This window comes from Apiospora hydei, assembly GCF_038363865.1.
Source record: "Apiospora hydei strain CBS 114990 chromosome Unknown utg000004l_segment0_segment0, whole genome shotgun sequence".
NCBI classification, from domain to species: domain Eukaryota; kingdom Fungi; phylum Ascomycota; class Sordariomycetes; order Amphisphaeriales; family Apiosporaceae; genus Apiospora; species Apiospora hydei.
This window is the reverse complement of record NW_027117363.1, coordinates 1837338-1973200: the sequence shown is the minus strand read 5'-3', so window position 1 is coordinate 1973200 and position 135863 is coordinate 1837338. Positions and strand designations below refer to the sequence as shown.

The window sequence follows — 135863 nt, the reverse complement described above, 5'->3', positions numbered from 1 at the left end:
ATTACTCTGCCGGTAAGTTGCTTTGCGTGAAAAAAGGAGTAAGCGATGCCAAGTCCTCAGCAGGGGAAGAATGGTACACAGAGGCGGACTAAAAGGGAATAAATTTGTGCCTAGAGTTTTGAGGCCAGATATCGTAGCCTATCGTTCCTTGATCCGGGACCAAGTGAACTGCAGGCAAATCGAGGATGTAAACATCATGATGATACGGACCCCTTTTCTCGTAAGCGGCGTCGTCATCAGGATTTCCGGCTTTAGGTAAGCCAGCGTCGGCAGAACCAGCATCCTATCTGAATTGGCGAATAAGGGTTGGTTGGACATTCGATAAACCTAACGATCGAGGTGGACACACCACCGTTGTCTCGGTGGGGCTTTAAAGGCCTGCCATTAGTAACAGTCATGGGTAATTGGGATGTTTGAGGTGACATGGTCTGATATCCCAAGACTATCAGACCTTGACACGTATCACACAATGGTGTTTTTGAAGGTCTGAATACTCAAGTATATAACCATGATGGTGGGTGGAGCATGCATCTATCTATCTGACGAACTCGCATGCCTTCACCTGTTCCGGTGGATGCCTTCTAATTCACTGCTGGCACTAGCTCTATCTGAGTATCTATTAAATATAGTAAGAACGCTGGATGGGATTGTATCCCTGGCCAGTGACATCAGTAATCGAACGATCCTATACTGATGGACGGATGCCACCAAAGTCAGTCGAGGACAATGAGGTCACAGTCGAATGCTTCTTGATTCAAGGCAAGGGTTTGCAATCTGAATGTGCCTGATCTGAATACCTCCTCCCGAGTCATAGTCGAGGGGGCTGAATTTCATATGCTAAGCAGGTAGATAGTCCGGGCGCCTTTGATTGGCAGACCTATAAACAAAAGAGAAAGGGTGTCGAACTCCACAGGGAGGAGAGAACGATGACTTGAAACGGACATGAATAAGGAACCCGGGAGGAATCTTATGATCCTTCGCTAGGATCCTCCGGGAGGACTTGACTGGGGGTGGAAAGGGCAAGACCGCTTTCATTTTCCTCTCTGGGAATCTTACCGTGAGCGAGCAGCAAGTTTGTCCCAAACAAGCGTTGTACTCGGATTATGCCTGCGGGTGCTGAGCAAGAGCCGAGTAAGTATTGTTTCCTGTGTGAGCAATGATGGGCGTAAGCAGTTGAGGATTGAAAATTGAGGAATAGGAGAAGTTCGCATCATCTTCATCTTGTGCATTTGTTTGCGGGAGGTAATGTGTGGAAAAGGAGCTAGGCTACATGACGTTAGTCGTAAGTGGCTCTCTCTCTATTCTTAGAAGTGGAGGGTCCATCCATCACGGCGATCGTGGGATGGACGGGCCAATGACAGCATGTTCCACCAACCCCGAGTCTCTCCGAGTTCGAAGCAACATTGAACATTCACTGCCTCTCTCTCTACTTGGGACAAAGTCGTCCCAACTGCACTTCCTGCCAACCACGGATGATGACATGGCCAATCCTCTTCAACTGAATTTGGCGCTGTTGATTGATTATGATATGAGCACTGCGAAGTAAGAGGGCGACGCAGGTAAGACACAACTGCCGATCGGTTCTCCAAAAAAGTGCACATTCAATATTCAGCTCAGTAAGCTGAGGCAACGCGGCAAGTACGGTCGTCAGCTCTTACTCTGTACAGGTGCGCCTCATGGGGTCGCAATGTTTCAGCCAGATTGACAGCTCCTCGCACGGAAGGAGGCTCGCGAGGTGGCGCACCGAACTTTGTGTGGCCAGCTTGCCAGATAATGCCTTGGCTGCCCTGGATCTGTCTGCCCTACCCTGGCAAAAGGAACCACCCGGCCACCATCCCGGTACGCGGCCCAGCCTGCCAACGCCCAAGATCGCAACTCGATTGAGGCACAGTAATTGGTGCTGCGCACAATTATTACGCAAGAGGGCGATATGCCCAAGGATTGTATCCAAACTAGACACGATTTCGCGGAGGGTTTCTCCGTGGTTTGTTTCATGCAAACAACTCTTCTCCAGATTTTGTTTCTCTTTTGGCCCTTTTCGCTGCTATGGTCAGCTTATTCTTAGACCAATCCAGCCCAGCTACCCGTCTTCGGCCTTGGATTACCAGTTCCCGCCCGCATTAAGGAACCGTCCCCCACTCTGGCAACCACCCACTTCACCACCAACAGCGAGTTGGGGATTCGAACCCCTGGACGGAATATGCAGCATGTCGTTATCATGCCCAGGTTGAATCGCCATATACCACCAAGATTAGAAACAAAAACGGGTTCGATATAGAATCGCCCTGAGTCCCAACTGCACTTTGCTGACTAGCCTGGCCTGCAGTAGTGGAAACCGCCCCAGCCGAAAAAAAACAATTAATCGGAGAATGACCACCTATGATCAACGTGCAGGATTCTGAACTGGGGGCTTCTTTCGGGCAATGAACCTCAAACCGATGGCTTCTACTCAACTCACCTAGTAAGGCGTACGTTGGAATGTGACGTCCCCCCTGCCAAGCTAGTAGCCGCCTGTGATCTGCGATGCATTTCCTTACCGAATCTGCCGTGGTGGTAAGCCACCGAGGGGGAGGATGTGTACACCACCAACGCCCAAGACCGCGCGGCTGCTGAATGAGTTGCCATGAGTACATATATGACTGACCTCGAGCCCGAGTCCATTCTCTTCTTTCCAGCAGGTCGACAAGATCATAGAGCAAAAGAGAAAAAGCCCAAGGTTCCCATCTGTCTTCCAGCTTTTGTACATACTCTTCATTTCTTTACTTCCCCTGTATCAGAAATCTATTCTTCCAATTTTTTTTCCAAAATGAAGTTCACCGGACTCGTCGTTCCCTTCTTGGTAGCCTACGCCGAGGCTACCCTGCCATACAACCTCCGGGACACCTTTGGCTGTAAGTTCGAAGACTTGACCGGACCCTCTCCCCAAGGAACATGTGTTGATGGATGATTAGCCCACCCCCGAGGAGTAGCCGAGCCTCGCCACTTCCCCAAGACCTATGATGGACAACATCACGGGGCAACAGGCACGGGAGGATACCCTCATCACCACCCTACCGGTACAGGCTACCACGGCCCCCGCCCGACCAAGTACGAGGGCATGCTGTCCGGCCAGCGCAGCAGCAGCGTCACCGATCCCAACAACGGCGACGGTCAAGCCTGGGGCCCCTACCAGGGAGAATACCACCATGCCCCATGGCCGCCGGCTGGCAAAGGAAAGGGTCAAAACCACGGCACCGGCATCTTGTCCTTCCAGCCTTGGCCACGTCCCACCGGTGGTTACCACCACCACCCGCCCGGCACTGGCCAGCCGCCCAAGTGGCCCAAGACGACCTTGAGCACCCGCACCGTGTCTGCGACGCACTCATAGTACGGCGTAAGCCCTCCCCATTGTGGTATGTGCCCATCATCGCAGCAGCAGAGGTCCTCGCAAGAATGTTTCCAGCTAACTGTCTACTAGGCCCAGGCAACCGAGCCGGCCCAACCAGAGGGCCAAGATGACGAGTAGGATGCCGGCTGGCGGATGGCACTTATGAGCCATCTCCAGATAGACGCCATGAATGCTGCTAAAGCATCATGTTGTTTGTCTTCACTTTCTTCTTCTTTCAATTCCGGCTGTTCTCCGCAGCTGATTAGGGTCTCGAGTTTGGAAACACTGCATAGCGATCGTGATTTAGACGATATGTATGATACAGGGAGTTTAGATAAGGGGCGGACCGGTCCAGTCCTTGCGACTGTAAACCTCGTCTCATGAGTAGGAGCCGCGACTGAAGGATAGTCGTGGGCGCAAGGAGAAGGAAAACTAGATTGAACAACACCTTTCATTCCACCTTTGCTTGACTGATCGGATGTATTTGGTGAATTGCATGAAAACGGGGGTGGTTAACGTTGCTGCCCTTCATGACTTTTGGTGCATGCGAGCATCATACATAGCAAGCCATTCCTTACCTACCTAGGTACCAACTTGTTGACCATCTAAAAGCCATGTGTTCCTTTCATTAATCTCTCTCTGCCAATGCGAGTTTTGGATTGATGGATTCCAAGGAAAGCTTCAATTGCGCTGTTGAGACGCAGCCGGGTGGCGGGGCAATCGGATTGGGGTTGAAGAATTCCAGAAGACAATATGGAACTGAGGTAGCCAAGGGCCAGCCTGCAGGAATCAGCTCTCGGCCCGTTCTTGGAAGGTTGAAGATGGGACGAGGATGATCCCGACGATCAGGTTTGACTCTCCCGAAAGTGCGACCGTTAGAGGGCAATTGGCGGCAGACGGGTGCGTGTCGTTGCTGGTTCCTTATTAGTGCTTCAGCGGCAAGATGTAACTCGAAGCCTATGTACTGCAAGACCGGTCTCTGATTCGGACTTAAGGACACAGCCACCTAGCCACCTAACCAATATTTCATCAACTGAAGTATTAGAAGCTACTTCCTTGGTAGGTCAATCTTCGTCTGGTTTATTTCTATAAGATCATTTGCGATCATTGCATGCTTCTAATCCAATAATTCTACAGCCTAGAAACGGTGGTGAAGTGGGATGAAAGGGTTCGCTGGCCGGCCCATTCCCATTAAGCTTAAAGTGGCACAGATGCCGGTTGTTTTTTTCCTCTGCATCACATCACAGGCTGAAGGAAGGAAGTCGGGGGTTGGTGTGTGTCGTGCCCGTTTCAAATACGAGCTTCCCGCGCAACCGTCTAACGCAGGGACTGGCGCAGCAATACGTCAGATCTGCCAATGCTACACGCTCCCATCAACACGAGCGAGGAAAAAGCGGAACTGCACACATCATCACCCAATTCCTCCGGCCAGAGGCACATAGGCACTGCCTTCTTACGCGCGGCATCGAAGGGAAAGCCCGGGGAAACTTGGGCAAAGTCGCAGCTGGCAGGGCTGGGCGCGCTGGGCGTGCTGGGCGGCCAGATCGATCTACAATTCCATTTCCAACCATGTACGGCCCCAGGATCCGATCAGTGGATGGATGCGGCGGAGTTGCCAACGTTGGACATCAGGCACCATCCACATAAGTCTTCCGGGCTTGCCTCTTCTTCCTTCTTTATCATAACTACATTACCTACATATCTCCCACATTTGTAGTTGCTTTGTATTACCATAGACTTCACATCTTGCTTTATTCTAACTACTATTACAACAATCTACAATCACCAATTCCACCCAAGCGTCAAGTCGCTCGCTTTAGTCGTCAATCAATCCAGAAAGTCCAACAGTTGCCGCTACTTGCTTCTTTCGCTAAGACAATACAACAAAAAAGTAGCCGGCTCCTCCGTTTTCAATCCGAGACCTTTTCCAACCCGCCAAAAACCACCAACGACGTCATGCAATTTACATTTCGCCCTGTCGCTATTCGCCGCAGCTGCAGCTGCTCAGTCGTCAGCATCCAACTCGACCGATCTCGCTTCCACAGTAGCCCAGCTCCCGCAGTGCGCCCTAAAAATGCTACCGGGACCAAGCGACGGATGTTGGTTGCTCGCCGGGCGACTTTAGCTGCGTCTGTGGGCCCAAACGCCAGGACTTTCTCAAGGGGATCGGCTTCTGCATCGCCATCAGCAGCGGTTGCTCCAGCGAGGATGTGAACAGTACGTCGTCGTCACCTATTTGATCATTTACAACATGAACGTGCAATACTGACTTTTGATATCACTAGAACTCCAAGATCTGGCGCCGAAAATCTGCCAGAGCGTCTCCGATAACCCTTCGCCGTCCGAGGTTGCCAAGGCCTCAGCGGCTGTGACCTCGGCCGTTGGCGCCGCCCCAACTGAGTCGGACAAGAGCGCTGCCATGCGACCCGAAGTGGGCTTTGGCTTCATGGGCGCTGCTGCCCTGGCTGCTCTGGCTGCCTTGTAAAAGGCCCGTGACCAACTGCACATCATTTGTTTGGACATTGCATTCCGAAATTATTGGCGCATCACGGAAGGATAGGATATCGTTCCGCATTGGACTTCACACGATCGGCGCAAAGGCAAAGGGATACCATAGACTGGCGGGAGTCGTCGACGTTACCGCAGCTTACTGCCCACATAGATGGCAAAGGCACAGGAGGACATTTTGATTTGGGCCACCATTCGAGGTTTTATGATTTGGGAATCGGCATTATGAGAGGGGACCTAATATGGGCAATGGTCGAGATCGATACCCAGACTATCGGCGCGCCCGATGCATAAGTACTCATGAAATACATTTTGCTCTTGTAGCAGGAGATAAATACCGAAAGAATAACAATACTATGCAATGTTACTCTTCGCAGTCTACGGTGTATGTTGCAGTCTTCATGCCACATGACCATTCAATGACTGACAGATGAACGAGTTCGTCCTTCCTTTCTCATCTCTCATCGCTAGCTAAGATGAGGTTCTTAAGGCGCCCAACGGTGGCGGCAATGATAATTAACCACCTGATTGCAAACGTGACGTTGCCGGCGCCAAGTTGAACCGCAAACGCCAAGCCTCTCATTCGGGAAGCATCTACGTAGAGGCTCAACACAGATTGGAATTTGATATGCAGCCTCTTAACGGTACCTGCATAATCTCCAAGACGCCGTAAGACTTGGTGTTACTGCCGCCTCATCGAATATCGGGTTCCGCGTGTTCCTATTTGCCATGCAGTTGCCAATAGATGAAGTCTGACAACCTTGGGTCGCTTACGGATCGCTACTACCCTCATATTGTCCGGGATACGCAGATTGTGATACCGAGACCTATGTGATGCTTGGGACATAACTTGATGGGGGTACTGAATGAGAATGCTGCATTTGATGGTAGCCGATGGTGAGCGTAGTGGGAGTATAAGACAAAGGGCATCGTCAAACCTTGCCGTGATGATATAGCTGCAGCAGCTGGGCTTCTCACACTCTTCTATCGCTACGACGTTCACTGGTCAATGATATCCTTCACTCGAGGTCAGTTGTTAGCACCTGCCTATCTCCCTGCAGTGTATCAGGGTAGTGAAATAGGGGTAGCTTGCAACTTCTAACTTGGCTGTTTCTGTGGAACAGAATGGAACAGAGCCGAAACAAGCGGTCTGGACTCTGGGCCAACAAACCACAATCTCCCCGTCTGCTTTGGGATTACGGCCTTCTATTGTGTGTAGCCTAAGCAGCCCTAGGACCGACATCCATTCATCTATTCATCCCTGCCCGCCACGTGAATGTTACCTGAATCCAAGACGACCCCACAATGCCAGCGAAAGCCGGGAGGCACTCTACCACGTGGCCCTTTTCCCCGTGCCGCTGCTGTCAGGTCTAGTAGTAAGAGAAGATACAGGTGTTGTCTTGTTTATGGTGGTTCGTCTCGGACATGAACTCTTTTTGCAAATGGCCAAGTACCAATCACCCAGGGCCTCTATACACAAGCTAGGCTCGCATCCTTGCCCTCGCTCCGGAGGCACAAGCCGTCGTCCTCGACAGAGCGCAAACGCACAAGCTTCTTCTTGGCCTCGGAAGCCAGTTCATTTGCGTTCATCAGACCCTTGGTCCGGGACGCTCATTACGTTGAGCGAGATGAGCTGTTTCGTTAAGGGGTCGATGAGCAGGGAGAACCCCATGAGGAGAGATCCCACGGCAGCTACCTATTTATACGCAGGGCAACATCGTCAGCAGAGGGCATGCGTGGAACGTAATGGGTACCCGATTTGGCCCAATCCATGTTGATGTAATATCAACCACTGCGGCAAGTCCAAGCACACAAGAGAGCATGTGGGTTGATTGTCGCCATTACCCAAGCACCTACTTCGGTAATCCATGCCATTCTGGGGCTTATGCAATCGCCGTTTTTACTTATGTGGTCTGCCGTCTGTTCGGGTTACTCTCGATTTCCCGATGCCTTGGGAACGGCCACGAAGTAGCATTGTAATCCATATCCGCAGGCCACATCAGCCGCCGGACTGTTACAAGACCCCATCCGTGCTACTCTTCCCCGTCCGAAACCAGTCGAAAACCCCCTTCTCTTCATCTGTGTTCCTCCTACTTGGTATCCTCTGATTGATCCTCTCCCCCGTCACGTTTCTCCGACGAAGCTTCATCAGCAAAGTCGCCGACAACAGCGCCGACCACTGCCCCCGTGCCCGAAAAGACCGATGACACGGCCGCCATGCCGGCGCCGCCCATGGCCGCACTTTGGAGGGTACTGAAGACGGCGCCCGCGGCACCAGCTGACTGCGCGGTGGCGGCAATAGATCCTGCACAAACACAGCATCTAGGTCAGGCATCATGCCATGCTTGAAGAAGTAGACTGGAGGAGGAAGGGGAGGGTCTTACCAGCGACCGGCCCAAGAGCGCTAAACCCTACGGCTCCCAGTGCGGGGGCATCAACGCAGGAGTGAAGACAGCACCTAGAACGCAGCCAATAAGTACACCAGCCATCTTGATTGTTGAGTGAGTGTTGGAGGATGAAAGACTCGGAGTGTGGTTGTTTTGCGGCTGGAAGAGGAGTAATGAGCTGCTGGAATCGATCGAGAGAGGTTGGATGGTAAGAGGTAGAGAATATGGTAGATATTGAGGGTGGTGTGCTTGCCGATGGAAGGGCAGTGGTGAGCTTGTGAACTCGTCCAAGAGGAGTTGGGCCACTTGGAGGAGACAGTGGAGGGCGTTTGTTTCCTGAGGCTCAAGAGCTCTACATGGTAGCCTGCACATGTCACAGCGTTACTACATGCTGTGTGACCACATTTACTTGCGACTTGTGTAAACCGTGCTCCGTTTGCAAAGAACAAAAGAAATGACGCACAAACGGAACTGTTGCCCGAGGACTTCTACTCATGCAGCCACCCTCTGCGCCTAGGCAGAAACGATGACAAACCTGGTGATTGTTTCTGCGGCCTCGCATCTATCTGCTAGGTTTCCATGGAGGATACACGTCGGGTATAGTAACTAGGGGGCAAGGTCGAATGGAACAGCAGGTTTCAACATAGATCCCTTTCATATGTCGATTGTAATCAAGTACCTATGCTCCTTGCTGTCTAGTTCGGCCACCAGCCCGTCTTGAATCGTCGATCGCCAAGACGACGGATGTAAGAACATGCAAAACGAAATATAGCCCAACGGCGGCCATGAAGACAGAATGCCACATGAACACGTCCTTTTTGACTGGGTAACCGTCAGTGGTGGTCATAATGCGAATAAACACCAAGCCAGTCGTAGCCACCATCCCCGTTAAGAAGACGATCCAGGCAAGCCTGCGGTGTTCGTCTAAAAATATGTCAGTCCCACCCCATGTGTCCTTACTATGAAACACCTGGCCGCTTCTCGTATGCCCGATCTTTCCGATCCAGGTTCGCAAACGGTCCTTCCATGTTCTTTTAGTTCGAGTAGCAGATTGTTCTGGGCTATCCTGTCGATCCTTGTTTGGATCCTTATTTGGACCCTTATTTGGATCGGGGAATTGTTCCTGGCTGGTCTCTGCACGCAGGAAGAGCCTTCAAAGGACCTCACCGAGATCCGCGGTGTTGGTGCGATGGACACAAGCGAGCGGTGCAGTATCGGAAATGGCACTGTTCATATCTACTTTACTATCTCGCTATCATGCCATCATAAAATGGGATCCCACGATTACCAAATTTAGGTCCCAGAACATCGCTTTCTCTTTTTAACCTGTAACCATCGTCAGGGCTTATGGGATATCTCTACTGATGTTAGGTTCATCCGCGCGGAACCCTTGTCCAGCCCGTCCTCAAATTACCCCGTGGCGTGAATCGCGGGAACAGATGAGCCTCGGTGTTGAGGACCACTTCGGTAAGAGGCATATAATCCTCAGGGGAAAACAGAAGATACAGATACTTCAGTGTCTCGGCCTAATAGAACAATCATCGTCAGTCAGCAAATTTTCGAATCATCATGCTAATTCCCTAATAAGAATCGCTTTTTACTCACCAGCCAGAAACTCTCCATGTTATCCCTTGTCTTGGGAGGCACCGTGCGGACGTCGTCCAGGCTGGTGTAGCCGTCCCCGTCCGACGTCCGCGTGTGCTTCTGGAACGCCTGAAAGATTTTCCAGCCCCATTCGCGGTACATGTTGTCGCCCGTGATGCGGTACATCATGAACAAGCTCTCGACCGTCTCGGGCCGTTGGAGGTTGTGGGCGTCCAGGGGCTTGATGATGAAATCTCTCTTCCAGTTCCGCAATGCTAAATCCGTTTGTGTCAGTATGTGTGTCATGATATCGATACATACATTTTGAAAATGAAGAGGTAGGAACATCTCAGATATTAACTCACAGTTGCTTGACCTACGCGACTTCCTGGATCCCGGACCGGGCTGCAAGTCCTCGTTGGCTGCCTCGAACCAGGCGATTTCAGGGGCGAGTCCCGTCTCGGTCACTGCGTACATGCCCCAGCACGTCTTCATCAGCTCGGCCGCCAGCTTCATGTCTTCTTCGTGATGCTCGGTCCATTCGGGGCTCAGCCGGGCCTCGTGCAAGGTGCGTCCTTGAGTGGCGCCTAGGGCGATGGTCCCTGGGAGGAAACACACCAGGTGGTCCATCTTCGGAGAAAGGGGCCCGCCGACACCCGAAGGCAGCTCTGCGACAAACCTGAGTCTGGAATGTTTTGTCTCGGTAACCAGATGGGCCTTGATGCCTTCGAGAGCTTCGTCCCACATGTCGAGGTAGATATCTTCCCCGGTTTGGAGGTACTGTTTGGGCAGGTACTCTTTGTGTTTCCCATGTTGTCAGTATTTCTCAGATGACCCAAGGGGGAGAATATTACACAAGAACAAAAAGAAGAAAATGTTTGAAAAGTAACATGCTGGCCCCATATAATACAAAGAAGGAACATACCATAATACGAGTCCCCTCGACTACCAAGCCGTATCTCCCGTGTGGTGAAGACCCCATACTCGGCATGTACAAAGATGGGAAGCAAACCCCCATCCATCCTCTGGACGTCGAGTACCTGAAGGACCTTCTCCGCCCTCCGCCAATAAACATCGTTGCCCGTCAGGTGCGAGAGGTACTTCATCTCAAGCTGGACGGTGGCGGCTTCGGCGGTGGACGACGCGCCTCCGTCGGCATGAGACGGTATCCCTTCCTCTTACCGAGATTGACGCTGGCGTACGGGATGCCCGACCGCGATTCAAAGCCCGCGAGGAGGTGGTCGGCAAGGTCGACCGCCTTGGCAAGGTAGACGGAGTCCCGCTTAGAGGCGACGTCGGGTAGCTTTGTGGAGAGATAGTGCGCCGACAGGAGCCCGCCCATCATGCGGATGGTCGTCTCGAAGGTGTTGACGTCTTGGTCTTGGTCCCATGTCAGGTCGCATTGAAGCCACTTCCGCGCCGCGGCCAGGGGCTCCGTCAGGTTCATCAGCATCATGGTGTCGAGGCTGTCGATGATGACCCAGCCCAGCCCCTTGGGCGACATGTAGCCTCCGGTATGAGACCGTGGTCTGTATACATCTTTGCCTGATATGTGTGGAAGATTAGCATGGAATATCGGACTGAAGACAACAATTTGTCTTTAAGACGAGAGAGTGGTCTGGGTCTTACCCCAAGCATCTTTGACATATCCCTCCCAACTGGTGACAAATGCTTGTTTGACTGCTTCTCTCCGGTAGTCCCAATCGACAAGAGCAGAAGGCTTATAGTGTGAAAAGCCCAATGCGTTGTCCCTGGCCCACCGGGATATATAGAAAACCAAGGTAGCAATGAAGCCGAGAAGGCTAAGTGCTTTGCGGACCCGCCGCCAGCGAGACGCAGATGCAGCCGGCCGGATCCTGCCAATCTTGGATGCCGCTGCCGCCTCTTTGGCTCGACCACTGGTTTCCTTCCGGATTCCCGGTGAACGGGAGGGTTTCCGGAGACGGGCTTCCTTGGTTTGTGCCATCTCGAACTGCTTTTTACTCTGCCGTCAAAAAGCAGCTTTGAGATCCACGAACAAGTCTTGAGAAGTGTAAGGAAAGGGGGAAACGCGCAGGACTGTCATTCTATCACCGAGGTTTGCTTCCCGAGACAACCATGCAACGATTGGTGGCCTAGCCCCCACTGTGGTGACATGTAACGCCCGGGTGGTACATGTTTGTACGTTGGCGTACCGGGCAAACGGTATGTGTTATATTAGGAGTGGCGGCTATGCAACCCCTGATTGGCCCGCGGCAAGTGTGTTGGGTGAAAAGCCGACGGCCTTGCATGAGGAATACGACTTTCCCGGGTCGGCAACGTCGTTCATTGGCTGCGGCGTCTCAACGATCAAGAATCCGATATAAAGAATCCAACCAACACAACTTCAAGCTTTGAAACTCGCCAGCATGCAGGGACCCGAAACACGGAACGCCCAACTCCCTGATTAAGGCATGTAGTCCAGAACCTATCAACCAGCCTTATGAGGATGCTTTTTGAGGGACTACCAAATCAGTCTCAGTCTGGATACGTTGATACTGTTGATTCCATCGAACTGTATACAACACCATGTGTAATGATAAGGAGTACGGATATAAATTTGCAGATAACCGCACCATGCCACGAGACCAGAGAAAAGAGTCCAAAATTTGCTACTAACTAAGCGAGACCTCACAAGATCCGTCATTTACAGACAAAACGGGGTGACAGGACAAACTCTGATGTCAACCCTTGCCGAATCCCGGGGCAATGGGCAATCTAGTCGGTCTGGGCAGTTGCCCGGCCCGAGGACGGGTTACAGGCTCGGTCCATTTTATATGCCGGGGACTTAGATCTAGAGAAGGACCTTACACTGCGGTTGGCGCTTTTTTCTTTGCCTTTCTCGCTTGTATGGCTGATTGGAAGGTGGGAGCTCTAAGATATCGAGAATGATATGACAGTGTCAGCTCTCCGGGCGGCCCATCACCAGCAGGTTATGCTGTCCAATTAACCAATATCGCCACTCTGTATCTGATGATGATTTCATGTAAGGGATATCGATTTTCTGGCGCATGATATCCAATACCCATATTGAGTGCCCATGACACCCTTGTTGTGAGTGTATCCGGAAATCTGTGCCTTCCGCCGAAAGCATGAAGCTGGCTCCATGGCATCATTTGATAAAGGGGTCCCCCTGTTGGGAAAGGACAGCGGACCGGGTATGTGTAAGGATACGTGACCCCTCATAAAGTGGTTATATTGGCTTTGGAAACTGTATTTACTTCTCTTTAGTCTCCGTCGAGTGGTGTTGAGTGCTACCTTCGACTGCCCGCTTATCGAAAATCTTGCAGTACCGGTCCATATCACTGATATCTTAAGCTATCGTATCTGGCCATTTCCTACACAGACCGTAGGGCGTACACACTCTCCAGAGCCATGAACCTCTCCCACTGTTCCTCCCCAATCCCACCCTCACCATGACGACCCCCTACCCACCTGCCACCGACGCCGCCGGCACCGTAACCATCTTCGTGCCCCTAACGACCACCTTCACCGCCGCCTCGAGCTGCTCGACCCTCTTCCGCCAGAACGGGCCCAGCCTGGTAGCCTACGACCCCGGCTACGGCCTCGACATCCACACGCGCGCAGGCGGGGGCAAGTGCGCCCCCGGCGCCGTGACGACGTGGTGGGAGCAAGCCCGCCTCGGCTTCAACGACGACGACGGCCACCACACCGCCGCCAGCCTGGGACCCCTGACGTGTCCCGACGGCTGGTCGACGCTGGCCTCGTCTCGGAAGGACGCGCAGAGTACCGTGGCCATGTGCTGTCCATCGTAAGTCACATGCCTCGGACACACCACACGCACCGCGAGATCAGCTCACTGACACACGCTCCTTTCTCTCCCCTCCTCCGAACGCAGAGGCTACACCCTAGCCGACGGCCTCACGGGCTCCATCAAAGGCGACTGCCGCTCGACCGCGGCGCGCGGCGACGTGCTGACGTACGCCATGACGGCGTACAGCGGGCCCTCGTCCTGGCAGATGGCGACGACGACGCTGACGACGGGCTCCTTCGTCGGCACCATCGCGGTGGTCGGCTGGAACATTGACCGCCGCGAGGGCGAGACGACGACAGACGCCGCCCCAGCTGCTACTGGTACCGACTGGCGGCAGAGCCAAGGCCTGGCGGCGGCTCCGACGGCGACGGGGGTTCACCGGGAGCGACAATGCCGACACTGCCGCAGCTGCCTGGCAACTACGATCTGCCACTGCCATCGACTACTGGCAGCCAGGAGGGACAGAACCAAGGAAGCCAGCAACAGCAAGCCGGTGCGGGGAACTCATCGTCGTCATCATCATCGCAAGACAAGGACAGCGGCAACGCGACAACTATCGGCGTGAGCGTGGGTATAAGTCTGGGCGCCGTAGCTCTGTTACTGGGCGCAGCAGTACTGCTGGTGCGGCGACGGCGACGACGCAAGCTCTTCATCAGCCCAGACGAAAGAAGAGGGGCTTTGGAAGGCCCGGCGGCTCCTCCTCCGGCAGCAGAGCAACAGCAGCAGCAGTCGTCGTGGTGGGCGGGACTGCCGGCTCCCCTGGGACGGAGTCGGACGGACGCCGGGACGAAGAGGCGGCCCAGCGAGCTCCCGGATGCCCCTTATCAGCTGGCCGTGGCGGAGCTGGACGGGGGCTGGCAGCGATGACGGATGCCGGGATGTGGCTATCAGTAGTACCAAGCCGTCGGGCTCTTGTCCGAGGCCCAGCATGAGCGGACGCTTGGCTCGTGGTCTCGCCAGCGACACCATTGTCTGGCATTGATTCCAACTAAATGTAGTTATCCAAATATATTTGAAACCTGTAATTATAGCTTCTAGCATATATACTCTATGTGCCTGCCGTTCAGAAGACCAGATGTTTTTTGAAGGGTAGTAGCAGCCTTGACTACTCCAAGAGCGACTGGCAATGTCGCCATGGGTGCTTGTAGCAGCTCTTTGGGAGGAAGTGTCTTATTTTGTCTTCCGTCTTTGAATCTAGCTTCTATCCCATAATGGCGCGCTCCTACCTCGCGCTGCTGCCAAATCCCTTATTACCCACATGACAACATGTGCGAGGAATGGATTCCGCCCAGTAGTGTCTATCTTGATGCTATCGTCAAGTTGTGTTTTCTGTGCCTTCTTCTCTAAGTGCCCTACAAAACCAAGCGCCTCGCCAGTTAAAAACTACTTTCTGATTTCAACGAACCCAACCACGAATAACAGATACTGTCTGCAACATGGAAACCCCTTATTTCTCAGGGACTCTACCCTCTAAGCCCGCGACGGCGGCAAGGTTGACCGAGCTGAGAACCGTGCTGTCGTCGTTTCTGCCGCTACTGCCAGCGCCGGCCAAGAGACCCGTGGCCTCCACCACGTCCGCAGGTTCCAGTATGTGCCATCGCGCAAGCGTGACCTTGGTACTGGCTCCCACGGTAACCGTGAAGACGTTCTCAGGCTCGAGGGCGGTACCACTCAGGCCGCTCAAAGCTCGGAACATGTCTTCATCCGTGAAATCGTCGCCCATGCAGAGGACGAACTCAAGCTTCGACGGATCCGATGACGGACTGCCCTGGACGTGGGAGATGTCCTTGTTATAGTCGTTCACGAGTCGCTTGGCAATCTCGCCCTTGTTGATGAAGGTCGGTCGAACCTCGAGGTTGGCCTTGCCCTCCATGACGTCTACATCCCACTTCTTGGCGACGCTGGCCTCGAGCTCCTTCTGACATTCGCGAGCAGCGTGGACGCCTTGCTCGGGGTCTGCTTGCCTGTAGTGCCAAGTCAATGCGCACCGCTTTCGCTCAATAATAGAACCTAGCGCATTTTGTTAGTAGCCGAGTCAAACCACAAGTCTGGAAAGTGAAGAAAACGGGTAGAAGCAGAACTTACCATGCACGCGATCGGTATATTTCTGGAAGATTGCAACAACCTCCTCTTGCCAGCTCATGTCGAACTTCTCAGCCAGGTTCTCCCAGACAGTCTCGCCGGGATGTCTAATAAAGCTCCCGTGCTCGGCGCTGAAACCCAGCTCCGAAATGTGCCCAAGATGCTGTTGCAAGAACTCCTGGTCACGGCCAGATATGATCCATACATCGTTCCGGTGGTCAGCAGCCAGCGTTTGAAGGGTCTGAATCACACGCTCCGAAGGAATAGCCGCACTAGGTTCCCTAACGATTGGTGTGAGTGTCCCGTCGTAATCGAACATGAAAAGACGCTTGCTGGCGGCGCGGTACCGCGCCAACAACTCGGTGCGGTCCAGCAATGGCGTAGCGCTCGCGTTCCTGTTGTTTGCCAGGTTGCTAACCAGTTTCCGCAGGAACTTGGTGATCCAACTCTGAACATTCTGCTGAGCCACGTGGTTGTACAGGGGCTTCTGCATGGACTCGCGCTCCTTGCCGTCCATGGTAAGCGCGTTGTCGATCTGCTTTGCCACGCCACTGAGGTCCCAGGGGTTGATATGGATCGCATCCCGCAGGAAACCAGCGGTACCACTGAATTCGGACAGAATCAAAGGGCCATGGTTGTCGCGTTGGCAGACGACGTACTCCAGACTCGTTGTGTTCATGCCGTCCCGAACCGAGGTGATCAGGCCGATGTCAGCTGCCCTCAGAAGAGCAAAGTACTCGTCCTGGCTCAAGTACTGCGGGTAGTGTTGCACGGGGGAGAATGTGAGGCCTCCAAAAGCGCCATTGATCCTCATCACCAGTTCATTGACTCGACTGGCAATTTTGTTCTCGGAATCCTCCTCAATGTTGGTGGGTGAGGTGACCTGAATGAGGACCACCTTTTCCGCCCAGTCAGGGTACAGTTCAAGGAAGCGCTCGAATGCCATGAGCTTTTGAGCCACGCCGCGGACACTATCTAGGCGATCGCGGCCCACAATGATCTTCTTGCCTTGGTACATTGTCTTGAGGCTCTCGTACGCCTTTGTAACGGAGGGGCTCCAAGCAAGTTGCTCCACCTTGGCGAAGTCGATGCCGATAGGAAACACGCCCACTTCGACACGGGTCCCGTAGGCGTCCACGCCGATCGAGTCAGACGGGAAATCAAGCACGCGGGTACAGCAGCTCGAAAAGTGACGCGAGTAGCTGTATGACTGGAATCCGACCAGGTTGGCCCCGAGAACACCTTCGAGAACCTCCTTTCGCCGCGGCAGACAACGCAGAAACTCGCTACTGGGGAAGGGGCTGTGGAGATAGAAGGAGATGTACATGTTCGGAGCTCTCTGGCGCAACATGCTGGGGAGCAGCATGAGGTAGAAGTCGTGGATAACCACGACATCACCAGGCTTGTAAATTTCGATAATCTTATTGGCGAACTTGAGGTTCATTCTGTAGTAGTCGGCCCACTGAATGCGCTCGGATCTGCCATCTGTTGGTTCATGCTGCTTGTAGTGGAATAGGGTGTAGAGCTCGTGGTCTGCATATCGTCTCCATCGGTTCTGGTCTGTTAGGGTGATACCCTCATCGGACATTTCATCGTCGTCGGCGAGCCATACAGGCACGGTCTTGATCCGCTTGTCATGTGCGAGTTGCTGCTCGAGATCTAGTTGATGCTCCTTGGGTATGAAGGTGCCATCTTGCACAGCAGGCGTGGGGGGCGTTGAAGTATCAACAGGAATCGGCGCCGAGAGCACGTTCTTCCCGGGGATATTGGCGGTGACCTCCGGAGGGGTACCAGGGGGTGAATAGGGGTTATATGGCGTCTCAATCTCGCCGGTCCATGCCACAACGGTGTGGTTCCAAGGCGACTCGTCGGAGGAGAGGTACGAGAAGGCATCGTAGAGTGCGGACTGACCGCGCCTCGAGCCCAATTCCCAGTCGCCAGACTGACGGTATTTCAGCGCATAAGGAAGATTAAAGGCAGCTGAGATGATGTTTCCCGTAAGCGCCAGCTCGGGTACTGCGTCTTTGATCTGAGAAATGGATTGGCGACGTCCCTTCGACGCCAGGCTCATGCGACGCAGGACAGCTTGGTCGGACATTGTGCCCTCGGTAGCACCCTCTGTAAAGCCTGGCAAAACGTTGTCTCCTGGTGTTTGGGGGTTCGCCGGGTTGGTTGTGAAGTAGTTCGGACTGGTAGATCTGGCTTTCTTGTCTTCGTCGTCCTCGTGATAGGTCTCTAAGTGAATGCCAGGGGTGACGGGGACGTTTGTGTTGGAAGCTCGCTCGTGGGCAGGGAGTTCTGATTCGGCTCGATTGAGTAGCGCGGGGCGGGGAGAGTTTACTTCCTCCGTCTGAAGAATCTCGTCCAATCTGCCCTTCTTAAGGGGGGGTCGGGTTCTGTTCCGCCATGATGACCTGTTTAGTGATGCTGGTCTGACTGCTTCTAGTAGCGAATGGTGGGGGTGCGGCAGCGGCGTGAATTGCAGGTAAAGCCAAAAACCAAAATAGCAATCAACGCTGGTGTGAGGAGGGCAGGCTGGCAGAATGGCTCTCGGCCGGTCGCGACGTTCGAGACTACAGCGAGCGAGGTTCGGAAGGGAGAGGGAGTGGGAATATAAGTGCGATGGCAATGTTGCCCTCCTGATCTCAGGGCGGTAAAAGGAGCAATAATGAGCTGCCCTGGGCGTTGGCACCCTGGTCGCTTTAAGATAAACTGCGGTGGTGGTCCAACGAATGAAAGTTTCAATGGAACCAAGGAAGGTGGGAAGTGATAGGAGAGTCAAGCCGGAATCAAGGGGGACGGAAGGAAGAGTAGGCAGTCGTCGTAATAAAAATAACAATCGTAGGTAGGTCGTGCTACCTAGCCTCTTTTCACTGCTCGTCCAGATGCACAACAAACCCGGAGGGAAAGCATGAGGATTCGAAGTTGGTTCCAATCATTGCTGACCGGGTTTGTGGTGGGGCAGTCACTGGACGCGCTCTTCCAAGGCTTCTTCCCCTTCTGTACTGCCAGCTTCTGGCACTGGGACCTGGGACCGGGAGGTTTTGCTCCTAAACTAAGTAGGTGGGATAAAAGGGGATCGCAGAATCCGCCAGATCGGTAGATCTCCTCGTCTCGTCCCCTTCCGCGACTCTGTCTGGCTGGGCTTGCGGGCTTGCGGGCTTGCTGGCTGGGCTGGCTGGCGCAATGCGTCTCTGGTGTCTGGCTTTGCTGGCTCTACGACCGGCCTGGCCTGGGCTGGCTGAAGGATGGGATGGGGGGTAGACTGGGGCCGTCTGCGACGGATGCATGCGTGGCTACATGCATTTCCCAAAACCTATTATCCCGTGCTTCCTCTTTGTTTCTGGGCGACGCTCATACCGAAATGCGACAGCATCGTGGGCATGGCATTGATGCACTCAGTCCGTGGGTGCGACTTGCACTCGAGCGCTGATTGGGTTGCGCCGTGTTCCAGTTCTCTGTCCCACAGTCCTGTTCCACGCCTACGCAATTGTGTGTGTGCGTGCAGGTGTTGTGTGTGAAAATGAAGAGGACAGGCGATGACGAAACTTGGCGGGGCAGAATAGACTCGCTCGACGAGAGGGAAAGGAAAGACCGATCGCACGTACCTGCGTACCTCGAATAGACTGACGTAAAGTAAAGCCCGCTGTCAGAAAACAAGTGGGAAGCGACAAACAGCCACTAAGAACACGGCAAATAACTGGTCAGGATTCCGAAACGAATGATTTTGGGTCTAGTAGCAACGAGCTTCAAAGAATGAGAGTTGAGCGATGCGAGAGAGGAAGGGTGAGTGAGGGCAGGCAACACAGACTTCCGAGACAGCAACACCAAGGTAATAAAGCAACCGCCAGCTCGCAGTCAGTTGCTCGCTGTGCGTGGTCTTTAAGGTTCGGCCATTGTCGACCTGGCCCAAAGCATCCATGTGCCCGTCCGCCCGTCGCGAAAACCCATCGTTCGGTCGGTCGTCGTCCCTATTCTCTCTAGCAGCTACAGCCTACAGGCCAGACTCCAGTCGACATACCAACATGCCTACACCACCTGCAGCTGCATACCGCCTGCTGCTGCTACCACCTTACCCTCCGTTTTTTCCTGCTCATGCTCGTTCTCCGTCCAACTCGTTAATGTAAAGCTGCAGCAGTACCGAGAGTCAGGTTCCGTTGCCAAGCGCAGCGCACCGAAGCTATTGACGCAACGGGCCCAAATCCCAAGGGAAATATGGATACTCCCCATGAAATTTCTCCATGGGATGAACGATCTAGACTCTGCTAGAAAGTCGACAACTTTGGGCCAGCGAACCACGATACCTACTGGGTATTGGCCTGCTTACTCTCCTTGGTCTTGCGACTGGGAGAAGCCCGCTCTTCGTGGTCGGACTACACGGGAACGGCATCCTAGAAAGGTCCTGTGACGACATTGAAGCTGGGCTGCGATATCCTGTTTCCCCGCGGCACATACTTTCTGCGGTTCGACACCTATTGCCCCCAGTCGGCCCGAGCTCCGCCTGGCCAGTACACCCACTGTACGAAGTAGCAATATGTCCTCAACGCATTACCTACTGCACTGATGAGAGGTCATGAGGAGAGAGGGAGAGGGGCATTTTTGAGGCACTTGCTGCTAGCGACCGAATTTGCACTGCCTAGGCTAATCAACGAATGTACCCCGGGACAGGGCATTCTCGGGGGATGGGATTCTGGAAGAAGCCGACCTTCTCCGATCCTACATTTCAGCTTGCATCGCGAAATCAATCGCGTGCAGCAAGCGGCGTGTGTGTCGCAAAACGACATGGAGGGGCAGAAAGGCACATGAAGAGGGGCAGGAATTGGCTGGTACTTCGGCCTTCGAACCTGCGATCGACATGGGCCAATCCCAACCCCACGTCGTGCCACGCCGAATCGCTGTTGGCGATCTCCGACTAGCCCTGCACGCTGGCAATTGGCGAGGTTGCACTCGACATTCTGACATCCTGCTATTTCTCTTGATGTCGCATCTGGATCGTAAGTTATCTTTCGGGCTGAATAGCCCACCTGCTCACATACAGCCTTCGATTCAGGCTCGATGATTGACGCCCAACTAGAATGCGCGCCAACCTGCATAGATGTAGGCTACTTGCAGGCGTGCGTGCAGCAGGCCCTTTCGCAAACCCTAATCGCCCATTCGGTCGTATGAACGGCGCGGGCTACCCGTTCTGAAGCCAACCTGTTATCGGAGCTAGTTTTCCCTGTAGATATTTCTTATTTGAACGTTGTTTTTCGGAAATCGTATTGGCTTGGTAACGAATCAAATATTGTAGAGCGCAAAGCTGCTTTGGCGTTCAGATCGAGCATCCCCTTTCAGAATAGGGGCTGGTTGATAACTTGCCGGTGCTGAGTCTGGGGCTTACGAGTCTTCGACCACATCAGTCGGTCTCGCCCGTCAGTCCACCGATCCCTTCCGTCTCTGTGTCGGTGAGCCTCCTTCCCCTGAGGTTTCCCGGGCCAGACCGCCCCCCAATACGCCCAATCTCGACCTATTGTAATTTCCCAAAATCTCCACAAACCCCAACTGCTAACTCAAATCATTCCGGGGATGCGGAGTTCACATGGTAGCATGGGGAAAGTCGTACATAGGACAGGAGTGGAAAGGGGGTGTCGGTGCACGACATAACCATCCAAATTGAAGGTTTGGAAACTCGGAGCATGGGTATCTTCAATGCCCATCCAGCGATGAGTTATTCTCCCAATAACACAATCAATGCGACTTTGCCTTAGCCGTCGCAATAAGTGGTGCAATTGAATTATTGATGTTCCTCTTAATTCAACCCAGGACATCCCAATAGTAATGTCCATGATTCTTCCTCTGACATTGCCTGGCCCGTGATGCACGAGCGGCCCGAAGCAAACTCCTGTGTCCAACATAACTTGAGTTGACGGCCAACGCATCTTTGGCGCAGTTGCATATCCTCGACCACAGAGATTACTGGTGATGACTTGGCGTCCGTCCTTTGCCGGCACTTCCGTGTTTGCCAACATGGCGAAGCTTCGCGGCCGGTACCCCCGTCGTGCACCCACCTTGCACGCGGCGGGATCTTCGGGTAGATCCTCCTATCATCAAGCGGACTGTGTCGGGTCCCATCATCGTCACCTGCCATGTCCCAAATGTGGCAACCAAGGTAGAAATGAGTGCCTGGCCAGCATACTGGAGATTATGGTGGCTCAGGTTGAGCATGATGATGAGGGCATCGGAGCCGTCGGTGTCCGACAAGCTGGACGTACTACCCACGTACTACGAGGACGGTGCCTCCACGCAGGGAGACGCGCGGAGAGATCGGCTACAAGCTGTAAGTATAAACGTCGAGCAGCAAACGGACAACGGCAAGATTAGGAGTTGTTGCAGAACTCCACACATATTCGTCCGATGCAATGAATAGAGACGGGAGCGGCGGTATGATCTGTGCTACGTATCACCCGGTGTCCAGGCGCCAGGTTGAGGGAACAAATGGCGATGCGTGTATACTCGTACATAGAATATCGAGTCGATGGTTAGAGAAAGTCCACTGCCTATATGATGAGGTTAAGTTTCATGATGACCCGGGACTGGAATACAAAAGTGACTTGATAAGTGATGTTAAGAATGTCGAAGGAAATAAAGAAACGGTAGTGGTTTGGCTGCTGTTGGGTAAGTCATAGAGCTTGGGGGTATTAGGGTATAATACCTTTTTTTCGAGTCGATATGTGTTGAGTTTGCTCGGTTTTGAGCCACTTGTTTCTGCTCGTCTGCGCTGGTATGAGTCGAAAAGGAAAAGAACACAGAAGAGAAAAGTCTGGACCTGCGGCGGTTCTTATTGTGGGAGGGCCACAGCCACGGACGTCGTGATTTTGGCAGCCTTCAATTTCTGAAACTTTGAGAGACAGGGGAAGAGAGAGAAAGAAATACTCAGAGGCCAGTCCTTCACTATTAGGATAGACTGAATATTCTCCCCAGCTAAGGAGTGTTCAGGTAAATGGCGGAGACCGCAATTCTTCAGATCACTCGCGGTCGCGCCGGCAGTGGCGAGTACGGGTAGGGTCACTCAAAACCATCCTTCTCGCAACTTGAAAGTTCCAAGTTGAAACTGATCCGTAGGGAGAGTCTGCCAACAGCAACCGATGTTTTATCTGGATTTCGTTACTGTTGGTATGGGAATGCAAGTAGGTGCGATGTGCTTCAAGTCTTGTCTATCCTGATACGTTGTTACGTTGAGTTGCTAGGGGTACACCATCTTGAGCCACACTAGCAAGAAGAAGCCCATCAAGGATGAGTGTTTCTGTTTATTAGTGCAAACGGAACAAAAGAAGCCGCTGTAGGGGTCGATAAGGGGTCGATATGGGGGTCCATGTTTCAGTCTCGGAGGCTGTGCTATCTACCACGTGCGCTTCTCTGTGCCAAATGTGCTTATGAGTTTGCAATATAAGCCTTAATGGACCATCCGCCACAGCTAATTGGGCTGTCAAATCAGGCAGTGGACGTATGATGTAGATAATGTATCTAGATATACCACTTCGTGCTCGATGTTGGAGTATCGCTCAAAAGCCCCTAGAGGTGCCTTGGGGTCGGCAAACCCTCGAAGTTCGATGCTATTCTGTTTGTTAGAACCTGTCTTCATCTGTCTATAGTTAGAAGTCATAGGATTTGGCTCCATGTAAGTACTGTTTTACCAAAGGAGCCATCGATGTTGGGCCAGTAAAGCTGGAAGAAGGGCCAACGTCACGGGGCTTAGCACGCTGAAGCAATTATTAAGAGACTACACAAAGCTACACGTTGAAAAATATATACCCTGGTATTTTGATCAGACCTTGTATCGGAAATGGGCATATTTGTGTCTCGCACCACGAAATGAACTGTGATATAGGGTTTTCGGTTGTCATCCGGTAGTCTATAGCTCACAAAAACGTGACATTACGGGGAGGATCGGACGTGGAAGGAGTATACGGAAGGTGAAAAGAGTCCTATACAACACAACATCTGTCTTATATACCATAGTAAGGCCTCTTTTACATGGAGTCCTTGCTAAATACTATCCGGCAGGCAAGTAGCCGACGAAGCCACCAGGAAGCAGTACATGAGGAACAATTGTGTTTCAAGAGAATTGGCTTTACTCGTTTAATGAATGGCAATGCCTATCTAATGGGAGGGAGGTGATAATGTGGCACTTGAGTATTCTCTACCGGACATTCTCCGAAACAATATATTACTCGGCGTCTGCTTGTTCACGGGTGGAGCGTTTGGTGGTTTCCTTTTGTTTCCTTTCAGGTCAGTGGCACCTGCTAGTCACTTGTCGAAACGAAGGAAAGAGACGCCAAAAGAAAAGGTGTTACAGGTGACATCGCAGTCAATACACGCTTCATCCTTGAACGAAAACTCTAGCTCTGCCCTATATGGATGAGACGTCATTGACTCTAAAGATGTTTATGCCTCGAACGCATATGCGCCGAATGTCTCTGGCAGTGTTTGCGCCAGAGTGCAGCTATTCGGTCATCTCAGGTAGCCGCGAACAATGATTTCGAGCAATGGATGGCTAGACGGGCACTAGTTGCTGGCGCCAATCTGGAAGTAGTCAACGTAGGCGGCCTTGAAGACTACCTACTTTAGCATGGGGGGGCCACCGGTTTCGAAGTATGCACAGAGTTGCAAGCTTCTCGACTGATTCCAGATCGCCCAGATCAAGCCGGGGGCCGCGACAGGCCATCGGAGGATTGATTGGGTTACGGGTTCCTCCATTGCTGCCATGCTTCTCAAACTTGCTGGTGTCCGATCAGTTGATCATAATGGAAGCGTTAAGGCTGGTTGCCGACTCCACCAGGGTACTGACCAAAGGCAAACAGCAACGGGGACGAGTCCGCGTTTTCTGGACCTCGTTCTGTTGGCTTTCATTAAACACCGTCGCAATCATCTAGCCTTATCGGCTTTTGACTTCTGCAGAGTTGGTAGCATCTGGAAAAAGGAAGGCCCAAAAGGGAACCAAAAGCATCGGATCTACTCTCGTCCGGTCATGGGCTCGTTTGATCAGAAAATCTTAGATCAGCCGGCGATAAATCAGCAGTTGCTAGTGGGCAGGCACGCTGGACTAGCGACGAACTTGGCAATTCGTCCGTTCGGCGCAACGGTTTTCACCTCATCTTCTTCAATCGAAGAGGATCATTCGAGGAGTCGAGGCCGCCCGATGCGATGCGCGTCAACGTTGGCGCACAGAGAGCCAAAACCAAGTAAGGGCCGGCTCGGAGAATTAACAGAAAGCGGGGGATTAAGTGAGAGAAAAAAAAAAAAAAAGCCTCACAATAATACCGCCATAACGGTAACACCAGCCGGTAGTTGCCGCGTCCTTAGTGCAGCCTGGAAACGCCTCCTCTCCTTAGATGTAACAGAAACATCAGATGAAGTCCGAGGCGTGGATGAGAGTGTGTGATGAAGGTGGCGGTCGGTCGGTCGGTCGGCCATCGAGACGAAAAACCCGTCCGAGGGGGCGTCAGTCAGTCACGATACCATGATTGGGAACGCGACGGAACATCTTCAGCGCACACATGGCGCATTAGAAAACAAACAATGATTCCCGTTTGCGCAACCGCGACGAAACCAACTGTTAAATGGATGATCAGCCTGCTCAGACCCGAATGACGGTAGCCGGAAAAACAGAAACGCTTTATCCGTACGAGAATCAATCCCCTGACCGCCCCGCCGGGCCACACGTGCGCCTGGATAAACAGCATCGACCATCCATCCTGCTCCTCTCGAGACCCTGGTTCCCCTGGTTCCCTTCGGACTTCCATGACCTCCATTGCTCATGCTGTTATCCCAGCAGCTGCACAGCCTCGAATGACATCAATGCAGGGCACCGCCAACTTTCCTGGCTCTGAACGGCAAGACGGGCGGGTAAACGTTTGACAAGCCCGGAGTGCGTACCGCAATCAGGGCATATCTCCGGCCGGGTAGGATCTATCTAGCAGTCTAGTCGGGCCATGCCTGCAGAGCCGCACTAGCAGAGCACCAAGCACGATCCGCATTGCATCCTCTTGGCTGACAAGCTGGGTAGCACGTCTCAGGTTGTCGATGTTGGCTCTGTTTCCTCTTTTTCCTTCTAGTCCCTTCCCCGTCGACGAACCAGTTAGTACAGCTGTGAGGTTCGACGACGATGGAGGCAGCAAGCAGGGACAGAGCTGGGAGGGGCTTCTGGGAGGGGTGGTCAGCACAGCTTGGGATCCACCGAGGGAACGGTTTCACATCTGTCCTAGTATGATCGACGACAGGGGTCCATCTGCCGCATATGTAGCATGCAACACACATACAGACACAGACACAGACACACACAAACACGGCCAACCACCACCAAACTGTTAGTCCTTCCCCGCCGTGTAACCCGCTGGAACAGGTGCTTGGTGCCAGGGCTTACCGTCCTTGGGACATTGTGAAAAGAGGAGCCCGGAAGACAAGGAACGGAGGTGGGGAGGCAAAGAGGAAACTGGTCTCGATAAGAGGTTGCATTTGCATCGTCTTGCCAGCGCGCACCTGCAATGGTCCCTCTCCCCGGAATTCTGGCACCCGATCGGCAGCTTCCCGTGCGAGGATCTAAAACCATGTCCATCTCTCTCATAGGGAGAAGAAGCTTAAAATCCATTCGCTACCACCCTGCGCGATCCCCTTGAGAGAGAAATAGAAAGAGAGAGGCGTTCCACTCGCTCTCTCTTTACTTGTGAGGATCGCCAACTTCCCTTCCACCATCCCCTTCCCCCTCCCTGTCTCTTTGTACCGCCTGGTTAGGTGCAGTTTACCTGCCACCCAGCTCATCTTTACTGGGGTTGAGGAAGCAGCAAGAAAGGAAAAGAAGGGCAGCCGGTCTCCATGGATACTCACAACTACTACTACTCTTGCCTGTGCACATGGGAATCAGAATGTCTAAACCGCTGGCAACTCCACTCGCGGCTCTGACCACCGTATTCACTCACTCGTGCTCCGAATCTTGGCTGTTGACGACAACCCGGGCCCCGTCGCGATACCCGGCATTCCCGACTGGCGGGCCAGCGTCTTGCGAGCCTCCCTCGTGGAACGACAACATCGCGTTCCAGGGTATACGATTCTACTCGCCCGCGATATGTCCCAGTGGCTTCTCCGTCGGCCCAAACTGCGGGGTCACCAAGACCAGAACCCAAGAGGGCTTTCCTCCGGTGACCTCGGGCGAGACGGTGGCCTACTGCGTCCCCAGGTGAGGATGAGCCTTTCCCCCTTGGCATCGCATATGAACACTGTCTAACCATGCATCCACCTTTCAGCGACCACACATGCACCACCGACATCACAGACTTCATTGGCGGCGTCTGGGGCTTCGCTACCGCTACAGCACCCGGGGCCCAGGTGACCGTGGCGCCAGCCATCCAGATTCGCTGGCGAGACTCGGATCTGAGTATCTTACAAACGCATCCATTGACCCCGGGACTCTTGCTCGTCGGCGACCGTACCTTGCCAACGTCAACAAGCCCGCCACCGGCAGCTAGCCCCACTGAAGACACCTCCATGAGATTCTCGACAGTGGTCCCGGTACCTTCACAGACATCTACTTTGCCGGCAGTGTCGACGACGCCTTTGCAGTCCACCACCAGCCCTACACCCACCGGCGCACCACCACAAAGTACCCAGTCCACCGTCACGTTGGGCCAAGTCACGTCTACGACTTCGCCGGCGCTAGGCGCCAGCGGCGGTGGTGGCTCGCCCTTCAGTGATACGAGCAATAAACCCGCCACCCAACAAGGCAGCAAGGCTGCCGTGGTGCTGGGGGCCACATTTACCGCACTGGTGCTCGTCGTGATTGCCATTTTCGTCGTGAACCGCTGGTGGCGGAAACGCCAACGACGTCACCATCCCGAGAGCGGCAACGACCACCTGACTCCCATCGGCGTCGGCGTCTGGGCGCGCTGCGGACAAAAGGCCGGCTCGTGGGGCGTCATGCTGCGGCGCAAGTCCGAGAGGCGCGTCTACGAGAAGCAGCGTGAAGATACGGAGGCAGGATTGGGAGGAAGAGGAGGAGGAGGGCCCATCGTGGAGGTGATCGTGGAGGTCGATGCCGTGCCGCCCTTGGGGAGCCGAGCCAACCCGGCCGAGCTGGACGCAGTCGGTAAAAGAAGCACTCAGAGATGGAGCTGGATGTCGCGCATATCCGAAGCAGTGGGGGCAGGAGATCGACAAGGTCGCCATCCACTCCACGACCCGGCACTTCGAGCAGGCCCGAGTCGCGTTGGACCTCGTCGATCTTCGTCGGACGCACGTCGGCGGACTGGGAGGCCTTTGCCAAGGAGCGGTGGCCGAACGGACTCTCGGTGCCGCCGCAGGCGTACCGCGGGGAAAGGGACAACTACAGCAGCAGCAACAACAACTATAACAGATACACACGGTCATCTGGAATGACACGCAGCCTCAGCAGGAACAGTAGGAAGCTGCCATCGCCACCATCATCACGACTGCAACAACACATTGCCGTCCCGGAACCAAAGGGCCACACGAGGAACAAGTCGTCGCAGTTCCGCCTCAGCGAGCGGAGCGATGGGACGTTTGGGGAGATGCCGCACAGCCCCGGGTTCGGGTTCCTGCCGAGCCCCGCCAGCCCGCTCAGCCCGAGAGATCATCTCAGCAGTCGATCTTCGTGACGGAGCTGTATATTGCTATCTACCTATACATAGAAGCCTTTTATTAGCCTTAGTACTTTTTCAAATGATACCCAATACGATATGATATATGCCTATACATACCCTTCCAGAGCTCCATGTAGTGACGGATGACTCCCTAGTGATGCTCGAGGTGCGCTGCACCACGGCCATCTTGGTGGCAATGATGTCACCCTTTGTTACGATAGCTGACTTCAAGCCCCACCAGGACTCTCGCATGATCGTGACAAACAGATGTATCGCATCATAGCCTAGTGCCACGGAGGCGAAAGGTGTCTAATTCGGGATCCAGGTCTGTGGTGGATGTAAATGGAAGGGAAGATACCTCCGACTCGGTGGAGATGATGGGCTTGGACCAGTTTCACTGGCCAAAGTGGGACAGGCCTCGATCCCTATCATCATCATCTCTTCTCTTCCTGTCGCAAAGTTCGAGAACCCATCAACCTAGATGCCTGTGCCGGAAGCAGTTTCACTCTGTTTCTGTGACCAAGTAACCTACCTATCGTGCCCACGGACGACGCTTGAGCCACCGCTTGCGTTACTGTCCTTGCAAAAACCCTGTGGTAGGGCTGCCTGCTCGGACTGAGCAAAGTGTTTGACCTGACTCGCGAGAACATATTCCAAGATTGAAACTTGATTCGGTATGCGACCCTGCTGTACGACGCAAGATCCATCCTCCACCGTGCGCCAGTGGTCCCCCAGAGCCCTTTCCGGTTGGTAGGCCCGCTGGGAGGGGAAACATCAAACCCGATCTCAGGTGTCGCTGGCACTAGGTTGTCATCGGGCTTGCCTTGGACGACGACGAGGTCCCTCACGCCTGGTAATTTATCACTTGGCAGTTTCAAATGGTTGAGGTTGATGCTTGGGCCTCCCTTGTGAGGCCCAAGAATCTATCTTTGGCGATGCTGTCGACGGCCAGGAGCCGCTCAAAGAACGGTGTTATCTCAGTCGTCTTGGCTTTGCAGAACGGTATGCGAATATACAGCCACCGTGCTCATCAGGAAACCTGGCTCAATCAGCGGACTGGGTAGTCGCACGTAACCTGTGTCGAGTGACACGTTGCGTAGTACTCGCGACGCGATCGTGGCTAGCTGCACTGCATTCGACACAGCGATTTGGGGATACTGCTGGGAAGTAGTCCTTCTGAATCGAAACATCCGCCTCTGTACGGCTTCGTCATTGCTCAAGTCGGACGCGCCATGTCTGGAACGGAACAGCCGGTGTCAACCTGGTGGTCCAGCATGCCTGACGCAAAGCTGTGGGCTTCGCGAGCCTCTTCCCAGGCCCCTGACTGCAGGTCCAAGAGCGTCAGGTGGCAATCACCCTTCGTGGCCCTACGAGGAAGCCTCTTGCCTGTGGCGGCACCACTCGTCAAATACGATAATAAAACCCTGTCGCGATCATGAGAGCCGTTCGCCGACGGGATATTGACCGGTGGGAGGATGGGGTGCTTGCCGGTGGGATGGCCTGTCGGTCGATGTGGGATGGCTTACAGCATGTGGGCTTTTCGGGGGCGTTTTGGCGGGGGTAACAACCTGCTCTGGGCTGGCTCTCTCTCCCACATGCACATGACCGGCCACTATCTTTAACGGTAGATCTTCTGGCTTCACCCATGTCTGCCTTGCTCACGATCACAAACAGACAAAGGGATACGTACCTCCCCTTTACTAATGGCTGGCAATGGCACCATGGAGAACGACACATTCTCAACTCTTCAGGGAGCCATGCATTTCCTATTATTAATAGTGTCATCCTGATCCAGACCGTCCAGGCCTATATAAAGTACTTACTGATCCTATTAGAACCCCCTTTTCCAACGCATACATGCCTCCTCCTACAAGACAGTATTAGTATTTACTAATTTTACCTTACCCTCCAGTTGCTTATATCATCAACATGAGCAGCATTACCAAAGTCGCCTTGGCCGGTGTAAGTCGGGCTTCTTTCAATCGAGGATGGATGGCAATACCTACTAACACCATTCGTACAGGCCACCGGCAACCTGGGCCCTGCCATCCTGGAACAACTCCTGGCCGCCGGCTTCCAAGTCAAAGTCTTGATGCGCCAGAACAGCAGCCACAAGTTCCCCGACTCTGTCGAGGTAGCCCCTGTGGACTACGACTCCCTCGACTCCCTCACGGCCGCGCTCCAGGGCCAGGACGCGCTCGTCTCCACGCTGGCCGACCTGGCACTCGAGAAGCAGCTGCTCCTCATCGAGGCCGCGAGCAAGGCCGGCGTGCAGCGCTTCATCCCCTCCGAGTTCGGCTCCAACACGGCGAACGAGAAGACGTCGAAGCTGCCCAGCTACGGCACCAAGATCGCTGTGCTCGAGGCCCTGAAGCGCGAGGCGGACAAAAGCGGCGCCGCCAGTGGTATGACCTACACCGCCGTCATCAACGGGCCCTTCTTCGACTGGGGCGTCCGGGTCGGCTGGCTCGTCAACCTCCCGGGCCGCGAGATCAATCTCTGGGACGGCGGCGACCGCGTCTTCAGCACCACCACCCTCTCCAGCGTCGGCAAGGCCGTCGCGGGCGTGCTGAAGCGCCCGGCCGAGACGCGGAACCGCGCCGTCCACGTGCAGGACGCGGCGCTGTCGGGGCGCGACCTCGCGCGCTACGCGAAGAAGGCGGTAGGTGGTGGTGAGGGCGACGGCTCCGAGCAGGGCTGGAAGGAGAACCAACTTTCGGTCGACGAGGTGGTCAATGAAGGCTACGCAGAGCTCCAGAAGGAGCACCCGGATCCGGCTAACTTTGCCATGAAGTTCATCACGGCGGCCATTTTCGGTGAGGGCTACGGGGCGCACTTTGAGAAGAACGACAATGAATTATTCGGTCTGAAGGAGATGAGTGAGGATGAGATTGTCGCCATGTTGAAGAAGTTTACTTAGAAGTGACGTTCGACGATATATACCTCGAAGTAAGACAATACCAATGTTCATTCTAAACCACGTATATAACAAGATGCAATCGCTCTCGAGTATTGTACCTCAGTCGCGTTATAAGAAAAGGGGGCTCTGTAATCCAACCACTGGATAAAGCACAATCATTTGCAGATCAAGTCTATGTCACCAAGTAAGGCTCGCACATCTTGCCCAGGCTAACAGCACATTTGGCACAGCCTCAATCCATCGCTGAATGCCGCTACTTGGGCTATTTCCATTGGAAACGCCTGGCTTCATCATTGGTTCAAAATTGTCGCCGAAGGTAACACGGATTAAGACCGTCCAGACTGCAGACACGCCACACACCCTCCATGTATGATAAGGTAGCAATAATAGATATGTAATATAAAGAAACCCCGCGCAATGCTGTGTCATAATTCCCATGTCTTCCATCTCTTCCCTGTTTCTGGACACTCTCCAGCTTCAAAGAATTCACGTCTCTTTTGAGTGGTACTGGCCATGTCGTCAAGCAGCACTCCGTCGGAAAATGGCATAGAGCTGGTCGCAAGGTCTTTTGACTTGTTGAGCGCCATTGTGAATTCCAGCAAGCCCTCGAGTGCCATTGCTCGCTCTACCCAAGAAATCGTCAAATGGCTTGCTAGGGAATGTGTCCAAGAAAGCCTCTTCACGCAGTGCGCCGAACTGGCACGGTCGCTCGCTTACTCAAACGAAGATGCTTTGGCCATCCGGTCATCGATTGCCGAGGCAGACGAAAAGCTTCGTACACTAGAAGCTCCTCTGCATCTCATCAAGTCAGGCTCTCTAGGTCGACTGATCGCACAGGATCCAGAGTTCAGTTATATGGTCACGACAGTCACCTCGCTCTCGTACTTTTACAAGATTGACCGAATCACCGATACGGTCTGCTCCATGATGCTGGATCACAATGAGAACCCGGCAAGCGCCCAGTATTAGTACCAAGTTCAGCGTGCACCGATCCGCGCCGTTACTCTAAAAATCGTCGAGAGCATTTCCCGCAATGTTGTGAATGCTGGTCATCATCTCCAGGGCATCCCTCATGAGCTGGGTCATCTTCATGTTCACCTGGTGGATCCGTCGACATTTGCTGCCCTTGTGAGAGGAACCAGAGAAACCACGAACGACATCATTCTCAGATGTGACAGATTCATCGGAGATATTATCATGTGGTTACTGAACCATTTTCACGGATGCTTTGAAGTTATCTTACGCTCCCAGCTCCTGCTGAAACGGGAGTTGGGCTCTCAGAAGCAGACAGTCCGTTTCTTCGTCACCAACGAGTGTGCCTCTCCCACACCCTGCTATTTGCAAGAGTGCTCGGTTGAGGCATCCGTCTCTACCGGATCAGGCCTGCATACAACCTTTCCACGTGGTGCCACTAGCGCTGGCACGTCTGACTCTCGGCCGATGCCTCAAGCCCGCGCATCTCTGTATCGGGAGGACATGTGTTCGTCGTTGCCAGTGTCACCCCGAAAAGCAGCGCTCAATCGAGAGCAGAAGCTCCACATCGAGACGACCGCGAAGAAAATTATGACCTGGCTTCTGAAGCTTCCTATAGAGGCGGCACCGGCATCAAGTTTCCAACTCACATTCAAAGCCAAGCTCGATGGCAGTGATGGACCCTTCCGTCTTGGAGACCTCCTTTCAAGACACCCCGGTCTACTTCAGAAGCACAAAAGTGACCCAAAGTCCACAGCCCTTGTCTTCGACGACGTTCGTGACAAGCTGGACCAGGACGCGGGGTTTCCAAGTGAAGCAGATGAACCAACTGCAGAAGATCCTCTTCTCACTGCTCCTGGTATCATAGCTTGCTTCCCCCTGCGACAGACCTCATGAACGAAGTGAGGTCAAGCTGCACATGTCTCCATTGTGAACGTGATGGATCGATTAGTCACTCACCGCTCGGATGTCTCTGGCACCTTGCTTTCGCAGAGCTCTTCACCATTTTGGCTCACGCGGTGTCAGATAGCCTGGGCGCTCAAGACGTCTCGGGGTTGTCCGACCCATCGCACGTAGTTGCAGTGTTGATGCCGCTCTTTCACACTCTCTTGCGCAAGGAGTTAGTTATTTGGGACGACTGGATGAGGGTGTTTGCAGTCACGGTTGGCGGATCTTCCATTGATTCATTTGGTACTAATGATAAAGGCAATGCGTTGTCGGGTGCTACGTCAATTGTTGCCTTCCAGAACGGGGTATTCACTGGCATTGTGCCCTGGGTCAATTTGGAATCAGAAATCCATCACCGACGTTGTTTCCGCATTGAAGTATTCGAGGGCAACATCGACGGTCTCGCTGAAGAGTTCGGCATTGTGAGATGTGAAAGGGGAATGGAGGCAGCGGGTTTGGCTCCCAACGCACGTCAAACGATCCCTAGAGAAGCAGAGGGCTATTGTCACACGCAGATCCAAAAGTCACTCTGCAGAACCAACTGGCATGCAGCATCGGCCCAATAGGGGCCTACATTCCGGGAGGGCTACGGCGCCTAAAGGTAGAAAATAAAGGAAGGAAGGACCTCAAGGTCCCCTATAATATGTATATAAACTTTACACTTGACCTCACTTTAAATAAGAAAAGAATTAAAAACCTTAAAAGTGTTATAACGTGGTTTATTATTAAATAGTCCGTATTATTAAGTGGTTTACCCTTATTACTTTTTAATCTTTATTAAACTTTAACGCGTAATAACTTTATAATTATAATGCTTAATTTAATTTAAAAAGACCGGATCGGTTTAATTATTTAAGCGATACGAAAGCCTTTAAATTTATTAAGTGAAAGAGATATTATAAAAGTATACGTGGTTTACTAATAAGCGGGATATATTATATACCGGGACACTTTTTCGACCGATTATACTTTTTAAACTTTAATACGTTTTAATTTTATAATTATAATATTTAATCCTTTATTAAAAGAACGGATCGATTTAGCGATTTAAGCGACGCGAAACCTTATAAAGTATATTAACTAAAGAGCTGCTCCGAAAGCCTTTAATGTCTCACGAATTTCTTTAAACTATTAACTTTACGGCCGACCTTTACAACGTAAAATCGGATATTTTCGACGAAAATTAAATCCGATTAAAAAAGAGGTGCTTCGTAATTATATAATTAATTTAAATATTTAAAGGATACCTCTTAATATAGCTAGTATAGAAAATATAGCTAATTTCCTTACCGCGTCGCGCGGCGGCGAACGCGTCGGTAAGCACTGGGTTAGGCGATTTATTAACCGTAACCTAAACCTTAAGACTAAAATAAATCGTCGATACGATTACTAAAGGGCCTTTTATAAGGATCCGAACGTTATTTCCGGCTGGTTTAAATTAATTGCGAATATTAAAGCTAAATACGGCATCGTTAATAAAAATATATATAATTTCGATAAAACCGGCTTTATAATAAGTATAATCGGGTTAACCCTCGTCGTAATACGCGCCGATCGGCGTGGGAAAGCGAAATCGGTCCAGCTTAATAATCGGGAATAGTCGACGGCGATTAAATACATTAATTCGTAAAGCTAATATATTCCGCCGTTTTTAATCGTTTAAAGCTAATATTACCTAGCGAACTAGGCTACCGAATGCGACTTACCGAGTAATTAAGTAATTAAACCGACTTCGAATAGCTAGATAAATAATAAAATAGGCTTAAATTAAATTAAGTATTTTAATAAATATACTAAGTCGCGAACGAAAGGTTTATATCGTTTTTTAATTCTTAACGGCCACGAGAGCTATATTTCGGCCGAATTCGAGATATACTATAAAAATAACGGTATTATTACGCTTAGTATACCTCTTTATTTTTCTTATTTATTTTAGCTATTAAATATAGTATTTTATTCGCCTTTAAAGCGCGCGTATTCGAAGGAAATCGAGTTATTTATTAAAACCTCGATTAATTATATTACGAAGCTCGAGTTTTTTATCGCGTTTAAAGCCGCGTATTTTACTATTTTTACGGAAGTTAATATTAAATTTAAATTTAGCGCATTTAGTTTAGTACCTTATAACTTTAACGAAATAATTAATAAGTTAAATGTGCGTCTTTAAACACTTATACTTAGCCCGTTACGTTCGGGAACGGTTAGCACTTACGACTTTTAAACGCCGTTTAACCCTTAATAAATAACTAAGCACTTTTCTTTTATTAAAAAAGGGTGTTTACTTATTAAAGAAGCTCTTTAACGTTAATTTTAAAAACGGTAGACTAAATAACGAAAGGTATATATATAATCGTATATAAAATAACCCTTATAAAAGATTAAATACGCATATTATAAGAGGTTAATTTAGCCTTTTCGAAACGCCGGAGAGCTAAAAAATCGCGAGTTTAGCTTGGAGGAGCCCTTACGATTAAGGAATCTCGAAGGCTGCAGGACGAGAAGGCAAAAGGGAAGCGGCCAGCGATTAATGAAGGCGAAAATGGTAATTTGTCGAAGAGGCGCGCGACGGGCGGCAGGCGCTGTGGAATCTGCGGCGAAATAGGTTATAATGCGCGAATATATAAAAAGGATATAAAATCGAGTAGCGAATCGGATAGCGAGTGAATTTAATTAATAAAGCGCGTTATAATTAAATAAACTTATATAAAAATATCGAAAAGTGGAAAAAGTGTCCCGGTATATAATATATCTCGTTTATTAGTAAACCACGTTATTATAAGAGGTTAATTTAGCCTTTTCAAAGCGCTAGAGAGTTAAAAAATCGCGAGTTCAGCTTGGAAAAGCCCTTACGATTAAAAAATCTCGAAAACTGCAGGACGAGAAGGCAAAAGGGAAGCGGCCAGCGACTGATAAAGGCGAAAATAGTGGTTTATCGAAGAGGCGCGCGACGGGCGGCAGGCGCTGTGGAATCTGCGGCGAGATAGGCTATAATGCGCGAATATGTGAAAAGGATGTAAAATCGAGTAGCGAATCGGATAGCGAGTGAATTTAATTAATAAAGCGCGTTGTGGTTAAATAAATTTATATAAAAGTATCGAAAAGTGAAAAAAATATCCCGGTATATAATATATCCCGCTTATTAGTAAACCACGTTATAATGTTTTTAAAACTACTTTACGTTACCGAATTTATAGCCGAACCTTACGACGCGATATTCGACACCTACGGTATAAATTAAATACGAATAAAAAGGAGGTGTTTCGTAAATATATAATTAATTTAAATATCCGCGGGATATTTTTTAAAATCGCTAGTGTAAAAAATATAGCTAATCTCTTTACCGCGTCGCGCGGCGGCGAACGCGTCGGTAAACACTAAGTTAGGCGATTTATTAACCGTAACCTAAACTTTAAAATTAGAATAAATCGTTAATACGATTATTAAAGGGCCTTTTACGAGAATTTAAACGTTATTTCCGGCTAGTTTAGGTTAATCGCGAATATAAAAGCTAAATACGGTATTTTAAACGAAAATATATAGAATTTCGACGAGACCGGCTTTATAATAAATATAATCGGGTTAATTTTCGTCGTAATACGCGCCGATTAATATAGGAAGGCGAAGTTAATCTAGCCTAGTAATCGGGAATAATTAACGGCGATTAAATATATTAATTCGTAAAGTTAATATATTCCGCCTTTTTTAATTATTTAAAGTTAATATTACCTCGCGAATTAATCACGCGAAAATAGTTTACTAAGCGATTAAGTAATTAAACCGACTTTTAATAAATAGATCGATAATAAGACAAGTTTAGATTAAATTAAGCATTTCGATAAATATATTAAATCGCAAACGAAGAGTCGTTATCGCCTCTTAATTCTCGACGGCCACGAGAGCTACATTTCGGCCGAATTCGAGGCATATTACTAAGATAACGATATTATTATTATTAGTATGCCTCCTTATTTATCGCACCTGTTTTAACCTCTCGATATAACACTTTATTCGCTTTTAAAGCGTGTTTATTCGAAAAAATCGAGCTATTTATTAAGGCTTTAATAAATTACATTATAAAGCTCGAGTTTTTTATCGCGTTTAAAGCTATATATTTCGCTATTTTTACGGAAATTAATATTAAATTTAGATTTAACGTATTCGGCTTAGTACCTTATAATTCGAACGAAGTAATTAATAAGCTAAATATATATCTCCGGACGTTTATATTTAACTTATTTTATTCGGGGACGGCTAATATTTATAACCTTTAAACATCGTTTAATTTTTAATAAATAACTAAGTATTTTATTTATATTAAAAAAAGGGTGTTTATTTATTAAAAAGCTCTTCGACGCCGATTTTAAATACGATAAATTAAATAACGAAAGGTATAATTAAAATAGCTTATAAAATAACCTTTATATATAATCGGATACGTACTTTAAAAAAGGCTAATTTAGCCTTTTCGAAGCGCCGGAGAACTAAAAAGTCGCGAGTCTAGCTTAGAAGAGCCCTTACGATTAAAGAATCTCGAAGGCTGCAGGACGAGAAGGCAAAAGGGAAGCGTCTAGCGACCGACGAAGGCGAAAATAGTAATTCATTAAAGCGGCGCGCGACGGGCGGCAAGCGCTGTGGCATTTGCGGCTAAACAGGTTATAATGCGCGAACATGTAAAAAAGATATAGAATTAAGTAGCGATTCGAATAGCGAATAGTTTTAATTAATTTAAAATATCGTGGTTAAAATAACTTTTATAAAAGTGTCGAAAAGTAATAAAAGTGGACCACTTAATAATACGGGCCACTTAATAATAAACCACGTTAATTAAATATTAATTAAATTAAATTTAAACCCTTTAAGCCTTTAATATAAATATTTAATTATTACTTTTTATTAATCGCTTTTTATAAATTCCCTTAAATTATTATTAATATTATTAATAATTATTATATAAGAACTTTTATATATTACCTACCCTTTTCTTATATTAAATTCCGAAGAATTTAAGCTCGAATTTAATTTTAAAAAAGAATCTAGCTTTAAAGAATTAAAAGGCTTAACTTTTAATTATTAATTATAATTAAAGAATAACGTGGTTTATTACCTCGCCGAATATATTACCTCGTCGAACACTTTTTTTATTAACCTATTTAATTAAACTTTAATACGTAATAATTTAATAATTATAATACCGATTAAATTTAAAAAAGATCGTATTATTTTAGTAATTTAAGCGACACGAAAAAGACCGAATAAAAGTAGTTAAAGAGCTATTACGAAAGCGTATAATATCTTTTTATTTACGGTAAGCGACCGAATTAATAGCCGAAATTTACGACGCGAAATCCGATAGCGACAATATAAATTAAATCTAGTGAAAAAAGAGGTGTTTCGTAATTATATATTTAATTTAAATACTCGAGGAATGCCTTTTAATATTAATATTATAAGAGATATAGCTAATCTCTTTACCGCGTCGCGCGAGGGCGACCGCGTTAGTAAGCACTAAGTTAAGCGCTTTATCGACCGTAACCCGAACTTTAAGACTCGAATAAACCGTTAATACGATTATTAAAGGGCTTTTTATAAAAATCCGGGTGTTATTTCCGGTTAATTTACGCTAATCGCGAATATAAAAGCTAAATACGATATTATTAATAAAAATATATAGAATTTTAACGAAACCGGTTTTATAATAAATATAATTAAATTAATACTCGTCGTAATACGCGCCGATCGGCGTGGGAAAACGAAATCGGTCCGGCCTAGTAATTAGGAATAATCGACGGCTATTAAATATATTAATTCGTAAAGCTAATATATTCCGCCGTTTTTAATCGTTTAAAGTTAATATTACCTCGTGAACTAGTCGCGCGAATGCGACTTACCGGGCGACTAGGTAATTAAACCGACTATTAACGGCTGGACCGACAACGAGACGGGCTTAGACTAGATCCGGTATTTCGATAAGTATACTAAGTCGCGGACAAAGGGCTTTTATCGTCTCTTAATCTTAAACGATTACGAGAGCTATATTTCGGCCGAATTCGAGGTATACTATAAGGGCAACGGTATTATTACGCTTAATATGCCTCTTTACTCTTTTTACTTACTTTAATTATTAAATATAGCACTTTATTCGCTATTAAAGCGTGTATATTTAAAAATAATCGAGCTATTTATTAAAGCGTTAATAAATTATATTACGAAGTTAAAGTTCTTTATTATTTTTAAAGCCGCGTATTTTATTATTTTTATAAAAAATAATATTAAATTTAAATTTAATATATCCGGTTTAATACCTTATTATTTAAACGAGGTAATTAATAAATTAAATATACGTTTTCGAACGCTTATATTTAACCCGTCGCGTTCGGGGATAGTTAATACTTATAACCTTTAAATATTATTTAACTCGTAATAAATAATTAACGTGGTTTACTACTACGCGACGCATATCACTTGGCGACGTATTTAATTTTAATTTTAATATAATTAAACTTTAACGCGTAATATTTTTATAACTATAATACTTAATTAATTTTAAAAAGATCGGATAGTTTTAATAATTTAAGCGACACGAAACGAACCGAATTAAATAAGCTAAAAAGTAGTAGTAAAAGTTTATAATATACCCGAATTAATTTTACGTTATCGAATTTACGGCCGAACTTTAAAACGCGAAATTCGACCGAAACGATATAAATTAAATTTAATTAAAAAAGAGGTATTTCGCAAGTATATAATTAATCTAGATATCCGAGGGATGCCTCCCGATTTCGCTGGTGTAGAAGATATAGCTAATTTCTTTACCGCGTTGCGCGGCGGCGACCGCGTTAGTAAGTACTAGGTTAGGCGCTTTATTAACCGTAACCCGGACTTAAAAATTAAAATAAATCGTCGGTATAATTATTAAAAAGCTTTTTATAAAAATTTTAAAGTTATTTCCGGCTAGTTTACGTTAATTATAAATATAAAGGCGAAATACGGGATCGTCGACGAAAATATTTAAAATTTCGACGAGACCGGCTTTATAATAAATATAATCGGGTTAACACTTATCGTAACACGCGCCGAGCGGCGTAAAAAAACAAAATCAATCTAGTCTAATAATCGAGAATAAATAACGGCGATTAAATATATTAATTCGTAGGGCTGGTACATTTCGCCGTTTTTAATCGTTTAAAGCTAATATTACCTCGCGAACTAGTCCCGCGAAACCGATTTACCGGGCGACTAGGTGATTAAGCCGACTTTTAATAGCTGAATTAATAACGAGATAGGCTTAAATTAAATTAAACACTTCGATAAATACATTAAAGCGTAAACGAAAGGTTCCCACCGTTTCTTAATTATTAATAATTATAAGAGCTATATTTCGGCCGAATTCGAAATATATTATTAAGATAATAATATTATTATACTTAGTATACCTCTTTATTTATTTTACCTACTTTAATTATTCGATATAGCATTTTATTCGGCTTTAAAGCGTACTTATTTAAAGGAAATCGAGCTATTTATTAAGGCTTTAATAAACTATATTACGAAGCTCGAGTTTTTTATCGCTTTTAAAGCCGCGCATTTCGCTATTTTTACGGAAAATAACATTAAATCCGGATTTAACGTTTTTAATTTAATCCTTTATAATTTTAATAAGGTAATTAATAAATTAAATATATGTCTCCGGACGCTTATACTTAACTTATTTTATTTAAGGACGGTTAATACTTACGACCTTTAAACGCCGTTTAATTTTTAATAAATAATTAAGCACTTTACTTATATTAAAAAAGGGTGTTTATTTATTAAAGAAGCTTTTTAACGCCGATTTTAAATATAATAAATTAAATAGCGAAAAGTATAATTAAAATAGTTTATAAAATAACTTTTATACGTAATAAAATATATATATTAAAAAAGTTAATTTAATATTTTTAAGCGCCGGAGAGCTAAAAAATCGCGAGTTTAGCTTAAAAAAGCCTTTACTATTAAGGAATCTTAGCAGCTACAGGACGAAAAGGCAAAAAGGAAGCGTTCAGCGCCCGATAAAGGTAAAAATGGGGGTTCGTCGAAGCGGAGGGCGACCGGTAAAAGGCGTTGTAATATTTATAGCGAAACAGGTTATAATACGCGAATATATAAAAAAGATATAAAATTAAGCGAAAAATCGGATAACGAATAATTTTAATTAATTTTAAGCGTTATAATTAAATTAATTTATATAAAAAGGTTAAAAAATAAAAAAAGTACGTCGCTAAGTAATATACGTCGCGTAGTAATAAACCACGTTAATAGAATTAATTTATATTTCGTTATATAAAGCTTTAAAAAGTGTTTAATTAAACCGTGTGTTTAATTAAACCGTGAATTACGTTATTTAATTTAATACCTTATAACCCGGACGAGGTAATTAATAAGCTAAATGTGCGTCTCCGGACGCTTACACTTAGCCCGTCGCGTCCGGGGACGGCTAATACTTATAACCCCTAGACGCCGTTTAACCTTTAATAAACGACTAAATACTCTACTTTTATTAAAAGTAGGGTTTCTGTTTATTAAGGAAGCTCCTCGACGCTAATTTTAAATGCTGTAAATTAAATATTAAAAGGTATAAATAAAATAGTTTATAAAATAACCTTTATACGCGATCGAATATATATATTAAAAAAGGTTAATTTAATACTTTTAAAGCGTTAAAAAGTTAAAAAGTTACGTATTTAATTTAAAAGGGCCTTTATTATATAAAAATTATAAGAGCTATAAAACGAAAAAATAAAAGGAAACGTTAAGCGACTAATAAGGGTGAAATAAGGGGTCCGTCGAAGCGGAGGGCGACCGGTGGAAGGCGCTGCGATGTCTACGGCGAGATAGGTTATAATGCGCGAACATGTGAAAAGGATGTAAAATTAAGTAGCGATTTCGATAACGAGTAATTTTAATTAATTTAAAGCGTTATAATTAAATTAACTTATATAAAAGTGGTAAAGTATAAAAAAAGTAGCCTATTTAATAATATAACCCGCTTAATAATAAACCACGTTAAACGATAAAAATTAACGAAATCTTTTTTTATACTTTTATTTAAGAAATAATCATAAGGTTTTTAAATTTAATATTTTTAATAAGCTATACTTTTTATTTAATTAAATATTTTATACGTTTTTAAATTTTTATAGAATCCTTTATATTTTTTATAAGATTATAATCTTTAGCCTTTATAAGTTTAACGTTTTATAAGATTTAATTAAGGTTAAGGAGTTATTAATTATTAATATAATATAATTTAATAAGCGATAACGTAGTTTATTACCTCGTTAAATATATTACCTCGCCGGACACTTTATTTATTCCGTACTACTTTTATATAAATTAATTTAATTATAATATTTTAAATTAATTAAAATTATTCGCTATCCGATTTATTACTTTATTTTATATTCTTTTTATAAGTTTTCGCATTATAACCTGTCTCGCCGCAGGTGCCACAGCGCCTTCCACCGGTCGCCCTTCGTTTTAACGAACCCCCGTTTCGCCCTTATTAGTCGTTGGACGCTTCCCTTTTACCTTTTCGTCTTGTAGCCTTCGAGATTCTTTAATAATAAAAGCTCTTTTAAGCTGGACTCGCGACTTTTTAGCTCTCCGGCGCTTTAAAAAAGTTAAATTAGCCTTTTTTAAAATACGTATTTAATTATATATAAGGGTTATTTTATAAACTATTTTAATTATATTTTTCGCTATTTAGTTTACCGTATTTAAAATCGGCGTCGGAAAGCTTCCTTAATAAATAAAAACTTTATTTTTAATAAAAATAAAATACTTAACGTAGTTTACTACTACATAACGTATATTACTTAGCGACGTATTTTTTTATTTTTCGACTTTTTTATATAAATTAATTTAATTATAACGCTTAAAATTAATTAAAACTATTCGTTATCCGATTTTTCGCTTAATTTTATATTTTTTTATATATTCGTATATTATAACCTGTTTCGCCGTAAATATTATAGCGCTTTTTATTAGTCGCCCTCCGCTTTAACGAACCCTTATTTTTATTTTTATCGGGCGCTGAACGCTTCTTTTTTATTTTCTCGTTTTATAGCTGCTGAAATTCCTTAATAGTAAGGGCTTTTTTAAGCTAAACTCGCGACTTTTTAACTCTTCGGCGCTTAGAAAGTATTAAATTAGTCTCTTTTAATATATATATTTTATCGCGTATAAGGGTTATTTTATAAGCTATTTTAGTTATATTTTTCGCTATTTAATTTACCGTATTTAAAATCGGCGTCGGAAAGCTTCTTTAATAAATAAACACCCTTTTTATAATATAAATAAAGTACTTAGTTATTTATTAAGGGTTAAACGGCGTTTAAAGGTCGTAGGTATTAACCGTCCCCGGATAAAATAAGTTAAGTGTAAGCGTTTAGAGATATATATTTAGCTTATTAATTACCTCGTCGGGATTATAAGGGACTAAATTAAAAGCGTTAAATTCGGATTTAATATTATTTTCCGTAAAAACAGCGAAATGCGCGGCCTTAAAGGCGATAAAAAACTCGAGCTTTATAATATAATTTATCGAGGCCTTAATAAACAGCTCGATTTCTTTTAAATAAGCACGCTTTAAAGCCGAATAAAGTGCTATATTAAGTAGCTAAAGCAGGTGAGATAAATAAGGAGGCATACCGAGTGTAATAATATTATTATCCTAGTAGTATGCTTCGAATTCGGCCGAAATATAGCTCTCGTAGTTATCGATAATTAAGAGGCGGTGGGAACTTTTCGTTTACGCTTTAATATATTTATTAAAATATTTAATTTAGTTTAAACTTATCTTATTATTAATTTAATTATTAAAAGTCGGCTTAATTATTTAGTCGCCTAGTAAATCGGTTTCGCGGGATTAATTCGCGAGGTGATATTAACTTTAAACGATTAAAAACGGCGGAATATATTAACCCTGCGAATTAATATATTTAATCGCCGTTATTTATTCCCGATTATTAAGCTAGATCGACTTCGCTTTTTTACGCCGCTTAGCGCGTGTTACGACGAGTATTAACCCGATTATATTTATTATAAAGCCGGTTTCGTTAAAATTTTAAATATTTTCGTCGATAATCTCGTATTTCGCTTTTATAGTTACGATTAGTATAAATTAACCGGAAATAACTTTGAAATCCTCGTAAAAAGCCTTTTAATAATTATACCGACGATTTATTTTAATTTTTAGGTCCGGGTTACGATTAATAAAGCGCTTAACTTAGTGTTTACCGACGCGGTCGCCGCCGCGCGACGCGGTGAAAAAATTAGCCATATTTTTTATATTAGCGAAATCGAGAGGTATCTTTCGAATATTTAAATTAATTATATGTTTACGAAGTATTTTTTTTAATTAAATTTAGTTTACGTCGTTTCGGTCGGATTTTACGTTTTAAAGTTCAGCCGTAAATTCGATAACGTAAAGTTAATTCGGGTATATTATAAGCTTTTATTACTACTTTTTAGCTTATTTAATTCGGTTCGTTTCGTATCGCTTAAATTATTAAAACTATCCGATTTTTTTAAGATTAATTAAGTATTATAATTATAAAGGTATTACGCGTTAAAGTTTAAATATATTAAAATTAAATTTAAATACGTCGCTAAGTAATATACGTCGCGTAATAGTAAACCACGTTATAACGTATTTAATATATTAAAATTAATCGGAATCCTCTTTTTTAAATACTTTTATATTATTTTAATAAGTACGCGTATTATACCCGGGCTCCTCGTAAATTTTATAGCGTCGCGGGCGCGTTTTAAGCCTTTTCGTATAATCACTACTCCGGCGCTATTTATTTTATAATTATCCATTAATATTTTTTTAAAACTATAAGTTTTTTTTAGTTTATATACGAAATAATTTTTTATTTTATAGCCGTCTTTTTTCGTACGGCGGCGTCGGCTAAGTATTTTATTTACTTCTCGTAGTGCGGTTATTTTACTCTTTAAAAAAACGAGCCGGTATATTATCTATGTTATACCTTTCGTAATTTAATTAAATTTAATTAAAATCGACGTTAAAGAGCTATTTTAATACCGTATAATACGGTTTTAAATATATTCGGTTTAAAATTAAGCTTTAATCGGGTTATTTAAAGTTTTTAATTTTTAAGGAATAAATAGGCCGAAAAACGTCCCCGGAGGTGTTAAAATACGTAGCTTTATATTTAACTATGAAATAACATATTCCGGATCGTACGAGACGAGTCCTATCCCTCGAAAGCCTCCTTATATATTCGAAACAGTGAAAGTCGCCTGGAACGCTTTTAAAAACGCTGGTAGGAAGTCCTCTTTTAAGATATAGGTAATATGCGCCCGTATAAAACCTTTAATTTTTTTCCCGTACGCCCTTTTTAACGTATAAAAATAGCCGATATTAAAAAGCTAAAAATTATACGACGAATAAAAAGGTATACAGAGTATAATAATCGAGTTTTTTTTATAATAAAGCTCGAAAATTATCGAGTAATAACTCTTATAACCGTTAAGGATTAATAAGCGGTAAATACCTTTCGTACGAGATTTCGTATATTTATCGAAATATTAAATCTAGTCCTCGCCTCTTTTATTCGTAGTCCAGTTATTTTTAATAACTGCGATTATTTAATCTTTTAATAATAGGCTGTTTTCGTACTAGGAAAAAAAGTACGTTTTCCCGGCAAAAATAATATACGGAGGGATAACGTAACCGTGTAATCCGACGCCCTGGATTACTATAACCTATTCCCGGTTCTTTTATTATATTACCTTAGGCCTTTCGCGTTAATCGAAGGTAGTTACGATTATTTTAAACGAGATTTAATTTATAAAAAACCCGGTTTCGTTAAAATTATATATATCCTTTTTTTAAATTTTATACTTATTAATTATATTTCGTATAAAAATAAACTACGCGCGATACGCGTCGGGATTTTCGTAAAAAACTCTCTAATAATCGATTTTTCGGTTAAAACGCGTCCGGAAATCTAGTTATTATCGTATAAAATTAAAAGCCTAATTAACGCCGACGCGTCCCGCGTTACGTAAATTAAATAATCGATTCGCTATATTTTTAATATTACTTATCCGAGGCGAAAACGATCGCGAATTTAAATTAATTATATATTATATAATTAATTACTTTTCGAAATTCGTAAACTTTTACGTTAACGATTACGTATCTCGTCGTAAAATATTACCGCGACGCCGGTAACGTAAAGTTATATAAGGGATATTATATATTCGCGTTACGGCTTATATATATAATTTAAGGTTTTTTTAAAGCGTTTAAAACGCTAATTATATATCGTTCTCTTTTTTATTAATTTATTATCGTGGGTAATAAAAGTATAAGGCATAAAATATAAATTATACGGAATTAAAAGAAAGTGTTTAATTAAACCGTATATTTAATTAAACCGTGGATTACGTTACGTTAAATTTAAATTTAATGTTATTTTCTATAAAAATAGTAAAATGCGTAGTTTTAAAAGCGATAAAAAACTTTAGTTTCGTAATGTAGTTTATCGACGCCTTAATAAACAGCTCGATTTCCTTCGAATACGCGCGCTTTAACGGCGAATAAAGTGCCACATTTAATAGTTAAAGCAAGTAAAAAAATAAAGAGGTATACTAAGCGTAATAATATTATTATCCTTGTAATATATCTCGAACTGCGCCGAAATATAGCTCTTATAGCCGTTAAGGATTAAGAAGCGATAGCGACCCTTCGTTCGCGACTTAGTATATTTATCGAAGTGCTTAATTTAATTTAAGCTTATTTCGTTATTAGTTTAATCGTTAAAAGTCGGTTTAATTACTTAATCGCCCGGTAAATCGTATTCGCGAGCTTAATTTATAAAATAATATTAATTTTAAACGATTAAAAACGGCGGGATATATTAATTTTAAAAATTAATGCATTTAATAGCCGTCGACTATTCTCGATTACTAAGCTAAACCGACTTCGCCTTCCCACGCCGATCGGCGCGTATTACGATAAGTGTTAACCCGATTATATTTATTATAAAGCCGGTCTCGTCGAAATTAAAAATATCTTCGTTAAAAATACTATATTTCGCCTTAATATTCACGATTAGCCTAAACTAGCCGGAAATAACACCTAGATTTTTATAAAAAGCTTTTTAATAATCGTATTAACGATTTATTCGAGTCTTAAGGTCCGAGTTCCGATCGATAAAGCGCTTAACCCAGTATTTACCGACGCGGTCGCCGCCGCGCGACGCGGTAAAAAAAATTAGCCATATTTCTTACAACACTAAAATTAAAAGGTATCCTTCGAATATTTAAATTAATTATATAATTACGAAATACTTCCTTTTTTACTAGATTTAATTTATATCGTAAGTGTCGGATTTCGCGTCGTAAAGTTCGGCCGTTAATTCGATAATTTAAAATAGCTCGGGGAACGTAGTACATTTTCGCAGCAGCTCGTTTACTTAAAGGATTTATCGGATTTCGCGTCGCTTAAATTATTAAAACGATTCTATTTTCTTTAAATTAAATCGGTATTATAATTATAAAGATATTACGTGTTAAAATTTAAGTGTATCGGAAATTAAAAAGAGTGGCCCGCTTAATAATATAGCCCGTTTAATAATAAACCACGTTATACCTTAATAAATTACGTAATAAATAAGTTAAATTTTAATACTTTAAAGCGAGGTATATAAAAGGGGAAATAATATTATACGTAAATTTAATAATTACTTTATAAAATTAATTAATATATAATATCGGCTTAATAAAGGCTTATATTCCGGGAGGGCTATAGCGCCTAAGGGTAGAAAATAAAGGAAAGAAGGACTTTAAAGTCCCCTACGATATATATATAAACCTCACACTCGACCTCACTTTAAGTGAGAAAAGAACCAGAGACCCTAGAAGTGCTATAATTAAATATTAGCTGAATCAGATCCAAGCCCTTCAAGCCCTTGTCACAACTATGATCAAGACGAACTCCGCATACAGACGGCCATATTCCGGGTTGGCACGTCGGCATATCGGCTGATGACACTGGTGGCGTCGGGGGCATACAGGCGAGTCGTCGATCCGACCACCACCGTCCACGCATCAATCCGTACTACACGTCCCAAATGCGCTCACGAGCGCCTTGTTAAAGACCACGACAAGAAGCAAGACGTCGTAGGAATAGACCTTTACAAGTTTGATGACTTGCTCGCTGAATGGGATTGCTCAAGCTCGGCCGGGAAAGATGTGGTACAAACCACGTGAATGATCACCTCTCGCAGCAAGTTCAACGTTATTCTGGCGCTCTCTGTTCATGGGGTGGTTGTGTATGAGCCAGGCACTGCTTGCTGGTCGTGCGCCGTTCAGCAGACACTTCAAGGTCTGGCGGGAAGCCCTTTGAGACTAATCAAGCTTGGTTCGATGGGATGAAGTTTGCTCAGCATGTAGATAGGGAAGAACACACTCGTTAGCTGTATTGTTTCGTCAATGAACGGACTCCAACCCCCGATACAGTCCCACAACGATATTGTAAACAGCAAGCATACAACCGTTCTCAGCCATGGCTTCCGTGTGTATAAATAAGTACATATGACAGGACAGAGACACCTGATACAAAAGGGGGTTTTCAGCTTTCCACTCACCCAGAAGAGCTCTTGTGTATCAGATCGTACATCATCCAGCCTGGCCAGGCAGCTGAGCCCTTACAGGCGTCCCCAACTATCATCAATTTGTTATTATTTGTGTGCTAATTCGAATTCGTTTGGTATTTTAATACTCTAGGCTTTCCAACAAGAGGGCACGCTGGGTGGTAGCGAGTGCTTCCACCGGTAATTTGTCAAGGCGCCTCTGCTCAACTGAATATGGAAATTGATGTTTCCCCTAAAATCGACCATTGTCTGCTTGAAGCTAACACCTATGATGAGCTGACGGCCAAAGTTGAACTCGAAAGAGGCAGCTCATCTCCTGGAGGGGGCCTATCTTCCTAGTTTTCCAACCACATGACTGAGGTGTCCGTCAATTTCATGACATAGCCGAGTGGTTATTGTTTGAGGTACACGGTAGAATTAGATACAGGGGAGCTCGACTGTTAAAGGTGCGTTGGCAACTCTTTCTTAATAATTGATGGTGCCCCTTACATGCAAGATTTCCTGAGCTTGGGTCATAGTATATTGGAGTCGAATTGGAGACTATGGAAAATTCAATATTATGCAGCAGGGGAAGATTTGGGAGTGTGGATTCATTGTGGTAGTTTAGAGCTTCTATGCCACACTGGCCAACAAGCAAATACAGGCACCGTTCCAGCTCAGGGTTGGACTTAGCTAATAAAGGCGTGACTACGAAATGGATCAAGCGAGCAGCCAGTCGATTCGGCATGCAAGATGCCGTCTACCTTACTGCTCCCCTAGGTTCGCATGCCCAATATAATATTGACTTCTGTTTGTCTATTCACGAGAATATACCAGGACTGGTATGGTTGTACGGTATCGTGATGCGTGAAGCCTAAAACGTACGATATCGTCTTCTCGACTACATTTGACGACACCGATGGGTAATACCAGACAGGAATGAAACCATATCAAAATGAGACTATCAACATCATTTAACAAATATAAACCTTGCTTGCTTCGAAATTTGCGAGTTCATCCTATATGCTGTGTTCCACTCGCTTCCACGTGGATATTTCATTATCTTTTACCTGGTGACAATTATGGATCGCCCCCTGAAACCCAAAACGCGCCTCTTGGCAGCCATAATATTTATCACAGGATCAACGATGAACCAAGTAAAGTTTAGATAAAGCCGCTAGCACCAAGGGTAAGGGGTATGGATAAGCTGGACAAGCATCCGGGGTTTTCAGGATTGACCAATTCAAGCCCCTATTCCAATACATCTCGCTACGAAAGAAATTTCGATACAACTTCTTTTAATGATACGAGAGACAATGGCAACAAAATAAGTTTCTCATCCCAAAACTAGCTCAAATGGTACTGCCGTCACATTCGTTCTTCTATATCAGTATCAGAGATGCATAGCGCCGGCTACAAACTATGTTTGTCCATTGTCTGTACCTTGATTTGGTATTCGTCTTTATCTACCCCTTTTCAACTTCGAGTCGATACCGAGACAACCAGTATAAACTCAAACTTACAAAAAGCAGGCTATATCGTTCCAACGACTTGTAAGCCAAGCTGGTCCGGTTTTCGTATAACGCTTTTACCTCACAATAACCAGCATGGATCAAAAATTTTGGAGTTGGTAATGTTATTCAATGTACAACCAGCGTGTGAGCTGTGCTAGTTTGCAGCTGGCATGAAAGTGAATGGATATCTAGATATAAAACAAGGCTACCGGCCGTCTGGCCTCGTATAAAACCGAACTACAAAAGCGAATGGAGGAGTGTGGCCATAGCCAGCCACGACACGGCCATGGATGAAGAGTAATACCTCGTCGAGGCAGAGGTAATGATGGTGGTGGCACCACTGCTGGTGCTGTTTGTGTTGTCGTTGTCGTTGTCGTCGGCCGTATCCGGATCCGGCGCTCCCTGCTGCTCCGGCTGAGTCGCCGTCGCATTGACGCCGTTGACCCTGTCCTTTCCGCCACTCAACACCGACGTGGCGGCCATGGAAAGGGCGCCGTGCACGTCCTCCAGGAACGAGCCGGCCCCGCCGCTGGCGCTGAACAAGTGGCTCATGTCCCACATCATGACGCCGCCAAAGGAGGGGAAGCTGTCGGCGCAGAACTTCATAATGGGCTGCAGCAGCGCCGGCTCCACGAACCCGGTCGACGCGGCCAGCTTGCTGGCGGGGACGCCCAGCAGGATCTTGACGTCCGGGTTCTTGCTGCCGCGGCTGCCGTCGAGGGGCTTGCCGCTGGCCCAGGCGTCCCAGGCGGCGAAGTTGAAGGCCGACTGCTCCCGGCGGGCGGAGCCGCCGCCGGCGCCCTTGCCGCTGCCGCCGCCGACGAAGCTCTGCACGCCGCAGTAGTTGTTGTAGAACTGGACCATGATGAAGTCGAACGCGACCTCGCCCGCGAGCATCTCGCCGTCGGCGCGGTCCGGGAAGGGGCACTGCGGCGCCGCGGAGAGGTAGTACGGCTTCTTGGTGTCGGCGTCCATGAGCTCGCGCAGGCGCTGGGCGAAGGGGACCATGTTCTTGGTCGCGGACTCGAAGTCGAAGTCGAAGCCGTCGATGACGGCCTGGCCGAAGGGGCGGTTGGGCGTCTTGGTGTTGGGCCCGAACAGGTTCCACACTTTCTCGGCGCCGGCCTGGGCGGCGCTCGGAGAGGGGAAGCCGCCTTCCTGGTAGGTCTCTCCGCCGATGGACAGCATGATGGTCTTGCCATGCTTGGACTGGCATGTTTGGATGTCCTCTCTGTTTCTCGGGTCAGTACTCGTTATCTTTTTCTTTGATTTTGTTCTTCTCTCCAATAATATCTCTAGATGTATTGGGGAAGGGATGCATTGCACTTACTCTACCTGAGGACAACTCATCGCTGTTGATCCAGGGAATGTGGTGCAGTTGTCATTGCCATTTGCGAGGTTTATCAACGGATCCGTCAAGGAGACGAGAAACGCTATAGGGATAATCTGTAGCCCATAGGTCAGTATTTATCATGAAAATGCACGCCTTTTCTGCGCCGACGCCATTTGACTAACATTGAATTTTGAGTTTTCGCAATATGTGCTTAGCCGCTGTTGGCCCCCGGTTGCAAAATTCTGACCTGGTCGTGACCGCGTTAGCGAACTTGAGTTGCACCCCCTGAGATGAGCGGAATACGCGGGAACTTACCCCAGTATACAGCCACGTTGTCTTGTGAATCTTTCTGGAAACCCGCTGCAGAGGAGGCAAGAGATGCCAGTACGGCGGCTACGGCCGCCAGTCTGAAGTGAAAGGAGTGCATAATGAATGAAATGAATGTATGTATGCAGAAAGACAGACAAGAGTGTGGTGTTTGCTATGATTTTCCGCAACTCCCAAACACCAAGAAACGGTCTCATATAGCGGGTTGCCTTTATATCTATCCATCGCCATGTCTGCGTTGCGGTGCATGTGTCATTTGACAGGCGCTTGATTTGCGTAGTTCGCAACGGGCGGATTTTTCATTACTCGGTGATCACGGTGACGGGTTCAGGTGCTGGCTGACTCGATAGGAGCCAAGAAGAGCTCAACCGCCATCTGAGACAGAAGCAGCTTGCGCATCCTGTTCCGAACGTATCAAGAGCTAATTGACTTTTCGGATGACTAAAGATCAGACTGCTTCGTTACTAACGGGATGCCGTTATCCCCTTCTGAAGGGGCTAGGAGTGACCAAAGTCCGGAAGCGATATAACGAAAGCACGATCCACATTCCAGAATGCAAAGAACGGCGTTGCCGTCTTCTCGGGGCTCTTGTATGCACCCACTATACCCCATATTTTGCTAACGAACCGGTACCTGACAGTGGAGATTTCGGAGTCAGGTCCCGTTCTCCAGTCCGAGGCCGGAGACCGGGATCATGTCTGTTAGTAGAGAGTGCAGATTTGCCGATCTGCAAAATAGAACACATTGGTTACATGGTTCCGCCTCTGTCTGGCCCCAGCAGGGATCGTCTAGTAGAAAAGCTCGCTTACACCTCACCATGACGTGAAGCGGTGCGTGACTGGACCTGGCGCTTGTGACTCGAACACCGAACGACTCATGTGTCGAAAGCGGCCGGCCTTATGGATCCGCCAGGGATGGGAGAGTGACACATGGCAATTGATACGAAGAAAAAAAAGAAGAAAAGAATGAATCTGCAGTCGAGTGTGGTTAAGGTTCGGCCTACATCTCTAAATACTATGTCGCCCCCTTTCGGGAACCCCTGGATCTAGAAGCACCTACTTCTATGGAGATGAATATGATAAGTACCAATCAGCATGCAATGCGATTAAGTTAAGCATTAATCCCATCCTTCCGGAAGCTTTCGGAACTCTCCGTGGCAAGACCCAAGACTTCAGCTCAGGCACAACAGCGTGGGCAGTTGCAAGCCGAAGCTAGCGTATCATCCCATCCAACTGCTCCAACGATTTGCAAATCTCCTCAAACCTCGCTAAGAATTTCCCGCCTTTGAAACCCCAACCGTGACTCGGCTCCAGTACGCAACACTTTCCCTCTCTTTTCTCCCGCATCGGTGCCGCTGATTGTTGCCCTTGATCAGTAAACCAACCTCATGTTCGGTGCTATTCAATCAGAACTCTGTCGTCCCTTGCTACACCAGCAAAACCGTCCTGAGTCAACTTTATCATCGGAAATACTCGTGCTTGGGAATCCCGGCAGAGAAGTTCAGATGTTACGTCATTATACCAAGACACTCGTTACCAAACACGAAACGGTCGGTAATAACAAGTCTCCGGCCACAGTAACCAGGACAGCGGTATGTACTTAGTTACTAGAATATCCATCACAGATTATATAGTAACTATTACACATATCGGTAAACTTTTCAGTGGCTTGCACATATTACCCCTTATTTAAAGGTCCTAGTAGTAAAGTAATGAGTATAGAGTAAGTATATACAAGTATAGTTTTATATAAATAAGTAGGTTATTATTATTTAATATTCGATATATAAATTAGCAAGGTGTTAAACCGCTATTAGCTATTTAACTGAGAATAAGTTAAATATACTGTAACCTAAAGCCTACGTATAATGACATGCTTGGTATATCCATGCCGTCCCCAAATAGTAACACCAGATGCCCTAAACGTAAATGTAGCAATACTTACCCCCCACCGAGCTGACCGTGTCCTTGAACACCACGTCCGCCCCGGTCGCGTCCATATACAGGGTATCCTCCAGCGTCACGTCCTCGCTCGGGGCTCGTTGTACATGGTCCGCGTGCCCGCGAACTGCAGTGCGCGCTCGACCGGCTTCTGGTTCTGCCAGATCCACCAGAGCCGATCGACTTGACCGTGATGGAGCCAGAAAATTGGCTCATTTGGTGAATTATAGAACTTTTATTTTGTATATTATGTTAGTCCCTTTGGTTTTTAGGCATTTGTGGAATAACGAGATCAAGCAGCAGGAAGCATGGTGCATAGTGTGAAATGGGGAGAAGAGGCAAAAGGGGGAAAGGGGGAAACACGTGGGACACTCGTCAACTTACATCCCCGCTGGGGTCACCAGAAACAGCAAAGTGCCCGTACTGGTGCAGGCCGTAGAAACCCTCGGTATCAGTGCCCGTGTTCTCGATGCCCTCCTGGATGCCCGCGATGCCCGCCTGGCCGGCCGGGTTCGTGAGCAGGTCCACGGCGCGCTCGTCGCCGGCCCACTTCTGGCCCAGGGCGTTGGAGATGTCGTGGCGGATGCACCGCGGCTGGTACGAGAACTTGGGCCCGGCCGTCACGAGTTCGAACTGCGGCGCCGTGGCCGAGATGTTCATCATGATGCCCGCGTAGGGGCCGGTCTCGACACAACCACCTGGGATGTAACAAGTTTTTGTCAGTGGGTTGAGGACAATCGAGAATATAGAGTCGTGGGGTAGACTCACCACCAACTCCCGGCTCGATGCAAAGTAGACCGCTTGGTAGTCCTGTGGCGCAACCGTGCTTGGCGTAGACCCCGTTGCCGCCTTGGGAAGTTGGGCTCCCATCGAGGCTGAGCTTCCGTTAGCTGCCATGAGTTAAGCATACAGACTGGGCAGGGCCAAACTTACTAAGGCGAGTTGATCAGGTCTTGGGCACCCTTTCCGTGGTTCCAGTACGGTAGGTATCCTGTCGTCCAGAAGGTTAGCCTCTGAAGTGAAGCCTCATGTAAGTAGCCTCTGATGGAGACATGCCTTTATACCCGCACTCGTTGCGCAAAGCCTGCTCAAAACTCCAGATAAAGGCCCGGTGCCAATGCAGGAAATAGCCCGAGTTGTGGATGAACTGGGTGTTGTTGATGTGCGCCGCCACGAAGTCATCGTAGCGGGACCGGGCGCCGGGCACCTTCTCCGGGTCCACGGTGGCAGGCTTGGCCATAAGGCACTTGATGGCGCGGGTATACTCGAGCTTCTCCTCGTCGGAGAGCGTCAAGTACTCCCGCCGGACGGCCCAGTCGTCGGGGCCGCATGCCTGCGACACGCCCTGCGTGGCCAGCTCCTGCTTTAGAGTGCCATCTGCAAGGACGCTTTTCAGGTTCGCCAGGCTCTGCTCGGCGAGCAGGTCGGAGCCATGGGTCGGGGCCGGCGTCCACGAGGAGACGAGCGAGATCCGGGCGAGGAGGAGGGACAGTGTGACGAGAAGGCCTTGCTGCTGCATCTTGGCAACAACACACTTGATCTGGCACGAGTCACAAGCAAAGGGGGGTATCGGTTAGGAGAAGGAACAAGATCGATAGGCCAGGAATCCTCTAAAAAGCACCCAGAGCGTATCTGAACGGGCATTGCTACTCTATTATACCGAACCCCTTCTTCTTCTCTGAATGCCCCAAAGGTAATATTGCATATGCCACTGCCAAGTGCTGCAACTGTAGACGCTTTAACGGCATTGCTCCCTCCATTCGGCGAAAGGACCCACGCGGCCAAGTAAGACGCTGTTGTCCCGCACGGGTTGGGTGCCCGGTTCGGGTTTCTGCAGCTGATGCAATTTTACTAACCTGGGTACACATGCAGCGCCAAGAGCCTCACCATCACCCGTGCCCCGTTCGTGCATCAGATCTAGATTGGGCCTAGAACATATTATTACATCCACCGGCAAGCGTACTCCGCGTGACGGAGGCCCAGCTCCAACAGGCCCCCGGCTAACCGGGTGCTCAGAAGGATACAGTTGGGTGTGTATGTTTTTGTGTATGTATGTAGGCGTGACCTGGAATACGACGGTCCTGCATCGTAGCGAGATACGGGACGCATGGCGGTGGAGCGGGTCGGCCTCGAAAGCCCCTGTGGTGGAATATACCGTCGTGTCGGGTCGTACACTCCGATACCCAAGATCCTCAATCCTCAATGCAATCACGTACTGCTGGCGGTATCCGGGCCGAGTTCAGTAAATACGTTATATCTCCGAAGAGAACTCCGCCAGTGGGGATTGTCGCGACACCTCGAATTGACCCTGGCCAAGCATATTCGGCCCCGCCAAATGCCAATTATACAGGTGTCTGGCATAGTGTTACTTCACAGAAACACTTGGACGTCTCTTTTCTTCTTCTTCTCCATCTGACAGCTTTGACGTATGCATTGACCCCCAGAGCCGAGATCCAGGGTGCGCTGTGCCCCTGTTACCCTCGTACGATTATCGAGGACATGGTCTGGAGCTGTCCAATTTGAACGAATTAGATCCTTGAGCATGCACTGCATCCTGCGAGGGATTCTTTCGGCATCATCCGGATGTTCCTCCCCTGGTTCTTGCTTATTGTTTGCTACCGGTGAGTACAGGATGCTGTTGATTTGTGACGGCAATGTAGGATTCGCCTCAGCGAGTTCATGCCAAAGAGTAATATATGATCTATCGGTAATTCTTTGGTCATGTCGAATGACGGGTCGATGATCCGGAAGCTGGGTCATTGCTCCATCGATGTTACCATACGGGACCTGCATCAGGAATGCTGACTCGTTGGGAGACTCCTCGGAACCAACGAAATAACATGCCTGGGCATTCACACCAGCCTGGCACTTGAGCGTGAAGACAGTGCTACCGTAAGGAATGCTCGGCTGCAGTCGTCGCATCGGCTAGATGTCTCTGCGAGAGAGATCCACCAGAAGGTATCGAATGAGGAGGATGTCAGGAGGGAGGAAAGTCTTTGCTTGTTGGTTGCGTTGGATGCGACACCATGTTCAGCAAAACTAGAGCAGGCTGGGACATGCAATGTTCCAGAAACCTGACAGAATGAACCGATGACAGGTACGCCGCATGGGTTGTCAAGCACTGCTCCGTGATATAACACCCTCGTCGTGTTCTCAATGCGCGCCCCTGATTGTCAAATTGCTTCGGGCTACCTCTAATCATCACCACTTGCTTAACGATATCACGGCGATGGCGGCGCTCCCTTCCAATTTAGTCACGAGGCGAGAGATTGCCGACCATGTCGACTCTAATGCGCCTATGCTGCTGGGTCTAGCCATCTCCTTAGTTGGCCTCTCGACCATCATCGTTGCTTTGAGATGCTGGGTTCGTCATTTCTGGCTCCATGCCTTTAGTATAGACGATGTGATCATGATAGGTGCACTGGTACGCTTGGTGAAGGGGGGTTACTTCTCATCCACCCATCCGCTTTGTCAGTCGCTAATGTTTGCTGTCGGCTGATTTGCCAACGATAGGGGATGGCGATATCGACCATGGCCTGCTTCATCCGCATGATCCAACACGGAGCCGACCGCTGGATGAAGGACATACCCGACCTGTGGAAGGAAGGACTGCGATATTGGTCCTACATCATCGGCCCGCTGTTGACCACGGGGATCTGTCTGGTCAAGATTTCCTGGCCTTCTTCCTCCGACGGTTCGTACAAAAGGTGTGGCAGAAGCGGTTCTTATTGGGGATGGTGGTGTTTACGAGCGTTTTCATGATATATTCCATTTGCACGTATACATTCGCTTGCATACCGCTGGAGGCAGCTTGGAATCAAAGGATCACTGCCGCCAACTGCAAAATGAGAAGCAAACTGATGGACATCGGCACTGCGAATAGCGGTATGTTTTACTGGTTCGCTCTTCCGTGATAGTCGTCATCCAAGGCTAACGTTTGAGATCAGTGGTTAACATCCTCACGGACTTGGCTATGGTCGTCTTGCCGGTCCTGGTGGTTATCGACCTGCAAGTCAACCGCAAGACCAAGATCTCTCTGGTCCTTATCCTAAGTCTCGGATTGTTGTAAGTCAGCCCCAGAGAGAGCTCACACAGCCACCGAACTGATGTCCTGTGATAGCGCTTGCGCAGCCTCAGTGATCCGAGCGGTGTACGCATACAGTATGACAGACCCCGACTACTCGCGAAGATACGACTTCCTGATCTGGTTCAAGTATGTTATCACCAAGCTCATGTGAACCACAAACATACTGACAGGCCTGACCGCCGCAGCGTCGAACTCCACGCCGGGATCTTGGCCGCTTCGTTGCCGACTCTGCGCCCACTCTTCTCCAAGATCCTCAAGAGCTCCACCACGTACGGCAACACGAAGCAGCGAGGATACGGTACGTACGCGATCGGTACCGCCGGCGGCCAGGGAAACCAGGTAGAGCTCTCGGACATGCGGCACCCCTACTACAAGGCGGGGGAGAGCTTTTTCCAAGCCCCGAAGCCTGGTGCACATACCTCCAATTATTTCACCCAGATCACGACCAACAGGGGAGGTTTCGGCGACGACAGCAGCGAGGAGTTCATACTCAGGCCCCCAGCGGCGGGGATAACCAAGAGAACCGAAATTGTTATTAGCTAGGTCGACCAACCCATGGATAATTTCGCCAATGGCTTACCCCTGCTGTGGCCTGTCCATGCATCTATTAAGTCCAGTAATGACTGCGCTCCGTGGCTGGAATCACTAGACAAGCGTGAATTGAAGTTGCAGCACGGCCTGCTTTTCTTGGAAATCGTAGCAATGGATATGTGCTCGTGAGCTGACTTTTATTTGGTATGTATCTGAGCTGGTCTCATCGGCCCAGATGGCCAACGACGCTGCCGACCATAACAGCGACTTCTCGATCCCATCCGGCCTTCTCCGTGTCGGTCCTCGTGCCTTTGCCCTTCGCTGCCGCGATTGTATTGGGCGGCTGGCTTCCTCGAATAACACATTCTCGGATTGCCTCTCCGACGGCGTTCTTGTTAGACTTGAGCGTCCGCGCAGAGACGCCCCCGCGATTCATGATCTCCATGACCCTCGTAGAAAGGCTGCCGGCCATGCTTCGCCAAAAGTAGGATGCCAAGGAGCCCGTCTCGAGGTATGCCAGTAAGGGATGGAGAAGGTTCGCCTTCTCGGACACCAGTTTCGGATTGGGTACCATGGGGTGCGCGGGCGCCTTGGTTCCTTCCAGGATGGTCTCCAAGGCCACGATGTTCTGACACCGCGCCGACACCTCAGCCAGGGTGCGGTCCAGCGAGGGAAGAGTGGCCAACGACCTAGCCACAGAGGCGATTGAGCTCTGCAGGGCGTTTCGTAAATACACTTCCAACGCCTGGAGAAGAAGCTGCGGCGTCCAGCGGTCGGGTTTCAGGCCCGAAGTGGGGGAAATCAGGTACAGCGTGATCATGGCCGAGATGGTACGGGCTTTGGTCTCCTCGCTCTGCGCAAAAGTGGCGGTACCAGTCGCCGTGCCAATCGCGAATTCGCGCATGATTTGTTCCGACAAGCTCCTCACCGAGCGCTCCACGGGGGCAATGATGCTCTCCTGCAGGCTCTTGATCGCGTTCACTCGTTCCAGACCGTGGCCTTCCTCCCCGGGCGCTCTCCTCTCCAAGGTCTCGCGCAGCGAAAGTATTGTATGTGCGCATCGGACCAGTGCCCTGTGATCTTCTTTCTTGCCAGCGGCGCCAGCTCCGGCGGCCGATATTTCCGAATGTTGTACTTCGAGCTGCCGCCCCAATTGGAGGCACCTGCCGACCGCTCGTCCCAGCTTCAGCGTCTCCCACAAGCGCGCGGCCACCTGTCGGACCTCGTCTGCCTCGGCATGTTTCTGTATGACTTCCTTCTCGAGCTGCTTGTAGCTCTCGTTTAGGCTCTTGACCTGGTTGTCGATCTCGGAGATGATCCGCGTGCTCGCCTCCGTCTGCTCTCGGGTGTGCGTCAGGAGCGGGATCGAGGACCGCGTAGTCAGAAGGTCAATGTGCGAGTCGATCTCCTGGGCGTCGAAGAGCACCTTCGAAAGCGGTGTCGACAGGTCGAGCGGCGCATCGTTCGGGTTGTTCGTCGCGAGCACCAGAGTGTTGGCGAAGGACGCGGGGCTGAATCCAGGGTCCAAGAACGTCTCGTAGTCGATGTACGACGGCCCGTCTTCCTCGGGATTGGCCATATTGTCCCAATGAGTAGATGTGCTGAGTCAAGAAGGCCAACAGCTATACAAGCCGCCTTGCCTCGCTGTTGATGCGCTTATGCTTAAGGCTTATGCACATTTGGGAACGGTGTTACAAAGGTGGCCCTGAAACTACGGCTTAGGTACAGTAAATCAATTGATCAATGAATGTTAAGTACACCCCCACATCAGCCACAGAGTGAACATACAGCAAGCCACATTCCCTATTCTTCACCAGGACGTTCATACATCCGAGATGTCTCTGCCCAATGCCACTTGATTCCAAACCAAGTATAGGTATCTTGTCATTTGTGGCTTATTTCAAAAATGGGTTGATATCACGTTTTGTTCTTCGGCGTTATGAGACTGTTTTTGAATGCCCGAAAAAAATATCCTTGTTAGCCCTTCAAGTGCCATCCGTCGCCTCAATTATGACAAGACGGATCTATCTTCAAGGTAGCTATCCTCCCCTATTTTTACTACTACTTTTATAACGATCCTATCACCCCTCATACCAAGTTCCATATCAAACTTGGCCTTACACCGCAATCCAGAGGCACAGAACCATACCTCCGCGTCATTGCCACGGATACGACGACCCATCGTCTCTACGTGGTCTATAATAGACGTTCCTTCAGTCCACGATGAGTCCTTCGTACAGAACGAGCTGAACCTCATAGACTTCTTATCCCACCGAAGTAGTACAGCAAGTGTTCCGAACGTTGGGTCCGCACGAGATCGGTAGCATAGCGCCGCGATCTTGCTTTGCTCACTTGGTAGGAGGCGAAGACAATTCACCGGCCACATATCAGCAAGATATATGCCCGGGATAGATATTTGATCTGATAACACGAAGCCGTACACGCGCGGGGTGCGATGGCCTCTTGGAAGACGAATGCTCTGACGAACGTACACATCCGTTGGGTCAGCCCGATCAAATAATCGTGAATGACTCTCGTTGAATATCCGATGTGGATCGATACGTGCAAATTGGTCTCCTTCAAGCCTTCTGAGGAATATTCCAACGGCCCGGCCCTCAGGCCCATGGTCTTCATGGTATCGACAGTCTAGAAGCGCAATGTAGACCTCGGGCTCATGTCTATCAGCTCGAGATGGAATCACATTGAGCCGAATCGAGATCCCTTTGTTGGTGCTGGAGTAAGGGCAATTCTCCAATGAATTCTCCACAAATTCAATGTTATGAGAATCAATGAATTCCATAGGACTCGGGGCCAACAATCCAGTGTAGGACGAATATAAACTCTCTCCCTCTTCCTCCTTTTTCCTCCACGCAAACAGGGATTGGTCATCAGAGATCTTCATGATCTCTCCCTGAAGTCGGAGAAAAGCCTTGATGCCACCTTCCCCATACAACATGGGCATGTTGACATCAAATATGCCAAGCAAACAGTACGCCATGTCCTCGGGCCTGGTTGTGACTCTCCTCGCTGCCCAGCTCATTCTCTCCGCCGCACTAGCCAGACTAGGGTCGCATGTGAGAAGGATCTCCGACCTTATTCCCAGCGTTTCGGACAGGACGAACACACATTCTTCTTTGGTGAACATGAAGTCCCAGTGCTTACAGTAGAAGTGGACGTCTGCTGGAGCGATAAGTTCCTGCAAGGTCCAACCCCGGCTTGACCAACGACATTTGCGAAAATCCTCAGCTGTGAAATGTTCCACGTCTTCAAGGTAGACATAACATCGCGCAGCATTCTTGTACCATGTGTACATTGAATTGATCGCCTCCGACAGTTCCGACGAGCTCTCCTTTTTGATACAGCAAGTATCGACCCAAATATACTCAAAGCAATAGGGAGCCGCCTCGGAAGCAAAGTTTTGGATTTTGTGATAGCCTGCCTTGTTGTAGGTTGCAGGGGTAGGTCTGATCATCTCTTCGAATGACACTTCCTCATTGCCCCAGGTGTGGGACAGGATGGCGTATTCGGGGACATCGCACTCGTTGAACTCTTTCAGTTCCAACGTTGCACAGTGAATCAAACGCATGGCTAGATTGTGTGAGGGGCTTTTTCAATGAGATAGAGCGTCATGAAGTTTGACTGATGGCGTTGAATGCGACGAATTCTGAGGAGATCACTGTGCGGTTGGAGGGAGCAACCAGAAGCACCCCCAAACTGCAGGCACCAATGATCTTATCTGCGTAGCCGAAGCATCTCATTCGTCGCGGCCCTGACTCTCTATGGCTTCCTTCAGTCGCGCCAAGCGGTTGTCGAACCAAGCCTTCTGCCATGCCTCGACCTTTCCACCCAGAATCGTGCAATTAGTCGGCTCGAGCAAGACCATGCCGCGAGCCACAGTGGCACCCTTCTTTAGAAGGATTTTCTCCCCGATATTCATCGTGCCAATGCCAATTCTTTCGATACGATGCAGCTCTAGGCCATGGACTTTCTGGCCCTTGCAATCCTGCAGAACCAGGCGATGTGTCGAGTTCTTGGGTGTCGCACTCGCCCCATTCCCGCCTCTAGCCCCTCCAGGCGCAGACGAGAGGGCCTGCGTCGACGCGCTGCTGTAGCTGACCTCGTCGTCATCTTCGCCGGCCGCGGGGAGCCTGATCATTTCGCGACCACGCGTCTGCTCTCCGCGGGCAATGGCCTCCAACTCTTCGACCTGCTCCCACTTGCTCTTGGTGAGATTGTCGATGTCCAACACCTGCACCAGAACGTCCCGGCTGAGCTTGGTTTCCACAACCTCCATGTTGGAGAGGTTGGGCGAGAGCGCGGGGGCGCTCGCGTCGAGTACAGTGCCGTTCGTGATGTCCACCACCATCAAGCGCGCCTTGGCCGTCGCGATGAGTGCCTGCAAGGGCGGCATGGGATTGCGGTTTGGCAGCACGGCTTGCACCCACTCGAGGGTTGGCGTGGGCAAACCTTGTCGCTGAAGCCCGGAGCGGATTTGGGCAGCTAGATCCATCGTTGTTCAGACTAGGTGAAAAAGCATATGCTACTTCAATTAGAACAAGGCACCTCAGGAATAGGAATTCACATGACGAAGGATGAGAGGACTTAGGCGGCGAATGAAATTGTGTAGGAAGTACTTTCCTCCCAAATCTGTAGCGCCCCACGAGCAAATTGGTGGTGGGCGTGGACTGAAGTTGCGCCTTCCGGTGATCCACAAACATCCGGCTCCGACTCCGACGCACCGAGAAGCTTGGTCGGGAAGTAAATAGCCCATGCGCAAAGCATTGAAAGATAGAGTTGTTGCTATTGGGACCTTGCACTATTACTAACATGATGAATTTGTACCTACTGAGGCTCTTTGGGAATGTCCGTTCTAGCACTAATGGACCATCTTGCTCGTCCTCGGCACCTTGTTTGACAAGCCCCCTTGGATTTAAACTTCGATCGAATAGTCAGCAACATGAGATAATATCCTTCGGTTGGCCCATAAGATGAATGAATTCCCATCGCCAAGAGACTATACATGAGCTACTATCTCATCGGCCTCTGAAAACCCCCAGCAAATCGGTCAAACTGCTAAGAGTGTATCACCATCACCATGGCCGCCCCTCCTGAAGTCACCATCCACAACCTCAGTGGACAATGGATCATGGTAAGTCTACATACACCGCATCCCATCCCATATTACGTCGAGTCTTGGATTACGAAAACCTACCGTTATCTAACCAACCACCCACGCAGAACAAGAGCCTGTCGGATGACATGAACCCGCTGATGGAGCTGCAAGGCGTCCCGTGGCTGGTGCGCAAAGCCGCCGCCATGATGAACGTGACGGCGCGCCTGACGCAGACGACCGACGCCGCGACGGGGACTGGCTCCATCACCATCGAGACCGTCGCCACGGGCGGCTTCAAGGGCGAGACCAAGACGTACAAGCTCGACGGCTCCGAGCTGCGCAGCGAGTCCAAGTTCGGCGTCACCCACGTGCGCGCCCGCTGGCTCAACCTGTCGGAGCGCGACCAGCCGCTCAGCATGGGCGGCGACGGCGTCGCCCTCGACCCCTACCTCGCCGAGGACTGGATCGAGGAGCCCTGCGAGAAGCTCGAGGGCAAGCCCGGCTACGTCCAGGTCTACGTCGTCCAGGAGGGCGGCGAGGGCACCGCCGAGCAGGTCTTTGGGTTCTGCATGATCGACGGGAAGAGATACCACGTCCAGAAGACGGTGGCCACGAAGGACGGTAAGACGATCAAGGTGCGGGCTGTTTACGAATGGAAAGGCCAGTGATGGTAGATTGGTTCAGCCATCGATGGAATTGTTTGTACGCTCATAGAAATTGCACCGAACGAGGTGACTCAACATGCTCGTCTTAACTAGCATGGCAACATTCACATGTTTATGCGCTCCTGGATGAATTGATAGTCGCATTGACCTGAGCCACAGTGGCTTGGCAGCTGAGCTGGTCCCCTGAAACTAAGATTAGGTGGGTGCTGCCAGCAGCTCAGTAGCTCGGTACTTGCGTGTTAGCTATTACAACGGAGCTTCAACTGCCCACCTAATGCTCATCACTCCATGTTGTCATCCTAAGTTTACATACAGAGCTCCTACATAAACCTGTTTGAATGTCGCAAGTCAATTAACCATTCTAAATCAACTACATCCCATTCAAAAAGTAGAGTTCCCTTGCGCGAAGTCACCGCCCCCGATAATGTCCACAATAGCCTCCCCGAGAGAGCCCACGCGGCGCATGGCCTCGTTCCAGACCATCACGACCCCGACCTCGTCGAACCGCCCCTCGCTCGACGGCTCGCGCTCCGCCACGACGTCCCCGAATCCGAATAGCGGCTCCTTCGCTTCGTCCCCCGTCAGTGGCGGCGGCGGTGGTGGCGGGCGCAGCAGTAGCACGGGTCCCCCGGCCACGAAACGCAACCGGGCCGCGCTGCGCGAGTACTACAACCTGCAGGAGCGGAAGGCGGCCCAGGCGGCGCCGCCACCGCCCAGCGTCGAGGTGACGGACCCCCTGGGCGGGCAGCACGAGGCGTCCGAGGTGCCGCCCTCGGAGATGGACGGCGAGAGCTTCGACGCCGACGCGTACGTCAAGAAGGTGCTGGCGGAGAACGGCATGGAGGATCTCCTGAAGCTATACACCAAGACGCTCGGCGAGATCCGCGCCCTGGACGCCGAGAAGAAGGCGTTGGTCTACGACAACTATAGCAAGCTGATTTCGGCTACGGAGACGATACGGAAGGTAAGATTGCGTCCTTGAGACCCGGGATGAATATGGGCACTAACAGCGAATAGATGAGAACGAATATGGACCCATTGAACCCAATGGCTTCCACACTTGACCCGGCCATTGCACAGATTTATTCACAAGCCTCCTCGATACGAGAAACACTACGGGGTCAGGTACCACCGCCCAACTCCACAAAGAAAGCCGCCGAAGAGGCAAGACAAAGAAAAATACGTACGAAGCAGTTAGCTCTGGAAGTACTAGAGACGCCCGACAAAATACGCGCCCTTGTTAGCGAGGGTCGTTTAGAGGATGCACGACAAGCCTGGAAAGTACCCCGGAAGCTGTTGGTCACCTGGAAAGAGAAAAGTCTGGGAGGAAGCGACGTAGACGCTTGTATTGAAGATGGGGATGCCGCAGTCCGAGGAGAGGCGAGCAGCTTCAACTGGAGACAAACAGACTCCGACGGTGTTTGAGCTGTCGCCCTTCGTTGAAACTGCTTACGAACCCAGGCTTGATATGTCTATGGTCTCAAAGGGATCTCGGTCCGCCTGGCTCACTAATACCTTTCCTTCCGCACGAGAGCTTTGGGATAGCATCCGCTCGAGTTCTGGCTTCAGTACCTGTGTCAGGTATTGACGTTCCGAATTGCTGTGGAACACGGTGACCACAGTCTGACCCAGCTGTGTGTAGCGCAGGGCAGAGTGATGATCCATCTCGCCTGTGACGATGAGTTCGGCATCGGTATCCTTGAGTACGCTAGAGCCTGAACCAGCACAGACGGAAACCGTCGAGATGCTCATGTCTTTCAGGTCTTTCCGGGGATGGGGCAACGCGACCGACATGTGTTGCTGGTCGCCTAGACCACGTGACAGGTTCTTAAGAATAGTTGTCAGGGGCATCGAACCCTGCAACTTCATCGTGCGGCCATACCCGAGTCCCTGGAGGCTTTCGGGAAGAGGTCGGGAAATGGGCTGAACGACCTTACGTTCAGCTTCCTTGGTCTCGCTGTCAAGTATGATATCACACAGCCAATCGTTTAGCCCACCCTTTGCTGCATCAACAGCCGTATGGGGGCAGTAGACAGCTACACGCGCGGCGATCAACCGGAGCAGGTGCTTTTGCATGGGATCCTGGTTGGATAATGACTTGAGAGCGCGAAAAATGACAGGGTCTGCGTCATGTCAGTCTCTGGGGCTACAAGTCGTTGTTGCTCTGTAACTTACGATAGCTAATGATAATGTTAACCTGCTTTTCAAGAGCCTCATCCACGACGGCTGCAGTGAGGTCATTGGTCAACAAAACGGCACCTCCGCCCTGCTTGGACTCAGTTCCTTCAGGAAGCAAGGCTTGGTCCAGGAGTACTGCACACAATCAGTCAACTGCCGCTTTTCCGAGGGGTAGTGGAAATAGGCTTACATCCAGTGTTGTCCCATGCCGAATCGGCCAACTCAGGAGGGTAGCTACAAGGCATTAGAGTGTATACTTTGTTATTTGGTGACAACATAGCTTACAGGGTCTTCATTGCCTTCACTACAGCATCGGTGAAAGTAGGGGCCGCCATCTTGCTAAATCCTCTGCGAAGCGGTTGTGCACGAAACGAAGTTCTGCAAGCACCAGCGACGGGTACGGCTAGTTTGCACGTTCCAATACGTGGAATGACCTGAGTATAAAGATGACGAGACAAAGCAGATCTCATCGAGACAGTGCAGTAGTGAGTATGACTCGATTGTAATATCAAGTCTGTTTTCGGGGTGTGTCGTGACGCTGTCAATTGCCAAGTGATGATCTTGAACAGGACCAACCACTGGAAGACTCGCCAGCAACTCTACAGATTGAGCCACAACAGCTGTAGTATTGCACCAATAGCTTCAGCCACCGGGCCGCTGACAGTGGTTGGAGTGGGTGTTTTTTGGGCGGCACAGAGGCCCCACTCCCACTGGGAGCTTTGGAGGGGCAATTCCGTCATCACCGAGGTCGCATTGAATCAAATTTGGTTCGCGCGCGCGCATTCTACATATCGTCGTCTCCTTCTACTTTGTATCATCCTAGCGCAAAGCATACAATGGCCGAGTCGACAATAACAGAGGCTTCGCTCAAGAGCGCCCTGATCGAGCGGTTGAATGCGACCCATGTCGAGGTCACAGATATGTCAGGTATGTAAAACGAGCACCTCTCGCCTACCTATTTCTCAATATATGTACTAACAAGCACTCGCTCACTGAAGGTGGCTGTGGCCAATCCTTCACCACGCTCATCGTCTCGCCCCAGTTCGCCGGCCTCAACTCGCTAAAGCGCCACCGCACCGTCAACGCCGCCCTCAAGACCGAGATCGCGGCCATCCACGCCTGGAGCGCAAAGTGCCAGACGCCCGAGGAGTGGGAGAAGGACAAGGCGAAGCACGGCGACGCCTCCGCCAAGCCGCCGATGAACGGGACCGTGGACGGGAAGGTCGAGGGTGTTGAGGCCTAGGCAGACGCGAGGGGGAATGAAAGAAATCGGCTTTTATAAGCCTGCTACGATTATGACTTTCTCGGGTTGAGGTGTTATAGCTCCCCGGGTTGTTGGTCGAAGCAATAAAAGGTTACGGAGGAAAGGGGGAAATGAAGGCCATGTAAATCATACGCATATGTTTTGGGAGGTTTTCATCTGCATGCGATCATATATGTTGCACGAGCATCAGAATATCGTGCCGGGCTTGGGGGCGTTTGCGAAATACCAATACATACCAGGATACCTCTTTCCCATTCGGTGTCCAACACCCCTATTCTGTTATGCAGGGCTGGAGGGCTGGTCGGATCTCCTTGTCCAAATATCAGTAGGAAATCTGAAAGTCTGTAATCTCAGTAACCCTCGCTCGTTGTGGCAAAGGTATCGAAAGCCGTATAGCGTCGAAGGGGGTATGTTAACATAGATCGACTCACTCGAGTAATTAACCGCCCAGCTAATGGAAGTATATATAGCAGACAACTAAGTCCTACACTATCTAAGGCACATCGGTACTTATATAACTGGCAATACTAGTCTATCCAGAAGTGTCCTAGTCATCCATCTTAAACGGTGTAGATGAGATCTGGGATGATAGACAAGTTATGAGACAGTAATACGAATAAGTGTGCGTTTACAACTACATCCCGAACGCTTTCTATTTGATTCAAGACCGAATCATACACTCGAGGTCCATAAATAAGATGTAGGTACACCGCCTACAGCATTGTCATCTCAGGGCTACGCACGCGCACTTACCTGTCTTGCAAGCATGTCCTTTCCAGTGTCAGTTGTATAACCAACAAGTTGATATTGTATATTTTGGCTACAGAAGTTCTTCCAATATGCTTCAAGTCTTCTTCCTGTGAGAAGGACTGGAAACAATACGCTCCTACCATTCGATGTCTTCCTTATCCTTGTCGCGTTCCTCGTCTCTGTCAATGTCACTGTCATCAACCCAAGGGTTCTTGTCTTTTTGCAATTCATCGCTAATATTTTGTGCTCGCTTCTCCTAGAATAGTCCGAGTAGGTCCTCGCTGGCGTTGGCATTCTTCTTAGCAGCATCCCCATCAGGGTGGCCCAATTGCGTCGACGCCGGCGGTGGCTCACTGCTGCCACCACCCCCAATATCTAGGCCAGCAAACCCATTCATCAGATCGTTAGATGCACCGCCGCCCATGCCACCCGTCGCAGCGGGCTGCTGAGGTGGAGGAGCATCAAATAGGCCCATCATATCAGCCATACCTCCGCTTGGTGCGGCACCACCGGCAGGGCTGACAACGCGAGCCGGAGTACCTGGAGCGCTAGCCTGCTCCAATGAAGCAGGAGCACCACCATCGAAGTCGATATCGAGCAAGTTTTCGATGTTGTTTTGGTTGCCAGACCCGTTGGTAGCAGCGGCCGCAGCGGCTGCTGAGGCAGCGATCGGGTTCTCTTCCAAGTTCTCGCGCTGTTCCTGAATGGCAGCACGTTGGATGGCGTCAGCTCCGTAGCGACCCTTGCCGACGAAGGACTCGGGTGGCTTGTGGTAGACAGATGCAAGCGTCGACAGTTCGGCCAGAAGCTGCTCTAGTAAAGCTGTGGGGAGGCTAGTCATTGTCGTAGTAATGGCCGGCTTTTTGTGAGAGAACAATGTTCTAAAAGGTGTTAGTGATTCAGTACGATCTTCTCCGGGCGGTGCTAGTTACATACCTTGGCGACATCCAAGTCGCCTGACAGGAGACGCCAGTAGACATAAGCCCTGTCCCGAATATCTGGGTTGTCGTTTTCTGTAGTCGCTTGCTGGAGAACCTTCTGCACCAATTGCTGGGTGTTGCTAGGTTTCTTCAAGAACAGCTTCACTACTGCTGTCAGGATCTGAAGTTGGGTCTGTGTGAACTCCTCCATAAACCCGTCAACAAAGCTTGCCAAGATGTCATCGGCGTTGCTGATTTTCTCAGCGTACTCGCCGACAATCCAGATAAGCGACCCTCTGGCGTCAGGCTCGTCTAGTTCGTCAATATGCTGACAAAGAGTCGGAATAACGCCTTCGTAGCCAGGGTATTTGCGCAGGATATCCTTGATAACAACAATGACCTCTTGCACAACGTAGTTGACCTTGGTGGCGATCAGGTCCAGAAGAGCATTGACACACTTCTCGCTGGCGCCCTCGATCTTGATAGCCACCTGGCCAATGGCTTTGACAGCCCTCCGAACAAAGTCCATATCAACTTCTAGCGCATACTCCTTCAGTTCGGCCAGCAGCTGTTCGTAGTTCTTCTCGTTGGCGATTCTGACCATGATCTCCAGCTTTTGGAGTTTGACATATGGCGGATCGTTGTATTTGCAGAAGAAAACCCTCAACTCCTTGCTCAGGATATCCGGCTTAGCCTGTAGCAGCAAATCGATGTTCCTTAGGGCCACATATTGGACCTCGGGAGCGGAAGCAACCAGAGTCACCAAGGGTGGCGCCATCTTCTTGAGATATTGCCTCACAAGATCAGGGTTGATCACTCTCATGTGAATGAAGACGACCTTGACTGCAGCCAGCACAACACTGGGATTGACATGCTGGAATTGCGGGGCGACTCTTTCGCAGATGTGTTCCGATTCCTTGACGTCTTGGGGAGGGTAGGCAGCAAGTGTCGTGAGGATTGTCACTCTTCCCCATTCGGTACATTCGTTCAGGGCCATGAGCAGCTTCTTCAGCGTCGCGGGCGTGATGATCAGCGCTGAAGTCTCGGGGGCTGTCTCGGTGATCTCGGAGAGGGCCTGCACTGAATTCGCGACCACCATGGGGTTAGGGTCTCCGATCAGCTCTTGCAGTATTTCGATGAAGCCGTTCTCTATACACATTGTCGGATTGAGGTCGAAGAGCTTGGCTACACATATCGCTGCCGTTTTCCGCACATATGGCGACTCGTCGCGTAACGTTTTCCGCAACGGCTCTTCCATGTAGTCCACCATCTTGTCCACACGAATGCAGCCCATAGTCCTGATCGCCAAAGCTCGAATAAGCGGGTTCGGGTCTTCTGAGTCTTGAACGAATGTATTGACAGCCAGAATACATAAGTCGGGATGCGATTTGGCGTAGTTCCTGAGCTCAAGGTCAGTGCTGTCTCAATGGTCAGGTTCAGGGGTGCAGGCATCTCAGCGGTTCGAGCAAAGCCCGCTGCTGGGGAGTCTTCGCAAACTCACATTAGGTACAGGTAGACCAGCTTCTTCTGGTCCAGGTCGCCGGTCGCGATGTTCTTCAGAACATCTGGAAACAGCGCCGACACGTCCTTACCTAATGTCATGGCCATGATGGTCTTCTGGATCGACTCTTTTCTCTCGTAGGCATACTGCGAGACCAAGCCAGCCCTCAATTCGAAGGTTTCGCCCTTCTTAGGCACGGCGAAAGCGCCGCGAATGCGGTTCACAGCCATGGTGCCGGTATGCGCTGTTGGTGTTGTTATTGATGTTTGGAGGGGTGCGAGTTGGATTGGATATGCGGTGACTGCGATATGACGGGCAGTCCAGACGGTTCAATGTTCGGTAAGATGTGGGGGATAGGAGCCCGTTCGAGGGCGATGGTTAATACATCCGCCTTTGCTTGATGCTGGCGGTATTATGTGTCCCGTGGATTGTCTTTGAGGGCGAAGCTTCGAGTTGTACGCCGAGGATTGCTTGCTGCCTGTTAGGTGGAATGAGCAGGCGAGGTAGGTACTCGATTGGAAACACTCGTCAGAAGCTGGATAATAGGCTAGGCTGGCCCGATCTGCTTCTCCTTATTCAATGCATGTAAGTACCGCCAGCTTCATCAATGTACCTGCTAGTATGGAGCCGTCACTTGCTGAGTTCAGCCTTGACCAGTGCTGGCATCAATTGAAACTTGAAAGGGTCTCCCGGCTCTAACGCTAAGAGGGCAAGCGCAGCCACAGTACTTCTTCTAGCTGCCTGCGTTTGAGGCTGGGACAAAGTGGGTCATCATCTCTAAAGCATCCATGGTAATATCGAAGACAAGCAACATTGACGCAAGGCATCGCCTATAAACTACATACTTACCTACCTAAACAACAATTGGATACGAAAATTGCAATTCTCAATTCATACCTGGAAAGAATTGTCCTGCCGAACCAGCACCCGATATTCCCGCTAAAGCTCACGCCGAGACATTGTGAAGAACGGTCAAAACTCAGCGGTCAATCGCCACTTCTCAGGGCACATGGTATGCTCAAGTCTTACACGCGATGCAGACTTTCGTTGCCTTGACTGACTTGTACCAGGCCAACTTCCCCAATCTCAGGCGCCTTTTCATTGAAGCAAGGTCAGACGACGAAGAGAGAGCCGTTTCCCGCAAAGCCGTGAGTTTTCTTGCCATTGTGTAAAACATTGTATATGTACATTGACTCATATGCCATTAGTTCTACAATGCTGTCATGTTCATGGGCTCTGTAGCCGTCTTTAGTCTCATAGCTCAGAAGATGAATGCCAGTCGCTAGCTTGTATTCTGCTTCCCCAGCTCAAAGTTATCATGACAACCCTCACAACATTAAATACGCCTGTTCGCCAGGCTCCAACCTTAGTATACATAAAACGCCCGTTACGGGACGGCAGTACTGGAAACACCATACCCAGAACACTGGAAACGCCATCGCAGTTATCGACCGCTTCCTAATCCGACTCACTTTCCGAGCCAAGGAAAGCCAGGTCGGCCATTCTCTTTGAGACCCGAGGCTTTGCCTTCGACTCTTCTTCGTCTTCTTCGTCTTCTTCGTCCTCGTCGTCATCTTTAGTTGTCGTCTTGGTAGTAGCCTTGGCCTTGCTTCTGGAAGCTCGACCACCTCGACCATTAGATCCCCACATATCGTTCATTTCTTGTACCGCCTCGAGGTCGGCCATCAGTTCCCTTCGCTCCTTGATCTCCTTGGCCTTGGCTTCAGAGAACCTTCCGGTCATGCCAATATCGTTCAACATCTGCTTCAGGTGCCGGATTTTTCCTCGGGTGTCGTCACCGTACTCCTTAAGCTCAAACCCCCAAATCTTGCGCACGCCACATTTCACCAGATGGCCTTGCAGCTTCTTGATCTCTGCCTCGTCTCCAGTCACCTCCTTCGTGGCCTTCGTGGCTTTGGAAGTGGTGGATTTTGGCTTAGAAGGACCGCTTTCGCCCTTGGCTTTGCGCTTCCTCTTGGGTAACGGCTCGTCTATGACGGATGATAGTTCTGAGCTGTCATCGTCGACGAGAGCTTGGTCCTTTACTTCCGTCTGATCCTCGCCGTCTTTATCGTCCTTCTCAATTTTTGTCTTCCTCTCTGGGACAGGGCTTGTCTCTGCCTTGACACTTTTGGCTTTGACGGGTGACGGTTGATCTGGCGAGTGTGGCTTCTCATCTTCCGAATCTTCAGAACCGTCTGACTCAACCTTACGTGCTGCCTTGGGTTTGTTGGCTTTAGCAGCAGGCTTGCGCTTGCGGTTTTTGGCAGCATTGCCCGTGTCGCTAACCTCATCCGGCTCATCCTCGTCGGAAACAGCATTCTTCTTGGATTGACGACGCGATTTTGCCGGCTGTTTCGGTTCGTCTTCTTCCTCGGACTTCAAGTCACTCAGCTCCGACTCGGACTCGGGCTTGGCCTCAGATTCGGACTCGGGCTCGGATTCTTCCTTCTTTGCCTTCTTTGTGGGTTGTTTCCTCTGCGGGGCAGCTTTCTTGCCCTTTTTAGCCGGTTTCTCCTCCTCCGATTCATCCAGTTCGCTCAGTTCCGAGTCCGAGTCTGGCTTCTTCTGGGCCTTTTTCGCTGATTTCGCGGGCGCCGCTTTCTTGGCTCGTTTAGCTGGTGGGCTGGCATCTTCGCTCGACCGCTTTGTGCCGTTCTTCTTGCTGTTCTTGGCCGCCGAGGCCGGTTGTGGTTTAGCAGATTCCTTATCGCTTTCCTGGTATTGCTCCTATCAAGAGGTGTTGTTAGTCAGGTGTAAACAGGTTCAACAGAGAAACACCAAATAGAGACCGGGATGCGTACCACTGCCTCGTGAATAATGTCTTTGCTCAGTGTCTTCCAATCGCCTTGCTTGAAGAAATCGGAGTCGAGATCCAACTTTTCGGCAACGCGTTGTCGGATGTAGTTGACTGTCAAGTCGTCGCGGTCGTCGCTACCAAGCACGGCGCGGACCTCGGCTTCGAGCTCCTCTTTAAGCTTCTTCTCTGATGGTGCCATTGCAGAATGACGGTTTTCGTGGAATAGGGATGCGATAAAGTGGTAATTGCAATAGTCGCAAAATGGGCAGTATCAAATGGCAATGGTTACGGCGCAACACAAAACGCGCCTTAATTCTTGCTGTCGTCACTTTGAGAGGCGCGTTCGACCTAGTGGACTTTAATGCTCGGTCCTGAAGTCGCGTGTGGGGGGAATTGGAGCTTCAATTGAAGTGCGAAGTGGAGTCGCTCTCCCAGTAAAAAGCAAAGAACCTCCGCATGAGGAAACAGACAAGGGCGGCACAGGCCATCAGACCCCCCAGGTACACTGTCATGGATATACTCGATCAGCCTACAAATTCTGAAGCAGCTCCCCTATATGACTTTAGTGATGCCAGCCTTGAATTACTTAAGCTTTTCTCGTCTTCCAACAAGTGACGCTTCTCATAATGGTCAGAAACGTTGGAACTTCAATTACTTGCTCGACTCTGAAGGTGTCCCGAAGATATCAATATCAGCACTCCAGGACGACGCCCGGGCACCATTAATGGTTCTCAATGACAACATGCTTAGTTGTGTGTAACGACTATCACTCGGAATTCGTCGAGAATATTACAATGAACAAGGTAGGCAGGTAGCCAGTCTTGGCTCAAGCCATGGTTGCAAGTATTATTCATTGACATTGCTTTCAATATGGCCATTGCAATACTAATTTGTCGACTGTGATAGTGCAAGTACAAATCTTGTATCAAAAAAATCCAAATATTTATATACCTACCCTGCGGCCCATATAGTTACTGTCCCTTATTTCAATATCACAAGACTAGATGCTTCAGGAATATACACCTACAAAGGCCAGCATTGCTGTTCCTTATACGATGTGATCATAGATTTCATCATTGGGGAAGACACAAATATGTAATTGTTGTGAGATGAAACTACTACATCTATTTGTGGCCAAAACACCTCTGAGGCCCACGTAGGTTACCCGCCTAGTTCGTAACGGTGGTGAGATGCGCTGGGCGGGAAAGTTTGGTTGCGTCTTTGTTCCTCATAGATTGCCTCGTCACCTGGAAGTTCTGCCTTATACTGTTGTTGCCAAGACTTCTGGGGCGGGCTACTATATGGTGGCGCCTCCCCGTAGTAGGGCGGCATGGCAGGTTGTATTGGGTTCCTTCCTGAGACCCTTCGTTCCTTGTTGATTCTTTTCCGTCGTCCAAGTATGTAGACGGTCGTGCTAACGATTAGGAGGACGCCCCCAATACTACCTGCCACTGCACCGGCGATGAGCCTTGTTCGCGAAGAAGCTGATGACCCCGTAGCCGTCGAAGAGGGGTCAGAGCCGGACTCTGGGCCATCGCCGCTGTTATTCAGGCTGCTTTGTCCCGTACCACAGTATTCTGTAACTTCTTGGTTGGACGTGTCGACGGCCACTAGGTCTTGATCTGATGTTGGGTTTGCCGACCAGAGGGTGAACTGGTCTGCATCCATATTGACCATAAGGTAAGCCGCAGTCAGGAACTGTCTCCCGAGTTGCGGTAAGTCGTTGGCATTGACGTCCTGGATTGAGTTGATAACAAGATCGGGAGCAGAGCCGTTTACCACCAAGGCGCCGGTGGGACGGACAATAATGACATCTGGCACAACAAGCTGATCGTTTGGCACTCGGACCGAAAGACCCGACTGTAGTTGAATTGTAAGATCACCCCCATAACTATTCACGTTGTTAGCAGATGATGCTTTTTTTCATCTGTATGGAGGAATACTAACAGCACGTTACCACGCGTATACTTGATCGAAAAGAAATTCAAACCGAGGGATCTCTCCAAATCGTTGTTCATTCCTGTCATTCGCTGAAAGGTGTTGACGTAGGGGTCCAAAGGAAGGGTCAACAAGGTAGGGTAATCTGGTACGATGCAGGCTGCCAGTGCAGTGGACTGGGAGCTTGGGAAGATACTCGCATTGGTGCCGTTAGGGAAGTTGAGTATCATGTCGGAGATGGTCGCGACGAGACGCGACGAGCAACCAGCATTTTTCGACATGGCCTGCACGTACTTCTGGCCCGAAACTTTGGCTCGATCGTACCCGCCGAACACTATGCTACCATTAAGCTGAGAACTTGTAGTGCCTCCATTGCGGCCCCAAAAGAGGCCCCAAGTATTTGACAGAATCTTGGATGAGCGCTTCAGCGTCTTGAGCAACGTGGAATTGGTCCCTAGCCCGAATGCCACAGTAGGATGATACCCCTGAGCTCCCCAGTCGTTCAGGGCAACACCAACGGGAAAGTTACCCAGACTGACATTGTCGTTGAACCTCAAAGACTCTGAGACGTATGACATTTGCGGATATGGGGCGCTGTCAATGGGATAAGTAGCCGGATCGACTTGCTTTCGAGTCGAGGAAGCGAATGCATCATAAGCTCCTCCGCGTTTGGTGGTGCAGCTCATCACGGAGTGATATTCATTCGAGGGACACTGCCCGTTAGGTCCATAGAGAAATGTGTTGTTCAGAGGCCTGTACAAGATTTGGGTTAGGATCAGATTGCGATGTACACGATGTTATCAGCTTACCACTGCGGCATGAAAGCGAATGGCTGTGGAGGGTCGCCAACTTGAATCTCAACGCCTCTGGCGATCTGCTTGTTTGGAAGAGAGACGTTGCCTATTGGAACAGTGATGGGATATGGCGTGCAAGAAGCATATGCCATCAGGGGCCAGAATCCCACACATAACAGTAGCCAGGTGAGAGCCCCTGGGGCTATCCACGAAGAGTCTTTCAGCATCGAGCCGACGACCCCAAGGTGACACAACTCGACGAACCACAATTCGCTTCCAAAGCATCATGAACATGAGATTGTAAGTTCACGGTGAGCATGTAAATAATTTGGCACATGACGGAAAAAAAAATCAAGATATCTTGGCTGTGTAACTATTGAAGGCTTGCACCTAGCTTGAGATGACAGCTCAACTCTGTTGGCCTGCGAAAATAGTCTTGCATCTGGCCTGGCATGGGCCGACATCGATCCAAGCAGGAAGTAGAGCGATTCGCCGCTCAATAAAAATTAGAGATGTATTGTGATCGGTGACCAACCAGGGGATTGCAGTTGGCTACGTTTTAACGCGAGCCGTGTGCCGTGGTGTTGCATAGACTCAGATGCCATTGCTGGTCTCGGCATTGCTGTCACCAACAACCACAACCCATGCCACCCCATCCCTACCCAGTTTCTGGGATCCAGTGGATCGCTCTTGGGGTGATCAGAAGCGCCCCTCTCCCTCCCTATCGGATCTCATGCCTAACGACATGACTTTTGCGTACACGGCCCGTCGATTTTGAAGCCGAACGTCGGGTGCGTTTTGGTGTGAAGGGCAGTGGACAAAAAGATTAGCTTGGCAGCGTGGCTCAGCTGAGCAACAACCAACAGGCGCTAAATCCCAGGCTATTTGGTACCTGGACCAGCACTGGGCGGATTTGATTGGCCTTGCTAAATAAGGGGCTTCAATTGCGGGTAAATTTGGAATCTGTCCCTGGATTGCAGCGAGAACCATCACACTTGGCACCTCCAAGGTTGGCTGCCGGGGAGAAGGGACCCGGGGATGGCCTGAGCCGATCTCTGTTCCTGTTTCCACTGTTGGCAAGGGACCTGACACTCCGCTGGCGTGCTGGGTATGCGTCGTTTCCCATGGCGCACGGCAATGAAACACCTGTTGTCTGGCCTCGAGTAGTGGAGGGTGAGACCAACTTCTTCCTTAGTTATTTCAGAATCTTGGACATTCCTTACACTCACTTCAACAATACTTTTTGTAATTTTGAATTTTGAAACTTCAAAACTTTGGTTATACTCATGTTCTTCTTCTTGTAACGAATGCTACACATTTGTCTCGCTATCTCTGCTGCCCCCAGCGATCTGCTCCCGTCATGTACGTCGAGATGAGGGCCCGCTCCAAAAACCGCTTCGGCAACGGCCGCCGCCTCCTGCCGGCCGTTGCAATACTCGCCGTATTCTACATTCTTTACAGATGCAATGTGCATCGACTAGAGGAATCGCAATGGCTGGCGAACTACATGAACGTCGACGCGCCGCTGCAATTGCCGACCACTGCGAAATCCAGTTTCAATTGGACCAAGGTCAAGCACCAACACCCACCTGTTGGTGAGCTTGAACCCTTGCCAAGCACCAAGGGTCTAAGGGCTCTCCCCAAAGTCCAGCACTCCTTCAAGTCAGAATCAGCCCAAGCCAAGGCAGTTCGTGAGGCCAGAAGACGCGAGGTCAGGGAGCTTTTCCAAAGGGATTGGCAAGCGTACCGGAAGTACGCCTGGATGAAGGATGCACTGAAGCCAATGACCGGCACTTACCAAGACCAATTCTCTGGTTGGGCGGCCACGCTTGTTGACTCTCTCGACAGCCTGTGGATCATGGGCCTTCGCGAGGAGTTCAACGAAGCCGTTGCTGCTGTAGCCCAAATCGACTTTGGCAAATCCAGTTCGCCCCGTGTCAACACGTTTGAGACCAACATTCGTTACCTTGGTGGCCTCCTTGCTGCTTACGACCTGAGCAAGCGCGAAATCTTGCTCGTCAAGGCTAAAGAGCTAGGCGACTTGCTGTACGGTGCCTTCAACACAGCAAACCGCATGCCTGTCGATTTCATCGATTTTGCACGTGCCAAGACGGGAGACGAGCTGTTCGTCGAGGGCTCCGTCGTTTCAGCCTCTCCTGGAACCTTGTCACTCGAGATGACGCGTCTGTCACAGATCACGGGCGACCCAAAGTACTACAACGCCATGTCCAAGGTAATGGACGTTTTTTACAGCCAACAGAATGCGTCCCAATTGCCTGGGCTGTGGCCCATGATGGTTTCAATGAGCCGGGAGGATGTATCCTCTGGCTATCAATTCACCCTGGCGGGATGTGCCGACTCTCTCTACGAATACCTGCCTAAGATGCACGGTCTCATTCAAGGCGCAGAGCCCAAGTACAAGATCATGTCAGAGAAGTTTATGGACGCAGCCGACAAGTACATGTTCTTCCGACCCATGCTCCCCGGAGAAGAAGACATTTTGGTATCAGGTGCGGTGAATGTTTACAACGACGGCCAGCATCTTCTGGACCCCGAGACGGAGCACTTAGCTTGTTATCTGGGTGGTACCATGGCCCTGGGAGGTCGGTTGCTGAACAGGCCGAAAGACGTTGAAATCGGGGCTAAGCTGACGAATGGCTGTATCTACGCATACAAGTCAATGCCCGCGGGTGTTGGACCCGAGCGACACAATATGATAGCCTGTGAGTCTCGGAAGGACTGCCCTTGGGATGAGCAGGTGTGGATCCAGGAAAGGCAGAAACGCCCTGAATGGAAGGAGCATCTACCCAAGGGGTTCACCACGGCCAAGGACCCTCGATACATATTGCGGCCCGAAGCGATAGAGAGTGTCTTCCTGCTCCATCGAATCACTGGTCGCGCAGAGTTCCAGGAGGCGGCATGGGACATGTTCCAGGGTGTGAGGAATGCTACGGGCGCAAAACTTGCAAGTGCGGCCGTCCCTGATGTTACAAAACCAGTCGACCCATCCCAAAACGAGGACTACATGGAAGTATGTTGAAAATCCCGATCACTACGAGTACCAGTTATTGACATGACTCACAGAGTTTCTGGCTTGCCGAGACCTTGAAATATTTCTATCTGGCCTTTTCACCCCCTGACCTGATCAGTTTGGATGATTACGTCTTTAACACCGAGGCTCATCCATTTCTGCGACCCAAATGAAGAGGCAGTCACTATTGTTAACGCCGAAGACAATCGCTTCTAAACATCATTATTCATTAACTATCAACTATGTTGGTCTCGGGTATCTATTAGGTGGCGACCTAAGCGCCGAAAACCTTATCGAAGTCAGTCAAGGTGAACCGGTAGTGCACCTTGTTGGTCTTCACTCTCTCGATAGCCTCGGCACATCCCTTTTCGGAGATAGGGATGGTCTCAACCATGGGGTCAAGCTTCTTCTCGGCAGCCAGCTTTAGCATGGCCAAACACTCGGGGCGGGAGCCAATATGGCTGGCACCGATGCTAGAGCCATTGGCCATGAATTGCTGCGGCTTAAGGTTGGGGATAGCCTCATCGGGCAAACCGACTTGGTGGAACTGGCAGCCAACCTTTAGAATTGACAGATAGCTATCGAGGTCGAAGGTGTGGGTCATGTCAGCAGCGTTCAAGACGAAGTCGAACTTGAACGCCAAAGGCTTGGCCCAGTCTTTGTCACCACTGTTGACGAAGTGCTTGGCGCCTAGCTTAAGTGCGTCGTCCTTCTTGTTGGGGGAATGGGAGATGACGGTGACCTCGGCCCCGAGCGCATTGGCCCACATGACACCGAAATGGCCGAGACCGCCGAGACCGACGATAGCGACTTGCTTGCCAGGGCCGACTCCGGCGCGGACAAGAGGCGAGTAGGTTGTTAAACCAGCACACAGCATGGGTGCTGCGAGATGGGACGGGATGGCGTCCGGGATGGGGAAGACGAAGTACTCGTGAGCACGGATGTGTGACGAGAATCCTCCTTGGGAAACAGTCTCATTTGGGTCAACGTCCTTCGGGTAAGGGGCTCCATAGGTGTCTAACAAGAAAATGTAAGCAACTGTGTTCGAAAGGTGGAGGGTAGACTGAGGTGGTGACACGTACCGACCATGTGAGGGCAGTAGTTCTCATTGTCGCTCTTGCACTGAGGGCACTTGAGACAAGCCCAGATCTGGGCACCAACACCAACGCGATCGCCCTCCTTGACATCCTTGACGGACTTGCCAACCTTGATAGCCTTGCCGACAATCTCGTGGCCTACGCAGATCGGGGTATGGGCCTCGCCCCAACCGCCTGTGACAGTGTGGACATCGGAGCCGCAGACGCCACAGCACTCGATCTGGATGTCAATGTCATTGTCACCAAAGACCTTGGGCTTGAACTGCACGCGGTTTTTCAGTCAGTCTCGTGGCACGATCCAGTTATTGGTGAAATTTAGGGAGAACGTACTGTCTGCTTCTTGAACTCCTTATATTTACCCAACTCGTTGATCATGAATCCTTGGAACTCCTCGGGGTAAGGCATTTTGAAAGGTGTAGTTTAGGTTTTATCTATGGGAGGTGTGAATATTTGTGTTTGAAAAGACGAGGGTAGGGGTCTCGTTTGATATTGCAATTGTTGTTGAAGTTGATTTAAAACAAATTTCCACATCAGGTCTACGAGATATCGCAAGTATATATATGCCTCTTTCAGTGAAGCTTCATGACGACATGGCTCATTCATACTGCATGTGTGTTGCGGAGTTTGCTCCGCATGTACAGCACTCAAAGGCCACTGTATGGCACTCAGGAGCGCCAGACGGGGGCTCCTTCTCACATTTAGTGACGTCTATAGCTCAAAGCGCCCAGGGGGAGCTATGGCTTGACGTGGTGTCGATCTGGAAAAAAAAGCCATCGCTTTTTCGATATGACGATTAGACGTGGAAGAGCGGTTGCTGCTCTCCGAGAGGATGCCACTACCCAATTGTAAACTTCGCAGAACCGAACGCAGGGAGAGAGGTTGACAAACAGTCCCACCAAGTGCCACCCCTCCAAGCCCCTAGCTTCATCCAAACCGTGGGCCTTTCCCGCATGACCCGCACGGCAATCTATGGAGGCCATCTCTTATCTTGATATTGTTCCATTGATCGAGGGAGGAATAAAAGGAACAAAGTGTCCGTATTCTCGGAAACGTCGTTCTAGGCGCACATGTCGTCCCACCTTACCCCGCCTTGCCGCCTTGCAGCCATGTCTTCGGCGGTCGGTCTTTTGTCCCAGGTGCTGGTGGCTTGGCCGGACGTACGTTTTTTTGCTGTACATGCTGGCGCTATCGAATTTCTTTTCGAACATATCTCGATCCCCAAAGGAAGCCAGTAGACATGGGGGGCAGCCGAATGGGGCGGGCATCTTTCCCCAGTGGAGTTCTTTTTCCCTCGACGAACGTCGATGCACTGACGTCATTGATTCTCAGGCTTGACGCTCCCGAGCAGGTGGCTTGAAGCAAGAGCGACACTACTCGACTTCCGAAGGATTGCGGCATTTCATGAGGAGTTCATCAAGTGCTTTTCGATTATCGAGTTAACTCCTCGGTCAGGTTTTGGATCTCTCTCATCCATAGTATCTACCTAGGGATGTGGATGAATATGGTTTGCTATGCTCGGCGACGACAGGACATACACATCACCACTTCCACCATCTTCTTCTCATACTGGGGCTCGTGTCCAAACATTCAGTGATCTGAATGTCGGCTTCTGTGCCCTTGATTTTGTCAGACAACGTCTCCTCCGCGTCTCGTACCGGCAACACCCCAAGCCTCGCGGCTTCCTGTGCCGTAAAAGTGCCATAATTGTCAACCTCGTCAATCTCGCCCAGATGTGGTAAGGGGAAGAGCTTGTTCACGCCGTAGAAAAGGACGAAGGAGATGAAGAAGCCGATGAAGAACGCGATTAAATACAGCTCGTGGACGGCGTCGGGCGCGTCCGTGTCGCCCCGCGCCGTCACGATGAGGCCGCCGATGGTGGGCGCCCAGCCCGCGACCCAGCAGGGGATCACACGCCAGTTGACGCCGTGATAGAACCAGTAGTCCGAACCGTCCGGGTGGTACAGGTGCGTCAGCCTGATCTTCTGCCGGCGCAGCATAAAGTAATCGCACACCATGACGCCCATGATGGGCGCCAGGAACACGGCGAACGAGTTGAGCACTGCGACGAACGTCGCGGCCTGGTTGATGAGCTGCCACGGCTGGATCACCCACGCCGCGCAGAACGTGATTAGCGCGCCCCTCCGGATGTCGATGTACCGTGGGAAGAGCCCGGCCAGGTCGATGCCGCCTGCCACCGCGTTGGAGCAGACGTTCTCGAAGATGGAGGTGAAGGCGAAGGCGAGCGAGGCGAAGAAGACGCCTGCTCGCGCAGCAGAGGATCCTTGACCATCTGATGAGTTGGCAAGGCAATTTGTCAGTCAATATCCGTACTTGCTTCTTGTAAGTTATGCCAAGTGGTTTAATAATGACTTACGGTCCATCATGACCATGAGAAGGTCTGGCGGGTTCCACCAAATCTGACCGTAGATTTTCTGGCACGCCGCCGTCGTCACTAGACCGCCGAAGCAGACGAGGACTCCCGTGATCCAATAGACGGAGATGGTGCCGATGAGGTAATCGGACTTCTTGCGGGCATAGCGCGAGAAGTCGCTGCTGTTGGTCATGCCCGCGGCCTTCTGGCCGATGGCCTGGTTGATGCCGGCCATCATGAGCCACGATGCACTCCAGCGCGAGCTCGCTGGGACCTTCTCGCCCTGTGAAAACACAGGCCCGACCCCACGTGCCACTGACAGAGACCAGATCATCATGCCCAGCATGCCCAGTCCGCACGCCAGCGACGAGACGAAGAACGGCTTCTTGAATCGCTCCGGTCGGATGAACAGGAACGGGATCGATACTGCCCAAAACACGATGAAGCCAACCAACTCGTATGTTGTCGTTGGCGTGCTTGCGCTTAATGTGTTTGGGATCTTGGCGAATTGTGGCCAGATGGCCGTGATGCAGACACTGCAGCAGTCGAAGGAGTGGTTAGCTACGCATACTAACTTATGTGGGCTGTGTACCCTTTCATTCTGGGCATAGGCACACTTACGTGACCAGTTTACCCCCATTCCAACCTTTGAAGAACCCGTTAGCAGCATTCTTATTGGTGATGTGCGGTCAAACATCCGAACTTACACTGGAGAGCATTCCATATAAAGTTGAGCAACACACGCTGCATCAGGGGGATATAGCTCGCCCGCATCCCCCACGTGAACCGGTTCTGGATGGTGAAGCCGATATGCCAGGTCAGGCCGCACCAAGCGACGAGGATGGCGAAGAGGCAGCAGAGGCCACGCGAGACGACGATGACCGCCATGGCCTGGCCGACGGACAACCCCTGTGTCAGGAACGTGTTGGGTGTCTGCCATGTTGCTACGTTGAGCGACGACCTTTTGATGGCTCAAGAAATCGATTCATCAGTATTCCATGACCACGTGGTATCCAGGGGTAGTAGAATGGGGGCTTACAGAGACCAGGAGCCAAAGAAGTTGAACCAGCCCCACGTGCGACGAGACGGCGGAAGAGGAATCAGATCACGGTTCGACCAGGCGCTCACTTCTTCGGGGTGCGACTCGTCGGACTTGAGGGCCACGGCCTCCTTCATACGTCGAAACATCGTGAATCTCTCTGAGAAAGGGGTTGCGCAATGCGTGACCTCCTTCAGAAACATACGGACCAAGGATTGGCGGGACTTATTTACTACATAAATGCATGCAGTGATCTACCGCCAGTGCTAGGTCAATGTTGATGCACCATGGGATCGGCATCTTATCATGCACATTCCAACCCATCGATCCTTGGCGTTGGGGGGTATCACCTCAAAGTCAGGGTCCTAGTTGGTGCTGCTTGTCTAATGCACACAACCCGCAGTTCGGTTATCGCATAGTATCCATGTACGTCGACATGAAGAGGGGTTAATATCGTGTTTACTCCTTCATGCGACTTGAAAATACCATCGTGATAGCCGATTCGTACTTGGGCAGAGATAATCGGACTGATCCGATGTTTATCGGGAACCCCAACCCATGCCGATGCCGGATTCGCGCCAAGCTCCGATAATACTCCTTGGGTCAAATGGGCTTGACTAGTCGGAAATGTAGCGATTGGCTGGTCCGGGGTTGTTAGTAATTACTTACATATGCCTGGTTTATATGTTACACATTGTTGATCGAAGGATCAAGGGCCGTAATCATCATGGACACCAAAATCTGAATCTACCCCGCGAAACCGACATCCGACACCATCCGAACATATGAGCTTCATGACAAGGTTAGTGTAATCCGTGATTTATTGGATTTGATGACCGGTATTGCTCAGAGTTGCTCAACGATACTCGCCAAGTGTATATATCAGCATTGGAAATGGCTGTCCCAATGAGGAGACCGCATCTGCGCATAGGGGTTGATGTTGGCGGGTAAGTGTCCCAGACCCTGTTTCCATAGTCCATAGGGGCAGAGCTGACTTAAAGAACAGAACAAACACAGATGGAGTAATATTAAACCCCGAAAAGTCATCAGATCCAGATAGGGGCATCGTGGCCTGGAAGAAGGCCAGCACAACCAAGAACCCCAGCGATGGGATCTTCAACGTCATCCAGGAGATGTTCGAGCAGTCGAGCGTGGACGCGCAAGACGTAGCCAGTGTCACGATCGGGACCACGCATTTCATCAACGCGGTGGTGGAGATGGACAGGTCCCGGCTGGCAAAGGTGGCCGTCATCCGGCTGTGCGGGCCGTTCTCGAAAGATATACCCGTTGGCATCGATTGGCCCCCCAGGCTGCGAAGTATCATTTGCGCGTACCGCGGTCTGGTGGATGGCGGCTTGGAAATTGACGGCAGCCTTATCGAGGAGCTCGACGAGGAGGCGCTGCGTCGCGAGTGCGAGATCATCAAGTCCCAAGGCATCAAGAGCATCGTAGTAGTAGGCATCTTCAGCCCCATCGACGTCGTGTACAGGCAAGAAGAGAGAGCCGCGTCTATCATCCGGGAGGCGTACCCCGAGGCCGACGTGGTGCTCTCGAAGGAGGTCGCCAACATCGGATTCCTGGAGCGGGAGAACGCGGCGGTGCTCAACGCTTCGATCCTCGCCTTCGCCCGCTACACCATCCACTCGTTCCAGGAAGCCATTAGTCGGCTCGGACTCGGCTGTCCGGTTTTCGTGACGCAGAATGACGGGACCATACTCCCCGCTAGTTCCGCGGCACGGCTTCCCATCCGGACCTTCTCGAGCGGCCCGACGAACTCGATGCGGGGCGCGGCGTTCCTCACGCAGGACCTGAAGAATGGCGGAGAAGCCATGATGGTGGTGGATATCGGCGGTACCACGACCGATGTCGGCCTGCTTCTGCCGAACGGATTTCCGCGACAGGCGGCGGCGTATAGCGAGATCGCTGGAGTTCGCACCAACTTCTCCTATCCGGACGTGAAGAGCATCGGCCTAGGAGGCGGCTCGATTGTGCGGAGGGGCAAAGACGGGCAGCTCACGATTGGGCCGGATAGTGTCGGGTACCTGATCCAAGAGAAGGCGCTGGCTTTTGGTGGGACTGTCCCGACCACCACCGATTACACTGTGCTGGACCAGCCGACATTGGGAATCGGGGATCTCTCCCTTTTAGAGGACGCGAACATCGCGGCCGACTTGCCGGAGTTCAAAGCAAAAGTGAAATCGATGCTGGAACGCATCATAGACACCATGAAGATGTCCCCAAGCGACATACCGGTGGTGTTAGTCGGCGGCGGCGCCGTGATAGCACCCGATAGCCTGATCGGGGCCAGTCGCGTCATCAAGCCGAACTGGTCAGGGGTGGCGAACGCAATCGGCGCAGCGACGGCCCGGGTCAGCGGGGTCATTGATTCCATCGCGAGCACGGAGTCCAGAAGCGTGGCGCAAGTCATTGAAGAGGTATCGCAGTCTGCCATCGATAAAGCCGTGGCTAATGGGGCGGAGCGCTCAACCGTCACTATTGCCGAGGTCGAGAGCTTCCCACTACAGGTAGGCTACCGCCCGCAAGCTCAGAGTTCGTTTGCTGCTACTACTAAGACCACTCCCTTCTTTAGTATATTGCAAATAAGTCCCGTGTCGTGGTCAAAGCCGTCGGCGACTTCGACTACTCGAGGACCGATCTTCTAAGTTGTGCCGCGCCTGTTGATGGTGACTCGATATTGAGGACCCAGGATACGGACATGGTCGAGTTTGGGAGAGATTCCATCCACTCAGAATTGCCAGATGACTCAGTGTCGGTGGTCGACAAACCTATGGTGATGACGGCAGAAGACATCGACAATTATAGGCCAAACGTGGCCAACCGGCAATGGTTGCTCTCGGAAACCGACCTTGACTGGATAACCACGGGGTGCTATATATTGGGTACCGGGGGCGGTGGGAGCCCGTATCAGCACATGCTGAGGCTCCGCGAACTGCTCCGAGCCGGAGCCACTGTGCGCATCGTATCTCCCTGGGACTTGCGAAATGACGACATTGTGGCTTGTGGGGGTGGTAAGGGGTCGCCACAGGTCTCGATCGAGAAGCCATACGGAGATGAGTAAGTGATGAATAGGTTTCATCAGTTTTTCTTATCCCTCTGAACCTTGAGCCACCTATCAAGAGCTTGCATACTAACGTGAAAACCAGGATACTTGAGTCGCAAACCGAACTTTACGACTACCTCAAAGTCAAGCCGACCGCCGTCATCTCACTCGAGATCGGCGGCGGCAACGGCCTGCAGGGCCTGATCCTGGGCGCGTCGACCAACATGGACATCCCGACCGTCGACGGCGACTGGATGGGGCGCGCGTACCCCGTCTCGCATCAGACGACGCCGGTGGTGTACGAGGCGAGGGCGACCATGATCCCCTCGTGCATCGCGGACGGCAACGGCAAGGTCCTGCTCATGACCAGGGCCCGCACCGAGCTCGACGCCGAGCGCGCCTTCCGCGCCGCGCTGTCGACCATGGGCTCCCACGTCGGCTGCGCCAAGGGGCCCGTCCGCGGCGCCGACGCGAGGCGCTGGGTCGTCGAGAACACCGTCTCGCTCGCGTGGCGGATCGGCCGCGCCATTGCGCGCGCGCGGGCGGCGAACCGGGTCGACGCTGTGGCGGAGTCGATTGTGGAAGAGGTCGGTGGCGCCAAGTCGGCGCGCGTCTTGTTCCGCGGCAAGATTGTCGGGGTCGAGAGGGTTACCAGGATGGGCCACGCGTACGGCGAGGTGACGATCGAGTCGATGAAGAAGACATCTATGCACGATGGGAAGACGGCAGGAGCGGCGGAACGGCTTGTCATTCCGTTCAAGAACGAGAATATTTACGCCAAGAAGATCAGCGCGTGCGGTAAAGAAGAGGTAAGCCTTTCTTTCTCACTCCCATGAATGCACTACCTACAGATTATAGCAACTTACCCTTTTCCTTGAGCAGATCCTCGCCATTGTTCCCGATCTCGTATGTGTCATTGATGCACAGAACGGCGAGGCCATAGGGACCCAAGAGTATCGGTACGGTCTTCTGGTGGTGGTCATCGGCATCACTGCTTCGGAGAAGTGGACTTCGACACAGCGGGGCATCGATATCGGAGGACCGAAGGGGTTCGGCTTTGATGACCTCGAGTATGTGCCTCTTGGCCGTTTTACGAAGCCAAAAAGCGTGATCGATGAATTCGACCGTGTTGTTTGATATGGTTTCGTTTTATACAACTATATTAGTGCTATTGTACCAGATCCTTCTCGGATGATATATTCAACCACCTAGATATAGAGTAATCCCCCATGGCAGACTTAGCATAACCCTATCTCAGGGGGTCAACGGCACTCGACTTGAGCTCCACTGGTAAGACCTCCTTCTCGGCCCCAGCGTCGGCGTTTGAGTCTCTGGAACTGGACGAGGCACCTTCCAGCTGGTTTTTGTTCTTGCGTTGCTTCCGCTTGTCGTCGATCCACCGACCCAGAGCGATGACAAAGCCCACGCACAGCACGGCGATCGCCACGCTGAAACCGCCTCGGTACAGGGGGCGGTCGTCCTTGCGGAAGATCTGCGCTCCGTAGATCCTTGCGATGTTGGCGCCCATGATGACGCTATAGGTTGCCCAAAGGACTCGAAATCAGCAACCGGTGTAGTCTAGTCTATTTGCGTAGTGCACCGATTTTTGGTTTTCTTATCCTCTTACTTTCAGGGGCTCAGGGGCTTCGATTCGAAATAGAGGCAAAGTGGTATATAAAACAAGAATTGGTTTAGACTTACCCAGCCATTGCTAGTGCCCTTTGCTCCGAGTCTTTGCAGGCAAGCGATAGCCATGCGATATTCAAGGGGTGTGAGAAGGTGCCGAATACTTGCGTCCAGACCACGCCAAAGTAACGTACGCCGCGAAGGTTGACATCGGTGAAGGCTCGGTTGAAAATGTAACCAAGAAGGTGGCAGAAGAAACCAAGCATCACGGTTTCGCCGCGCAGGTTGCTATACACGGGGAAGACCACCAGTTTCTTAGCGAACTACCTACCAGAAAAGGGGGAGGAGAAAACAAGCTTTCTTTTCGTTTTTCGGGAGACAAAAGCTTACAAGTGATCCGAAACCCAGCTAAATCCAAACGATATCGGAACCTGCAGGAACAGACCGACGGCGGCCATGGCGTTGCTGACAAGGTTTCCGAAGCCGAAGCTTGTGACGATGGACGGAGCGTAGGTGTCGAAGGCGCGTTGCGGGCCGTTGTTGCAAAGCGTGATGATGAAATGGGCCCAACAACGCCAGTCGGTGAACTAGTCATGTTGATATCAGTCACAAAAGTTGCAAAATATTACAAAGCAACTATATAAACAAAGGTGTCTCACTCACCGCGCGCTTGAAGGCATCTCGTCCAATGCGCGACTTCTTCTTGCCCTTCATGGGGTCATCAAGCAGCACCCGCGTCTGGAGGATATGCAGCTCCCGAGATGTGAACCAGGAGAAGCGCGGCAGGAAGGTGCTGTGGGGGTTCTGGAAGGAGTCGGGCAGGCAAAAGCCAAAGACGAAGCCGCTGAGGACGGTGAAGGAGCCCATGAGCGCGAACAGCCAGAACCAGCCGGGCTGGCCGCCGACGCCGCGCATGTGCAGGATGTCGTACGCCAGCAGCTTGGCCGAGGCCTGGCCGAGCTGGTTGCCGAAGTAGAAGACCATGACGCGCTTGGCCGTCTCGGGCCGCGTGTACCACGTCGAGAGGGCGTAGAGGCCGCCGGGGATGAAGCCCGACTCGGCGACGCCCAGGAGCAGGCGGGTCGCGAGGAAGGGCGCGCAGCCGCGCTGGAAGGACTGGAACGTGCTGACGAGGCCGAAGAGGAAGAGCTGCAGCGTCAGCCACCGGCTCGGGCCGACGCGGTACAGGACCATGTTGGACGGGATCTCGGTCAGCACGATGCCGAGGGACAGCATCTGCTGGCCCACGTTGAACTGGTCCTGGTCGATTCCCACGTCCTCCATGAACCGGTCCGTTATGGCGTTGGCCATGTTGCCGCGGTCGAGTTCTGTCTTAGGGGTAAGGGCCTTATTAGAAAGAGCATGTTTCTTTTCATAGGGCAGCACAAAAGAGACGTGAAGTCAGGGGGGAGAGAGAAATTAGGTTGGATTACGCAAGCAGAAGAACCCCAAAGTGAGAATGGGCATTATTATAAAGTCGAGCCTTGAGATGTAGTGAGTCTCTCCAGTTGGTTATATTACACAAGGGTGATTTTCTTACTTTCGTTTGGCCTTCGATTCTTCTTCAGGGGACCAGTCCACTACTCGATTTGGAAACTCATTGTCGTCCGCGAGGACAGAACATTTGTCCATCTCAGCCGAGTTGGTTTTAGCCATCATGTTTCCACTTTCAGGGGAGAACTTGTTTGGTAACTGTGAGGGGGGTTATCGATTTTACTTACATTAGGGGTAGAGATATGAGACAAACTTACGCGGAAATAAATACTTAAGTAGACTCTTAACTACGAATCGATGGCTATCTATCACGCACTACCGTCCCCAGCTCCAACATCTACTGCAATGGAAATTCTTCGTTGAAAACCCCTTGAGCTGTGGTCTTGGCTGGCGCTGGGTGAGGTCCGTCAACCCGAGCACGCAATTCATAGCCCCTTGGCTCTTGGCTGGGCTTGCTCCCGACTGCAACTCAAGAACAGCTGATGGGAGGCCTTGGCATCTTGGCGACACTTTGACATGTGTGTTGGACTCCATATACTTTGTAACGGGGTCCCTCTTATCGACACTAGCCGCTGGTCCCAAGAAGAAGAAATCACGGGCTGGAATGCAGCCTAGACATTTGGCGCTATGTTGTGATTTCTCCTCGCTTTTGTGTCACCAGCGGACGATAGTTTAGGTGCGGAAGTAGGTGACAGTCCTGACGTTTTCCGCTGGATGTATATCAGACAAAGCCAGAATCGATATATATCCCGGTGCTTTGTCGTGTTTGTGCGAATGCCGCCCGAACCTGCCGACTGGCACGGGGGTCCACCCACAGCCCATGGTCTATCCCCCTGAGATCGGAATCGATGCCGATGGGTTGAAGTTCCTTTGTCTTGTTCCGTCATATCAAACCCACTGTTATATCTCCTTATGAAAAACAAATTCCGAGGCTCTTTATCACATTGTCTCTTTGTTTTGTGTACCATTGCTGTGTTTCGAGTCTTTCTTTCACAATATAGCAAAACATTAGCCCAACCAACAGGCCCGGAAGTGGTGTGGCTAACTACAACGATGAAACCATTGGCTCTTTGGCCTAAATACAACCAAGATGGAACTTCTTAGCAGATGTCGACCTGACTTTTACAACTTACCTACTCTAATACTTACCTGGAGCTTTCCAAAACCGAATATTTTCCCTAAATAGCAACAGCACGCCCTACGAACACCGAACTGCCAATTCCGTCCTCCTCTTCTTCTTTTCTAGCCTGTTCCCAAGTACGGGCAAACACGGACCCTCCCAGACCCACGGCCGCTTTAATCTCGGGCAGCTGTGGATTCATTACAGGCGATTCTCGAAACAGCTTCTCCTTCTTTTCCTTCTTCTTTGCGGACGCGCCGTCTTCCTCGGAGTTGCTACTAGTGCTTTTGCTACTCGTCGTGTCGCCGTCGATGCTGTGGAGGCCATCGATCTTGTCGATGGAGTCGACGCTTTCCGACTCTCTGTCGTCTTCCCCGCCCGGCTTTTCAGTAGACTCCTCGGGCTCGTGTTCTGGCTCCTCCTTGGGCTCCCCTCTGGATTCCCCCTTGGGCTCCTGCTCAGGTTCAGGTTCAGGCTCAGGTTCGGGCTCGGGTTCGGGTTGTCCCTCTGGCTTGGGCTCCTCAGGGTTATCGCCATTTCCAGGGTTAGGGTCCTTGTCTGGGTTTGGTTTATCATCCGTACCCGAGCCGTCACCTGGAGGGTCGTTGCCGGAACCAGGCCCGTCTCCCGGCTTAGAGTCGTCACCACCACCACCACCGCCGCCGCCGCCGCCCGAGTTGCTAGGATCAGGGCGTTCATCGGAGTCTCCGCCGCCGGCACCGCTAAACTCGAGGTGCCACTCCTCGCGGTTCCTCCAGATCCTCTCGGCGGCGACCGCGGCCTCGGCAAAGAGCCCGAGCTGGTTCAGCAGGTCCACCACGTCATACTCCCGACCCTGCTCGGCGTGCTGGCAGTTGGTGACGACGCGCATGAAGGTGGCGGCGGGCGCGTTGATGGCGAACCGGACCAGGCCCAGGCAGATCTTCGCCCAGGTCGCGACCCAGGTCGGGTCCAGGCTCGACTCGGCCTCGCGGAACTCGATGGTGTGGCGGGGATCGCCGCTGCTGAGCGCGCCGCACTTGTAGTCGGAGAAGCTGTAGTTGGACTTGCCTGTCATCGAGAAAGGGGCAAGCGCCTCGGCGATCTCGCACGGGCTCTCGGCCGCCAGGAGGCGGATCGCGCCGTCCAGCAGGCCAACGGCGGGTTCCGTGACGGCAAGATCGACCGACTGCGCGATGACGTCCAAATAGAAAATATTCAACTCCCACCACCTATCCAAGTCTTCGCGGGTGACCTTGTTGCCGGTGCACCGGGGCCGGTTGGTGGTGAATCGGCGCGGGGCAGATGGTTTAAAGAAGCGGTCTTTTGGCAACTCCGCGACGCGTTGCGCGAGCTGCTTCTGGGAAAGCATGTCCTCTTCTGTCATGGGCTGACCGGAATCGCTTGAACTCGATGAAGTCTCGGGGCTGTCGGAGCGCGTGCTTGTAGCCGAAGACCCTGGCACCGTCACGTCAGCGGGGATGGCAAAAGCGTACGAGTGATTAGGCTCATCAGTATGACCAACCTTCTTCTTCTCCAACTTCTCCATAGCCTCGTCAAATTTGTCGAAGTCGATGGGGTCATACGTCACCTTAGCTTCGTCGTCCAAGAAAGGCTCAAAGTGTCCCGACTCTCTTGTCCTGTGGTACCGCGCCATCGTTTTTTCGTCCCTGTGGGCCTCCTTCCACAGCGTGGACCGTTCTCCGAAGCGTACGTCGCCGCCGACGTAGCGGCAGGTAAGGCCTTGGCTCGTATCATGCACCAGGTCGGGCTGGTAGTCCCTGGCCATATTCGACGACGTCCGGAGCGGCACACTCCAGGAACAGATCCGTCGCCAAGGAGGGTGCAAAGTACTGAGCAGATTCCCGGCCGACCAGAACAAGGTGCTGACGCTTCTGATGTTTTGCAGAGAGAGGATTTCGGCCCCGTTCCCGACGTGGACATGGAGACCGCAGCTACTGTTCAGCATGATGCGGTGTTCGTTGGTGATGGATTGGATGGCGAACTGGAGGACTTCGAAAGACTCGGGCGTGTCGGCTTCAACCGAGCTGTTGATTTCGAACCCCATAAACTTGAACGTTCCAAAGATGGGTGGTCGTAGGGAGTCGTCCGGTTTGACAATCCAAGCGCCACATTCGGCAAATCGCTCCATGGCTGCGTAGTGTTCTACTGACTTGGGCTCTTTGCATACAATGGTAATCCCCTGGGTAGGGATTCCGTTCTTGGTCAATGTCTCTCGCATCACGCGATGGAGGGCCGTACTGATGTTACCGAGCTCGGGGAAGTCCGCAGGCAACCGGATGGGTTCTGGGAGGCCCTCAACATGGCGGAGGGGGTCTTCTTCGTCGTGACCGAGAAAGTGAACAAGGCCTTCGATTTCTACCCCGTAGGTCAAAGGCTTTGGCAGCGGCAGAGACGGTAACGTCTCTCCAGGTGCAGGAGATTCAGTGTCACCTTCCATCTTGGCCTGTCTCGACCGATGTTTCTGTGCTATGCAGTTATCTGACGGGGTCTGCTCTGTGTTCCTAACATCGTATATATATACAGCAGCATTTGCACATTGATTACATGCATACTGAAGCATGTTTTCTCAACTTGGACAAAGGGGTTCCAAGCCACTTGGGCTGTGGTGAAACAATGCCTTTGTCGGGGTGGGTGTATGCCATCGTGTCAAAGAAGTTGTTTCCTAATCGAGCGACTGGGTGATGCCTGATTGGCTGGCCGAATTGGAATCAGATTGTTTGTAAAAAGCCGATGCAATAAGCCGTGGCGTTGCCTAGGAAAAGGCGTGGCGGTAGAGGTGTTAGTTGCTAGGGTTATCCCAAGTAATATTCAGGCACCGCTGCGGTGCAAATGGAGGAAGGGTCAAGGGCTAGCCAGCGCCTGTGTTACTGTGCTAATCTCGGTTGGGTTAGTGACATACGCATACATGCTACCCCGGGATGTTTTTTCTTTTACCGTTGCAGTCGTTAGTTACATCGCATGCACGACGCCGAAAGATGTAGATAGTACCTAAAGTAGATGTGGTACTTGTGCCGGCTCCAATTGTACCTGGCCGCTGAAGAATGCTGCAGCTGTAGGTTAAACATTAAACCATTGAATGCAGCCTTTGGCTTGCGTTTCGCAAAAGAGGATGAAGAAGGGCAAGTTCGAATGCGACTCCAACACGGTTAATTACCGACTCCTTCTCTTTGCTGTTAGTGGCCAGCACGCGGCATGCCCCATAATCCTTCTTGCTACTAAGTCTAAGTATGGCTGGTGACGCTAGGTTCGTAATCGTATCCGACCCTGACCCCTCCTGGCCGGAGCATGTGAGGGAATCGTGGGGGCAAGGGGGAGAACTGTCAAGAACGATTGAAGCAAAACGTGATACCCTGCCAGCCGGCATAAAAGGATTTCCCGTACAACCAGCCTAGGCCGTCCAGCAAACCAACCAAACCACACCGCTCGCGATGGGAGCGTAGACAGAACAACTTGGTCTTCCCTACAAGTCCACTCGGCTCACTTTCTTTCCATTTCAATTCCATACTTCTTGCATCCGACCTGTAGGTGGTGAGCGAAAATGGAGTGGCTACAGGCCCACCCCTTCGCGACCGCCGCCGCCGCCGTCTTCACCCTGGCCGTCTTGTACTTCTGGAAACTGAATCTTGCCTTGACCACAACGCCGCCCGAGGTGCTGGCCCTCTCGCCGCACCGCTGGACCAAGCAGGAGATCCGGGCCACGTACGAGCGCCTCGAGCGCGCGCCCCTGCGCTGGACCGCCCACCTGCCGCCTGCCCGGCCGAACCGCCGCTACGTCGTCGTCGGCGGCTCCGGCGGCGTCGGTGGCCAGCTCATCCTGCACCTGCTCGAGCGCGGCCAGAGCCCCGAGTCCATCCGCAACGTCGACTTCCGCGCCCCCGCCCGCCCGGACATGCGCGACGGCCCCGCCAGCCGCGTCGACTTCGTCCAGGCCGACATCACTGACGCCGCGTCCGTCGACGCGGCCTTCGCCAAGCCGTGGCCTACTACTGCCGGTAACGACGAGGCCAAGGGTCCAATGGGGCTTACCGTATTCCACACGGCGGCCATGATCGTGCCCCACGAGCGGTGCGAGGCGACGTACGACCGCGTGGCGCGCGTCAACGTCGGCGGCACGCGCCACGTGCTGGACGCGGCGCGCAAGGCGGGCGCCTCGGTCCTGGTCGCGACGTCGTCGGCGTCGACGGCGCTGCGGCCCGTGGGCTACCTCTCGAACTGGTTCCGGCGGTGGCCGCGCCACTACGTGCAGGTGCTGGACGAGGCCGACTTCGACCAGCCCCTGCGGCCCCACGGCGAGTACTTTGGCAACTACGCGCGCGCCAAGGCCACGGCCGAGCGCCTCGTCTGCGGCGCCAACGGGCCCGACTTCCGCACCGGCGTCATCCGGCCCGCCAACGGCATCTACGGCACCAGCGTCGGCGACCAACTCGTCGGCCTGTGTCTGCGCTCCGGCAGCTTCCCCAGCTGGATCCCCAACATCTGCCAGAACCTCGTGCACGCGAGCCACGTGTCCATCGGCCACCTCCTGTTCGAAGCGGCCCTGCTCGACCACAACCAAGATGACAACGACGGCGACAACCTGCCCGGCTGCGCGGGCCGCCCCTTCGTCATCACGGACCCCAATCCGCCCCCGACCTTCCGCGACATCTACGACGTCTGCGAGACCCTGGCCAAAACCCCCTGCAAGGTCCAGGTCCTGCCGCCCGCGCCCATGCTGTTGATCGCGTTCGCCATCGAGGTCTGCGACATGCTCGGACGGCAGCTGCCGTCGCTTCTGGGCTGGCTCCGGCCCCAGGGCCAGATCGCCATGCTGCAGCCCGCCACCTTCTCCGTCTCGACGCACACGCCCGCGACCGACGCGGCCGCCCAGAGGCCGGTCGCCGCGGGCGGGCTGGGCTACCGCGGCGTCTACACCACGCTCGAGGGGCCTGCCAGCAGGTCCTCGACTGGAACCGGGAGCACGCGGGGGAAGGAGAGAGTAATGGCCACAACAGCAGCAACGGAGGCTTGGGCGACAAGGTCGAGACCATGGTGAAAGACGTCCGGAACGTGGCGACCATGCCCAACGCCGTGGGAGCTTGAGGAGGGGGGAGAAACAAAGTTGTGTAACGTCTCGTCAGGGCTCTCTCTTTCTTATCCTGGCCGTTCACTTATGCGGTACCGTACCTTCTTCCGTGTACTATAGCAATTGGTCGACCCAGACGATCGCGATCTTTTCATCATATTGCACGGATGGATGCGAATTCTCTCTTCTTACGAGCGTTCAATCTTTGATTCAAGCATACGTGGTGAATTATCTTTTTCCTCCTCGCATTGTGACTCCCCAAACGCCGATACTGTCCTTTGCCCCCTTCCGTAGGGTAGGTCATGACGAAATCCCGTAACACAATATCGTACAAGTCCAACACCACCGTGTGTGACTGCGCCGACCCCAATGTCGTAATAGTTTAACAAATAATCGCTCCGAAACGCTCCCATTCTTTTACTGATGATCCAAGCTGCTCCGCCTACTCTCCATCGGACTGACGGTAACAGGACTCACCCTCCCCGAGTCCATCCCCCCTCCCCGCTCTCCACCACCCCGGCCCTCCTCGTCGTCGTCGGGCGAGACGGGACTCACCAGCTCGTCCCCCGCCGCGCCCACGACGAACCGAGAGTCCCGCACGCTCGGCGCCGACACCAGGCTGAGCCGCTTCGGGTTCCCTATACTGCCGCCGCCGTCGCTGCCGCCTTCGACGGGGCTCTGCTCGATGGGCGACACGGATCCGTCGTCTGGCGCCTGCTGCTGCTGCTGCTGCTGTTGGTAAACGCTATTCCTGGGCGCCGGCTTCGTCGAGGTCCGGATAGTGTTGCTGGGTCTTGGCGGGATGTGGCTGTTTCTGTTGTTGGTGGTGCTGCTGCTGCTGTTGGTGGGACCTACAGAGACGGCAGACGCAGCGGCGCCGTCGATGATGCTTACGCGTTTCGCAACCTCGATGTTGAATGCCGCATCGATGGGAGACGCAGGAGGCGCGAAACTGAGACGTGGCGATTGGAGCATACCTCCGGGCGAGGAGGGTGCAGGTGCAGGGGGTATGTACTGCTGCTGCTGTTGTGAAGATGACGCACCACCACCACCAATGGGAGACTTGGGTGGCGGCGCCGGCGATAGGCGCGTCGCGGGGAACACCGGAATCTGCAGCTGCGGCGCGCTGCCGCGGCGAGGGTCGCTGAGGCGCTTCTCGAGGTCCACGGAGGCGGAGGAGGTGGCGGCCGAGGCCGAGACGGGAGCGGTAGGGAGCACGATGGGGTGCGACTCGAGCGGGTCGGCGGAGCCGAGCGGCCAGTCGGGCCCGTAGCTGCGGCGGGCCGACTTGTAGCGCGAGAGCATGGGCGACGTCGGCAGCGGGCTGTTCTGCTCGGGGATCGTGGAGAGGCGGAGGCGCGTGCGCAGGCTGCTGCGGCCGGCGCCACCGCCGCCGCTCTTCTCGGGCGGCGGCGCGGTCGGGCTGTATACCGTCGGGGCCGAGATGAGCTCTTTGGTGATCTGCTGTCGGCGACGGCGTCTGGCCAGCAGGACGAAGGCCAGGATGGCTAGCGCGAGGGGAGGACGCCGCCGACGATGGCACCGACGATGGCGCCCGTGGGGCTCGTTGACTGCGTCTTGTTGTTGGCATCGCTCCCCGACGTGTCGATGGGGTTGACCGTCAGGTCTGTGGCCGAGTGGTACTCCTCGTCCGAGGTCGTGGGAATCAGCTCGGGCGGAAATGGGTACATCTGGCCGTACATGGCGCTCGTGCCGCAGCCCACGTTGGTGAAGGTGACGCCCGGCTCGCGGTCCGTGGTGAAGTAATATGTCATACATGCCGGCAACGCGGCCGCGCTGCTACAGGGAGATTTGTGAGCATAAACCCAGTCTTTTCCAGTCCTAGAGGTTGGAGGCAATATGCTTACCAGCACAGCGTGTGCGCACCACAGTATCCGCCGGCACCGCCGTCAGTGTAGCCTCGGCACGTCGTCCAGATGCTCGCGCTGCAGTCTGCCGGCGAGCCAGTGCAGCAGCCGCGGTGATCTCCTATATTCGTGCAGTAGCCCGCGGAGCATGTTACTGATGGATAAAAACGAGGAGTTAGCTGTCAAACCTTGCTAGTATTGGGAAGTTATTTTTTCGGGACGGAAAGGGTCTTCTTACATGTACTCTCCGACGTGAAGACGCAAGTGTCGACTCCCAGGACGAAAGATTCGGAGGCCGACGCCAACGCCAACAGCATCCGCTGAGGCGGCGGCGTCGTCTGCGGCGTCGGCCCCGGCGGGGTAGACGCGGCCGCAGATGTTACGGTTGCAGCTCGTAAGTTCATGGTTGGCCTGACCAGGCCACCGATGCCAGGCATCGTCAGGGGTAATGAATGTATTTACCAGGATATATTTCTGGATTGCTTGGAAGAACGAAGGCGCATCGACGGGTGTTGCTAGCAAGAGATGAGGCCGGCGCTCTTTGGCTGGCTGATCACATAGTAGAGAAGAGTTACATAATTAGAAGTCAATCCTAGTGGTCGAGGGCCACTGAGGCCACGACACTCCGAAGAAGTCAAAGACCTCTCTGCCAGGGGCCGGACCAAGAAAGGCGCCATTTCCATTGTCCTGGGGAAAGCGGCAAATCTTGGCTGCTGGAATTTCACAAGTCACTTTAGTGATGGCGCCCGCTCTTTGGTGAGTGAGACAATTGGCTGCCATAGTGCGTAGCCGACTGAACAATCCTGGACAAAGGCGCATACTTGAAGCAGGAACAAAGACTATACTAAAAAGTGGCACAAGCTGTTTGCGGTGGTCAAATATGATGAGGGAGGCGTTGGCATTGCCACTTTATTATTGCAGTGCTGCTGCTGCTGCCCAGCGAAGCTAAATGGTTGAGAAGACGGACAGACTGGAGAGCGCAGTACCTGGCCAGGCGAACATGGTATTTGAAGAACACGAGGACCCGAGGCCAGCATTGTCCACCCATGCCGGTTCCCAGTAAAAGAGGCCGACACCGTTTTTGACACCCGAAACCGTAGCGGCGACCTGCTGGACGAAGGTCTTCTGACCGTCGGCGGAGAAGGGAATGTTCTTCAGGTCGCTGGGGAAGGCGTATTGCGGGGAAGGGCAAGACGTCGGCCAGTTGGTTTCTGCGACAACGATCTCCTTACCCCACGTGTTGGCCATGTTAGTCAAGCTGGTCTTGAGACTTGAAAGCGTGGCAGCCGAGTTGCTGGAACGCGTCGTTAGCATGGTATCCTGTTAGGGGGCTTGAAAGCCCTGGCGGGATGCCTGAGACAAAAAAAAAAAAGTACTTATGGCTTAAAGCTGCGAACTTACTAAAAGGGATAATAGGAGACACCCATCATGTCGAAATCGGAAGTTGTCAAGGGACCCTGCTTAAGTACACTTTCGTACCACCATTTCTGGGTATCCCACTTCCATCCGTTATCCAAGTGGATCATGATGCGAGGTTTCGTTGACAGTTTGCTGTCCTTGATTCCTGACGATGCAGAATGGAGGATCCGAGCCAGGTTGTAGAAGTTGGACGTGCTCCCGGTCGGGAAGAGCGTTCCAGCCGTGATCTCGTTGCCGATGGACATGATCTTGGGGGAGATGCCGGCAGCCGCGAATTGGTTGCTGACGTCCAGCGTGTAGTTGTAGACCCTCCAAGCGAGATTGTCCGCGTCGGTTGGCCAGCCGGCAGGGATCTTCTGATGAGCCGGGTCTGCCCAGGTATCGCTGTAGTGCAGGTCGATATAGACGTCCATGCCTGCGGCCCGAGCACGCTTTGCCAGGGCCAGGTTGTAGTTGAGATTGTAGTTGCCGTCGCCAGGGTTGACCCAAACACGTTGCCGGACGATATTGACGCCATTGCTGGCCAGTATCTTCTCGAGCGGCTGCGCAGCGCCATTGGCCGCCTTATACTGGATTCCAGCCTTCTCCTCGACAGCTACCGACGACCAGTCCACCCCCTTATATGTGAGTGCCAAAGACGCGGCAGGCGCGCAAAGCGCCAAGAGGGCATTGAAGAGCAACATGGCTGCGCAAATGGGTGGTGTCGTATGTGGTAGCGAGCAGTTGGGGTGAATTGGAGTTCCTGACCTCAATATTTTGGACGACTGGAGCAGGTCTTAAACGACTTCAAAACTATGAGGCTGCGCCCGGCGGACGGGTCTGGACGGAGGACTCGGTCGACAGAATCCTCCAATCGGCGTTCTGGCAGGGCTCCTTGGACCCCTAAAAGCGGAAGGACATGTTGACCAAGCCGCCGCCATATGGAGGAAGGGCAAGGCTAAGAAAGTCCTTTCTAATGAGAGCCCCTACGGGCTTGCAACGAAGCGTGCCAGTCTGCAAGTGACGGCCAAACTGCCCCCATGAACGTGGAGAGGGCCAATTAACTTGAAGCAGGACATTGACCAGGAGGGCGGTTGGACGCACTGGCTCCACAATTGGCCGGCAACCTCATTGCTCATGTCGCGGCGAGTCTCTCTCCGATGGCTAAGTCCAGAATACCGACGACAGACATGTTGGATAAATTGTTCACAAGAAATATCCCACCAAGCTCGTAGCCGGATATTTGGCCCAGGCCTGGAAGCCGGCATGAGCCCCAATGTCGGTACGAGGAAGCGGTCGAAGTGGCCAGCTCGCCCCAATCGGCCGTAAAGCAGCAAAGCAGGTGGGCTGCCAATAATAGACCCCGCCGTCGTTGGGACTCTGGCGCCAGAGCGAGTCGATGGGGAAAATAATCGTCCCACACCATTTTCCACCGAGTCTACCGAACAGAACCTACCCCATACTGATCAATGCCTATCAGTTCCACCACCACGGGCGCCATCTCAATAGGGGCTTGGCACAAGTCGGCAACAAACGGCACTTCTGTTGTTCAATCGGTTGAACGAACGTACACGGAACGTTGATGAAAGCGAAATTGGTTCGCTCGAGATCATGGCGAACGCAGGTAAACAGAGAGCGAGTCATAGTTTTCAAGACTGACAACTATCGCCTGCAATTCATTCGCATGAAAAGCGAAAAATGTTCGTATCTTCAACATGAGTTTGACCAAGCGGAACCCAAGTTTTCATAGTAGATGCAATATGCAACTAAGTGTCTTGCGGAAGATTAGTAATGAGTGCCCACCGCCAATTGAAGAGGCGGGTGTTGAGACTTCGTTCGGCCAAGGAACACAGCTTCGAGAGATACAATCGATGTAATCGGTGGTTGGAAGCCCAGCGCTATTAGTGACCTAGTTCTTCTTTAAGCTCCTTCGGCCAGCCCAGGTTGACCTGGATACCCGCGGATCACTGACTACCCCACGTGCGACAGGTATCAATATTCCTGGATCGTCAATAGATTGACCGAAAGATAGGTTTTATACTTCAGGTTGCAGATAGTATTTGTTTTTCCCATTTATAAGGTGTACATATCAATTGGGAACTCAGACATTGCAAATTGCCGGAATGAGCTCGGCAATCCCTCCCAGCCATCATTTGGATTTGGCTAGGAGCCCGTATCATCAATTGATAGCAAATGGTTCTTCTTCAGGGGTGGCAGGCGGCTCGAACAAGGCCGTATCGATTGGCGCACAAGTAACGAGCTAGGCCAGCAGCTCGTGGCAGTTCTGGTACATTGCTTTTCTTCTTCTTAGACGTCAGGCGGCCCACTTGGGCTTTTCATCTGGTCCGTTCACGAGCGCCAGCGCTCGGCAGAGCCTTCGGGCTGGGAGCTACTTATAGGCAATTTTGACCATGCCATTGGACCATTTCATCCCAAGGGGCCCGCTGTTTGGTGATCCTCAACAGGGCCGACAGAGGCTACAAGTGATAGATCCGAGGGAGAAGACGACATAAACATGGGCACGCGCATAGGCAAAGAGAGAAAGGGTTGCATGTTTGTTTCAGATGCGTGAGAAGGAGTCGCAGGTTGAGAGATGAAGTACTGGTGAAGGAACATGGGGGTGCTGGTAGATGTGCTTTTACCGCCGGACTGAACACCCCAAAGCAGTAGTCCCGCAGATCAGGCACTAGCGACGGGTGGGTTGATGATGGAGTGTGGCTGGTGAGGTACCGCCCACCTTGCCACTTATCGCTGGCCCCAAACATCGAGGCCGATACGCCCACCATTGGTTGCAGTGGGATCGTGAAAATATCTTCCAGATTGTTGCCGGTCCAGCCGACCGTTGAAATGAGGCGTGGACCCCCAGGGAAATTGATGTGCCATTTCGTACGAGCGAAGCCGAGGTAGTTACAATAACACTCTGTGTTAATGGCCGATGAGACAGATAACTAAACTTTCCCGAGTCGAACTCCAACGCCCGCCTGAATTGGCAAGGTTGATGCGTGGTGGGCGGACAGAGGCGCCAACCTCAACCTTATCCCAGAATGCGAAGGTTGGGTACCTAAGGTACAGTGCAGTACAGTACGGCGTTGGATGATTTGTAGGTGCATGTGCGGCTTTGCCGGCTCATGCGACATGGCGAGACCAGCCAAACTTGGCCTTCGTGTTTGGAGTTACTGAATTGCTGGAGTGAATGAGGTACTGGGAGGTAGGGAGGGAGCGAGGGAGCACAGTAGTCCGCATGAGCATGAGCATGGCCTCCCCCCGCCAGAACCCGCGACCACCGACAGCCCCGACGTTACATGCAGCATGCCACTTGTAGTACATGAATGAATGCAGTCTTACATACTTCAATCGATTTGCCCGAATGCGGTTATGTAATCAATTGGTCGTTTTAGAAGCGATGAGAATGGACCTCAGATAAAGGAACCCCGGGCGCTCCTCGGAATCGAGTAATGATCAACAGAGTGCCGTTTACGTGCAGCGATGGGTTGATGGCAATGCTTTCAGTGGGAAAATGGGAATGTCGGCTGCCACTGGAAACCACCATCTGCGCGCTATTGGTCGCAAGCGCTGCCCCAACTTTCGAAATCGGTCCAAACATGCCGTTCTTGTTTCTGAGCAAGGAGGAGCTTGAGCGCCACAGATTGGGGGTGGGAGACCTTGAGAATCGACAGCGGCTTGCATTGTCAACACCATCGTCATCGACATCTAGGTCAAGAAATGCCTAGGCCAGCTTGCCAGTAAGGCCATGGCTAGCTCGCTCGGTTTTAATGGGAGGTTGACAGAAAAGCGCGATTTCGGGGAGGGCAGGAAGAGAAGCTCCCTCCCTGGACTGCAGCACAACGACAAGATACGATTGGCCAGTGCCGTGTTGTCTCTGCCGGTCTCTGCCAGGAACCTCGTATTCTTGGCGCTCTAACTTTTATCTGCAAAGCGCCCCTCGCCCTCAGCGGATGTGCAGGGAACCCGACACAAAAAGCAGCACTTGGCAGCCCGAACAAGGTGCTCCAGCCACTTCTGTCATGGGCTACATGCTACATCATGTACTTATAGTCTGATAGACCAGGGTGCGGTGGGAACATCCTTGTCCGGCTAGCACCGTTTAGGGCGTGTTGTTGCAGGGATCCAGGCCTGATCCCGGTCAACGATCGTGACAGCAGCTCCAACTTCCCCATCTCAGGTCTCATCCTCGTCCTCGCCCGCCGCTTCGCCTGGGCCCGGGTGCATGTCTGGTGTGTGAGCGTGTGTTGTGCCTTCGCTTTTTAATTCAACCTCCCTGCCCTCCCGGTTTCCAATTCCTTTCCGACTGCTCATCATTAGTATTCTGCGCCTTCCCGTGATTGTATCTGAGATTCTCATCACCACCATCCCATCACCTCTTAAAACTCGACTACTCCTTCCCAGAGAAGTGGAGAGGGCCGGCCCAGCATCAACATAAGATAATACTTAATCCAGCAAACGATTCTCAAACAGTCAGTCAACCAGCCACAAACAACATCACTCGACATTCTTCCCCCCAATCCCAATACATCATACTCCAAGCAAACATCTTCAATTCCAGTTCGTTCCGCAGACTTGCGACTCTGGGCTAACATATTTTCTACCCTCGTCTGCAGATCAACTCCCACCACCATTCACCATGTTCTCCCACAACATCGCCGTCGTCGCGCTCTCCGCGCTGACCGTCGTCTCCGCGACCTCTTCCAACTGGACCTCCCTGATGGACATTAACAAGGTCCCCGTTGGCACGCGTAACGGCTGGTGCCAGGCTCAGCTCAATGCTTGCGACCAAATCTGCAGCCCGCCTTCTCAGAGCACTTGCGACTTCGTATGTTACCTACTGTTAGGACCTCGCCCGGTGGAATATCTTACTGATTATTTTCCTACACAGAACACTCTGGACTACCAATGCGCCTGTGCCGATGGCTCGGACCCCAAGCTTGGCCAATACACCAACACCATCGACTACGTAAGTTACCCTTCCAGCTCACACGCACACCATGGCACATGCTGACTCTGGCTTTCCTCTTGTAGTTCACTTGCCAGGAGGCCTACTCGGAATGCAACCTGGCCAACGTCGGCAGCAAGACCGGACAGGACAACTGCACTGCTACCATCCAGAAGAACTGTGGCACAAAGGACCCCTCTAAGAAGGAATCTTCCGGCTCTGGTTCTGCTAAGAGCAGCAGCAGCGCCGCCCCTAGCCCTACCAGCGGTGGTTCTTCGTCTGCCACCCAGTCGCCCCAGTCCTCCGAGAAGCCCAAGAGCGCCGGCCTATCCCTGTCCGCTGTCTCCTACATGGGCAACGGCGCCGCCGCTCTGGCTGTTGCCGCCTTCGCCTACTTGATGTAAGGTGGGGGATGTTGGTGATTATCACCAGCGACGCAAGAGCAATGCAGGATATTTGAGGTGGAGAAGGAGAGGATGGAGTACTTATTGATGTATTGATTTTTACGCTGACGGTGCCACGATACCCCAACTCCTAATGTACGAGTTGGCAACATAGGTAGTCTGCGAATTGAAGCATGGTGTTCAGGGTGTCATAATATCGGCTTTTGTTACTGCCTTCCGCCGTTAATACGAGTCTTCTACAACAGTTTTCCCATTGTGTAACGGAAGTGTGCAGCTGTTGAAGTGCCTCCTTAGGATGTCATTTTTTTATTGAAGTCAACGCCCTATGGGCTGTTACTCATTGAATAGTGCTTGTTCAAATGTACTTCATATCCACGCCTTGAGAGGTAGTAACCCTAAGCAAAGGATCATATCAATGGCCTTGTATCGGTTTTCAAGGCACGGCTTCTTTGTCTGCATTATGCTTCGACTCTTTGTAAAGCACAGCGCATGATACCAAAAAAATGAGAAAATGGCAATGAGTTACATGCCGGTTCTGCCATATAAGCCCAGGCAGGCCTGGGTAGTAGTTTTATGTCCTTGGAATGCCTTGCGTTTGGAGGACGTACTAGTTAAGACCATCTGCAAGTGTTCTATCCACGTTCCTCCTCTCCGTACGTAGTAGAGTCGAGGGCCAATAAGTGATTTCCTGTACTTACCAACCAACGGGTTCGACCTCGACACGGCCATGGCACCGCCGCCCCTGAAAGCCGTGCCCATACACCCCCTGGAGGGGGTGGTGGTCGATGGGCTGCCGGGCTGGTCCCTGCATTCTGTTTGCCTACAGGAAGAAGACTTGGGCGAGGAGGATGTGGTGGAAATTCGCCTCGGGTCGCCATCTCCACCGCGATGCTTCGGGGCGGTCTTTCGGGCGACCAGTCCAGGCCCAGGTTTATTATCATTGGGTCGTCGAACGACGAATACTACGACGAGGAGGAAGAAGAGGAGGAAGAGGAAGAATGGGGCGACGGAAATATGCACTACTCAGCAAACCTGGACGCGCCTTCGCGGAACGAGAGGTCTGGACTTCCTACGTCCCCCAGCAACAATGATCAGGCCGGCGTCGGTGGAGACCAATATCTAGGTATCACGGAGGAAGAACGGAAGTGGAGAGCGAAGGAGGCAAAGGAGAAGGCGGCCCATGAGGTGCGAGTCGCGATTGCTGAGCAGTGCCTCCATCCCCAGCCTAGGCCCGTCGCGCAGTACAGTGGTCCAATGACCGTGGTGCGCCTGGACCGTATGGCTGCGTTGGTGAGCCCTCAGATGGGAAAAGATGTTGAAGAAGAAAAAGAAAACCCCGAGGAGGAGGAGGAGGATATCGTACAGCCCTTGAAGGCATACACCGGGCTGGCAGATTGGGCCCAGGTTCTCCCGAGGGAGCAGTGTCTCCTCATGGAAGGAGAGGTCGCCACCCAGAAGCGGCGCGAGCGTAAAGAAGAGATGGCGAGGTTTCGCTTGCGAGAAGAAACGTCGGCGCGAGCGGCAGCGCCGAGGAGTGATGAAAGAAGGTGTGTAACGACGCCTCCGGGGCCACTGACAAGGAGACGGAGCGATGAGCTGTTCATGCCCTTGCGGTTCGCTCGCGTTCGCGCGTTTGATGAGTCACTATGGATAAGATAGAAAGATATATCGTTGGTAATAAGCGATCTGGACAATGGGTAGGTAACTACAGGTAAGTGCTGAATCAAACTGTGATCAAGTGATTGTCTGCATGACTGTCTGGTGATGCATACCTATGGGCTGCTCTCCTGTTGTAGTCTGTCATTCGTTTTCCAACCACTGCCCCAAGCATATTGAGAAGCAGTCACAGGTTGGCATGGACACAACAACACATCTAGATATGGAGTAGATAATTCATCGATACCAACAATGCCATTTCAATTACGTCTTTTGTTTCCATTCTGATTTTGATTTTATTCCAAATTTGCTGATATGGTAACACTTACCCCCTTTCCATCAAAATCAGCAGGTTCATCTGCTGCAAACCAACTACTTATGCCAGGACTCAGACTCTCAGTGGGAAAACACTAGGCTGTGAATAAAACCAGAGAAGCAAAATCATGCCTCACTTCGAGGTACTTCAAGTTGCGTAGTTTATGGTCATGATACTCGTTACGATTAGCCCCTGGAGTGGGATACCATGTGGAGTCATTGAGAAACCACCATGTCTTTGCACTTGGAACGGACTCATGAGATGTATTTTTAATAATTCCATTTATTGCTGATTCTCTCCTACTATACAAGGTCAAGTGATTAAGGTGAACAATGCAGCAGCGATGACCAGTGTGTGCCACTGTCGTAAAAGACCGAATTCCTTCCTTTGTAACTCCTCGCGAAGATCGTAATCATGTGAAGGAAAGTCAGACGCCGAACCATGCATCCCTCAAAAGAACAAATTGGTGTGTATAATAGAACGCCGATGAAGAGCCCTTCAGCCTTGGTAGAGGTTGGCGAGGAATGCGCATCATGTCGTAAAAGGTGTACCGGATAGGAAGGTGAGAAGAGACTCGTTTCCCATCAAGGTAGACTGGATGAAGTGGTACAATGGTATTGGGTGGTGAAAGGAGCGCAGTGAAGAAGAAGTGAAGAAGGGCTGTTGTTGTTGTTGAGGGGCTCCTTGACATCCACCCTAGTTGATGGTGATGCGGCGGCTCTCATGCTTCTTGGCCTTGGGGACATTGACGGCCAGGACACCGTTGTTGAGAGAGGCCTGGACCTCTTCCGTCTCGACGCGGGTAGGGAAGTTGAAGGTGCGCGAGAACTCGCCGATGCTGCGCTCCGAGACCCAGTACTTGGCCTTGGGCTTCTGCTGCTGCTGCTGCTCGGACTTGACCGTCTCGGCGACGGTGGTGGCCGGGGTGGATTGGGCGCCCGTGCTGCCGGCCTCGGGCTCATCCTCGACGGTGGGCTGGTGGGAGTTGCGGCGGGCCTCGCCGTTCTTCTCGCCGCCCTCGGTGATGGCGCCGGTCATGCTGTTGTCGCCCTCGAGCAGGCCGGCGGGCGGGTTGCCCTCGGTGTGGGAGCGCTCGACCTTGCCGCGGATCACAATGGTCTGCGGGTCGGTGAACTCGATGTGGACGTTCTTCTTCTCGATGCCCGGGAGCTCGCCGTGCAGCTCGTAGGCCGAGTCCGTCTCCTTGAGGTCGAACTTGGGCGTGAAGGTGGGGATGTGGTGGCGGCCGAGGCGGGAGGCGGCGCCCTCGGGGCCGTTCTGCGACGAGTACTTGTCAAAGTCATCGATCAGGCGGAAAAGGCCCGAGAAGTTGGGCTCAGGGGCCGAGTAGAAACGGGGACCGAACAGAGACATTTTGCGTGTGGTGTGTGGATTGGAAATGATCTTGATGAGATTGCGTGGAAGTGTTGATTTGATTGATCTGGTCGAAGATCGCATACAATTGCTTTTGATGTTGGATGTTGGATGTTGATGTTGCTGAATGCTTGTGTTCTGATGTGATGATGAGGGAGAAAGGAAGTGAGGTTATCACGGAGTTGGCTGCTTTATTTATACACGGAAACCGCAGTCAAACGCAGCTCTCTTAATTGGCATGAAGCTGTGAGAATGTTCTATTGTGAGTAATCTGGAACAGTCTGTCAACTACTAGACTCTCTATGGATTGTTCTACAAGTTGCGAGATGATGCAGTTGTTGCCTGTTTGCAGGTTAGCAATCACACGACAATGAACCCGATGATGCCGGCCAGGCAGGAGGTGGAGGTTGCTCGAAGCCGCTGGTAGCCCCTGGAATGGCTGTCGGGGAATATTGAGCAAACGAGAAGCTTCTATGCAAGTAACGGGGCGCCTGAACAGGACGGGATAGCATGGTCCGTGCTTAATCTTAAATTGAGCTATTAATAGACTGGTAATTCAATAACCGAGTAATTGGACTCCATGACCAGCCGAAATGCACCCAGCCATCCATATCTTCCAACCAGGGACAATTAAGTGTAGGTAACTAATCCAATCTATTACAGAACGCGAGGCCCGGGAATATGATGCTATGGTAGGGGAGGTGGGTGTTGGTGGTCAATAGCGACTTTACACACATACTCAGTCACGGAAGACCCTCGGTATTCTACTTGGTTCGAGACGTCCTCAAGCTGAACCAATTATTGTGCACTGCACTGCAAAATCGCCTGTTTTTGACAGTACTTAGGTATGGCAATGACGACTCCGCACGAGACCAGAGAAGATTGGACGAAGATGGTGTTTCCCACCTCAATAATATGAGATCATACCTGGCTTCCCTGGCTGATTGATACCGAACCATTGAGCAAGGACAGAGTACTCACCAACCGGCCATACCCAATGGAATCGTTCGTGGAACTGCTTTCCGACTCCTGCCCAAAGCTGCCTTGGAGATGGGAATGTCAAAATCCGATAGCCGGGTAGCTCGATTGCTGCCCGTATCAGTCTTGGCAGACGTCACCATGTGTAACTTACAATGCCGTCTTTGCTTTTTGGCTGAAGCCCATCAATCAATTGATCCAAACAATTTTATGAATCACCAATTCCACGGACAAAAGGCCGCGGCCCCACAATTAGTTGCTTGACTGTATGCAGCACCCCGACATAATCTAAGCTCGGCGTAGGTAACTCTCCTCGGGGTATATTGAATCGGTATGGCGTGATCTATGCGCATTCCACCGAGGGACAGGATGTCGGTTTCCTCTTTGGCACTACGCGGCCTACCGCTGCAAGCTTCGAGGACAAGCAGCAAGCATGGCGTCCGTGGTCCGATGACGTGATAGTGTCGCTATCGTGACATGCGGAGGGAAATCTGGTACACAATCGTATGTCAAATGGATGTGGGGCGGGAGCTGGGTTGAGACAGGCAGGGAAAGCGTAAGCGCTGCCACTTTGCATGGTACAAGCATCCACGAAGCTACCACAAGTTGGCAGATTGGGTATCGATGCTAGCTCGCGTGAGGACGCCACATTCAAGGCTACCCGGCCCGACAGTCTTGTAGGCCATAACATTGCTTGGGCACACTTTGGATTCTCTTTGGACTGTCCGATAATCGCGGCTTAGGGGTGGACTACCACGCTGACAAGTGTAATCATGATGGCGACTCGCCGGCGTACTATGATTTCTGTATACAGTTAAACTGGCTATGTCCTGCATAGCAGCCGAGGCTCGCTCGCGCTGGGAATACCATTCAATCGTAATACGTCACACCGTTTGATCGCGGCCGTGATCTGCCGCCGTCCAATCCATTATTGGGGAAATGGAGCTCGCATCGGGGGTGGATATCCGGCCACCATGGCCATCCCCTGCCGCATACCCATCGCCATGGGCGCAGGAGACTGCACTCGGTTGAAAAGGCCGATCAGTCTTCGGCCCACTGAAGGTTCCAGCTCGGTACCATCGCGTGCAATCTTGACCTCCCTGTTAGAATTCCAAGGGTTCCGTAGCCCACGAGTCCGGTAAAACGGCAGCCTCGACGACGACAGCCATTCAAGCTTGAACGGCTTTCCCCAGGCCTTGGAGCCGCCCTCAGCATCTTGTCCGTCTTGCCCGCTTGCAGAATCGTCCACTTCCGACTCGGTTTCCGGTGTGTCTGCGTCATCCCTCTCGATCTCCCAAAATATGGTTCCCCTGGCAGAGTCGTCAATGATGTTTCCACGTGGACAATGCTCGGTCGCTTCAGTAGGAATGGCTTTCGGTAGATCCGAGTCCGTTGCTGTTTGGGCCTTGGGTGCAAATTCGATGGCTGCAGCCGGGTCGTTGTTTATAGGGGACGTCATCTTGGCATAGCCAAAATACTCCCCGGATTTGTTGGCAGAGAACACCAAGTAAACATTATCAACTGACTGCATGATAGTGGTTAGCAGGGACCCTAGAGGCTAGACAAAGCATTCTCCAAACCTTATAAGCATCATTAAGCGCCTCTTCGTTGTGCGACTGGGTAGCCCAAACCCCGTTCCTCACACTAAGCTCCAGATCTTCGACTGTCAGGCTCTTCAGTATAAAAAACTTGTCTTTTGTGTCACACCATCGCCGGCCGGCGCTTCCCTGTGCTCATCGGGCCATTTGTCGGGTGTGGTGTGCGACTCGGCGTTGGTTTCCGGTGGATCCTCTACGGCCTCATCGGGGGCTACCTGTACATGCGGAGATGTGGCGGCAGGACCAGTAGGTGCTGTTTGGCCTGCAGTGCCTTCGACGGTGCTCTTGCGTAATCTGCTGACCAGCCGTACGGATTGGAACTTGGAGTCGTGGAGCTTCTGTTGCGCCGTAACACAGCTCTGCTCGTCTTTGAAGTTTGCAAAGGCGCAGTTACTCTTAGATATCAAGAACAATGACTCAAGGCCACTCGCTTCCTGGCACACGTGGTAAACCAAGCTCATCAAATCAGTCTGTGGCGGGAGATTCCCGATCCAGATAGCATTTCCTGTAAGAAATGAGTTTCTATCTTGAATAGTTGGAATATGTACTAACCGCTTTGTCTTGGTTTACGGGGAGGGCCACGGACCACGTTGGAACGATTTCGTGACGCTTCTAGAGAAGGGGTCAGTCATATATCTCAACCAATCGCGAAGAAATTTCCGTGTAACAGACCATCTGCAGGGCCAAGGACCGGCATTGACCCGAATTGGTCCTGCGGTCCCGAAGGGGATGCCCCACGAGGAGCAGATGCAATAAACTGGCCAGGCATCATTTGCCCAGGAATAGCCTGGTTTTGCCCAGCATAAGTTCCCGGTTGACCGTAGTAATAACCGCCTGAGAGTTGTTGTTGCGCTGGGTTCATCATGACTTGGTTTGGATAGTAGGCCAAGTTGTGCCTCGGAGACATGTTTGTCGCCTGCTGCGATGGCGCAAGCTGATGACCGTAGAACTGTTGGACTTGGGGATGATGAGGCATGTAGTATTGCTGCCCAACAATAGGGTTAACGGCCGTATGACCTCCATATTGGGCCATTTGGGGCATAGAGTGAGCAACACCAGGAGGCGGCCCGCCAGTGTTGTAACGCGGCTGTGCGCCTTGGGTGTAAGTCGGCCGATAATTAGTCTGCGGCAACGCGTTTGCCATAGCACCCATGTTGTATGGGCCTAGCCGCCCATTGACTTGCGGATGTGTCATATCGAACTGAGCTGAGAAAGCATTATGGGAAGGGTCGAAATGTTGTTGGGGTTGGAAAGTCGAGAGTCCTACATGGGAACCAGCTGAGTTGCCTTGGTCGTCGAAAGTGCCGCCGAGAGCCTCGGGGTGAGTGAGGTCGTTGGGCGAGCTTGTATTGGGTGGAGCATCACCCATTGGAGCTGTGTAATGACAGACAAAAGGGATTGCGCAGAGCTGCAAAAACGAGAGTGCTGCTGAGCGACTGTCAAGCGGCGCTGGCGCAATGCGGTTATAGCAGCGCTTATCGTGCTGGGAAACTCTAGTCTTTTAACAAAGTCGGGCGCTGTCGCTGCAGTCTCTGGAACAGGGGCCGTGAGTCCAACACAACAGAACAAAAGCTAGAAGAATGTCAGGTTACCTTCCACCACAGCGCATACAGCTGAGCCACGTCAAGCCGCTTGGCGCTGTATTCGACAGGAACATATACTGTACCTTTAAGCGAAGCTCCAAAGAAACCGAGAACAGGGAGATCTTGATTTAAGCGACGTCCAGTCCGAGAGAAGAAGTGACCTTCTACCAGGGTGAGCGGACAGAACCCCAGAGGATATAATGAGTAGAAGAATCGTCAAGAAAGCCGGGAAGCACAGGGTCCGGTTCGAGCAAGACGTGTGTTGGAGAGTGCCGAGGATACTGATAGGTCGTCGAGAAGACAGGATAGTCAAGTCGGGCGAGGCTGAGTACAGGTAGGATGGGCGGGCTGCAGGAACACTGCAATGGTGACAGACCAAAGAAAGCCAGAGGATGAGAATCCTTCAGGGTCGCTTCGAGGTCCAGAGCAGACTTGGCCCGAGAGTCTGTATCGCAAGACTGAAAAATAAAAATAAAAAAAATTGATAGAAGATGGGAAGCAGGTGGTGTGGCTAAATTAGGGTCTTCTGGGGCTGTCGGCTGCAGATGGCAAGGGGAGCAGGGATAGTTGATAGAAGTGTAACGACAATCTTTGCCCTTCTCGTAGGCTCTCTCGATATGAAGTGTGACTTATACATGCAGGGAAGATGACGACTCGCGACGGTGCGGGTGGCTAATAAGCGGGAGTGGTAGGTTGGGGGTCTTAAAGCCGTCTCGGACACATGTAGAGCACGTACATGGGTTATGGAGACAAGTAGTTAGCTGGGTCTCCAGGAGATGAGACGATGAAGAGAGCCAGGCGATTGTGGGAACAGGGCAGTAGTGAGCATGGAGGTCTGTCCAGCTGCCAGTGCGCCGACCTCCCACCGTGCCGGGGTACTCGTACAAGATGTGCCCAACATGACGATCATGGAGAGAGGAAAGGAAAGGCAGGAAGGGTGACCTAGAAACCCTGGCAAGGTAGCAAACGCAGCCGATTGGCGTTCATGAATAGCCATGCCGCGAGCACAAAATTGGGGACGAGGAGAAAAGGGAATCCGTCTCGCGCAGGAGGCATGTGGTATGGCATTCGCTGAGACCGGGGATGTGTTTTCCTTTCTTTTTCGCCACCGAGCCTATCCTGGGAAGGGGGTTCCTCTAGGGGTCCCAGAAGGTCCCACGAGGAAACTCGATGCAGTAAGTACCTCCTGGGTTGTACCCCAAATGCGCAGGAGGGCACACTGGCGCACACTTAGCCGCAAACGTTCTGGACTCGGCCAACCGACCGGGGGAATAATGACAATCTTACTTGGCGTCAGATATGCGAGTGAAACAGGGCAAAGCTGCAATATCTGGAGAGCTCAGCAACATGCCACGCATGCCCGCACTGTCTCTCCCTCTCTCTCTGTGCCTGTGCCTGTGCCCATGGAGCATGTGGCTGGAGCCCAACTCCGTCATTAGGTAGGACGAGCAAAGAAAAAAAAAAAAGAGCAATTGTCACCTTTCGCTACGGTAAGGTATGCAAATCAACCGTCTGGTCGTTGGGCTACGTTGGCTGTTGAGTTGAGTTTGAGCATGCGCCATGGGTTCTTGGGGTTCTTTGGGTTCTTGGGAGCTCCCGCGGGCAGAGGGAGCGCTTGCAGTCTGATCTAGACCAAGCCGTTGGGAATGGCTATTAAAGATACGGCAGTGGCCGTCGCCTCCGCCACGAAACGTGAAGCATAGTACACCACATATTTGCCGTGATTCTACTGTTGTGTGTGAACATCTGTCTGGTTCGCATGAAGAACGAGATGGGGAGACCGAGGCGGACCGGTCCAGACCTCGCACCTCGCACCTCGCACCTCGCGCAGAGAAATCTGACCTGACCTGACCTGACGGCCCTGCCAATGAATGTCTTCGAAGGTACCCCATCGCAAAAACCCAGCGGATTTCCCCTCGATCCAAAATGACTAGAGCGGGTTCTCACTGATTTTTGCGAGTTTCCCTCGTTGCCCCCATCCGTCCCAAAAACCAGTTGCGACGTGCAGAGTGGCGCAAACATTCGAACCCATTGACGCAGTAACCGTAACATGCACAGGGCCAATTACTAAGGATGATGAAATGGCCAGGCCAACTTTCGGTACCAGCCGCAATGGGATTCTTGTGTGGCCTGGGAATTTTGAAATAGGAAAGACAGTGGTTTCCCATCTCCACACACAGGGACCGACGATGGAAGGGTGCCAGATCCCTGCCCCTGACCGTGCAGTGGACCGTGTCAAGGTGGGCAATTATGATGTCGATGGTGGTTCGGCTAAATGAGAGAATAACCTTGGGGTGGACGGATGGTGGCGTCAGCTGCACCACAACTCCCACATTGACTGGGAAAAGCGCCCTGCTTTGGCCGGACAGCATGCCGTCGCCCGTACAGTACAGTACGTACACGAGATACGTACATGCCGGGCAGTATCACGCTGTCATCATCGTGCCTGGGTGCGTGCCGGACTCCTCACCTGGCGACATGTCGTAACTATTCGTCGCTCATCGCGATAATTGGGGAATAAGACCTTGATGCATTATTGCAATCTGGTATGAAGTGGGGATGATTGATAATCATTGACGAAGAGAAAAATATACGATTGACTGCTTGGCACTGGCCAATGTTCATCCTTGCCGTCGCCGGTGTCTTCTTTGTTACCTCCATACGGTCTACCCATTCCCATGCTCATTGCCTCTTATTGTGATCCCTAGTAGACTGCGCTTGATCACTTCCCACGGGACGATACGGCTCGAGACGGCTGGAAGCTGTCCCGCCAACGTTGCTGTTGAGCGTGGGGGCAAAGATGCATGGGCGAGTCAGTTCGGTGTACATGGTGCAAGTTCTCTTGGGACCAGCCAAGACCAACAATCCATGAAGGAGATAGTGCAAGCCTCAAAAACCACTTGGGAGAGTTGACTATCCCCAATTGCCCCATGCTGATTCATTACGTTGCCACCGGACACTTGCTTTTCTTTGTTCCTTCTTCTTTTCTTTTCTCATTGCTGGCGGCTTCTTGATTCTAGAGTCTTGTCAATGATGGCAGCGAGTCAGCCATACATGAACCTCAAACTGGGCTGGGCGGATTAGCCTGTTTTGTGGCTGGTGGCATCGATAGGCCACACCAGCGCAGCCAGATGCGGTTTTGCCACTGTTGAATTCCCAGTAGGCCAGCACAGCATTGAGGATGGAGATTGTGCAATCCCGCTTTCGACGACAACTGTGGCGTGACCTACACTTTGCGCTACTCCTAGCTCTGCACTTAGACGAAGGGACGAAGGAAGCATCTAGTGGCAGTGTTACAAGAGTCGGTATCTACTTGCATATCCATATTTCCGATATTTCGGGCACCAAGCACCTGGCAATCAAGGCTCAGATCAGCACCACCATCGCTCCAAACAGCAGTATCATGCTATGTCTTTGTCTCAACCCTCACTCAGTCCTTTTGCTCAGTCTGCACAGATGCTGCGACTTGACGTACATCTGGTCTATTTAGTGCGCTCCCTCGGATTGCGCAATTCCAGCTTAGGTCCTGGTGTTGAACTGCATGTCTTGTATACATGTATGTAATATGTATTTTCCTGTTATAGACCAACAATCGTGTCAGTCAGTCTCTTGGTTTTACTCTGGTGATTTACGGGTGAGTGTAGCAGCACAGCCAGCTCAAGCTGTCCAGAGAATTCAATCTCGCAATCCGACTTAACTTAATGAATTCAGATCAGCAGCGGAGGTTTATCTCCGGGCTAGCGACCTGCGAAATTCTCCGTAGCAGGGACTGACCTGCTTTAGGACATTTTCGACAACCTTGTTTCAACTTGCAAGCGCTACCTAAACCAACTGACATCAAAGTATCGGGCACGTATCCCAGCAATCTTACTTACTCACTTGCTCACCTCGCCATCGTATCATGGGAGATAAACATGCTACGGCGATTGCCCTATTTCCTCGGTCAGCATTTCCCGTCCACCTTTTATGCCTGGTGCCTTGGTGCGGAAGAAGGCAAAAAGGGTCCTGCAGTGGGCAGACGCGCCATGGCGGGTGGCCAATCTACACGGATTCGGCCAAGATCAATGTCGATCACCTACTGATATGGACCGGGCTCCGTTGGAACATCGGCCTCGGCCGGTTTTTCTTTGCCCTCTGCTCATTGGACCGCCCCCGCGCCGGGCTAGTCATGTCACTCAGCCTCAACCACTCCAGCCCGCACCCTGCGGCATCTGGCATCTGCGGATATCCAACGAGCGAACACGCTTTTTCGCCACCTGTCGTTGTTGGACTGTTGGATCAATCCCACGACGCTGTCTCCTCTCCGCCGATCCTTCTAAGCAGGCATGCAGCGAAGTCAGAACACAGGCCAGGCGCCCCCGCTACTGGCTGCTTTTTCAATACGAGGTTCATGTCGGCAGACCGTAGCCCCTGCTAATCCACGATTTTAGGGACCCTCACCCGTCAAGCCGTTTTTCAACAATCCTTCTACTGAGCGCCGAGCGGCAATCGGCTGTTGGTTAACAGGGTGGCTCGTTCTTGCCCCCATACTACCACATTTATGCTTGTCTCCAATGTGGCGAGTGCATGATCGTCTGCACTCGGCTGCCCAGGCAGTCAGGCCTGCTACCGAGCCCACGAGCAGTTTCTTTCAACCCATCCTTGCACCAAGTGAGTCGGTAATTTACAAAGACAACGCATGTTCCTTTTGCTCCCCAATGCAGTGTACCTCGGCCTGCATTCGACAGCGCACTGCCATCCATTCCAGGTACCTAGGGTGTGGCTTGATTCGTGCCCACGCACACCTCAAGGCTCAAAGTGTAGTGCGTCGTTGCCCTCAACCACCTCGGGCAAGGTATGTATGTATGTATGAACGCTCACGGACACAAGTCACCTTGAGGGCACCATTAGGTCGAACAAGTACTGCCAAGAAGTCTGACATCTCCTGCACGGTACATGGTGCACGACTATATCGACGGTGATCTTGTTTATATCTTTGACGAACTGGCGGATACCTACTATGTTTGCTGGGGCTTAACCCACAGATGCCAATCACCTGACCCTAAGTATGAAGTTTGAGCACTGGAGCTGGGTCACCAGCCACTTCCTGCCCGTCGCCTCCATGGTACGATCTCTGTACCCGCTCTGGCTGTCTAAGTAGGTCAAGCGGCTAGGTGCGCTAAAAGCCTCGCTGCGGGACATCTTGACACTCGAGATACCTACTGCTGCACACAGGCTCACGGAGGCAACACTTGGTCATACCTCGAATGGACAATATCCCAGGTGACGCGTCCAACTCGTCTATTCTGCTCTGTTGGATCCTAGGGTGCCTCACCAAGCGCAACTGCTCAACCCGGACACAAGCTCAAGATATGTGCAGCAGTTTGGGAGCTGGTGGGCCTTGAACTGTATACTGTAACTGCTCTGCTCTTGCCAACGCTTTCTAGTGGACCACACCCGTTGCTAATGAATCCAGGAGTCTGGGTCAATCCTACTTTAGCTTGCCATCAAGATCCGCCCCTACCGCTAGGAATGGAAAGTCGCGCGGCGCTTGCGCAAGGCCACGATTTCAATAGTCAATAGCTTTGCAGGTTCTCAGAGTTCCGAGAAGCCAATCACATACCATACAAAGTCAATTGTAGAGAGCACAATTTCGGTTGGCCCCGATGAAAATTTCCGACCACGATTCTCATGAGCAATCTTTTGGGAATACAATATCGCCATCTGGCCATGGCAGAACCTTCGGACCATAAGGACAATCGTTATCTTGCTGGCATGCCCGGCGTTGATCACCACTCCGCGAGAGCCGCCATGAGCTTACACGCAACTGACGTGCCTGAGAAACAGACATCATGTCCGTATCGTGGGCTATTTCACGACAGCTCCGGCTTGTACAGGCCACTCCGATATTGCAACACTTACAGTAGGCACTATCCATCGAGTCTCTCCATACGTCGTCAAGATCGACCGTTGATCATGGAGGAATACCACCCAGAGAATCCACTCGGGGCGGGCCTTTTGGTGAAGTCGCAAGGCTTATAACGGATTACTTGTCCTGTTCGTCCAGATTTAAAAACGTCGCCTAAAAAGAGCTCATCAGCTACCGGAAAGGGCGGTGGTCACGTAATCACCAGTTTGACCACAACTAGCAACATCCCTTACAATTATCAATACAGCAGCTACGAGATAGTACGCACTATACTACCTTATAACCCCATAGTATAACAACCGGATGTACTACCGACAAATCGGATCATCAAAGCGTGGCTACGGTGCCTGTATACTTGAGAGATCACGATCCTCCAAGCCGGAGCAGAAACTAGTACACCGCCAGCGCGGGCAACCCAGCAGATTACCCATTGAACATCCAACGAGATACTCGCATACTTTTGAGAGACGCCAAGTTGGCAGTCTTTCCCAATTTTGGAGCGTGCTTTACGTCACTTTAGTCCCCCATCTCGCGCTAATACGGCACGGCACCGAGACCAGTGTGCATACACCGACACCCAGCACGTATGATGCCGTGCCTCGCGCTCCGAAGGGACTTCCTAGCAGCCCCGATAAACAATAGGGCTGGTCATATAGGGAGGGTTAGGCAACCTTGCTCATGCCACTAAGGTTGAATTACTTCCGAATCAAGCTATCTACTGGCTCAGAATCACCCGTAAGCTTCCAGACGCGTTCCTGGAAGACCGCCCACTCAGCTAATGATCGCTAGCGAAAAGCTGGTTCTGCAACATAGGGCGACTGCGACATGCAACGTTCGCGGGACGACTGGACGGCATGAGGCTAAGACGGCAAGTGTCGTAGTAGTGCTGTAATGAACGGGCCAGGCGGGCTGCTCTTTCGGCGCCCATTTGAAGCCCGGCAATACATTCCCCGGGTTCTCTGTCTTCCGCCCACCGCTATCCTGTGGCCCAGGCTCCCAAATCGCCCTATCTTCCCACCGTTCACAGTAGTGAGACACAAGCTTCGTGGGGCAAGCTCCCTCCCGGGCACGACACTCCTTCTATGTGAAATTAGCTACTGGTGGTGTGAGGGGCAAAGCTGCCATGTATCTTCGCTTAAGGCCAGAATGCCTCCTCTAACCCTGAACCCTCGGTGCCCGAGTGTGTGCAGATTACCGAGGGCAAGAGCATCTACACGGCTTGTAAAACCTAGCAAATGCTTGCTACTCCAAATCATCACACTTCGCTTGCGCAAAACGGCCGCATCGAGGTCGAGGTCGGCCCTTTCAAGATTACTTCCAAGGCTACGATGCTATGCCAGGCAAGGATGGAATGCCCTTTCTCATTTTATTGATATGTCGCTTGCGGAATGACATCGCCGGTTAACGGAAGCACATATACACTCATCGAGATTCTACTGGAATCGGCGGGCTGGAAAGAATTTGTAAATGTTACATATCGTTCTACTGGGGAGGTGTACACCGCTACATAACTTGGCCGAAGAGACATCAACACGCCACTAAGAGTGGCATTACTGGCCTAGCCAATACTTGTTCGGTACATGCATCCGCTCGAAGAATACCGCATAAGAGGGATGGTGTAAACCTATCGTCCAGCCTTGTTACTTCCTCTTCAACAAGAGTTATTTCGCATGCCTGACGTGCGGCAAATGCGGGTGGCTTTCTGGTAGGGATTCACGAACAGTAAGCAGCTTATTATCTTGTTATTATCACTTGTCTAAGGCGCTTTTGCGTGGAGAGGTAGATTTGACTGAGTGGCCACTTCACTGCTGTGATCTCACCTGTGATAAGAAGATTCCCATGCCGGAAAGTAATGTACTTCGTACCATGAGATTTGATAACGTGGAATTATTTCCGTGTCATTCGAGTAACTTCAGAGCTGAAAGGCTTAAGAAGGTGATGTGCCTTTTCGCTTACCACCATTCTCCTCTTCATATGTCCGAGCTATTGGGCGGCGGAGACGAAGTGAACTTCGAGTACCAGGCCAGGTACAGTAAATAAACGGCTATCAATGTGATCGGGGGCAAGCTTAGAAAGAGGCATACAGGAATGACCGCTCTGAGGAACGGTTGTAGTGAGGAAACTCATCGTTGTTATCTCATCACAGCTTGGCCTGATACCATCCATATCTCTGTACCAAGCCCGTCCTGTGAACACCCGCAGGAAGGGAGCCGACTGTCTGCTTACCAGGTTGCGGTCCAGCGGCCCCTCACATCTGCGTCTGCAGAATTAGCACGTGGTGCATGTCTCGCAGAAACTTTATCTTAGCCCTGTTTATTATCGGCCCCATTGTGGCATGATCTCCTGACGTGGCATTCTGAATTACGCGAGGAAAGTGAAATTTCAACACAGGAAACATCCGTTTGCGTACCGGCAGCCAGGGTACGACAAGAGAAGCTGGCTGGCCACTCGCCATGGTCAAGGGTCCATCGCTCGGAGCCGCCGATACGCTACGGGGTCACATTGACCCTCCCATCGGCCGTGGAATACCTAATACTCTGACATGTTTACTGCGTTTCGATCCGATATACCCTGTGATCGTATATTATGGGCTATCGAGAGAGAGAGAAGATAAGTGCAGTACAAAGGGGCTGCAGCGTTACTCTGACTCCATCCGAAGGCTCCTGGCATCTGCCAAAGGTGGGCTCACTCCGTTAAATCGAGCATACACTGCTGCGGCTTGTGTATGTGTTAATGTGGTTGTCTCAAAGATGATGGCATGACTGAGTACAGAAGCCAACATGTTTAAGTACATACGGTGCCAGTCTTACCATATGGATACCAAACATGGAGACTGAGTAGTGATGGTGTCGTAGCAGTAATTGTAGTGACTACAACATTGCTTCGTATTAGGTGAGGCAACAGCTGGATGTACCGTGAAATATACAAGTTACCCCTATTCGACGAATGGGAGGCCGAATAGGGGTAACTTGTATAGTTTGTTGAACGTCCAAAAAGGAGCAGTCTTGGGTTCTGCAACAGCTCCTATCAGATACGCTGAACCCGATGTGCATCCTTTCCAGTGTCCTAATGGCATTGGAGAGTGTTTCTGCCTCTAGTTACCACATGATGATGATGATATGGCCTGATTTACCCGGAGACTGATAGGGACTGATCAAGCAAGAGGCTCTAGCTCTTATCTTTCACGTACCATCTGAAGAGTCAGCGGAAACGACATAGTTAGCTAGCGAGTCACTGCACCACTCTACTACTCATCCAGGGTTTGTATATATATACCTTACTCGAGGGGCATGCGTGATTCCTTAGAGACGATCCTGGCCTTGATTTGTACTGCCTTCCGGGTTCTCGATGCATCAAGACAGGCTGATACACACCCCCACCTCTTCAATTTGATTGACTGATGCCAAATGTGGAAATATATATGCAGGACAGTTGAAGTGAGCGTCAGTTATGAAAAGCCGATAATTGGAATTGGATGTCGATTACTTAGCCGCCAGTCTCAACACCAAGGAACGTGGAAGAGTGTGGGAATCCCTCCTATGATGGGATCGTTACTCACCTCCCTCTTGCTTAAACCTATGTAATTATGCCTACCACTTGAGAAGATTGCATATCTGACCCTGCGAGCAATACAAGCACTCCTATGGGTGTGATTTTCTTGGTCACGAGAATAGGTAATTTCGAATGCGTGAAATTAAGAGGGAAATCGGTGCTTGAGACGAGCTATAGCGGCCAGTGGTCTATGTATTGCCATAGATGTGTAATCATTGGTCGGGTCTCTGCAGAAAATCACCATGCCATCGTTGCCTCTTCTACCGTAATGTACAAGCACAGCTTCCACGCAATTTCATAGTTTAATCCCGCTTTAGGGGCAGAATTTTCTCCTCGATGCCGTCCTTTGTGATGACCATAACCTGCAACGCGTCACCGACCTCGATATGTCGCTCGACTGCCGAGTCGAACGCATCCTTCACTAATATCTCCACCTCGCTTCTTGGTAACGGGGCGCGCTCCCGCTCCTGGAGAGCATGACCGACACCGCTGCCGGGGATGTACTGGTTCTTGAAGTTGACCTGGTTGTCGAGGAAGGGCATGATCAGACTGGCGGCGGCGCCGCCGGCGCGGCACTGCTCCCGCTCGTAACTGCCCACGGGGTCGTAGCTGTAGACGGCACCCTTGTTCTCCTCATCGAGGCCGCCGAGGATGGCGTAGACGTAGTAGGGGAAGAAGCGCTTCTGGTAGAGGATGGTGGAGAGGCGCTTGGCGCAGGCGTTGACCGTCATGGGCTTGCCGTGGCGGTAGCGGTACATCTTGCAGATGGCGTCGAGGCGCTCCTTGAGGGCCTCGCCGTCGGCCGCGAAGCCGACGACGGACAGCAGGATGTTGGCGTCCTCCTGCGACGACGTGGACCCGCCGATTTTGAAGACCTTGGGGGCGAAGCGGGTGTTGATGGAGTAGCCGGACGTCGATCGGGTATCGCCGGCCATCATGGCGAAGCCGTCACCGGCCACGGCGACAGTGGTACCACCGTTATCGGTATAGCTGTGGAACAAGAATCGTTGTTAGCTCCGGTGACCGTGTTTTCCCCCCTCAATAAAACGCAGCGAAACGCGAAGCAATTTGGACGTACGGGTTGAAGCGGTGTTCGCGGAAGCCGTCAGCGCGGGCCTGGGGCGCTTCAGCAAACGAGTAGTTGGGTCCATCGAGGACCGGGTTCTGACTGAACATGGCCATCTTGAATGACGTGATTTCTCGGGCGGCGTGGTAGAATCAAGAAACGAAGATGGGTGTGATGGCTGGAGGCCCGTGAAGCGTGGCAATCGACGTCGGGTGTTGACAGGTACAACAATGGGGGGTTTTGGCGGTTCGTGATGGTGGTGATGATGCGGCTGGATTGATGGCCTGAAGTTGCCCGTTGCAGTGCAGTGCACTCAGTCAGTGGTTGCCGCGTCAAGCTAGTTGCAGCCTTGTCCCTCTATCAGGCCAGCTCCCTCCCAAGCTACGTCTTATCAATAGAGCTCCGAGCTTCAGCTACCTACATGTACATACCTGTTAGCGTCCTTGCCTGGTACGTACGGGCGGCAGAATGACTAAGCACCTACCTACGTACTTGTACCTCGAGACAGGGGTCGCCCAAATTGGATGGAGCTGGAATCCCCCCCCAAGCACATGCCATCCATCCCATCCCTATTTGGCAGCCGCAGCTGTAGCAGGTGCATCATCGCTTCACCTCGAATTCATAGTCGTCGTTGGCTTGCCATTTCTCCAACCCAGTACAGCAACTCAACCTTCCGTACTGGTGCGCAATCCTGTCACGACACTACAGTTGCAGCACCGTCGAACCCGCCTGCTCTACTCTAATTCCTCATAATAATAATTACAACTGTTCTTTTGTTCGAATTGCTTTTTCCGTTGTTCTTTGCAACGTAGCTGGACCCCTATTTGTTGCCCTCCTTCCAAGATGATTCGCGATATACGCCAACAGGCGTTGCAGAAGATCGCCCTTCTCTCTGCCACCAGCCCCGCCACTTCCTTTGACAAGACCGACCTCGATCGCCTGTGCAGAGCAACGAATGGCCATGCTCGTGGAAAGGAGGTAGTCAATGGCGCCCACTCGCTTTCCCGCGTTCCTATGGTACTTACTTGCCTGGCCCTTGTTGTTTCGTGACGCCCGCCTTGTACTGACTATGCCTCTAGACCATTCGAGAATTCGAAGTGCTCCTCGCTCTCTGCAAAGCCGCCCCCTTGGTCCATACCAGCCAGAGCGCCCAGAAGCTTGTGAACCAGCTCATCCCGTATTTGCTCGAGTCGCACTCGCAGTCCTTCCAATCCTCGCCCTTCTTCCGTCGAGTCGAGCCTTCCCCGATTGAAGCACTATCGTCGCACCTGACAGCTGCTCTTCTGTCTCTTGGGGGAAATATGACGATCTACACGAGACCGTCTCGGATAATGTCTGGGCCTTCCTTGCCGCCATGAAATCGGCCGTCAACAGTGTCGTCCCGTCCGAGCCAGACGAGGATGGCGAGCAAAACCTCGACGATGCCATTCGGACGGCTACTATTGCCATTGCACTCTTGGGCTTCCTTGACGCTGCGTCGGCCCAGACCGACTTCTGGAGGAGTGGCGGGAGACTGGCTTTGATCCAGCGAGTGCGCGATCTGCTATCCGCCAACTTTCTGACGGCTGTTGAAGGGGCTTTCTCCAGCATTCGAAATGCCCACGCTTCCGACCGTAATGCCAAGGAATGGAAGAGGTACTTGAAGCACTACGCGGCGAAGGGCCGGCCGTTGAGCGCCGACCTGCTGCAGCGTAGCTTCATGTGGCTCCTTGTATCTGCCACGTCTTTGCTTAGCGCCGATGCGAAGGTGTTGAGGGGTGCGAACATACTTGACCTGTTCATGTCCAAAGATATGCTTAGATCGGGGACCTCGAGCCCAGATGCGGATTTCCGCTCTCTTGAAACGTATGCGACCATTGCCAGTGAGGAAATGGACAGAGTTGAGCAAGGTGCCGATTTTGTATCCATGGGATCCATGTCTCAGCAGAAACTTGCCTACGCTGTCAAAGCCTCGGCTATGATCAGTTTCCTGAACTGCAGCATGCTTAATGAAGATGCAGCAGATCCAGAAATCCTGATGGGCTGGCTAGAGGAGTCTCTCCTCGACCCGATCCAGATGCTCGATGAGACCTTGGCGTCCGCGGTTCTTAGATGTATGGCTGTTATATGCCGATTGGACTCAGGCTATGCCTCGAAAGTCAGCAGGCTCTTGCCCCGTTTCATTGTTCAGACGGTACCCCGAGGCGATATCGTAGCCACGGCGTCCACATGCCTTGCTTTTGTCCTACAGATGCTTTCTCACGATGCCGTGATTACGACCCTCTATACCCTTGGAAACGTCCTGAGCCCCACTGCCGAGCAAGGCGCTGCCAGTGGCTTCGGTAACGAGTTGACTGCCGACTCTGCAGTTCCAAACGGCATTTACCAAGCAGGCAAACACTCGACAGGGAGTTCGATCTCGCTCGCGCTGCAGGAGGGAGAAGACACCTCCGCCGTGTATGAGAACATTGTTCAAACCATCTGTGGGATAGCGAGCAAGTGCAATGATGAAAAGATCACCGCTCTCGCCCAGGCGATGCTCCTGCAGAAACTGACCAAGCTGAACCAGTCGGTGGACTCGCAGATAATCATGGGAGCCGCCATGTTATCACTCAGCGGTGGCCAGCTAGAGTTCCGTTCCCTGATTAGACTGTTCTCCAAAATCTGTCGGTCTGCTCTTGAGGATGACAAGGAAGCAATTCTCGTTGCGGTAAGCCACTGCCAATATTGTTCGCGACTATTTCACTAACGTATCACAGGTTGTGAAAGCACGCAATTACATCTCTGCCAATGTCAAATTAGGCTCACCTCTATTTGATATTTATTTGACCTCCATGTTGGAAGAGCTAGTTTCCAAGGGTGATGTGCAGCACTCCAGCCGCACCAAGGAATCCGATATCGAGTTTTCTGCCCGTGAAATAGCTCAGCTACTTCAACCGCTTTCCATTCTCTTGTCAACAAACGACTTTGCCGCCGCCCAGAAGACTGACGACGAAAGCCACTCCATGATTCGTGATGCGTGGTTCAACATTGTCGTTCATGGCTTCAACCCAGCTTCCGACCGGGGTAAGAAGTACATCAATGAGCTGCGCCTCTTGGCAATCCACTCGCCCCCGTTGGTGGCAGAGCAACGGGGCGAGCAGAATGAGTGACATCGAGCTCAACACAGTCCTGCGGAGGGCAAACACGTCCGAAAGGGAGACGAGGCAGAAGAAGGCTCTGACAGAGCTGATTCCTACTAAAGCAGCCGAGATTAAGGGGGTTGAGCTATAGGAAAGTCATCTTCCTCCAAGCTGCTTATCTTGTAGAGAGTCTGCGTGCCGAGTCTGGAGACTGTACCAAAGCACTCTCTTACTTCCTCGAGCCAAGTATGCACAGGACAGAGGTTAGCAGCGTCATGGAAGGTATCACAACTGCCGTCATGGAGAGATATCTTAGCAAGACTATCGAGGGCAAGTTGGCAACTTTTTCTGCACAATATGCGGCCTCGCAGCTGGCCACTGTGTTTTGTGGATGCTGCCATCGCATTCAGCGTGTCCAACAGGCAGCATTTGCTTGTGCAGACAAGATCATTCGCGAAGTCCCATCAGCTCTCTGCCAGCGCTCCTCGCTTTTCGCGCTTCTGGAACTGCTGTCTCTGATGTGGACTAGCTGTCTGGAAGCTGAAACTGAACTTTACGATCCGCGATCCATATTCTCGTCCAAGCTTGGCAACGTCACTGTGGAACTGTCGGACGACTATACGTTCCGAAAGTACACCTTGAACAGACTGTATACCAAGGCAAAGGCTTGGGTACCCAGCGCGATCAATCTTGCACCTGCAGATGTTAAGGGTCTTTTGCAGACGTATTTGTCGGAATTCAACGATGAGCTTGCTTACGGTCACATGTCACTTGGGCGCTCCTTTGCCATGGAGATTGGGTCGTCGATTCCTTCAACAGACCAGAGATTGACGTCTCTCAACCCCGTTGGCGACACCACGATCAACACGACTTCTGACTTTATTGCCCAATACACAACCCGACAGGAGTACAGATATGGTGAGGCATTGCCGGATCACGGTATGGATCTTCTGAATGTCATGCCTCTTGGCCGGAGAGCCTCATTCATCAAAGCGCCACCTCACGAGACCGCCAGTGCCATCAATGCGCTGGCACATCTTGAATCCCGCTTGGCAACGAGGAAAAACACCCCTGTCAACGAAATCCGTGACATTTTGCGACGTGCCGCCGCACTGCTCTGTCGCACCGAGAAGGATGAGAGCGCTGTTGCCCACTACCTCGTCAGTCTTCCGTTCACCATCTTCAGCAAGGAATCCCTCAAACTAGGCGTCTCACTTTGGCTGGGTGTGATGAATGAGAACCCTAGAATGGAATCCCGTTTGCTCGCGGAGATTGTCCAGCAGTGGGAGTTCACCATTAACAACCGGGTTGGACTTTTCAACCCTGCACTCATGCACCCGGATCCGTTCTTCTTGAGGGAAGAGTTTGCTCCTAGCGACAACGAAGCTCTCACGAAACGCCGCCACATGGTTCACAATCTTCTTGCGCCCCACGCGCGTCTGGTGCAGTTCTTCAACAGCCACTTCAACGCTACGCGATTGGGTAGCCCTGATACACAGAGAATCTTCTTGCGCATGCTTGATCTCACCTTGGATGCGATGAAGTTGTCTGTGTCCCATCCAATGGCAAGAGAACTCAACTTGAATATTGTCCTGTTTAGTTTCCGGGTTTTGAAAGCTTGCACGGGTATTTCAAACCTGACTCAATGGCGACTCAAGGACAAAATCTTGTCTGCTGGCCTTAACTGGTTCAGCCACTCGCCCAAGTGGTCATTTGGCAGCAACATCTTGCAGCTGAAGACGGAAATGCGGCTCATCTCTGATGTGATGGCTGCCATGAAGGGCGTGGGATACATCGCAGCTCACTCTGTGGGCTCATATCAGGGGTTGGCACCGAAGGAGCAACTATTCCATCTCTTGCTCGAAAGTGAACAAGCACGCTTGAATGTCTGGGTACACCCTGTGAGCGATGCACGCGTGCCTAAGACTGACCTCATGACAAGTAATGGCCAGAGGGCGGCCGAAGTAAGTCGCTTCTTTTGTATTTTTTAAACACTGTCAACTAACCACAACCTGTAGTCGGCACTCCTGCCGTTGGTCCGCACAGCGTGGGCGGAGAACCCCTCGCTTGCCATAGAGTTGGTTAGCCGATATTCATTTGCAAGCGTACGCAACGAGGTTCGCTCGCTTCTTCTGAATTTCCCAGAAAAGGCCATTCATGAGCCCGAAGCGCTCCCAGTCCTTCTGGGAGGAGATCTGCCCAACGATATACGATCCCAGCTCAAGGTGAGTACAGCGAAGACTACAGCTTGGAATGACGCTAACGGTTTTTAGTACCTCATGTACTGGGCACCAGTCAACCCAGTAACATCTGTTACGTATTTCCTCCCGGCTTATCGAAACCACCCATTCCTGATTCAATATGCCATGCGGGCATTGGAGGACCATCCCGTAGATGTGACATTCTTCTACGTGCCACAAATTGTGCAGGCTCTTCGATACGATGCCCTCGGCTACGTGGAGCGTTACATCATTGAGACTGCACAGTTTTCCCAGTTATTTGCTCATCAAATCATCTGGAATATGAAAGCCAACTCATACAAGGATGATGATGGCACTGTAGTAAGTATGCCGGCTGTCGAATTTTGAGCACCGTGCTAACCCATCTTCCAGCCTGACGAGATCAAACCAGCCCTTGACAAGGTCATGGACAGCATGATCGACAGTTTTTCGCCTGAAGACAAGGCATTCTACGAGAAAGAATTCGGGTTCTTTGCGGAAGTTACCGGCATCTCTGGCAAGCTGAAGCCGTTGATTAAAGCGATGAAGGACGTGAAGAAACAGAAGATCGAAGAAGAATTACGCCAAATCAAGGTCGAGGTTGGTGTATACCTGCCTAGTAACCCTGATGGCGTCGTCATTGGTATCGACCGCAAGTCTGGAAAGCCCCTGCAATCTCACGCCAAGGCACCATTCATGGCAACATTCCGCATCAAGAAGCCCAAGACGGACGATGTTGAGGACACGGAAGAAGTCATTCAAGGTGTGAGCAACACTGGTCTCATGTCGAACGAGAACACGATCGAGACCTGGCAATCTGCCATCTTCAAGGTTGGTGACGACTGTCGTCAAGATGTCCTGGCACTTCAGATGATCGCTGCATTCAGGGGTATCTTCCACAATGTTGGTCTAGATGTCTACGTGTTTCCCTACCGCGTTACGGCTACCGCTCCGGGATGCGGTGTCATCGACGTGCTGCCCAATTCCGTCTCCCGTGACATGCTCGGTCGTGAGGCCGTCAATGGACTTTACGACTACTTCGTCAGCAAGTACGGCAACGAGGACAGCCTGCGCTTCCAGAAAGCGCGAAACAACTTCGTCAAGAGTATGGCTGCGTACTCCATCATCTCGTTCCTGTTGCAGTTCAAGGATCGCCACAACGGCAACATCATGATCGACGGCGAGGGTCACATCCTACACATCGACTTCGGCTTCTGCTTCGATATCGCCCCGGGTGGTGTCAAGTTCGAGCGCGCCCCATTCAAGCTCACGAGTGAGATGCTGGCCGTCATGGGTGGCTCCATGGACCACCAGTCCTTCAAGTGGTTCGAGGAGCTCTGCGTCAAAGCCTTCCTCGCCGCGCGCCCCTTCGCCGAGAAGCTCAGCCAGATCGTCCTGCTCATGATGGACTCGGGCCTCCCCCTGCTTCAAGCCCGAAAGTGTCCTCCACTTCAAGCAGCGCTTCGTCCTCGACAAGAACGAGCGCGAGGCCGCCGACTTTGTCCGCGACCTCGTCCGCCGCAGCGCCGGCAGCTGGTCCACGGGCGTCTATGACCAGTTCCAGCTCATGACCAATGGTATTCCTTACTAGAGGAACACCGATATTAGGGGATGGTTATTTTTGTTGTTCTTGTCAGCTTGTTACGGGGAAAGATAGAGTTGTGTCCGAGCCGAATAGTTTGATATAGCCGACCGAGATTGACTTCCTAATTAGTCGTAATACTTCACTATACATAACAGGGAACCAATTCAAACTTATTTAACCTAACTACCAGGTCCAATACGCGAGACCATCCGTACCTTGATCTACTACGCCTTGATAGCAGAAGCGCTGCTCCCATTGTATCATGTTAAACTACAGATCAGGGATTATTCAGTACCAATTCATAATGTTCATCCCATTGCCCATTATAATACCTGATTGGACAAAGGGGCCTGTCGATCGTTTGCGAAAACTGTCATACCAAAAGCATCATTTCCATTTTCACTATCAGGGGGATTGATCGATCATATCGAGTTGAGATAAACAGGCATGTTGATTTAGGAAATATTCATTTTCGCCAGATATACCGCCATCCAATTGACTACCTGAACCTGTTTTCTAACCCTCTCCGCCACGGCCCCTCTTTCCCTTTGATCCGAAACAACGAGAAGAAATTCGCTCGGGTAAATGCAATACACACTCGCATACAAATGCAACAGATGAAAAACAATATGAAAATGCAATCTGGCCAGTCAGGCCTCAAAGGCCGCGCACTCAGGTTAGGCCATTTTTTCGCCAAAATGTTACAATGCCCCCTGGCTAGTCGTTCAGCTGAAGTTGTCATCTGAATCTCGACGTCCTGATTCATAGTTTCCCTCAGAATGGATTTCCATCCATCTATTAAAAATGAAATCATTTCTGTGTTTTCTTTCTTTCCGATCCAAAATGTATATCTGAATCTTGTTCATGGCCCGCAAAAGTAACGGTTAGTCGGTTGACTGCTGAGCCATGTGGGTGGGCAAGTTCCAGCTGGCGTAGTCGGTGTGAACAAAGGCACGGTCGACGATGGGGACACTCTCCAGGACGTAGCTGAGGGACTCGCTGAGGTCGTGGCTGTCCTTGAGCGGGGTGTTGTGGTCCAGCACGATATCGACCTCGACGTTGAGCTTGTCGCCGGCGTGGTAGGCCTGGAGGCCCTGGATCTGGCGGATGGTCTTGGCGAAGCGCATGGTCAGGTACAGGAGCACGTTGCGCTGGTCGGCGGTGGCGCTGAAGCCCGACAGGTTCTTGATGTGCTCGAGCGAGGTCTGGGACCAGTTGAACATGACGACGAGCGAGAGCACCAGACCGCCGAGGGCGTCGAGCCACCAGATGTGGAAGAAGAAGCCGGCGATGGGGAACAGGATCGAGCCCATGTTGAAGATGACGTCCGTCATGGCATCGGCCGCCAGCGCCTGCACGCTCGAGTTCTTGACCAGGCGGCACCAGATCCAGCACAGGCCCTTGATGACGACGGTGAGAGACATGATGATGAGCGAGGGGATGGTGAGCTCGATGACCTCGTGGTTGTTGCTCATGAGTCGGTTGCTCGACTCGACGGCCACCTGGCCGAAGGCGGTGATCATGATGACGGAGAAGACCAGCACGCCCAAGGGCTCCAGTCTCCGCCGGCCTACGGGGTATTTGTACTGGTCCTGGCGGCTGATGAGCCACGTCGTCGTCCAGACGATCACGGTTGACAGGAAGTCCAAAACCGCATCCACCAAACTTGCCAGGACAGACATGGAGGGCACCGACAGGACCACGGCGACCTTTCCGGCCAGCAATATGGCGTTGGCGGCGAAGTTCACATAGATGGCGAGCGAGACGATCCAGTCTCCACTGTCGACATCGTCATCATCCTCGAGCCAGGGGATCTCCGGCTTGGGACCATGGAGGGCTTCATCCCAGACATCTCCGTCCTCGTCCTCCACAGCCTGTGTCGGATCTCCGCCGCGGCCCTGACGATAGATATCTCGTGGGGTCCGCTTGACCTTTTTGATGAGCGCAGTTGAGTCACTGCTGCCCATAACCGATGGCGTTGTGTGGCCATTTGTACTAGGAGACCTGTGGCTGCCGTCGGAGCTGTTTGGCTCTTCGCTGATGGTGTCTGGCACCGCGAGTCCTTGGAAGTGACTGGGAGGGAGAGTGTTATACTCGTTGAGAAGGTCGTGGGGAAGGCTGCTGTCCAAGAGCCTGTCGATGTACATGTACTGTTGGATGAGGTAGTTGGTCCGCTCGTAGTACTCTCGAATGGGTTTGCTCTTCATCGCTTCCAGCTGCTCCTCCGTCTTCCAGTACCGCCGCCAGTTGTATCGTGGGTTCGAGCTTCCGATCAGGCGCATGCTGCGCACTTGGTCGCTGTTGAGGATGTGGGATAAGCGACGCTCCTCGGAGAAGGACCGCCGCGCCGGCTCCCCGGAGTCGGGGTCGATGCCAGTTTCGAGGTCGGCAGGTTGGTCGTGCGACACGCCATTGGCGCGCCATGTTGATCCATAATGGAGCGAGTTCTGCGAGCGATTGTTGCGAATGAGGTGCGCAAGAGTGCCTTGCCCGTGGGGGGAGAGAGGCGTCGGGTTTTCGTCGCTGAGCAAAAAGTTGCCCTTGCGGAAGGGAGCGGCCGCGCGGTCCTTGGGAGGGCTGGACAGCAACGGCGTGTTCTCGTAAGACGACATCTTCTCGATCGCCAGGCGAGGCGAAGTGACCAAGGACTTGTACGAGTGCTGCGATGCCGACTTTTGTTGTGTTTGCGCCGTCGATGACGCGAGGCTGGAGGCTGAAAGTGATTGGTCTGGCGTCGGTCGCAGTCACGTCCGATCCTCCGTACTCGAATTGATTGGGCTGCTGGGCCTATACAAATCCGTTTCAGGTTTGTAGGAATAAAACCAGAACAAAGGTCGGATGCGTGAAAAATAGAAAAATAGGAACAGAACAAATTTGAGTTTTCGAGTGAATTTCCAAGAATTTAAAGACGGATTGGATCGGAATTCCTTCGAGAGATAGCACTCGGCAGTTGCATTTTATTTCGAGGAACGCGAGAGCACGTCTCCTCTCTTCTTCTTATTACTATGTTCCCTTCCGGAAATCGCATCGGCTACAGTTGCACGGGAGGGAGCTCACCTGCACAGTAAATGCAACTGCAATGTCGTGGTGCTCGACTTGGCGCCATTTTTTCCCATGCCCAGCACTCTACAAGACCCTGGATTGTTTCAATCTCCATGACGATCAGTTCAAGCAGAGCCTGAGAGTGTTCCAGCAGGCCTCCATTCCGAGTGGCTGAAGGTCGCAGGATTGGGATGATCGCTACGGCCTTGGGCTAGATCCCATCCCTAGCCCGTAACCTGCTGGCCTGAGCAGACCGACCCCTGCCTCTGAGTGGGGGGATTCCGGCGTGGGCGGCCTAGCCAAGGCGAGCTTAAAATCGGCCGGCTGTCCAGTCAAGTCCTGCTTGTCCAGAGGCCTGCCCGCTCCGCTGCACGTGTGAGGGTATGCTGGAGGTAGGACGGTGAGCATGGCTTTCTGCAATAGACAGGCTCCAAGCAAGCGCGATTCAGTCGGCTCGACAGGTCATGTTGGTTATATTAATTCCTGCACGAGACTATGCAGGTTTAAGCGGGCAGAGAAACATCCGGACTGCTCGTGCTTAAGCAGCATCCTGGGCAAGCCTGGGCCTTTAAGCGGGGGCGACTGTAGGACCAGAGGACTGTCCGAAACCGAAACGGGGATCTGCGATAATAACCGCCGCGATTCACGGCCGCCAGTGGGCCAAGGTCGCACACATGCTGCCAGTTCAATCGTTTCAACAGTGGGCTAAGGGCTGATCAAAATGGCAAGTGGCTCGACTGGCCTTGCCCAGCTTCAAATCGCGCAGGTGAGGCATATTATTAGACTCGTCGGTCAAATTCATCGTCGCCAAAGACCGAGTGCGTGCCGAGACCGGCAAGGCTTGCTGCAGCAGCCGAGCAACTCGTCGAAACCCATGTCACGCGAGTGGTTATATAACCAGAGCCGCACTTGCACGCTCTTAATGCTCTTGGACCCCTTCCCCTCCTCCGCCGGTGAGGGGCAAACGTGAGGAGAGCTGCAGCTGCATGGAGTCACTATCTCGATGCCGCGAGATTTTCTGCTCGGGTATCTCCTCGATGGCGAAAGTGCTGCTTCTCGTACAATACTTCCCCGTGGCTGATCAAAAGCCCGGGTTCATCCAATCAGACCATATATCCAGTGGAATAAACGTTCGAAAATGCTATTCCAATGGGACTACATTATCCTTGATCCGTACAGTACGGAGCAATCTGGCGCTTTCGCCAGAAAGAGGATATGTGATCGATGTCGGAGAGATGGATTATGGATCTGATGTGCCCTCTCGCAGTTGGTGCCACTCCCACAAGTTCGGGGTATCTTCTCAATCACAATTCCGTCTCTGTCTCTATCCTAGCCACATGGGCTGCGATGTGCTGTTCTGTGCTCAAGGTTGCGCTGTTCTTTTATCCATGATTTCTTGAGACTTCAGCGCTGTCGCTTTGACAATCAGTTCGTGCTCAAGGCCGTGGATTCGGTTAGTCAGATCCTCTAAAGTGTCCCCTTCCTCGATCTTGATAGTTTGCTGCAGGATTGTATCGCCTCGGTCAACCTGCTCGATCACCTCGTGGATCATCAGCCCGGTCGTGTTGTTCTCGAGCTTGCCGGCCTTGAAGTCCTCGAACGCACGCTCGATCGCTCCAGCACCGTCGTATTTACCTGGCGGACAGAATCAGCCGGAAATAGAAGAAGCAAGCTTGCAGGTGACAGATGAAGAGACTCACCTGGTAGCGCGGGGTGGAGGTTGATCACGCAGACTCCGACAGCCTTCAAGGGTCGCAGGAAAGCCTCAGAGAAGATGTGCATCCACCCGGCCAGTACTACCAGCTCGGGGTCGTCCTTCAAGATCCGTTGGGCAAGAGCGCTGTCGTATTTGGATCTTGCCTCCTTGATCTTGAGAGGGTCCTTCTCGCCAGAGACCTGGAAACCATCCTTGACGAGGTTGAAGTAGTCTGTCGGGATGCCCGCCTTCTCTGCCCGCGTGGTAGCATAGGCAGTCTTTCTGTTCACAGTGACTCTAACGATCTTTCCCGGTATGCGCCCACTTTCACACGCATCGATCAGAGCCTGTAGGTTGGATCCATTGCCTGAGCACAGGACCGAGATACGCGCGGGTGCGGCCATGGCGATGAATGCAATAGTAGACACTCTCGTCTTCCTCAACTGCAAGAAATGTGTGTTTGTTGGGTGGTTGATGGAATCAATATGATTTCACGTTTTGTGCCGATAAGGATAAGAAGAATTCGCGGGGTAGCAGAAGGTTAGAATCGAATTAACGTCCAAAAGTTCTAAGGGAAAAGTCCCGATTGCGCAACAGCGACGACGATTGGCTGGCTACAGGGCAGCTGAACCAAAATCCCTCCGCACACCTGATTCAAAGTGAACCACCAAAACTGTCATCCATCGCTGCCAATCAACATACCTGACTGAACTTTGCTTGTTTCCTTCCTTGAATGTTTTATGCTGCCCAGGTGGCCACCCAATGCCAATGTGGCACGCCGGGTCTTATTTTTTTTCTTTTCCGTACGAGGACGGAGTTTGAGTATGATGACACCAGCCATCTTCCATTCAAGACTGAGTCGCCAATTAATGCAGAACAAGACAAGGCGGCAGTCCAGCCAAACAAGCAACGAACTTGATACGAGCTAATAAGGTTGTTGTCGATCTGGTGGACCAAACAAAGCTAGCCATCACCATCCTTGTGCGAGCCTACTATAGTCTTGTCCTGTTCCACAATTTGACGCGTCGGCTGCCTATGAGTATGAGACTGCCGCATGTGCTGACTGTATATAGCGGACGCGAGGCGTGCGTTTGCAGCTCCCCAACTGATGTCATGAGATCAGCAATAGCGAGTTCCGAGGCGCAATTGTGTAATGCGTTCGTAGGATC

At 51.1% G+C, this 135863-nt stretch overlaps 43 protein-coding genes across 43 annotated transcripts; 16 read left to right on the top strand and 27 right to left on the bottom strand.

Annotated features, from left to right (window-relative positions):
- Positions 1-2806: 2806 nt before the first annotated feature.
- PG997_003129 (uncharacterized protein) lies at positions 2807-3367 on the top strand (the record flags this gene model as incomplete). Its single annotated transcript, XM_066807444.1, has 2 exons — positions 2807-2891; positions 2952-3367. The coding sequence occupies 2 exons, from the start codon at positions 2807-2809 to the stop codon at positions 3365-3367; spliced, it is 501 nt and encodes a 166-aa protein (XP_066671062.1).
- A 1357-nt stretch (positions 3368-4724) lies between these two features.
- Positions 4725-5852, top strand: PG997_003128 (uncharacterized protein; the record flags this gene model as incomplete). The annotated part of the gene is made up of 4 exons (XM_066807443.1): positions 4725-4938; positions 5362-5428; positions 5493-5584; positions 5653-5852. The coding sequence occupies 4 exons, from the start codon at positions 4725-4727 to the stop codon at positions 5850-5852; spliced, it is 573 nt and encodes a 190-aa protein (XP_066671061.1).
- Positions 5853-7965: 2113 nt separating this feature from the next.
- PG997_003127 (uncharacterized protein) lies at positions 7966-8364 on the bottom strand (the record flags this gene model as incomplete). Its single annotated transcript, XM_066807442.1, has 2 exons — positions 7966-8157; positions 8356-8364. The coding sequence occupies 2 exons, from the start codon at positions 8362-8364 to the stop codon at positions 7966-7968; spliced, it is 201 nt and encodes a 66-aa protein (XP_066671060.1).
- A 1271-nt stretch (positions 8365-9635) lies between these two features.
- PG997_003126 (glycoside hydrolase) lies at positions 9636-10593 on the bottom strand (the record flags this gene model as incomplete). The annotated part of the gene is made up of 3 exons (XM_066807441.1): positions 9636-9788; positions 9868-10121; positions 10212-10593. 3 exons carry the CDS (start codon positions 10591-10593, stop codon positions 9636-9638), a joined length of 789 nt encoding a protein of 262 aa, XP_066671059.1.
- Positions 10594-10948: 355 nt separating this feature from the next.
- PG997_003125 (glycoside hydrolase) lies at positions 10949-11812 on the bottom strand (the record flags this gene model as incomplete). The annotated part of the gene is made up of 2 exons (XM_066807440.1): positions 10949-11391; positions 11476-11812. The coding sequence occupies 2 exons, from the start codon at positions 11810-11812 to the stop codon at positions 10949-10951; spliced, it is 780 nt and encodes a 259-aa protein (XP_066671058.1).
- Positions 11813-13280: 1468 nt separating this feature from the next.
- Positions 13281-14204, top strand: PG997_003124 (uncharacterized protein; the record flags this gene model as incomplete). The annotated part of the gene is made up of 2 exons (XM_066807439.1): positions 13281-13636; positions 13724-14204. The coding sequence occupies 2 exons, from the start codon at positions 13281-13283 to the stop codon at positions 14202-14204; spliced, it is 837 nt and encodes a 278-aa protein (XP_066671057.1).
- A 32-nt stretch (positions 14205-14236) lies between these two features.
- On the bottom strand, positions 14237-14608 carry PG997_003123 (uncharacterized protein; the record flags this gene model as incomplete). Its single annotated transcript, XM_066807438.1, has 1 exon — positions 14237-14608. One exon carries the CDS (start codon positions 14606-14608, stop codon positions 14237-14239), a length of 372 nt encoding a protein of 123 aa, XP_066671056.1.
- A 478-nt stretch (positions 14609-15086) lies between these two features.
- PG997_003122 (glycosyltransferase family 20) lies at positions 15087-18660 on the bottom strand (the record flags this gene model as incomplete). Its single annotated transcript, XM_066807437.1, has 3 exons — positions 15087-15649; positions 15725-18153; positions 18620-18660. 3 exons carry the CDS (start codon positions 18658-18660, stop codon positions 15087-15089), a joined length of 3033 nt encoding a protein of 1010 aa, XP_066671055.1.
- A 4514-nt stretch (positions 18661-23174) lies between these two features.
- PG997_003121 (uncharacterized protein) lies at positions 23175-23551 on the bottom strand (the record flags this gene model as incomplete). The annotated part of the gene is made up of 4 exons (XM_066807436.1): positions 23175-23183; positions 23235-23342; positions 23395-23460; positions 23513-23551. The coding sequence occupies 4 exons, from the start codon at positions 23549-23551 to the stop codon at positions 23175-23177; spliced, it is 222 nt and encodes a 73-aa protein (XP_066671054.1).
- A 3071-nt stretch (positions 23552-26622) lies between these two features.
- PG997_003120 (uncharacterized protein) lies at positions 26623-28368 on the top strand (the record flags this gene model as incomplete). The annotated part of the gene is given in 3 exon segments (XM_066807435.1): positions 26623-26933; positions 27001-27835; positions 27850-28368. The coding sequence occupies 3 exon segments, from the start codon at positions 26623-26625 to the stop codon at positions 28366-28368; spliced, it is 1665 nt and encodes a 554-aa protein (XP_066671053.1).
- A 1914-nt stretch (positions 28369-30282) lies between these two features.
- PG997_003119 (NAD(P)-binding protein) lies at positions 30283-31273 on the top strand (the record flags this gene model as incomplete). The annotated part of the gene is made up of 2 exons (XM_066807434.1): positions 30283-30315; positions 30377-31273. The coding sequence occupies 2 exons, from the start codon at positions 30283-30285 to the stop codon at positions 31271-31273; spliced, it is 930 nt and encodes a 309-aa protein (XP_066671052.1).
- Positions 31274-31786: 513 nt separating this feature from the next.
- PG997_003118 (uncharacterized protein) lies at positions 31787-33759 on the top strand (the record flags this gene model as incomplete). Its single annotated transcript, XM_066807433.1, has 3 exons — positions 31787-32188; positions 32243-33104; positions 33239-33759. 3 exons carry the CDS (start codon positions 31787-31789, stop codon positions 33757-33759), a joined length of 1785 nt encoding a protein of 594 aa, XP_066671051.1.
- A 16832-nt stretch (positions 33760-50591) lies between these two features.
- PG997_003117 (Endochitinase 33) lies at positions 50592-52114 on the bottom strand (the record flags this gene model as incomplete). Its single annotated transcript, XM_066807432.1, has 3 exons — positions 50592-51585; positions 51685-51800; positions 51959-52114. 3 exons carry the CDS (start codon positions 52112-52114, stop codon positions 50592-50594), a joined length of 1266 nt encoding a protein of 421 aa, XP_066671050.1.
- Positions 52115-54033: 1919 nt separating this feature from the next.
- PG997_003116 (tyrosinase) lies at positions 54034-55473 on the bottom strand (the record flags this gene model as incomplete). Its single annotated transcript, XM_066807431.1, has 5 exons — positions 54034-54186; positions 54339-54652; positions 54723-54829; positions 54888-54965; positions 55019-55473. The coding sequence occupies 5 exons, from the start codon at positions 55471-55473 to the stop codon at positions 54034-54036; spliced, it is 1107 nt and encodes a 368-aa protein (XP_066671049.1).
- Positions 55474-57183: 1710 nt separating this feature from the next.
- PG997_003115 (uncharacterized protein) lies at positions 57184-58584 on the top strand (the record flags this gene model as incomplete). The annotated part of the gene is made up of 5 exons (XM_066807430.1): positions 57184-57424; positions 57468-57839; positions 57902-58019; positions 58075-58167; positions 58212-58584. 5 exons carry the CDS (start codon positions 57184-57186, stop codon positions 58582-58584), a joined length of 1197 nt encoding a protein of 398 aa, XP_066671048.1.
- A 211-nt stretch (positions 58585-58795) lies between these two features.
- Positions 58796-60151, bottom strand: PG997_003114 (uncharacterized protein; the record flags this gene model as incomplete). Its single annotated transcript, XM_066807429.1, has 1 exon — positions 58796-60151. One exon carries the CDS (start codon positions 60149-60151, stop codon positions 58796-58798), a length of 1356 nt encoding a protein of 451 aa, XP_066671047.1.
- Positions 60152-60557: 406 nt separating this feature from the next.
- Positions 60558-62158, bottom strand: PG997_003113 (uncharacterized protein; the record flags this gene model as incomplete). Its single annotated transcript, XM_066807428.1, has 2 exons — positions 60558-60596; positions 60722-62158. 2 exons carry the CDS (start codon positions 62156-62158, stop codon positions 60558-60560), a joined length of 1476 nt encoding a protein of 491 aa, XP_066671046.1.
- Positions 62159-62326: 168 nt separating this feature from the next.
- On the bottom strand, positions 62327-63082 carry PG997_003112 (RecQ mediated genome instability protein Rmi1; the record flags this gene model as incomplete). Its single annotated transcript, XM_066807427.1, has 1 exon — positions 62327-63082. The coding sequence occupies one exon, from the start codon at positions 63080-63082 to the stop codon at positions 62327-62329; it is 756 nt and encodes a 251-aa protein (XP_066671045.1).
- Positions 63083-63667: 585 nt separating this feature from the next.
- On the top strand, positions 63668-64353 carry PG997_003111 (uncharacterized protein; the record flags this gene model as incomplete). The annotated part of the gene is made up of 2 exons (XM_066807426.1): positions 63668-63721; positions 63811-64353. The coding sequence occupies 2 exons, from the start codon at positions 63668-63670 to the stop codon at positions 64351-64353; spliced, it is 597 nt and encodes a 198-aa protein (XP_066671044.1).
- Positions 64354-64774: 421 nt separating this feature from the next.
- On the top strand, positions 64775-65775 carry PG997_003110 (uncharacterized protein; the record flags this gene model as incomplete). Its single annotated transcript, XM_066807425.1, has 2 exons — positions 64775-65314; positions 65368-65775. The coding sequence occupies 2 exons, from the start codon at positions 64775-64777 to the stop codon at positions 65773-65775; spliced, it is 948 nt and encodes a 315-aa protein (XP_066671043.1).
- Positions 65776-65799: 24 nt separating this feature from the next.
- Positions 65800-66863, bottom strand: PG997_003109 (ngg1p interacting factor 3 protein; the record flags this gene model as incomplete). The annotated part of the gene is made up of 4 exons (XM_066807424.1): positions 65800-66473; positions 66526-66663; positions 66719-66762; positions 66814-66863. 4 exons carry the CDS (start codon positions 66861-66863, stop codon positions 65800-65802), a joined length of 906 nt encoding a protein of 301 aa, XP_066671042.1.
- A 501-nt stretch (positions 66864-67364) lies between these two features.
- On the top strand, positions 67365-67771 carry PG997_003108 (uncharacterized protein; the record flags this gene model as incomplete). Its single annotated transcript, XM_066807423.1, has 2 exons — positions 67365-67455; positions 67527-67771. 2 exons carry the CDS (start codon positions 67365-67367, stop codon positions 67769-67771), a joined length of 336 nt encoding a protein of 111 aa, XP_066671041.1.
- Positions 67772-68798: 1027 nt separating this feature from the next.
- Positions 68799-71193, bottom strand: PG997_003107 (AP-2 complex subunit beta; the record flags this gene model as incomplete). The annotated part of the gene is made up of 3 exons (XM_066807422.1): positions 68799-69401; positions 69479-70880; positions 70964-71193. 3 exons carry the CDS (start codon positions 71191-71193, stop codon positions 68799-68801), a joined length of 2235 nt encoding a protein of 744 aa, XP_066671040.1.
- A 1228-nt stretch (positions 71194-72421) lies between these two features.
- On the bottom strand, positions 72422-73962 carry PG997_003106 (uncharacterized protein; the record flags this gene model as incomplete). Its single annotated transcript, XM_066807421.1, has 2 exons — positions 72422-73693; positions 73768-73962. The coding sequence occupies 2 exons, from the start codon at positions 73960-73962 to the stop codon at positions 72422-72424; spliced, it is 1467 nt and encodes a 488-aa protein (XP_066671039.1).
- A 962-nt stretch (positions 73963-74924) lies between these two features.
- PG997_003105 (uncharacterized protein) lies at positions 74925-76695 on the bottom strand (the record flags this gene model as incomplete). Its single annotated transcript, XM_066807420.1, has 3 exons — positions 74925-75679; positions 75721-76454; positions 76511-76695. Coding segments are annotated over 3 exons (1674 nt in total), but the record flags the coding sequence as incomplete, so codon positions are not given.
- Positions 76696-77855: 1160 nt separating this feature from the next.
- On the top strand, positions 77856-79699 carry PG997_003104 (glycoside hydrolase family 47 protein; the record flags this gene model as incomplete). The annotated part of the gene is made up of 2 exons (XM_066807419.1): positions 77856-79526; positions 79580-79699. 2 exons carry the CDS (start codon positions 77856-77858, stop codon positions 79697-79699), a joined length of 1791 nt encoding a protein of 596 aa, XP_066671037.1.
- Positions 79700-79800: 101 nt separating this feature from the next.
- On the bottom strand, positions 79801-81028 carry PG997_003103 (alcohol dehydrogenase (NADP+); the record flags this gene model as incomplete). The annotated part of the gene is made up of 3 exons (XM_066807418.1): positions 79801-80543; positions 80609-80885; positions 80954-81028. The coding sequence occupies 3 exons, from the start codon at positions 81026-81028 to the stop codon at positions 79801-79803; spliced, it is 1095 nt and encodes a 364-aa protein (XP_066671036.1).
- Positions 81029-82161: 1133 nt separating this feature from the next.
- On the bottom strand, positions 82162-84182 carry PG997_003102 (NCS1 nucleoside transporter family protein-like protein; the record flags this gene model as incomplete). The annotated part of the gene is made up of 5 exons (XM_066807417.1): positions 82162-82913; positions 82998-83530; positions 83616-83640; positions 83702-83955; positions 84034-84182. 5 exons carry the CDS (start codon positions 84180-84182, stop codon positions 82162-82164), a joined length of 1713 nt encoding a protein of 570 aa, XP_066671035.1.
- A 757-nt stretch (positions 84183-84939) lies between these two features.
- Positions 84940-88231, top strand: PG997_003101 (uncharacterized protein; the record flags this gene model as incomplete). Its single annotated transcript, XM_066807416.1, has 5 exons — positions 84940-84980; positions 85040-86558; positions 86624-87108; positions 87198-87903; positions 87953-88231. 5 exons carry the CDS (start codon positions 84940-84942, stop codon positions 88229-88231), a joined length of 3030 nt encoding a protein of 1009 aa, XP_066671034.1.
- A 112-nt stretch (positions 88232-88343) lies between these two features.
- PG997_003100 (MFS transporter) lies at positions 88344-88622 on the bottom strand (the record flags this gene model as incomplete). Its single annotated transcript, XM_066807415.1, has 1 exon — positions 88344-88622. The coding sequence occupies one exon, from the start codon at positions 88620-88622 to the stop codon at positions 88344-88346; it is 279 nt and encodes a 92-aa protein (XP_066671033.1).
- A 484-nt stretch (positions 88623-89106) lies between these two features.
- Positions 89107-89434, bottom strand: PG997_003099 (uncharacterized protein; the record flags this gene model as incomplete). Its single annotated transcript, XM_066807414.1, has 2 exons — positions 89107-89307; positions 89384-89434. The coding sequence occupies 2 exons, from the start codon at positions 89432-89434 to the stop codon at positions 89107-89109; spliced, it is 252 nt and encodes an 83-aa protein (XP_066671032.1).
- Positions 89435-91392: 1958 nt separating this feature from the next.
- PG997_003098 (amidoligase enzyme-domain-containing protein) lies at positions 91393-93774 on the bottom strand (the record flags this gene model as incomplete). The annotated part of the gene is made up of 1 exon (XM_066807413.1): positions 91393-93774. One exon carries the CDS (start codon positions 93772-93774, stop codon positions 91393-91395), a length of 2382 nt encoding a protein of 793 aa, XP_066671031.1.
- A 1101-nt stretch (positions 93775-94875) lies between these two features.
- Positions 94876-96416, top strand: PG997_003097 (uncharacterized protein; the record flags this gene model as incomplete). Its single annotated transcript, XM_066807412.1, has 2 exons — positions 94876-96272; positions 96329-96416. 2 exons carry the CDS (start codon positions 94876-94878, stop codon positions 96414-96416), a joined length of 1485 nt encoding a protein of 494 aa, XP_066671030.1.
- A 400-nt stretch (positions 96417-96816) lies between these two features.
- PG997_003096 (uncharacterized protein) lies at positions 96817-98704 on the bottom strand (the record flags this gene model as incomplete). Its single annotated transcript, XM_066807411.1, has 4 exons — positions 96817-97907; positions 97943-98196; positions 98268-98421; positions 98506-98704. 4 exons carry the CDS (start codon positions 98702-98704, stop codon positions 96817-96819), a joined length of 1698 nt encoding a protein of 565 aa, XP_066671029.1.
- Positions 98705-99212: 508 nt separating this feature from the next.
- On the bottom strand, positions 99213-100369 carry PG997_003095 (arabinogalactan endo-1-4-beta-galactosidase; the record flags this gene model as incomplete). Its single annotated transcript, XM_066807410.1, has 2 exons — positions 99213-99561; positions 99669-100369. The coding sequence occupies 2 exons, from the start codon at positions 100367-100369 to the stop codon at positions 99213-99215; spliced, it is 1050 nt and encodes a 349-aa protein (XP_066671028.1).
- A 3938-nt stretch (positions 100370-104307) lies between these two features.
- On the top strand, positions 104308-105014 carry PG997_003094 (pci domain-containing protein; the record flags this gene model as incomplete). The annotated part of the gene is made up of 2 exons (XM_066807409.1): positions 104308-104637; positions 104703-105014. Coding segments are annotated over 2 exons (642 nt in total), but the record flags the coding sequence as incomplete, so codon positions are not given.
- Positions 105015-105908: 894 nt separating this feature from the next.
- PG997_003093 (uncharacterized protein) lies at positions 105909-106679 on the top strand (the record flags this gene model as incomplete). The annotated part of the gene is made up of 1 exon (XM_066807408.1): positions 105909-106679. One exon carries the CDS (start codon positions 105909-105911, stop codon positions 106677-106679), a length of 771 nt encoding a protein of 256 aa, XP_066671026.1.
- A 1009-nt stretch (positions 106680-107688) lies between these two features.
- On the bottom strand, positions 107689-108366 carry PG997_003092 (HSP20-like chaperone; the record flags this gene model as incomplete). Its single annotated transcript, XM_066807407.1, has 1 exon — positions 107689-108366. One exon carries the CDS (start codon positions 108364-108366, stop codon positions 107689-107691), a length of 678 nt encoding a protein of 225 aa, XP_066671025.1.
- A 1906-nt stretch (positions 108367-110272) lies between these two features.
- On the bottom strand, positions 110273-112311 carry PG997_003091 (uncharacterized protein; the record flags this gene model as incomplete). Its single annotated transcript, XM_066807406.1, has 5 exons — positions 110273-110869; positions 110925-111007; positions 111052-111447; positions 111495-111554; positions 111615-112311. The coding sequence occupies 5 exons, from the start codon at positions 112309-112311 to the stop codon at positions 110273-110275; spliced, it is 1833 nt and encodes a 610-aa protein (XP_066671024.1).
- A 9976-nt stretch (positions 112312-122287) lies between these two features.
- On the bottom strand, positions 122288-123167 carry PG997_003090 (Proteasome subunit beta type-6; the record flags this gene model as incomplete). The annotated part of the gene is made up of 2 exons (XM_066807405.1): positions 122288-122975; positions 123064-123167. The coding sequence occupies 2 exons, from the start codon at positions 123165-123167 to the stop codon at positions 122288-122290; spliced, it is 792 nt and encodes a 263-aa protein (XP_066671023.1).
- Positions 123168-123894: 727 nt separating this feature from the next.
- On the top strand, positions 123895-129925 carry PG997_003089 (phosphatidylinositol 3; the record flags this gene model as incomplete). The annotated part of the gene is made up of 8 exons (XM_066807404.1): positions 123895-124068; positions 124131-124228; positions 124327-125740; positions 125790-126096; positions 126339-128116; positions 128171-128377; positions 128426-128713; positions 128765-129925. 8 exons carry the CDS (start codon positions 123895-123897, stop codon positions 129923-129925), a joined length of 5427 nt encoding a protein of 1808 aa, XP_066671022.1.
- A 915-nt stretch (positions 129926-130840) lies between these two features.
- On the bottom strand, positions 130841-132568 carry PG997_003088 (uncharacterized protein; the record flags this gene model as incomplete). Its single annotated transcript, XM_066807403.1, has 1 exon — positions 130841-132568. One exon carries the CDS (start codon positions 132566-132568, stop codon positions 130841-130843), a length of 1728 nt encoding a protein of 575 aa, XP_066671021.1.
- Positions 132569-134361: 1793 nt separating this feature from the next.
- PG997_003087 (phosphoribosylglycinamide formyltransferase) lies at positions 134362-135098 on the bottom strand (the record flags this gene model as incomplete). Its single annotated transcript, XM_066807402.1, has 2 exons — positions 134362-134633; positions 134699-135098. The coding sequence occupies 2 exons, from the start codon at positions 135096-135098 to the stop codon at positions 134362-134364; spliced, it is 672 nt and encodes a 223-aa protein (XP_066671020.1).
- Between the last annotated feature and the right edge of the window lie 765 nt (positions 135099-135863).